Raw genomic sequence first — 131,692 nt, 5'->3', positions numbered from 1 at the left:
CATTACCTGCTGATCTGTCCGCCACTGACTGATGTCCCTCTGGTCCCAGCTCCTATATTTGTCCCACTTTTAACAGTAATACACAAAACTCTGGACTCGGACCTCTCTCCCACAGTCAACACAATACCCGTCATAATCACAAACAGAGAGCAACAGAATCATCATAAATCCAGTAACTCCAAAAACATTAATAACCTCCGGCCTCTTCAAAGATGTCAACATCCATTGAACTCTACTGTCAAAAATCCACCAGTCTCAGTCAGTATGGCACTTTTAAATGTCCGCTCTCTGTTGAACAAGTCTTTTATTATTAATGATTTAAGTTTAGATAATAAACTTGATTGTTTATTTTTAACTGAAACGGCTGGGCTCGGATGCACTAGTTGTTCTCACTGAGGCCTCCCCACCAAATTTTAATTTCTCTTTTTCTATTAGAAGTGGTGAGAGAGGTGGTGGGACTGCATCTTTAGCCAACAACACACTCACCTCCAAACACATTTTATTTGATCATTTTACCACTTTTGAATTTCATGCTATTGTTTTCAGCAGCCCTCCAGTTTTATCTGTCACAGTTTACAGACCACCTAAAGACAGTGCTGCTTTTATCAAGGAATTCTCTGAATTTTTAACAAACATACACTCAAAATATAACATGATAATTCTAACCGGTGATTTTAACCTGCACATAGATAATCCTTCTGACCCTGCATCAAAAGAATTCTAAAACATTCTTCACTGTTTGGATTTTACCCAGCACGTCACGCAGCAACAACAGAGGAGCAACACGTCATGCAGCAACACACTCTGGACCTGGTCATCACCCATGGGCTGTCCACCAGGGTGTCCTCTGTTGTTGACTTGGCTGTCTCTGACCACTACTGTGTGTTTTTTAACATCACCGGTTTTATTCAGCGGAAGACCTCGGTGCGAACTGTGAGGAGGCGCTATCTAACCTCTGAAGTGGCTGCAAGTTTAAGTTTCAAGAAATTCATACTTCACCAAAATAATCAGTGATAACAAAAATAATCCCAAGGTCCTCTTTTCCACCATAGATCAATTATTTAACCCTGATTTTAACAGCTCCCAAAGAACCCCCACAGACTCGCTCTGTGAGCAGTTTGCAGACCACTTCAGGGGAAAAGTCAGCACCATCAGATCTGATATTTTATCTTCTCACGATATGATTGTAAACACATCTGAGGGCTCGATTGTACCTGAGGAGACACTGGACAGCTTTGTCCTGGTTAATGCTGAGAACCTTCAGAAAGTTTTCTCCACAGTGAGACCCACCACATGTCTTTTAGATCCAATCCCTTCTTCACTCTTTAAAACACTTTACTTTTTTTAAAAAACTATATTTTTTGAGGTTGAGCTTTTATACATGATGAATTGCTCTCTTCAGTTGGGTGTCTTCCCTGCTGCCTTTAAAACGGCGGTGGTGAGGCCCCTTCTGAAGAAGAGCAATTTGGATTGTAATGATTTTAATACAGACCTGTATCCAACTCACCATTTTTAAGTAAAATCTTAGAATAACGTGTTTTTACTCAGATTAATGACTTTTTGAATGATAGACAGATCCTGGAGATATTCCAGTCTGGATTTAGGGTGAACCACAGCACAGAGACGGCTCTCCTAAAGGTTCTAAATGATCTTAGATGTAACTGGGACTCCCAAAAGCTCTCAGTCCTGGTGCTGCTGGATCTAAGCGCAGCCTTTGATACAGTAGACCACGCTATTCTTTTAAACAGACTGAAACACATGGTGGGCCTCTCTGGTGCTGTACACAACTGGTTCACTTCCTGTCTCTCAGACAGAACTTTTATAGTGAGTATGGATACATGCTCCTCTAAGATCCATAGAATGACATGTGGTGTGCCTCAAGAGTCGGTTCTAGGCCCTGTACTTTTTAATTTGTATATGCTCCCTCTCGGCAGTGTCATCAGGAGGCATGGAGTGAACTTCCACAGTTACGCTGATGACACGCAGCTGTACATCTCCGTGTCTCCTGATGACACCAGACCAATGGAGGCTCTTTTTAACTGTATTCTAGATATAAGATCTTGGATGGCAGAAAACGTTTTACAGCTTAACCAGGACAAAACTGAAGTTTTAATCATCGGTCCTGAGGCTCAGAGAGAGAAACTCTTGTCTAAATTAGAGGCATTTTCACTATGTCCTTCGCTACAAGTGAAAAACCTGGGTGTTATTTTTGACTCTGAGCTTGGTTTTATCCCACATATTAAACATGTAACCAAAATTGGATTTTTTCATTTTAAAAATATAGCCAGAGTCCGCCCTATTCTCTCTCGGGCCAACACGGAGATGCTGATGCATGCTTTTATTACCAGTCGCATTGATTACTGCCCTGCTCTCTGGTCTCCCCAAAAATAATATTTCACCTTTACAACTTTTACAAAACTCTGCAGCTCGTGTGCTGACGAAGACCAGAGGGCGGGCCCACATTACACCGGTTTTAGAATCGCTGCACTGGCTCCCCGTGTGTTTCAGGATCGATTTTAAAGTTCTTTTATTGGTTTTTAAATGTCTTAATGGTCTTGGGCCTTCTTATCTCTCAGATCTGCTTTTACCATACGAACCCTCGCGGACCCTGAGGTCCTCTGGTACTGGCCTTTTGATTGTTCCCAAAGTCAGGACACATACTCACGGAGAGGCAGCGTTTCAGTGGTATGGTCCTCGTCTGTGGAACAGCCTGCCGGAGGAGCTCAGGGCCGCAGAGAACGTACATGTTTTTAAGAACAGGCTCAAAACCACCTTTTTAATTTAGCTTTCACCTAACGTTTATTTATTTTATGCTTATTTATTCTATCCTGTTATTCTATTTATTAATTTAGGCTTTACCTAATATTTATTGATTTTATTCTTATTCATTTTTTATCTTCTTACTCTATTTATATTTATATTGAACCCCATTCTTATTTATTTTATCTTTTTATTCTGTATATACTCTTATTGGGTCATAGCTCCAGTGTTTCCTCGGAGGGCGCTCTCTGCACCGGGGCTGTGATCGACCGTGGCTGCTGGGGCTCTGGGGGTCCTCTCAGCCTGGTTGAGGGGCTTCTTTGTCTCCCTCCTGCTGTGTGCCCGGCCTGGAGGCTGCGGTCTGTGACCGGCTCCCGGTGCAGATGGCTCCCTGTGATACTGTTTCCTCACCTGGCTCATGTGTGCCCAGCCCAAGTTTACTCTTTAAGTGTGCGTGTGTGTGTGTGCGTGGGGGGGGGGGTATGTATCCATGATCGTTTATGTTAATGAGAGTGTGGGGAGTGAGTTGGAGGGCACGGTAGGGTGGGCTGCTTTTAACCATGTAATTCATTTTGTGCTATATTGCTGTATGAAAAGTGCTTTATAAATAAAGATTGATTGATTGATTGATTGATTGATTGATTGATTGATTGATTGATTACCTGCTCTTCTTCCTCTGCTCTTCTTTTTGGCCCTAAACACAGATGAAGTCACCTGGACACCAAAGGTCAGGAAGAACAAATGTAATCCTTCTCTTCTCCTTTTGTTTATATGTAGAAAAAGGAAAAACTTAATAAAAAGTAGATCAAAAACGGAAGAAAACTCTGATCCACATATGAACATTACCTGATGCTGCTGAAGTGATGCAGTGCACCGACAGCGTGTTCGTGTCGTCGGGTGAACGATCCACGCTCTGTACATTTATATTTTAAAAAGTTGATTCAGGATTTAATGAATCGGTATTGCGTTATTCAAACTAAATTCAATTTGAATCGGGAAATCGATTTTTTAAACCCACCCCTAGTTTGGTCACACAGGAGGAGCCTCACTCACATGTCCACTTTCCCATCAGGACATGTAGTAACACTGAGGAGGAGTCACAGTGGGAGTCACTCAGTCTGAACTTTGACCTTCAGGTCGCTCCTGTTTCTGAAATCTGGAAGAAGCGAGGAATGAAAGACACGTTTGGTGATCTCCACACCACGAGGTGGCGGTAAACCCCTCCGCTTCTGCCAACACCAAAGAAGAAGGAGGAGCAGGGGGAGAAGAGGAGGAAGGGGTCGCGGTGCGCGCTCAGTCGACGGAAGATGGCGGACACAGAAGGTGAGCACGAGGCTCGTCTCTTCCAAACTTTCAGCTTTTAGTTTTAATCAGAATCAAATTCACGTAAGAGACTGGACAGAACCAGAACCTCCGCGCCTGCGCACATCCGCTCGCTACGCGCAGCCTCTTCGACTGAGCAGAACTGCGTTTAAAAAGCAGAAAACACGTTTTCCAGAAAAAAACGCCTTTTGATCGTGAATGTTCTGAGTCTGTTTGTTGGGTTTAAGGTTAAGATGATCTGGGGACCGGTTCGAGCTCAGGTACACGTGACAGTGTGTGTCTGCGTGTGTGCAAGCCGCGTGTGTGCAGCACGTGTGCAACCGCAAACTGACTTTAACTGTTCAGGTGGATCGTGTGTTGGTAGGATCTGATCAGTGAGCTGGATCGGATCAATCCGCGGATTTTAATCGATCTGCAGGTTTGGTTGAGCTGCTGGGAGGTCTCGGTGCCGACTGAGCTGGGTTTGAATCACTTTCAGTCAGTCTCTGCTGGGATCGATCACTAATTGATTATTACGATCGGGTCCAGTTCACTGCATCGATCTGCGGCCCCGTTAAACATCTTGATTATTAATCGCCTGATTACTGATAAGTTGAGCAATTGAGCAAGGCCTGTTAGCTCTGTGTATTAGCCACTTCATGCTAACAACCACGTGTGGCAGGGAGGCCACGTGGTTGTGCAGCTGCGCACGAGGGAGAGAAGAATGAGCCGATTTAACCTGTGAAATAATTACAGTTCGTGTCGTCACCATTTTGGCACCAGATTTTTTTTTCCCACCTTTTGTGTTAGATCATCTTAAAGCAGGTCAAAGACAGAAGTCTGCCTGCAGACTGAGCATGCTCATTGTCACCCTGATGTCAGGTTTGTTGGTTTTTCAGCAACGTCAGTGAAGAAGAAGAAGAAAGTGAAGAGAGTCAGTGAAGAAGATCTTGGGGTGAGTCAGAAGGTCAGAGGTCGCCAATTTAGCGCCTGGCACTGTGAAGTGTGTGAACAAACTTCTTGTTTTTGTTGTTCAGGAAGTCCAGCAGAGCGGGGACTTCTTCATCCGCCCAGAGTCCAAAGTCGCCTCATTGGACACGTCGCAATGGCCACTGCTGCTAAAGGTAGGTCACCTGAGTCTGCCTGTTATTGTCACCATACTACTTCCTGTCAAGTGATGGTCATGTGATGTGATGAGCCTGTTTATCCATTCGCTGAGTGCTGCCTTTGAGTCGCAGTCGGTGCTTCTGCTCCTGTTCTGGGGGCGGAGCCTCTCGGTTGGGGTCCTGGCAGCGTCCCGGCGTTCTGCCGGACGACAGACAGAACCTCGCCAAGAGAACGGTGCAACTCGACCGCTGCCAAGACGACTTCCTGTTCTGATCATATGACACTGCAACCCATATCCAAGAGCCTGACAGTGTGCTGTGTTGCTCTTCAAACAGGAAGTGACGTTCTGTGTGTGTTTTTTATCTGCAGAACTTTGATAAGCTGAATATCCGGACGGCGCACTACACGCCGTTACCGAGCGGCAGCAACCCACTGAAGAGGAACATCCACGACTATGTCAGGTACCGCCCCGCCGACACACCTCACCAATACGCCATCCCAGCGCCCCTCTGATTCTACTTGCTGTTTCCTGTCAGGTCAGGCTTCATTAACCTTGACAAACCAGCAAACCCATCATCCCACGAGGTCGTGGCGTGGATCCGGCGGATCCTTCGAGTCGAGAAGACGGGTCACAGCGGCACGCTTGACCCGAAGGTCACGGGCTGCCTGATCGTCTGCATCGACCGAGCCACCCGGTTGGTCAAGTCCCAACAAAGTGCAGGTAATGATTACCACTTCCTGTTCCTGTTGGAGGTGATCATTGTGATGCCACACAGAAGATTGGTTCACGTGTGGCAGGTCACACCTTTGCAGCGATCAATTGCTGTGACCAGTTTATGATCAGCTGACAGGAAGTGGTTCACCTCTGTAGTCCGGCTCGCCGTCTTTGCCCCTCGCCAAGGCGTGGGCCCAGTAAACTGCTGCCGCCTCACTGCTCTCTGTGTTTATTGCAGGTAAAGAGTACGTGGGAATAGTTCGGCTGCACAACGCCATCGAGAGCGAGCACGTTCTGGCCCGGGTAAGACTTCCTGCCGCCAAGCGCTCGCTCATCGATCTGCTCGAATATTGATTGGCGTGCTTATCGATCATAAGAAAGCTCCTTTTTGATTAAAAACATCCTAATACAGTTTTCCTGAAGCTCTTATTGGCTGGCTGCCAGTCATGTGACCTCCACTGACTGGGATTATATCTGCAGGGGCTGGAGACGCTGACGGGCGCTCTGTTCCAGCGGCCGCCACTGATCGCCGCCGTCAAACGTCAGCTGAGAGTTCGAACGATTTACGAGAGCAAACTCATTGAGTACGACCCCGAGAGGAGGCTTGGTGAGCGAGACGATCATTTGGCGTTTAATCGCTTCACCTGTGTGGGGGCGCAGTGATGTCACAGGTCACGTCTTTCCTGCAGGTATATTCTGGGTGAGCTGTGAGGCGGGGACATACATTCGCACGCTGTGCGTCCACCTGGGGCTGATGCTCGGCGTTGGAGGCCAGATGCAGGAACTGAGGAGGGTCCGGTCAGGGGTCCTGGGAGAGAAGGTGAGCGTCACTTCCTGTGTGATGTCACTGTGGTTTCAAAGTGTTGAGTCCAGGCCCGCTGCTCAGTGCAGGTCTGTCAATTGAACTTTGACACAGAGACGGCGATGGAGAGGTGGTGGACATGGCGTGTCCAAACCCCGAACCCGAGTATCGCCGACATGACATCGCAGCACTTAATGATGACATCACTCACCGGATCTCTGTTTCAGGACAATTTGGTGACGATGCATGACGTGCTGGACGCTCAGTGGCAGTTCGACCACAACAAAGACGAGTCGTACCTGCGCCGAGTCATCTTCCCGCTTGAGAAGCTGCTTGTGTCACACAAACGCCTCGTGATGAAGGACAGCGCCGTGAGTCTTCCTTGCCATCCTCCCAGTTTAGAAAACAACTGTGAATGTTAAAGTGGAGGTCACCTGTTTGGTGAAAGTCAGGCAGATGCTCGCCGTATTTCACCTGTTTGTCAGCGAGATTAACAGTCATTGATGAGCTGCTGAATTTTACCTGCACAGGTGACACTGAAAACATCTGTCTGCAGGTGAACGCCATCTGTTACGGAGCCAAGATCATGCTGCCAGGTGTGCTCAGGTATGAAGACGGCATCGAGGTGAACCAGGATATCGTTGTCATAACAACAAAGGGCGAGGCCATCTGCACAGGTGAGTTAGTGTGTGATGCCGTCACGTCCTGGTCAGGTGAAGCCACGTGATGAGTTGAGTAGCTGCAGCAGCTTTCGGGCCGTGATGACTTGCTATCTATCACCCATAACTGATGGCTCCGCCTCTGCTCGATCGAGGTTATCAATTAGCGATGGGGTCATTGACCAGTTTGTTTTTGTGCAGCGGTGGCGCTGATGACCACAGCAGTGATATCCACATGTGACCATGGCGTGGTGGCAAAGATCAAGAGGGTGATCATGGAGAGGGACACGTATCCCCGCAAATGGGGCCTGGGACCAAAGGTGCGCCTGACAACACTGATCAGCTGTGAGCGAATAACCCGATCGAGTGTTTAACGAGTTTTTGTTAATCAGGCGAGTCATAAGAAGATGCTGATTCAGAAGGGACTGCTCGACAAACACGGCAAGCCCAATGGCAGCACGCCGGCCGACTGGAAGGACCAGTACGTCGACTACAGGTACGTGCAGGGGTGGGGTCCAAGTGGAGGACAGGTGCACGTTTCTTATTCGGACACAGTAAGAACACCTGAAGATGATTCTGTAGCGTGAGGTAAAGTCGGGCAGGTGAAGCAGACAGTTATCCCTCGCCGAGCTGGCGTGCTCTCCGAGGGAGTCAGTCTGCGACAGCAATGTTCGGGTCTGGGCTCCTTCACTCAGCTTCCTGCTGATCTGCAGCTCGCCTGAGAACAGTCATGTGACAATGTCCACCCCAGCTGTCACTCTTCTGAGTTCAGCAGGAAGTGTTTAAGGTTTTGGTTTGTTTGTTTTTAAACAGTGTCTCCCAGGCGACCGGGGAGTCGGGCGATGCTTCAACAAAGGTAAACTCGAACAGTAATCACTCAAATCAGGTGTAGTCTGAGCTGATGCTGACCTTTGAGCTCTGATCTGCAGAGGAAGCGGGAGGTGACGGAGAGTGAAGGTGAAACGCCACCCAGCACACCGTCTGCAGAGGAGGCAAAGAAAGAGAAGAAAAAGAAGAAAAAGGAGAAGAGGCTGAAGCTGGCAGAGGCGGAGGCGGAGGACACGGGCCCAGAAGCACAGGTGAGTGCGTCTGTGACCTAACTGTGCAGCAGGAAGAAACTCTTAAACGACTGCACAGAGGCTTGTCTGCATTTTTCAACAGTGTGCGTGTGACTCGTGTTTTCATCATGGCTTCTTCCTGCAGGTTGTGGAGAGCGCAAAGAAAAAGAAGAAGAAGAAGAAACAAAAGGAAGGTGACACAGAGTAAGGAGTCTCAGGTGAACGGGTGGCGAGACCCGGCCCACGTCAACCCTGAGTGCAGATGGTTGTGGGAGTTCTGCATGCAAGCAGAACATAACGTTATTTTGTAAAAATATTTTTTTAAACTGTAAATACCTGTTTGTACTTTTAAGATTAAATGTTTTTTGTTCTGAAACTGAGCTTGAGCTTTTTGTTTGTTTGGTTTGTTTTTTGAAAATTTGACCTCGGACCAGAAATAAAAGCTTTATCATATACTTGTATATGTCATTATGTGACTTCAGGACACAGTTGAGAAAATTGTAGCTGGTCTGGTTGTAATCTCATTACATTTCCTCCTGAAATGCAACAACTATGGTAGAGGAGGGGGTGTGGCAGCAACTTTCCACTTTAGCTTATTAATCAAGACATGTTTAGATTCATTTGAAAGCCTGACTGAGCTTTTTCCACCTGAGCTCAGAAACCAGTCCTGTTATCATCCAACTGGCCCTTAGTCAGAGTTTAATTCCTCAGACCTTTTTAATCTGATTTAGTGTTAGTCCCAAATAAATAATTACAGTGCCTGACGGTCAGTGCTCCGTTAAGCTGAGCAGTCCTTTAATTAATAATGACTTTCTTCAAAAGTAAAATTTTTACCCTTAGAAAAAAAATATTTGAAGAGTTTCAGTCAGGTTTCAGAGCTCATCACAGCACAGAAACAGCTTTAGTGAAGGTTACAAATGATCTTCTTATGGCCTCTGACAGTGGACTCATCTCTGTGCTTGTCCTGCTAGACCTTAGTGCAGCATTCGATACTGTCGACTAGCAGTGGGTTTTGTTTATCGATTAAAATCTATTCTAGCTTGGATAATGTGATATCGATTCATTAAAATCCTGAATCGATTTTTAAATTTATTTTTCCTGAAACGCCAGAATCTCAGGTTAAATCTCACAGAATTTCAACAACCACCAAACATTTAAAACAGTAAATGAGAGCAGTAACACGCTTCTGCACAGAGACGTAAACACAAAGCGCCGACGGATCAGAATCGGTGAGATGTAGTCTTTCTCACCGACGACACGGTTGGGGCTGAAAGCTGACAGCTCGCTGATTCTGATGTTTTGGCGCTGGAATATAACAGGGGAAAATAACAGGGCTGGACTGGGACAAAATATCGGCATTTTGACTAGTGACCGGCCCACCATGGTATTATAGGAAAAGTCCTAAATCCTTTAAAGCCTTTATAATAAGCTTAAACCTACACCACCTTCCATATTCTGGTATTCTGAACAGTAACACCTAATTTATAATTACATATACCTATAACTAAAAGGGTTGCCAACTCCCAGCAAAGAAAAAAAGTAGGGAACCACTCCCCCACCCTCTGCCTCAAGATGCTTAACTAACAAAACCGATTTAAATTTAATGCACGTATACAACAAATGCACATAAATCTATTATTTTTCTCCAGTAATTAAATAGATTCAACATCTTTCTTCAACAGAATTGCAGACTGCACAGATGGTACCTTAACAAAGTAAAGAAAACTATAACCTACTAGGGTATATACTAACTAGACTTGATATTTACTGAATACAATAATGGATTTCTATACATTTGACATCAGATGAAAACGTTGGTTGAAAGATTCAGATAATTATTTGTTAAAAGTGAGACATTTTAAATGAGAACAAGAAAGAAAAGTATTTCTTTGTGCCCCCCTCCTCTCCCTGTTAATGCCCTACCTGCCCCCCTGGCAACTAGGGCTGCCACGATTAGTCGACTAGTCACGATTACGTCGACTATCAAAATCGTCGACGACTAATTTAATAGTCGACGCGTCGTTTGAAGCTAGATCCCAAAAGACGCAGGAATAAGTAGTAGGATTTAAGAGTGTAATAACGGACTGAAACAGAAGATGGCAGCACTGCATGTACAAGGATGCCAGCTGCCATTAAACCCCGAAGAAGAAGCAGCTGTGTCCCAGAATTCATAGCGCGGCCCTGCTCAGTTTCCAACAATGGCGGCAGCTAGTTGGTTTTAATATTACTCTTATTATTCTTTCTGGGTCACAAAATAAACGTTTAACATATTTTCAGGGAAAATGTGTAAACCTCAAATATCTGCTCAGTTTATCAAGATACCACATATTTTCAAAAGCTCTCCGACATTTTCGGAGACGTCTGTTACCCACTAGCTCGATAGCTAGCCGGGGGCTAGGCTCACTAGAGCCGTGAGAACACCGGACTCCCGGCTTCAAACCCACCGCTGTCTTTCGCTACTCAGGTTAAACATGATATATAAGTCACTTAGATAACTTAAAAATGTTATTGTTTGGCTTTTTTCACTGTTTTATTTGTTCCTGAGTAAATCGGTTTGGCTGAGATTAAAGTTATAGTTTTTACACAGCTGAATAAATGTCAAGCGGACAACTGATTATCAGAAGTGTGAGACGGTCGAGAGTTTACTCCGGTGTCCTGTTATATTTTAGATACCAAGGAGCAGACGGCTGAGTTTATTAAACTCCAATGAAACAATCTGCAAATGTCATTAAAATTTAATAAACTATCATCTTGTCTTTATTTTTAGTTAGCACAGACCTTAAACACTTAAAGCTGTAAGCTAATGATAGCTATATAAGAGCAGATGCTGCTGGTGCAATAAGCTGCACGTTTTACGTTCAACGGATGATGATCTTATTAGTCAACTAATTGCAAAAATAATCGGTGACTAGTCGACTACCAAAATAATCATTTGTGGCAGCCCCCTGGCAACACTTTGCTAGACCCGCCCCTGCACAGTTACCAGCTGTCAGCTACATAGAAAAGGATCCTGGTGTTATTTGTCTCTCAGAAACAGTTGATAACTTCAACTCATTCATGTCACCTAAAAGGTAAACCTGTTTCTCCATCACCTGTTCAGCTCTGATGATTCAGTAAGGACATCTCCTGGTTTCATCTTCATGTTTCCCTCTCACCACATATCCAAACTGACATCATGACCAGCAGCTTTACAGCTGTGGCTCCAGCAAACATCAGCTGATACTAGAAATTAATATTAAATAAATGCTAACAACAGCTGATCAAGCTTAAACGTGCTGCTATTGTTTAATGCGACCTCCGCTGGTTTCCTCTTTCTGATGCAGAGAAAAAAGCCGATCAGCTGATCATTGATCAGTTTCATGATTGAATTAGCAACTTTCTAGCTGAAGTAGTATGGGACAAATCGCGTTCCTTTTCACATTGACTTTAAAGTTTGACCTCCTCGGCTGTAATTGGTCCAGCCCAGAGTTGATCATGACCAACTGGCCAATCCACCACTGTTCATTTATACCGTTAAAAAAAAAAAGAAAAGGAAGAAAACCCCATTGGCCCATAAAAACGAAAAATCACTAGCGGCCCACCGGGCAAATGCCCGGTATGCCCGATGGCCAGTCCAGCCCTGAAATACAGTCATGACAATAAACGAATATGAGTTCAAGGACTTAACAACATTACTTCAGTTACATTACACCAACATCTCTGATACATTAGCACTAAGGGAACACTGAATGACCTGGTGGTTTATGTCCATCTAAGATTGCCACAAAGTAAAAGATCTCTCAGCAACATTATGCAACATTTTAGCCACATTATTGCCCCGATCAGATCAGTGAGCTGGGATTTTCTATTCTAAGCATGAGCTACTGTTACAGCAACAGACATTAATGCTACTGGTGTCCCACACAACAACTCAATGTCCACTATGTGAAGCAGCCAAACATATGCCTTCTCCTCTCGTTAACAGAGATAAATTGCTGGCATATTGGTTTTACATCTATACTGTCCAGTCTCTCCTGGTGGACATACAGCAGCATTGTTTAATCTCATTTGAGTCATTGTTGACTTTAGCCATGTTTTCTGAGAGCACTGAAGCTTCTTTCAGCCTCAACTGAGGATACTGGGATGACTAAAAGCAGCCTGACAATTGTCATGATAATAAATACTAGTTAATCTATAGCACCAAATCATCAGCCAGTCACCTGTGACCTCGCCTCTTCACCTCTGAGCTACAACATGGCAGAGCTGCCTCTGTCACCTGATAAACAACAGTGAGACACTCCACATACATGCAGTCAGACATGTGCTTCAAATACAGTCATGAACCAACAAGTCATCATCCAATTTCACCTGTGATCTTGTGTCACCATTACTCTCTGAGCTTTGTGTTGGTTCTTCTGTCACCTGACAAATAGGACATAGATGACAATAAGAAGAAAATGTGGAGCTGCTTCAGTGTTTCTGTCACTTTGTGCAGATCTTGACTCATCAGTAATGTTTGTAGGGTGAGTGCATTTTTACAACAATTTGTGCAAACTGCACTACAAGGTGGAATATTTGCAAAATCGTGACTATTCCTATGAATATGTCAGTGCCATTAGGATGAAATTATTTAACAGCCTCTGTAAACTTATATCCTGGCTGCTCGAGGCTGCTGTTTTCTGACAGTTTCAATCAAAATTAGAAATGCTGCTCTGAGACTGAGAGAACTAATAGTGCTGCATGTTGTGCAGTTAGTTTATAAAACACGTTATTCATGGTTACATACAATTTTAGACTGATGTGCGCCAAAACCTAGCATAGCCTGTAACGTTATTATGACGGACACATTTTATGAGTGAGCTTTGCTTTAAGTGACTTACAGGTTTCTTTGAAAAACACTTTCTTATATCCAGATTCTTCCTTTTTGCCGCCGTCCTCCTCGCAGCGCAGGTTTGCCGCTGCTAAAACTAAACAGAGCTCCCTGAAAGGCTCAGCCAATCACATTGGCCATATTTGTCACATGACGTAGGACTCCAGTAGAGAAGTAATTTAACTCTTTCTGCACCGCTGGGTGAATGAGACGCTGACAGATCGTTTTTTCTTTCTATCGGGTTGTTTTTCTTTACTCGAAGAGATCAAATTATTGGTGGGGACAATTCAGTAATCGCTGGATCGCTGGTGGGGACACGTCCCTTCCGTCCATGCCAAATCTATGCCCTTGGTTCAGATGCTGATTCATGGTTTTCTTTTGTTTTTGATCTACTGCAGAATATTTTTATAAAATCCCAGGCCAGGAAAATCACCTAGATGTTTTTCTGTGATAAAGTCTCACAATTGTCAGCGTTCTTTTTATAGATATAAAAATATGGAAATGTACTGATGCATGAGCTGAATTGTAATATTTCTGTCTGAGGCAAAATTTCCCCGAATCGAATTGTGGATTGAATCGATTCTAGAAATCACTGACGATACCCGGCCCTACTGTCGCCCATAATATCCTATTAGAGCACGCTGTGGGTGCTCAGGTACTGCACTGCAGTGGTTTGAATCATATCTATCTAATAGACTCCAATTTGTTCATGTAAATGCACACTAAAGTTAATTATGGAGTTCCACAGGGTTCAGTGCTAGGACCAATTCTGTTTACATTATACATGCTTCCCTTAGGCAGCATCATTAGAAGACATAGCATACATTTACACTGCTATGCTGATGACACCCAGCTCTATCTGTCCATGAAGCCAGATAACACACACCAATTAGTTAAACTGCAGGAATGTCTTAAAGACATAAAGACCTGGATGGCCGCTAACTTTCTGCTTCTTAATTCAGATCAAACTGAGGTTATTGTACTCGGCCCTGAAAATCTTAGAAATATAGTATCTAAGCAGATTCTTACTCTGGATGGCATTACCTTGGCCTCCAGTAATGCTGTGAGGAACCTTGGAGTCATTTTTGACCAGAACATGTCCTTCAACGCACATATTAAACAAATATGTAAGACTGCTTTCTTCCATTTGCGCAACATCTCTAAAGTTAGAAATATCCTGTCTCAGAGTGACGCTGAAAAACTAGTTCATGCATTTATTATTTCCAGGCTGGACGACTGTAATTCATTATTATCAGGTCCTAAAAACTCCCTGAAAAGCCTTCAGTTAATCCAAAATGCTGCAGCAAGAGTCCTGACAGGGACTAGAAAGAGAGAGCAGATTTCTCCTGTTTTGGCTTCACTCCATTGGCTGCCTGTATATCTTAGAGTTCATTTTAAAATTCTCATGTTTGTTTTTAAATGTTTAAATGGTCTTGCCCCAACTTACCTCTCTGAGCTTCTTTGTCCTTACCCACCCCCCAGGTCTGCTCCTGGAGGTACCCAGGTCCAAGAGGAAGCTCAGAGGGGGCGGGGCCTTCTCTGCCCCAGCACATTAGAGAGACCCCTTCACTGTCCACTTTTACAACACGTCTTAAAACCCATTTTTACTCTTTGGCTCATGACACAGTCTGACCCTGATTTTATTGTTTTAAATGTAATTCTCATCATCATTTTTATACTATTTTATTATTGTTTTTGCTATTTGTGCTAATTTTATTATTTTAAATATCATTTTAATAATTAGCTTATTTTGTTATTTCTTATTTTTTAACATGTTTAATGTATCATTTCATTTCTGGCATGTCAAGTGTACAGCACTTTGTGTTCAGCTTGGGGCTGATCTGAAAGTGCTATATAAATAAATTGCTTGCTTGTAGTTGAATGGTAAATGGCCTGCATTTGTATAGCTTTACTCAAGTCTCTAAGGACCCCAAAGCACTTTACACTACATTCAGTTATTCACACACTGGTGATGGTTGTAGCCACAGGCACCCTGGGGTGCACTGACAGAGGCAAGGCTGCCGGACACTGGCGCCACCGGGCCCTCTGACCACCACCAGTAGGCAAACATGGGGTTAGTATCTTGCCCAAGGATATTTGGCATGCAGCCAGGAGGCAGCCTGGGATCGAACCACCAACCTTCTGATTAGTGGCTGACCTGCTCTGCCACCTGAGCTACAGCCAAGCCAGTTGAACAAAGAATCGACCCTAACTCTCCGGTTAGGTTAATAGACAGAAGATCAATAAGTCTGATTAGTAAATCTGTAAGTAGTTAATTATTGGTTTTTAATGTTTTTCAGTCTTGTTTTGTTTTTTTTGTTTCAAATATTTGTTTGGATTTTGAAGCAGAAAAAAAATCCAGACAAAATAAATCAAAACAGGAAGAAGTTTTATTTTGACATTTGAAGAAAACGCGTGTCATTATTCAAAAGATTCAAATATGACATGTGACCTCAGAAAAAGGTTAAAGTTCAAACCCTGCAATAAATCAAATAAAAAACAAACAAACAACTTTTTATTTATCAACCGATTCAAAGTCCCGAAACACATTCAGTGTCTGAAATCAAAGGTTCAATAAAGTGATTGATTACCAAAGCGTTACCCAGAATGCAGCAGTGATAACGGCAGCTGCGGCCGGACCCTCACCATATCATTGAGTGTAACCATGACTACACAGAAGCTTTGAACCGGCCGTGTCCCCTCCCCCTGTGATGATGATGTCGATGATCTCGTCCTTTCTTTCGTATCGTATCTGTGAAAGAATAAATGAATGGTTCTGTTGGGCCCAGGTGGCTGATCCTGAAAGCCAATTGGATAGTAAGCTGAAGGTGATGCGATGGCCCACCTTTTGTTTTACATCTTGATCGCGGTGGGCAGACTCTCACTGGCTGTGTCCCAATTCAGGGTCTGCACGCTTGAAGTACGCATTTTAAGTGTGATTACGTCACCGCCACGCGACGGCTGTCCCAATTGGAAGTGTACTTCAAATGCATACTCCAAATGCGCCGTCGATTTCCCCAAATATCAAGCGTGGCCCGGTGCATGCTTCGTGGTCCCATATATCCCACAATTCATAGTGCGGCGGTGGGTGTGGATAATTTTGCCGCGAAATATGGCAGAAGGGAGCGGCCGAAGAGTGAACTGTCAAAAGTAAGTACTGAATATGATGTCAAGAATTTATGTGCGAATGTTTAATAATGAAGAACATTAAAACATTGCTGTTGGCCACATGTCGGCAAAGTGACATTAGTGATGTCTGTACTTTCAGCGTTAACTTGGTTGTAAAGCCATATATATATATATATATATATATATATATATATATATCATAATAATCTGACAATACTATAATATTGGCCATATTATATTTACATTACCACAGTGAGTTGACTTTAGTCTCATGAACAACATTAACTAATTGTTATTTACTAACTAATCTTAAATGACTGTTCAGCACAGAAATGAAGCCCAACAATCATGTTTTACAGTCCCGTGGTCTCAGCCTCAGATACTCAACTAAAGTGATGTCATGACAAAAATGAATGACCAACAAAACATTTTTTCTCCTTCATTTCTGTCACACAAAGCTGTATGTACCGTTTCTCACGGTTAGTTTCATGGTTGCTAGGCAACCTGAACAGCGCGACGAAGGCTAGACCATCCCATTTCACAAGCCTCTCACTTCCGCACTTCTCGTACTTATAGTACGCACCGTACGTAGTACGCGTAGTGTGCGTACTTCAAGCGTGCAGACCCTGAATTGGGACACAGCCATGGACTGGTCAGACACAGTGGCAGCTGAGCAGGTCTCCATGTGAGCTGGTGATGACTCTGACTCTGTGATTGGTCAGTCTCTGCAGGTCAGAGGTCAGCCGCAGCAAACGAGGACTCGGCTCAAAGATGACCCGGCTTGGGTCGCTCGGGTCAGGTCTGTAGTACGAGTCCAGAACCTCCAGAGTGTCTAGGCGCCGCAGTCGCTGCAGCTGCAGGAAGTCATCGTCAGACACGTGCTGGTGCCTGAAACAGCGACGGCAGGTTACCATGGAAATCATCATGACACTTACAACAGAGACACTGCGTGTGACGTGTCGGGCTCACCTTATCCGCAGCGTTTTCAGATGAGGGAACAGCTGTGGGAGGAGTCTGATGAGGTCGGACGACGAGCTCCAGGGCTCCAGGTGAAGATGCTCAAGCTGCGGTGCCCGGGCGGAGACCACCCGCAGGTCGTTGGGCTGCAGGTCCACACACAGCGTCAGGCTGAGCAGCGAGGTGGGCAGGAAGTCAGCGTACGATGCCAGGGGGTGGCCTCCTATTGAATATGCAGACATAAGAGAGATGCTCAGATAGACAAATACGAAGGGGGGAAACAGACACTCACCGTGAATGCTGAGGTTGGTTAGGTGTGGCAGTGACGTCAGCCACGTCTGCAGGTGACAGGTGGGTCCAGGTACGGAGTACAGGTGGAACACTGACAGGCTACGGAGGCGGGACAAAGGCTGCAGCGTTTCCTGTGTCACCACGGCGTCATAATTCAGCAGCTGCAAGTCCAGCAGCTGCAATGCGGCGTCACCTGCAGGACGATAAAACACACCTGAGCCATGTGACGTCTGATCTCGCCTGTCTCTGTTCCATCTCAGAGGTGAGGCAGGTCAGCAGGAAGGCAGAACACACCAGTGCCTAACCATCAAGATCAATAATCTAACTATTACATATCTCAGCGAGCGACTGATCCAGGTGTGCCAACCTGTGTGGTGGGCGGGGCTGAAGAAGTCGTGTGGAAGTGTCCTGTAGGTGATCATGGTCCAGGACAGGTGTGTGAGCTCGCTCAGGTGAGCGAGGACACCGCTGAGGGACGGGACCCTTAGGCTGCCGTCGTGGTGCAGCAGTAGCGAGGTCAGACACGTCAACTGACCAACGGTGGCCAACAGGTGAGAGGCAGAACAGGTGAGCTGCACGTTACAGAGGCTGAGCTGCGTCAGCTGCTGACTCAGAGGAAACAGGAAGTCCAGGTTCCTCAGCGGAATGGAACAGGAAGTGACGGACAGTCGCTGAAGCTGGCGGAACAGTCTGAGATCATCCACGCCCCCTTCTCTCCAGTCGTCCAGTCGCAGGCCGCAGAGCGACGGTAGCCAGGCGTGCAGCTGCTTCAGGTGCTTCCTCTTACCTGAGCGCAGCAGCACGTTGCCCACGTGCCTCTGAGCCAGGCTACGCCAGAACGAGCGGTTATAGCGCGAGAGGTTCTGCAGCACCACGCTGAAGCCCCTCCACAAGGGGCGGGACTTATCCAGCAGGTGTCTGAAGTATGAGCAGGTGCAGCGCATGCTCAGTTTGTCCCTCCAGGACAGAAAGCTGAACACCTTCAGCCACAACTCGGCCGGAAGCTGCAGCGCCATCTCTCACCTCCGATAATCGATCACGGAGCTACCTGAGCAGCGGCCCTAACGTCATCACAGCCGCAACACCGCCTTTTTGATTAGCTGAGATCGTGTCTATGGTCAGCTCTAACAGTTCTTCTTACTCTGCCTGCGCCTGCGTGATATTATTGATTATCGCCAGATTTTAAAAGATCTCCACAGAAAAAGAGAGTCAGTAAAAGTACGGCAGTCCCAGTGTTAGCGCAGGCGCAGTGACACTTACTTACAACATCCGGTCCCAGTGCTGACGTCACGGCCAGTAAGTTTCAGACGTTATTGCGCATGTCAGAGAATTGAAAAGGCTGCATCGTCAGTCACGTGTAAGAGCAGAAAATCAGTTTAAAGTCAGAACATTGCTTCTCGCGCACAGGTGAGTTTACCTGAGGAGTGCCGAGACCGGAAACCAGACACCCGCGGTCAAAGAAGACGACTGGAAGAAAAACCGCCGAAGAAGAAGCTGAGCGGGTGGAGCTGGTCGGAGCTGATCGATCAGATGGAAGGTGGGTGATTGATAATCGATCCACACGTGACTAACCAGCTGATCGATGGCACGCGCAGCAAAAGGTATCAGCTGACTGGCGGAAGCCTTTCCGTTATTAATCAGCGATCACGCGCTCAGGGTCAGAGCTTAGAGACCAAAACGACAACAAAGAGTGACGTCATATGTATACACCTGAGGTCCCTGTAGGATTTCACCTTTGCCTGGAGTCACGTGGACCATAAAGGTGGGCAGCTTGATATCGATTATTGACCAGCAGGAATCATTATCGCTTCAGACCGGCAGCGTTACCATGGTGAAATACCCCCTGACCCGGCTAAAGTCAGGTAAACCCTGAGTTAGCTGGATGAAGTGACCTCTGGCTGCAGTGGATGAGGTCAGTGAAGCCAGACAAGGCAAGAAATCCTGGATATGTTGGACTGGCTTCATGGTGGGTTAGGGTTAGTTACGGTTGACCTTTGACAGCTGAATGATGCAATGAGGTGACTTCCTGAAGGCTGCACATGTTAAAGTAGCATCATGTCTTTGATTGGTCAGTGACGAGGAGCCGCTCATATTTGTTTGTTTTTAATTTGCTTTACTTCATTTTATTAAAATTTTTGACATTTGTATGTTTTTTTTTTGTTTGTTTTTTTAAATGACTTTTTTTTTTTACAAAAAGTTTAGAAATGTTGTCACGTTCTGAGCTGTGAGATCACAGGAAGTGACAGAGGCCGCTGTGAGGCGGCGAGCTGCACGTTGAGAACCGAGGTTTACGCAGGTTTTATGGATTGTCTTGTGTCGCCTGCACGCTCTGTCACTAAAACCATCAACAACAAAATCACGTGACTCTGTTTTCAGGTGACATCTCAGTGACGTCAGCAAACAGGAAGTCTGCTGCGATCACAGGAAGTGCGAGAAAGATCAAAGACAACGCTGCCGACTGGCACAACATGATGCTGCGGTGGGACAGGTTGAATGAGGATGGCTTCATGGCGGTGGAGAGCATCATCAACATGAGGCGGTCAGTTTACTGATGATTTCAGGAATGCCAGGTGTTGATCGATCATGTGATTGATCGATCTGAAATCTGTTTTCAGTGCTCAGAGCGATCAGCTGCTGCTCAACAACTCTTCATCGCCTCCACCCTCTTCCTCATCACAGCACGTGGGCGGAGCCTCCGAGCTGCAGGACAAATGTCTCAAACTGCAGGAAATCGTTGACAAAATGGTGAAGCTTCAAAAAACTTTATTTACACTTAGTTTCAGAGACAAAAACAAAACACTGGTTCAGAATCCAATCAATAATCACACACACACACACACACACACACAGAGCAGCTCCATCAGTGATCAACAATCTGAGTGCGGAGAGTAAAAGCTCACACAGACCTTTCAAAAGAAAGTCTGTGTGAGTCTTTTATTGACCACTGAACAAAAGCTGATCAGTATTGATCTTGACTGAGCATGTGACACAGATTAAGGCTCCTCCTCCTTGGGCTGATGCGCACAACTGCTTTACGAAGTTAAACTGAATCTCAGTTTGTTGATTTAAAGTGATGCCATCATCAGGTTCACCTTTTCCCATCTTTCTCTGAGTGAGCTGGATCAGTTAAACCTGAACTCCCAGATAGAGCTAATCAAGCAAGATAATAATCAATAACAGGAATCAGGAAGGAGGCTATCAGTGTTCTGCTGGAGCCTCTGAGCATGCTCATATGACAAGCATTTTACACGTATCATGTGACCGATGAAGGAGCTCTGCTCTGATAGGCTGATCAGGTTTGATTCTGTTCATGAGGACGCGGCGTTTTCAGTGGGAGAAACATTTCGTCACTCTTCCAAGTGACAGAATCAACTTTTTGGGATTCGCTTACCTGGCTCATCGAGCATGCGTCAAGACCTCTAACACTGTGTGACATCATTTCTTGTTTCCTGTCAGGCTGCTGTGGTGACGAAGATGGCTCGTCTGATGACATCACAGCGTGGAGTAGAGGATCTGGAGGCGTTTCAGTTTGGAGCCGAAGGAAGAAAAACTCCTCTGTTTCACAGCTGGAGCACCAGCGAGTTTGGTGAGCAGCGTGGCTGATGGAAACCGTGTAGCAGCTAGGACTGGTCAGATGAAGCTTAATCTTAATTTTACGTTTCACTTTAAATCCGATGATTCAGCCACAGTTTACTGATGGAGCTGTGAGATTAGTTGCCCATAGCAACAGCCTCCAGCCAGATCCGCCCTCTACTCAGATTTTATTCAATTGTTTCTGCTGCGGTTTCTGCTAACACTAACAAATTCCATTAATTCTGCCATTATAGGATAAAAATGCTTAAATTGTGTCAACAATTATAATCTGATCTCATATCAACTTCATGATCAACGATGGCTGTCTGACAGTCATTGAGTAAAACACCAAAGTTTCCAACGATAAAAGACAAATGTGGCTCAGCTTTCACTCAGCTGCCCGCACGCTGAGCAGAGAAGGTTGAAGTCAGAGATGCAGAAGCTGTAAACGATCCAAATAGAGCCACGCGGGATGAGCTGGAACCGGATTCGGTCTGAATCTGTGATCCGAATCCATTTTGGATCTGTTCCGGAGCCTGCGATTCCTTGAAGCAGATCCAAACATGTCGAGGCTCAGACTCGGAACCTTTAAAATGTGGTTAGATGACATTCAGGGACTGAAATGTAATCCGATTACCAGGGCTTTAATAGTTTTGCAATTTTCATTAGTTTTTATTTTGATTTAGTGTTGACTTCAGATTTTCAATTTTATATCAGTTTTAATTAGTTTTTACCAATTGTTTGCTAGTTTAGTTTAGTTTTTATTTTTTTGAAAATCCTTAGTTTCAGTTTAGTTTTGATTAGTTTCAGTTATAGTTTTAGTTGTTTGCAATAATTAAGTGTAACAAAATCCCAGTTTCATCATATCAGTCATTCTCTTCTGCTTATCCTTGGGTATGTTGCTATTCCAGCTACCATACCCTGCACCCTGCACAGGTCGCCTGTCTGTCGCAGGGCTAACACGCAGAGACAGACAACTCACATTCCCACCTATGGGTTCTTTAAATAAATAAATAAATAAAAAATAAATAAATAAAGGCAGATGAACAACCATTGATACCAGGCAACTATAAAATGTATATCTTGGCCCCAATGAGACTATTAACTCTTGCAGCACCGGGTGTTCGTAATTTTGGTTCAAGTGAATTGATAAACTTTTTGAAGGCAATTGACTCACACAGTTATGTAGATATCCCCGTCCTGTTGTCTCGGGATGCATCACGCTGCCTTGCCTGGGGTTAGCTTCTGTTTTCTGGGGATGAGGGTTGAGTGTGCTCCCTTACCTTCTCAAGGTAAGCTAGGTTAGTCTTCTTGTGTGAGCTTTTCAAGTGCACTTTAAGGTTTGTGGGATTTTTTCCCTTTAGAAATGTCCCTCATAATTTGTCTCTTTCCACTACAAGACACTTGCTTTATCCAAAACACAGTCATACACAAAGTAATCCCAAATTGGACTCTGGCGCTTTCTCCCGATTTTTCCTGACATGATTCTGCGCGTGGACGGAGCAGCACAGACGACTCGACTAACGTACTGCCACCTGCTGGCATAATGAGACACGGCAAGAAAAAAAACCTGGAAACTAAACTTCATTTTCACCCTTGACTATTGTATGACACGCACACATCAATGAAAACTAAACACATTTTTGCTATAAATTCAGTTAAAAACAAAAAAAGGAAAACTAACTAAGATTATTTCCGTTAACAAAAATGTTTTTTCACTTCTAGTTTTCGTTATTTCGTTAACGATAATAACTTTGCCGATTACAATCAGACTGTCTGCGGCAGCCTTGAAACGTCACGGTCTCAGTTTAAGAGTCTAAAAGTCATCTGAGCTCATCTTCACTCAGATATTCTCCAGCGGTGACTATGATAAATGATCGATCGGTGATTAGAGTGTAACACAGTAAACGTTTGCAATGTAGGAAACTGACAGCGTCACTGTCCACAGAGTCACGGAGATGATAGATCTGTGATGTCATCACTGTCTCTGTCCTGATACATTGATTACTGATTGACTGTCAGAGCTTCGTGCTAAACACAAAAATAACAAACTAACATAAATGTGAGACTTCAGCGTTTGTAAAGACTTCTGCAGACTGTCTCCCCCGAGCTCCAACTTCATGAATCTGAGGTCAGTCAGCTGATTCAGGTGCAGCAGGAGGGGAGGAGTCAGGCAAAAAATACCTGCCAGCATACAGTTAGGTTCAGTGTTACCATGGTTACTGTCTCATAGTCGACGTTAACTCTCTTTCTCCCTCATCTCGAGGTTAAAAGACTCAGTTGTAACTGAACCTGCTTCCTGTAACGTGCCCCTGAGTGAGGCAGCACACTACCTGTCCTGTCGTGGAGCTGCATGCTGTGATCCCTTTGGGTGATTGTTTAATTTGTGTTTCAGGTGAAATCTCTCAGGTGCTGCTCGACTCGTTCCGTCAGGAGCTCCTCTTAAAGCAGACAATCCTACAGGAAGTGGCTCACACGGTGACCTCTGACCTCTGTATGGTCTTTCTGTCCTGCTGGCTCCATCAGCCGTTCATTCCCACGCAGAGCAGACTCAGGCTGGAGGCGTTGCTGCTGGAGACTGGGCACCGCCCACTGTGAGACCATCAGCCCTGTTGGAGATGAAGCACATGAAAGAGTCGCAACAGAGGAACGCCAGACTGATGAGTGACTCTATTGATCATCCATTAAACCTGATGCAGGTGTGACCCTGGCTCCACCTCGATGAAGGAGACTCACTCAGCCCCTTTTTTGTTTGAGATCACAGGCAATAAACTGATCAACACGTGACCTGTCATCAGCACAGCGGAGCTCACCTGTCGCCTCACCTGTACTTGTGTGGCTTAATTCTGATGACATCATTAATATTAAACATCTCCACAAAGAACTTACCCGCTCAAGGGTTTGGTTGCCGTGGCGATGTTATGTTTGAAGCGTTTTTGTTTTTTCTTGTTACATCACGGATTGATGGCAAGTTTGTTCAAACCGGAAGCGACACACCTGGTCAGACTCTGCATGAGCCACCTATAGCGATGGCGTCTGGGTGCTGAAGCCCACAGCCCGCCCTTTATGGATGTGATGTGTTTATGTGCCTGAAATAAAGACGGAGGTCTTTGTACACATGAAAAGTGTACAATAAAGTTGTTTCAAATCTGCTGTGTGTGTTTTAAATTTTCAGTGGAAGCACAAGGTGGACATCCCTGGTTAGAGGGTTGACAGGTGTGTGCGTGAGAACACAGACGCTTTGAGGTGGGTGGAGTTCAGCTTAGTTTATTGGGAGGAACAGGAAACACTCGAACAGGACAACGTTTTTTCCCTCTGTTCTCGTGTCGGTTCTCCGAATGTTCTCATCCCGTTTGGAGAACGTGTTGTGTGAATTTTATAAAAAGTAATAAAATAGTGCAACTTTTTAAACTTTATCTACATATGAACATCCAACGGATCACTTCACGGTCAACGAGTCCAGACACAAAGTTTACACATTCACAGCCAATCAGGAGTCCAGGAAACCAGGGAGGCTGCTGATGACATCATCACAGGTGGCACTAAACGAGCCAATCAGATGCACTGTACAGAGCCCGGAGTCTGCAGAACACGCTACTGCACCTGGATGAAGGTGAAACCACCTGTCGCCATGACGCCATCCCTCTGGTTTCTGAAGTCATGGCGAACATCATCAACAGGAGCTTCAGTCTGAACCAGAAATGACCGGACCTAAGTTTCCAGGTACGGTCTGGGGTCAGGTTAACGGAGTTGTTCGTCCTGTTGTCCTCAGCAGGGTGGAGTCAGAGCAGGCGCCCCCTGCAGGTGGCAGTGTTTACTACAGCTGTAAAGTCCAGCAGAAACCTGAGGGGGGCGCCGAAGGTGCAGGATGGTGTCACGTACGTCTGTCTGCAGCACTGCCTCACTCCACCTTACAAGTCAGCGTGGTACAGACCAGGTGCTGGTTCCGGTCCAGGTGTTTACTGGGGGGCTTTGGCTCCGTCGGACGCCTCAATGCCCAGCAGGGCCTGGACCGCCTCCAGCGGCACGCCCTCCGGGGTCTGAATGTGCATGGTGGTTCCATCTGGCCCGTTAACGATCACAATCCCGTCTGAGCCCGGTTCTGCCAGCTGCACCGTCAGCCCCTCCGTCTGGATGTAGATCTCCTCGCCCTCCTGCACCTCTTTGGCCTCCGTGGGGCCCAACTCAGGGTGGGAGGGGCTTAGAGTCTGGATCAGGCTGGATTCAGGGTTGATGACAGATCCGGCTGTAGGGGTGGGCTCAGATGACTTTGTGTTCGTGGGGTCACTGGGACCTGAACCCAGAGCTTTCTCCAGCTCCGTCACCCGGGGTCCGATGTCTGTCGAGCTTGACGCCTGATCCTGGTGGACGTCATGGTCCTCACCTGGGGTCACTTCCATAGGGGTGTCAGGGGGCGGGGCCTGTGAGGAGCTGTGAGAAACACATTGCAGTGCAGTGAGACAGGAGCGCTTTCCAGAAGTGACCTCACCTGAACTCGATTTTCTAGAAATGGCCGAGTAAAAATACATTCGCCACATTACGGAAACCCTGACCTCACAGGTAACCTGTGATCACATCGTCACCTCAGGGCGTGGCTACCACGCACATGTACTCAGCAAACAGGAGGTAGAGACAGCTCACCCGGAGGAGTCAGCAGAGACTGTCAACAGTCTGGTTCCCTCTGGAATCACGAGAGGAGCGACAGAGACCGAGCAGGACTTCAGAGGGGTCACAGAGGTCACCGCGGTCCCACCTGGTCGGACGACATGCAGAGAGATTAAGAAAGCAGAGATAGATGTTTTATCTGTAATTTAGCTGTAGATTAGGACATTCCAGCCATACCTGTTTTTGGCGTCTCGAGGCCATTGTGATGCACGGGGACGCTGTTCTCCATCTTGAACCTCTTGGATGGCGGCAGCATCTTAGAGTTCTGGGAAGGAGACTGATGCGGATTAGAACCGTACCTCTAATCTTCAGGTAAACCTCAGTGAGAAGCTGTGGTCGACCTCATTGTCAGCTACGACTCTAAAGCTGTGATTGGCTGCTTAGACTGACCGCCCGACCGTGCGGGGACGTAGGCTTATCTTGTTATAACAACTTGGATGCAGGTGTGCTTACCTCCATGTATCGCACGTTCTTATTTGTTGAACTGGAGCCAGGAGACGCTCCAGGAACCACCTTCATCCTGTTCACCTCGTCCAGGATCCCTAGAGACCTGGCCACCTGAAACACAGCACGGTCTGGGTCACCTGTACGCCGCAGGGTCCACTTGTAACAGGCGTTCTGATGTCAGCATGGGCCTCACCTCTATGTTCCTGATTTCCAGGGGCGTGGCTCCACCCTGCGGGCTGCTGATGTAATCCTGGGCGGCCTGCCTCACCTGAGCCTGCAGGGACTCGAACTCACGGTAAATGTCTGGGAAATGAGTTCGACCCGGACCGCCGCGCTCCACCTGGAACAGCCAGGGCACATGATACACTGCAATAGCTGCACATCATTTACAGAGAAAATAAGAGTCAGTGCGATGAGAGAGCAGCTCAGTTTAAACTGTCAGCTGTTTGGAATAACATGCTCCACTGTCTTGTGCTCACATAATTTGCTCTGGCATTAATAAAGTATTCTGATTCTGAGCCCCTGATGATGTCACAGATCCTGGCAGGTGTGGATAAAGGTTTGTCCTTCGTGTGTGCGTACCTTTGCCAGCATTAGCTCCCACAGACTCATCACTTTGGTCAGACGAGGAAGAACGATGTCCATCAGCTCCTCATCCTCGCACTGCTCCACCACCTGTGAGCGACGTGATAGGACACTCAGGTGTTAGCGCATTAGGTGACTACACATAAATCAATATTTTTGAAGACCTTTACTCTGAAAGGAGCTGCTTCCTCCACCTTACCTCCTCTAGACGCTCTCGTCTTCTCTCTACCTGCTGCTCTGCTGTTACCATGGTAACACCCAACTTTGGAGGTCGACCACGACGACCTCTCCTACTCACGAGGCCCACAGTCACCTGCGAAAAATGAGCAATCAGATTCACCTGAGTGCTAACAGAGCAGGACGAGGTTTCTGTGCAAACTACTGTACAGGTGAGCTCACCTGGACAAGTGACAGATGTAGTCAAAGCTCTAATAAGAGTTGAACAAAGGTCTATTTACAGCAAAGCATCCCCGACAGCGCGTGAGGTCGCATATTGTGCCGTTTGTCCCATCGCAGACACCGTACAAAGAATGATTACTGTGTTTTGCCATTTTGTAGGACGATACTACTTTGTTGCTTTTATTTTGAAGGCAAGATTTATCCTTTTTCAATTCAAGTGTGTCTGTGCGTGCATGAATGCAGCTTCACTGTAAATGTGTCAGAGCCCATGTTTCTGAGAAATGTGAGTTTTCTGAGAGATGAAAGTACTTTAGTTTGAATTAGAGCTGGGCGATAGAACGATCACGATATGTGTTGCGAAATAACTTTTTCTCGATAGAAAAATTTAACTATTGTGATAGGCCTCGTCTCTTGTCCTCTTAAAAAAAAAAAAAAAAAGAACAGCCAATCCAAATTAAGTAGTGCAGAGCCAAACCAATCACAGCCGCAGCGTCACGTGACTTGTTACGTACAGCACAAGTGCCAAGCCGCACATGTGTATTTGTTTGGGAAGCAGCCAGCCGCCGTGCCGCCCGGGTAATGGAGGAAACGAGTGTGGCGACTAGAGAAAAATCAACTGAGCGTGAGCGAAGAGAAAACCGATGATGGTTCCAATGCGGAGAGATTGTCGAACGGAAGAGCCAAAGAAGTTCCGTAGTGTGAAGGTATTTCAGCTATTTCAAGTCTGACAAAAAACAGAGTAGCGCGCACTGTAAATGTGCCGAAAGCAAGTCTGGAAATACAATAAAGCGGTGCATGCTCAGGCTCTGACTGGAAGCGCTAATTCGTCATTCGTCTTTTGTCAGACTAAAGTAACTGTTAAAACTGTTTGAAAAGCTCAGCTATACAACGAGGGGAGATTGAGAATTTCCTTTTAGTTCTCAGTTTATTTGATATTGACAAAAGTTAGTCAATTTTGTCTGTTCTTCTGTAAAACAAACTAAGATTTATTTTTAGAATTAATATTTTGTTTCTAAGTGGAATTGACAATTTAGTCTGTTTCATTTGTTCTATTTTGAAACTTAAACGCTTTAGCGGCTGCCTTTTGTGTAGTTTGCAATATTTGCCTTTATCTGAAAAAGTCTCATGTTCCTTAAGTACATCTACCCTGTTGAACTTATTATGGGAAATAAATATTTAAATCAAAACAAGCTGCTGATTATTTCACATTTTACTTGTGAGCAACGGCACATTTAAATCTTACAAATATAGTTATTTGGCTTATATCGTGATAGATATTGTTATCGCCTGGAAATTAAAAAAAAAACATATCGTGATATGAAGAAAATATTATATCGCCCAGCTCTATTTTGAATTGGGATAAAGCACACCTGGAACACCAGGTGAAGTGACAAAGGAGCAGGCAGCAGTGCACTCTCTGCCAGGGACCTCTGAAGCACACGCAAGGTGAAGTGAGTGAACTGAAGCGGGTTACAAAGCAGCAGTTGTTTGTGCCAGGAGTAAAAATGAACTGAGTCACAGCTGGAGTTTTGTTCTTCACTCAAAGAGGAAGAAGCTTCTGCTTCGCAGTGTCACCTGTGTGCTCTCCACTGCAGACATTGAGCCCGACTGTAATGTTGCAGGGAGCAAATTTCTCTCCCTGAACAAGAACAAAGAGCTGAAAAGCTGAAGTCCTTCAACTACAACAGAACAGCGACGGCACTTTCACAGTCTGGGAACGATGATGACCGGCTAGCTGTAACATGAACTCTCACCGGCAGCCGTTCATCACTTTCATACTCCATGAGCAATCTCACCTTAGGAGGCGGCCCCAGTGACCGTCCCCGCCCTCGTCCCCGCCCCCTGCCTCGCCCTCGTCCTCGGGGACGGCCGGGGCCCCGATGATGGAGGCCTCTGAGTCCTACAGCTGCTGCTGGACCCCCCTCCACCTGCAGACGGACAACAGTCAGCTTACTGTCGACAGCTGTTATTATCCTGAATGTTTGATCTCCAGAAAGGGCTAACCAGCCATAATTAGCTGGTTAGTTAACAGCTTATTAACTGTACAGACAATAAGAAAATAAACTGTAGGATGACAGATCTCTGCTGTGATTGGTGGATGATTTCTCACTTTATTTGTTGCCGTGGCCGCAGGTTTGTCATCCTTATTTTTCTCCTCCTCCTCCTCCTCCTCCTCATTGACGCCGACTGTTGCCGTTTCCTCTGATTGGCTGTTGTCTGGAAGGGGGTGCGGTGTGTTCCCCGGTGGGTCGCCAGGTGGCTCTGGCTCCCCGTGGGTCGGGTTCAGTTTGTAGTGGCGGTTCAGGCCGCCAGCACCGATGTAGGCCTTGTCGCAGGTCTGGCAGCGGTGGGACCGAGACTTGTGGCTGTAGGTGAGGGAGCTGCCGGGCGTGGCACCATCCTTCCTGCTGCCCTCGCCGTCCTCCTCCTCCACGCTCATGTCAGAGTAGTCGTCTGAGTCGGACTGGTGACTTTCGGCGAGGTCCTCTGTCTTTATGAACTTGTAGTCTTTGGCTTTGTACTTCGGTGGTCTGGAGACCCGCCCGGACCGGGTTTGGACCTTCATTGCTTTTTTCTCCCTCTTCTTTGCCTTCTTCTCCTTCTCTTTTTGCTCACTTCTGTCCTTAGTGGGAGGGGCTGTAGAGGGCGTGGCCACCGTGACACATTGTGCAGCAGGCGCGGCGGTCTGTACTGGGACTGTCGTGACTGTGACAGGTGGTTTAATGGGACTTTTACGGGCAGCAGTCATCGTGCCGTTAGCAGGTGTTTTAATTAATGGAAAGCTAACAGTTTTAGCCACAGTAGTGGGTGGAGTCTTAATTATTGAAGGGATTGGGGTCTTAACAGTGGGTGCCGTGGACACTCTGATTGGTGTTGCCGTGGGTTTCTGACCTACGCTGGAGGCAACTGATGCCGTCTGGCCTGTCAGCTTGTGGACCAATGGTAGCAGTGAGCCGACCACGGGGGCGGGGCTCTGTAGCAGCAGCTGGATGGGCGGGTCTCCAGGATTCTGCTGCAGGAAGAACTGCTGACCCTCCTGACCAACCACGGGCTGGATGTGGATAATCTGAGTGCTGCTCACGCTGCCATTGGCTGACAGCTTCACTTGCGGCTGAGTGACCGACTTCTGCTGGGTGGCGGAGCCAGGCTTCACTTCCTGTTTGGGAGGCACCTGGATCTGGATCCTAACGGGCTCCGACTGGAAGGACAGACACACAGAAAGTAGATCAAAACACACGATGAGTGTGATTATTCAGAGATTTTTTACCGTGGCAACATTAAGATCACAAACTGAGTCGATGAAGAAGTTGGTTTAAGGATTCCTGAAGAGTGTATGGATAATGAAAATGGACTGATGAGTTCTTATGTCAGTGTGAAGCATTTAAAAGTTCTAAGGGCTCCAAATGTGAAAATTCACAACCAAACCCATTTTTTATGTTTCTGAACCTGAAGTTGAAAAACTAACCGTGTGGTTAAGTAAACAGCAGGTAAACATGTTCATAAACATGGAGACGGCAGCCCACTGCGAGCTGCTGCTGTCACGCCTCACCTGCATCACCTGTCCAGGCCCCAATCGAGTTGGACTTTCTCAGCATGGATCTTCCTCCATGTAGCTCTTCATTTGCAATTCCACTCCCATCACACTGCTTTCTGCTTTCCAACTTCCCTCTGTCACTGATATTTCAGATTTCATCTGTAATTCAAAACCTTCTCCTTGTCAGCGAGACCCCATTCCTACAGTTCTGGTCAAGGCCTGTCTACCCTCTTTGCTTCCCCTCATACAGTGATGTCAATACGTATTTGATCACCCTGTGATTTTGCAAGTTCTCTTACTTAGAAATCATGGAGGGGTCTACAATTTTCAGCATAGGTGCATTTCCATTGTGAGAGACAGAATCTAAAAAGAAAAAATCCAAAAATCACATTGTATGATTTTTGAACAATTTATTTGTGAATTACTGTGTCACGTATTTGACCACTTGCTTATCAGCCAGATTTCTGACCCTCAAAGACCTGTTATTTTGCTTTCAAATAGTCCAGCTACACTCTACACTCATAGCGCGGCTCAGCCAAACTCCAGTTTGCGCCAATGGCGGCCGCCACTAAGATTTAAAATTAATCATCTACAGGGTGGGCCATTTATATGGATACACCGTAATAACATGGGAATGGTTGGTGATATTAAAGTCCTGTTTGTGGCACATTAGTATATGTGAGGGGGCAAACTCCTCAAGATGGGTGGTGACCATGGGGGCCAATTAGAAGTCGGCCATCTTGGATACAACTTTTGTTTTTTCAATAGGAAGAGGGCCATGTGACACATCAAACTTATTGGTAATGTCACAAGAAAAACAATGGTGTGCTTGGTTTCAACGTAAATGTATTCTTTCATGAGTTATCTATAAGTGTCTCATTGTTCACAGCCATTGACATGTCGAAGAGGTTAACACGTGAGGAGCGGATCGAAATTGTGTTGATATCTGGTGAACGCAGTAACCGGGTCATTGCAGCAGATTTCAATGCAAGACACCCTACGAGACCACCCATCTCCCATGCTACAGTTAGCAAACTGCTTGCTAAGTTTCGTGAAACTGGTTCAGTGTTGGATTTGCCAAAATGTGGACGCAAGAAAACTGTCACTAATGAAGAAACATCAGTGGCTGTCCTAGCTTCATTCAGCAAGAGCCCACAGCGTAGCACTCGCTGCATGTCACTGGAGAGTGGCATTAGTCAAACATCCCTTCAGCGGGTATTAGCTACTCACAAATGGCACCCTTACAAACTCCAGCTACTGCAGCATCTCAACGAGGATGACCCAGATCGGCGCACACAATTTGCAGAATGGGCAAAACAAAAATTGGAACAGGACCCTCAGTTCACACAGAAGATTCTGTTCAGTGATGAGGCAAACTTTTATGTGAATGGTGAAGTTAACAAACAAAACCACCGCTATTGGTCTGACACTAACCCACATTGGATGGATCCCTCCAAGACTGTTGGAACAACAAAAGTGATGGTTTGGTGTGGTATGTGGGGTACAACGATAGTGGGTCCATTCTTCATCAATGGAAACCTCAAGGTCACTGGATATTTGAAATTGCTACATGATGATGTGTTTCCCTCTTTATGCACTGAAGCTGGCATGTTCCCTGAGTTTTTCCAGCAAGATGGTGCACCACCACATTATGGGTGCCAGGTCCGAGCATTCCTAGATGAACAGTTTCCTGGAAAGTGGATTGGTCGTCGTGGGCCAGTTGAATGGCCCCCAAGGTCTCCCGATCTGACCCCCTTAGACTTTTGTCTTTGGGGTCATCTAAAGGCAATTGTCTATGGTGTGAAGATACGAGATGTGCAGCACCTGAAACTACGGATACTGGATGGCTGTGCTGGCATTTCTCCTGCGGTGTTGCTATCAGTGTGTGAAGAGTGGGAGAAGAGTGTTGCATTGACAATCCAAAACAATGGGCAGCACATTGAACACATTTTATAAGTGGTCAGAAACTTGTAAATAACTCATGAAAGAATAAAGTTACGTTGAAACCAAGCACACCATTGTTTTTCTTGTGACATTACCAATAAGTTTGATGTGTCACATGGCCCTCTTCCTATTGAAAAAACAAAAGTTGTATCCAAGATGGCCGACTTCTAATTGGCCCCCATGGTCACCACCCATCTTGAGGAGTTTGCCCCCTCACATATACTAATGTGCCACAAACAGGACTTTAATATTACGGTGTATCCATATAAATGGCCCACCCTGTATTCTTAACTTACCACTGGAACTGTTCCTGTTTCCTTCAAAGTTGCTGCCGTCACCCCAATATTGAAAAAAAAAAACAACAAAAAAAACAAACAAAAACAAAACGAGTCTAGACCTCATAAATTTTGACAATTTTTGTCCTTTTTCCAATCTACCATTCCTCTCAAAAATTCTCAAGAAGATAGTTGCCACAACTCCACTCACACTTAACTAACAATAATCTGTATGAATAGTTCCAGTCTGGTTTTCTGGTTTAATTATGATTCTGCTCTCCCCCCATCCTCCCTCACCCTCTGTTTAGCCGAACTAAATTCATGGTTCTCTTCTAATTTTCTTAAACTCAACAGTAACAAATCCGAGCTTATCTTGGTCGGCTCTAAATCAACATTATCCAGAACCAACAGTTTCTCTATTACAATCAATACTCAATCAAAAAATAAAACTCCATTTCTTCCTCTGTGAAAAGCTTGGGTGTCATCCTCGACAGTACTCTATCTTTCAATTCCCACATCAATAATGTCACTCGGTCTGCATATTTTCAATTGTGCAACATTAATCGTCGCCGTCCTTTTCTCACCCCACATGCCGCTGCCATTCTTGTCCATAGCCTTGCTTCTTTTTGGTCTTACTCAAAAATCCATCCACAAGCTCCAATGGGTCCAGAACTCTGCTGCCCGTATTATCATCAGGACCCCTTCTATCCATCACATCACTCCTGTCTTGCAGCAGCTTCATTGGCTCCCGGTCAAATATCGCATCAATTTCAAAATGCTTCTGTATACATTTAAGGCTATTCGACATCTCTCCCTCTCTCTGATTTGGTTCAGATCACCATTCCATCTCGGTGTCTTAGATCTTCTTCTCTCTCTGTCCCCTCTCCCCGTCTTGCCACCATGGGGAGCAGGGCTTTCAGCTGCTCGACTCTGGAACTCCCTTCCTCCTGATATAAGAAATATCACTTCATTCTCTCTTTTTAAGTCTAGACTCAAAACTCACTTGTTCAAAACAGCTCATCCCACATAACACTCTGCTATTTCAAATGTGTTTTATGTCTTATGATTGTGTAAATTGCTTGCTTTTATTATTCTGCTGTGTACAGTGTCCTTGAGTGCTCTGAAAGGCGCTTTCAAATAAAATGTAGTATTATCATTATTTTTATTATTATGTGACCCACCTTTTTCTGGATCAAGGGGATCGAGCTTCCCGTCTGCATGGCCACCTGCTGGGCCACGCTCTTCAGCTGCTGGGAGGCGTTGTTCGGGCCTTTCAGGTTCTGCTGGGAGACCTGGATCTGCTGCTTTGGGACCTGCTGCTGTGACACCTGGACCTGCTGCTGTGACACCTGGACCTGCTGCTGCTGGGACTTGGTGACCTGGTTGATGACCTGCTGCAGCTGACTCGGATCCAGAGCTGCGCTGTGAGCCGGTTTGATCAGCTGGCCCTGCTGGAGCAGCTGGGCCGCCTCGGTGTCGGAAACCTGGACCACCTGCTGCTTGGTGAGCTGCTCCAGCAGCGCCTGCTGCTCCTCTGCCGTCAGCCCGGAGCTCTCCACCAGACTGCCGTCTGGCTGCACGTACAGGATGGTGGTGTTAGCCAGGTCGGTGAACTCCGTGGCCACCAGAATGCTCTGCTCCTCCGGCTGGCTCGGCAGTAGCTCCGCCAGCTGAGCCCCGGACGCCACCGGTACACTGTGGCCCAGCTGGTCGCCCTCCGTGCCGGACACGGGCTTCAGATTGCCGCTCTGGTTGCCGGCCGCCGCTACGTTCTCCCCGGGCTTGCTGCTGTGAGCAGCGGGGGTTGCTGGTGAGCCGTCCCCGGGCTGGGCGCTCAGGGCGGTGGGGGGCTGATCCGCGGCCCCCGACGACTCCGGGGCTGTTATTGTTCTGTCACCCTCGCTGTCCGCCATTTTGGCTGTGAGGTTGGCGTCAGTGCAGACACTCGGGGGATGAAACCAACCGGATCGATCGATCGATTACACCGAATAAATACTGATTTATGGACGTTGTGTGTGCACGAAGCAGAAACGCTCCGCGGGGATGAAGGACGACATTAACGGGAGCAGTGATACCGGGAGCGCTGACGGTTAGCGGGGGGAGATTTGAACTAGCCTAGCTTAGCCCGAGCAGGAGCGGGAGCGCGCATTTCCCGGAGCGGATCCAGTGTTTCACCGTGAAAAGATCCGGCGTGGGTCATCTTTAAAAAAGTTTAAAATCACTTTAAAAGTGTGTAAAATCACAGCCGAGTTTAGTTCACTGAAGATTAATAGAAAATAAAATCGCATTTACATTAAAGATACCCTAAGCGTTTTAAAATAAAGACATTTTGACGAAAAGCTGTTTGTGAGCAAACAGCACATTATGATTGATTAGAGAGTTTTGTATACCGGATATTTCACTAATTTCATCTTTATATTGATTTACTTTTATAAATGTATCTCCAGAAAACACATACACAAAATCAAGTTAAATTAATCCAGTCATTCATTTTTCACCAGTTTTACTCGTCTGTTCCAGTTAAAAATATTTGTTAATCTGATCCAGTTTCCTTGTTTTCCAGTCAGCTGTCGTCGAGTTTCCGTTTCCGGTCATTAAATTCTGAATGTTTATGTTTATTTATTAATTATAAGGCGGGAGATGGAGTTTTATCGGTGAAGTTTTAGTTTTACCCAGAATAAACAAACACCTAAAATAAAAATAAAAACCGGAAGCTGAGGGGAGCCGCAGCTTCTTGATGCTTGTGACCAGCAGGTGGCGCAGTTTGCGGATGGCCTCGGTGGAAGCAGTCACGCAGGGCGATGTCACCTGTCCGATCCCCAACATCCAGCTGCACCAAAAACACCTGGATCAACATCTGCGCGGCCTCGTTTGCGGGCAGCTTTCGGTGAGATGTCACGATCTCCTTCACGCGCCGGTGTTAGCCAGCGTGCTAACAGCGTTCGACACTGATGCTAGCCCGGACACTTATGTGTAAACAACGCGGTGACTGTTTGTTTATTTAATTATTTCTTTGTTTGTTCACTTCGTTTTGGGGATATTTATTCTCAGTTGTCACCTTCCACAGAAGCTTACCGAGCTAACATCAGCCTTTTGCAGCGTCAAACCAAACTCCGTTCAGTAAACGGCCATTTTTAAGATCCGCTGAGTTTGGAACACAAGAACAGAAGCTTAAGGGAAACCAAGACTTTCCATAACATCCAGCAAACGGTTCTGCTTTATTTGGCACAAGTCTGCTCCACCGAACAGGCTTTAAATCCGGTTAAATTTCAACGTTTGTTCAGGCTGGTCGCTTTCAAACTGCAGATTCACCTTTATTGTTATTTTAATGAAGAGTAGAATGACGTCGCTGGCTCCTTTATATTGCGTCTGCGCGGCGTGTAGCTGCCAGATGTCGAACCGCAAATATGTTTTTGGCGTAAAGGCTCATTGATAATTGATCGGGAATAGGGACTTTCATGGCGTCCACGCCGAACTCCACTTAACAAACGGAGATTTTACTGTGAATCCGCCTCAGCGAAAATTAGATCAGTGTTCAGCAGCACCGTTTGAGCTTGGCTAGCGTTTTTTTTTAATTCGGTGTCTGTTTGATCCACTGAGCTGCCGTACTATCGGTGCTTCAGGGCGCCGCCCTCGCAGACTGGTGAAGGGTTAAAGATTAAAACCCTGACGGTAGTGGCGATCCCAGAACAGCCAGAAGGTTCTAAACAGATATTCACTGAACTCTTTGGTCCAGGCTCCTGCAGGTGATGAGCAGGTTTTTCACCTGTCCTCAGGTGTATTTCTGTGTTGTTGTTTTTTGCTAGGATCAGCTGAGTTCACCTCGGTAGTAACATGGCTGCTCAGCTGGCCCCGCAGTCTGTCCTGAGGGAGTTCTGCCCACTCTACTACCTGCTGAATGCCATCCCAGCCAAGGTATGTACCTGTCGAGGTGTGGATGATGATGATGATGGTGTCAGAGATGAAGCTGAGGGGTCCCCTGTTTCCCTGCAGGTGCAGCGGGGCTTCAGGTCAGTCCTGGTTTACCTGACAGCTTTGGACAGTAGCAGTGACTTCCTGGCTGTGGGCAGCAGCATTGGTATGCTCTACCTGTACTGCCGCCGGCTCGCACACCTGAACAAATACAGCTTAGAGGTGAGAGGTCTTTTCCTACAATACTTAGATACTAAGTGTTGGGGAGGTTTATGTGGACTTCTGTCAGACAGGCAATGGCACACAGGTGATGTCAGATAGCTGGCAGGTTAAATAAAGACAGAAATTATATTTGGATTCTTTAAACGGGTACTTTTGCATCTGCATGATGCGCTCAGACTTTCATTAACTCGTTTACACTGATGCAGGTGTGCTCAGACAGGTGACAATCATATCCTGCAGTCATGTGACCAGTGATGCATTCAGGTTCAGGTGTTACAGGTTACATTTGGTTCAACCTCAGACTCTCCTGGAGCCACCTGTGAGAGCTTGAAAAGGTTTGAACAGGAGTGAGACGCACCGAGACAGATCACATGATAAAAACATGTTGCAGTGCATGGTGAGATGTTTGTTCACCACAGACAGGACAGGTAACAAGTTCACACCTGGAAGACCGAGAGACAGGTGACTGCTTTTGACCTGTGTGTGTGTGTGTAACAGGGGAAGTATGATGCAATCACAGCTGTGAAGCTGCTCAGCTGCTTTGATGACCTGGTTGCTGTAGGAACCTCTTCAGGACGGGTTGCAGTCTTTCAGCTGGTATCTCCGCTTCCTGGTCGCAACAAACAGGTAAGAAGATTGATTGACAATGAACGCTGTTGTTACCCCCTCTGCCTCTGTGCACCCGTGTCACACACACACACACACACAGCTGTCTGTCTCTGTGCAGCTGCGGCGTTTCGATGTTGTCGGCCTCCATAAAGGCACTGTCACAGCGTTGGCGTGGAGCACAAACGGGATGAAGCTTTTCTCCGGTGACGATAAAGGACGAGTTGTGTTCACCTCTCTGGACCTGGACCAGGTAAATACCCACACTGCCTCCGTCCTTTCCATTGTAACACACCCGCCCTTACGCCGTGTGTGTGCGTCCGTGCAGGGGGTGTGTAAGCCTGTGTTGCTGCTGGAGGAGTCCTCAGGTGTGGTTCAGATGGAGTATAGTCACCAGGTGCTGCTGGTATCAACGCAGCAGAGATCCCTGCTATACTGCACACAGAAACAGGAAGTGCTACAGCTGGGCACCAAGCCCCGCAAGAGGTAACCCCAGACCCCACCTATCCCCATCCCCTTACCCCATCCTCATCTCACCTCCTGTTGCAGATGTGTGTCGTATTTTGAAATAAATTTTTACCCGTTGCCATAGCGACCAGAGAGCATTAAGTGGCAGAGAGGAGGGTGTCAGTGTTGTTGCCGCATTTCAGGAGGATGCTGCTAATAAAATTACACAATTACACAGTGAATTTGCGTTTATTATTATATTTACAAAATGCCACAGTTTTTGTCTTGGTCGTGTCCTTTTATTTTCTTATATTTGTCTGCCACACCTTAAAGGCCGGTCCGTGAAAATATTGTCTGACATTAAACCGGTCTGTGGCCCAAAAAAGTTTGGGGACCGCTGTTGTAAGGTAAAGACCCTAAAATTTTACCGGTTACTGATTTAGTGGTACTCGTCTATATTATCTATACCTGTGCTCACTGGTGATACTCGTACACAGAAGCATCACTTGTACCTGTACTGATACTGTGGAATTTGTGTGCTGTTACAGCAGTGGACGGTTCGGAGCCTGTTTCCTACCTGCTCTCTGTAAACAGAGTGACCTTCAGGTGTTTGCTGCTCGACCTGGACTCAGACTGTGGAGGTCTGACATCAGAGGACAGGTGGAGGACACCCGGCTGCTCAAGCCCCTCTTTAACTCACAGGTACACTGGGAACACCAACACATACCTATACATATACACTGAAATTGATACACCTGTGTTAGTAACAGACCTGTTTTCTGTACACCTGCCTGACTCAGATACCTCAGTTTGAGTTGTTTCCTCGTCCTGACCCGATCGGAGGGTACCGTCCAGCAGACCGCCAGCTCGGGCTGCTTAGTTGTTTCCTGAAAGAGGGCTGGATCCTCAGTTGGAATGAGTACAGCATCTATGTCCTGGACTGTCTGAACCAGGTACTTCTGATTGAATGATGTGATCTTTAGGATAATGTGGGGTATGATTATTCATGACATTAAGGCTTTTAAATTAAATTCTGGACCAAACAGGGAGCAAGTAAAAGAGAAGCCAGTATGGGAAAAAATATGGGGGATAGGGTTTTTGAGGCAGTGTTAATTTTCACAATAAATTTGGACTTAGTTTCAGTCTTAATTTAGGCATCTACATTTTTTTCGTTTTAGTCTGTTTTCAGCTGACTAAATATCATAAGGTTATCGTAGACTGGAGGTTAAGTAATCTGACCAAAATATAAAATGTAAAAGTGTGTTGTGTTTTTACCGGCGACGGTTGCTCCACACGGTTTACAAACAGTCTTCTTTTACTTCACGTCAAATGTGTACTCTGGAATTGTGGGCGTCACATGACCAATATAGCAGCTTAACAGACAAGTTCTGAAAACCGCGTGCTTCTTTTTTCAAAGCAGCTCCATCTCTTAATAAGGACACAATACTGGTATGTCAACACCTTCGGCACTAACACAGAGCCAAAGTTTTACTTGTCCACAAAGTAGCCCAAATACTAACATGGCTAGCACAAACAAAGGCACTGTGCGGTCAAACTTTAGAACAAAGTTCAATAATATCAATATCACTGTTGAAATTGCAAAGGCTTTGACTGCACTGGAAAGTGACAGAGATAAGATGTAATGACCATATGCAGCACTGGGGCTGTGCGATATGACCAAATCTCATATCCCCATATGAGACATATATCGCAAAGTGGTGCACTTTCTGTAAATTCAGTGAATTTCGGCATGAAACGATATATTTTTAGATATAAGTTGTAACAGCTGATAGGTTTGTAGCTTGAACCTATCCGCTGGAACGTTGAGGACAATATAATTACACAGCGAAGCAAGACACGAGTAGGCAAAGTTCTTCATGTTACTCATGCATGAGGGAGTCCTGCCTGGAGCCGAGTGTTGTTCCACCACCTCCGTCAGACTCTCAGCCAGGCTCCCCATAGCACTCCTTTTATTGTGGTTACATGAATATGCATAGGGTCATTAACATATGACATCTTACATAGGTATACATGTGAACAAAGAATACTGTGTGTGTGTGTGTGTGTGTGTGTGTGTGTGTGTGTGTGTGTGAGGTCAAGGTGTGACCCTGTGAAGACTCCCCAAACGCTGGTGCCAGGAGCGGGTCCATCTGAACAAAAGGCTCTTATACTTAAACAGATATACGTGTGTTTGCTATACCATATATCAGCAAGAGAAGATACGACCTCTCCTAGGAGGTGTGTGATCTATGCCAGAACACTCTGTAGAGGGAGTGAACGCACTCCCCCTTCATGCTACTCAGAGCCGTTACAGACCTCCTAGGATGAGACATTCTTTCAATCTACAAATGATTATACACTTCTAAGCATATGTGGGTAAATATTTCTAAGCATAAATGACAATCAACAATACAAAACCTAACAACAGCCGCCATTTCCTTTGTAAGTATTTGTTACATGGCGTGCTGCAGGGAAAAGCCTGTTCTAACGTTTGAGTCTAAGGTTTATTTTGAGCACCTGACGACTCTTATTTGCTTCTCTTTCGTAAACTCTCTCCATACTCTGTGACGTAACTGAAGAAGCTTCTCGGATGAGAGGTGAAAAGTCTTCAAGCCACTTAAAGGAGTCCAGACGCTTTTCTTTCCAAGCTGCTTAGACTGCGATGACCTGGATGACTGAGAACCTTCAAACACATATTGCCGTACATTTTGTGAGGAACACCCTTCAACTGGTGCGGCAGTATGAAAAGGAATCATGGAAACTAGCGGATTATAGGAACCATCTCCGTTTCAACCTAAGATGCAGACAAAGTTGTTCCTAAGGGTTTACGCCTTGGATCCATGGTCAGGGGACATAGTTGATTTTTAGGGGGAGAATAAAATCAACTTCTAAGTGAAAGGATAAGACAGGTCCATTTCACTATAGATGACCTCCAGAACAAGATCAGCCAGACTCTGCAGGAACTGAAAACCCTCTCGTATTTTAGAAAAGGTTTACAAGTTTGTGGACAAGGCTCAGCAGGCCCAACTCTCTAAAAGAAAAGAGAGACAACGCAGGAAATTCCACACCTTGCTTTCTAAAACATACACTCCTCAGTCAGAACCTACACAACACAGAGAAGAACACACACCTGAGGACAGTCAGGAAAAATGGGTGAAGAACTTTTCAGACTGTAATCTCACTGAACCTGAAAAGAAAGTATTAGCCAAAGGACTCAATTTTGCCATTTCTCCACAACAGCTGCCCATAGTGGACCTCATCACAGCCACAGAAACTGCCATACGGATTAACAAATTATCACAGACAGAAGCAGAGCAAATCAGGATGAAAGTCCAGTGTCAAAGTCCCTCCGTCCAACAATACAACCTCACAATACAAGAAAAGAAGGCCGTCAGTTCCCTGAGCAAAGACCACAACATCACTATATTACCAGCTGATAAGGGAAGGTGCACCGTGGTCCTAAACCCTACGGATTACCACACAAAGATCACTACTCTCCTCAGTGACAACAACACCTACGAAGCCTTAAAGCGAGACCCCACAAGCAGCTACAAAAAGAAAGTTATAGCTTGCCTTCAGGACTTTGAAAAGGACAAAATCACTGACCGCCTTACATATCACCGCCTTTACCCAGGGGATGCCATACCCTGCATCTATGGACTTCCTAAAATCCACAAGGAAGCTGTCCCACTCAGACCCATGAGCAGCATAAACTCAGCCACTTACAACATTGCTAAACACCTTGCTACCATCCTTGCTCCTCTCGTGGGGAACACCCCACACCACATCAAGAACTCCACCGACTTCACCGACAAGGTCCAGAAACTTACCCTGGATCCAGATGAAACCATGGTGTCCTTTGATGTAGTCTCTCTCTTCACTTGCATACCCACCACGGAGGCCGTGGAGACTGTCAGAAAACAACTACAAGAAGACAGCTCCTTGGAGGACAGGACCAACTTCACACCCGATCAGATCTGCACACTGTTAGACCTCTGCCTCACCACTACATATTTCAAGTACAACGAAGGCTTCTACAGACAAAAACATGGCTGTGCCATGGGCTCCCCCGTGTCACCTATTGTAGCCAACCTTTACATGGAGGAAGTGGAAAGGAAGGCTCTTGGCTCTTTCAAAGGAAGAGTACCCAGCCACTGGTACAGATATGTGGACGACACCTGGGTCAAAATCAAGACACAAGAAGTGGAATCCTTCACTGCGCACATTAACGCTGTGGATAAAAACATCAAGTTCACCAGGGAAGACACAAAGGACAACTGTTTGCCTTTCCTGGACTGCGCTGTGCACATTGAAGAGAACGGCAACCTCAACAGCGAAGTTTACGGGAAGCCCACACACACGGACCAGTACCTCCTCTTTGACTCCCATCACCCTCTGGAACACAAACTTGGAGTAATCAGGACCCTACACCACCGGGCAGAACATGTTAAAAAGAAGGAACACACACATGTAAAGGAAGCACTCAAAACGTGCGGCTATCCTAAATGGGCGTTCTTAAAGTCAGCAAAGAGGCACAGAAAAGAAGACCAGACACCAGCGAGGGAGGATAAGAAAGACAAACATAAAAATATTGCAGCCGGTGTATCGGGAAAACTCAGGAGCATCTTCTCAAAGCACAACATCCCAGCAACACACTCGGAGACAAACTGGTTCATCACGAAGACAAAACGCTAAAACACAAACTTAACAATGTGGTGTATGCTGTACAGTGCAGCGAGGAATGCTCAGACCTCTACATTGGAGAGACCAAACAGCCACTTCACAAGCGCATGGCACAACATAGAAGAGCCACCTCCATGGGACAAGACTCAGCAGTCCATCTGCATCTAAAGGTCAAAGGTCACTCTTTCGAGGATGCCAATGTTCACATTTTGGACAGAGAGGACAGATGGTTTGAAAGAGGAGTGAAAGAAGCCATCTATGTCCACTGTGAGCGACCATCTTTGAACAGAGGTAGAGGATCATCAGGGGGTCCTTTTGTCCCTCTGTGGGGGGAAACTCCCACTAGGTTTAAATCTGGGACTCTCCACCATTTGATTCTAGAAGAAGCTTCTCAGATGAGAGGTGAAATGCCTTCAAGCAACTTAAAGAAGTCCAGACGCTTTTCTTTGCAAGCTCCTTAGACAACATCCATCTTAAAAAGTAGCATCTTAATAACATTTCCCATATTTCTGAACTGCTTTGTGTTTTGGATTAATTTTGCATAAATCTGAATCTTCTGAGCGTTCTGTGAATGTTGTTTAAATTTCTAACTGATCTGTGTTCTTAAGGTGATCATTGGAGCTTTGGAGAGCAGCGGAGACATCGTGTCTGTCTCCTGCTGTGACAACGAGATCTTCGTCCTGAAAGGAGATCGTGACATCATCCGCCTGTCCAATAGCCCCGAGGGTCTTGCCTCCAACTGTGAGCAACTCCAGCACTACCAGTATAATATCACAGGAGCATAATACTGCCACTACTACTAATAAAAGCCCATTGCCAGTATAATCTCACCAATTCTCTTTTTCACATACCCTCATTCTGTCTGTCAGTGTTGGACCTCTCTGTCTGTCTGTCCTCACCCTTGACCACACCCACCATCCTCCGATCAGTCGGATCAGTGGAAATTGCTCAGCCAATCAGAACCATGGCCATCATTACAGAGGGAGGGGGAAGAGAGGATGGCGAAGGAGGGGAGGGTGGACAGGAGAAAGCAGAGGAAGAAGAGGAGGGAGGAGTGGAGGAAGTGGAGGAGGCAGAGGAGGAGCAGCAACTGGGGGTATGGCTGCTGCTGTGGTTTACCTGGATTCCTGGGACAGCCTGCAGTAACCATACCTGTCCTTTCTGTTAGGGTAACCAGGTGTGTTTGGTTGTGATTCCAGGTGACTGAGCTTGGCCAGCTGTCCGGTTTGTTCACAAGTAGCTCTCGAAGCCGCAGCAGTTCCGTCACTTCATGGGACAGTCTCCATGGAAACGCTCCAGCGAGTGGTTCTTGCGAGCTGACATCCAGACGTTACAGCACCCCCCTGGGTCAGGAGCAGATGCAACAGGAGCTGGTGGTAAAGCCCATCAGAGTGAAGAAGAAAAAGAGGCGACGACAAGGCAAGTGTGACTCCTCCCACTCTGTAAAGCGTTTTACCACTTTATGACCAATGTGACTCTGTGACGAGTACACAGAGCAACAGTTTAAACAGGAGATCAGACAGACAGGTGAGTGTGTGATTCTGACCTATCTCTCTCTCCTCAGACAGCGGTGGTGCGACCCGCCTCTCTGAGAGCAGCTGTTCAGACTCCATGTTTGTAGTTCAGGACGGGAGTGTCAGTGACGGAGGAAGTGGAACTCCTCTGAGCGACCGGGCCTCCCTCGTTGGAGTGGATTTTCAGAACGAGAACTCTCCAGAACACCACCCAAATCAGGGCCCCTGGGAGACGAGAGTCTCAGAGAGAGGCATGAAGGAAGAAGAGGAGGTGGAGGCTTCTTCCCACCAGACTGGGTGAATATCTGAAGATGGTGTTGTTCTGTCTGATCTGCACCACCTGCTGACCGGATTTTCTCTTCCTCCTGTTTCAGCTCCCTGCTCCTCCCAGGCCTGGAGAACCACCCGAACCCTGGTGCTGAGGTCGTACCCCCAACACCTGATGTGGATCTGCTGCTGGAGTGCACCTTCTCCTACATGCAGAACACTGAGGAAGCAGAGGAGTTGCCAGATCGTCAGCCGGTGGAGGCTGACGAGTTTCTTAGCCCTCTGATTGGGCCGGAGGAGGAGGTGTGTCTAAGCTGAAGGTTCTGACAAACATTCATGAACATGTGACTTGTGTGTAAATACAGCTGCTGTTACAGCTGAGGCCCACCTACATTTCCAGGGATCACACCTGCTCAGTCATCCCCTGTGTTTTGGCAAGATGTATCAGTAAGAGTTTCTATTAGTAATGGTATCAGTATCAATAAAGTCTTAACAGGTCAGGGTTTGAGCCTGAAACTCGTCTGTGGATCTGCGTGTTTAGCACAGGTGAAGTTAATTTTCCCCCTGTGCATTTAGGACGATGTCCTGGCGGCCTCTGCTGGTATGGCAGACCAAATGTTCCACTCTACCGTGTCCAATTTGGACAGGAAGCCCAGTTTGTCCAGCGATGAAGACGATGACATTTACAGCCACATGCTCCCCCCTGCTGGTAATGCTGTGGACACCCTCACCTGCCTGACCAATCCAACGGAGAATTCGCAAGACCAGGATGGCCAGGAGAGAGACCGGCTCAAACCCGACCAGGTTAGACAGAAACCTGACTAGGTGAGACTTACACCTGTGCAGAGAATCCTTCATGTCTCCTACGAATGTGTCTTTTAGTTGGCGGAAAGCTGGATGGGGTACTCAGGACCAGGATGTGGGATACTGAGCCTGCAGGTGACGGACAGGTAGGCTCTCTTGATCCCTCAGGTGATGAGTAGGTGAGTGCAGATGTGTGACAGGTGTTCCTTTTCAGGTATGTGTGGTGTCTGGACTTTAAAGGTGGGCTGTTCTGCAGCCCTCTGCCTGAAACTGGACTCACTTGGCAGCGCTTTGAGGATAACGTCCACCAGATGGCATTATCGCCTTCAGGTAAGCGATAATGTCTTTACTTGCTGATGTCATTGTTGTTTTATAGTGAATATACTGTTTCCTGTGTAGGTGAATTATTTCCATATGACCGGTCTAACCCTGCAGGTAACCTGTTGTGGAAGGTGGAGCAGAAGAGCCTGACGGCGTTCGCGTGTGCTAAGTTTTCGGCGAAAGGAAAACGTCACTGGTACAAAGCTGTGGAGCAGGCGGCATTCATCGCTTTGAGTGATGACTCTGCCTGGATCGTCAGGACCAATGGGGATCTCTTCCTGCAGACAGGTAACTATGCACCTGTACAAATGGCTCTGCCTGAATGTCACAGTAAACTCTTTGTTTTTACAGAACTACAGCTGAAGCATTTCCTGTCTAACGTGTGAGCTTCCTGTCAGCTGATCCTTCAGAGGTCTGTGTTGGTGGATTAGTCTTCATGATGTCGCTGCAAACTTTTTTTTTTTTTTTTTTTTAAAACAAAGCAGTTGAGACACAAATATTATTCCACTTGCAACGTCATCAGTCACCTGAGTGCCTGAGCAGGTGTTCTCACCTCCTCTGATTGCAGGAAGTTCTAAACTCACTGAGAGGAAAAACGTGATTCTCTCTTTCTTCTTTTTTTTTTTTCCAACATCCATAACTTTATGTAAACACATACGGCTATAAAGTGTGTGACCAGCAGAGTGCGCCTTGCCATAGAGGTTTCACCTGCCTCCAGCTCTGCTGTCAGGAGAGACTAAGATTAAACAAAATCAAACCCAGATCAATAAAACAGGTTCTGAGGAGAGCTCTGCTCACTGTGACTGCTGAACATCAGTAAGGTCAGAGCTCCTCCTCTCCACCACACATGATCGATCTGCTCGACCCCATGACCATCGGTCATAAAACCGAACCAACGAAAAGCCACAGATCAGGCTGCTCTTAACCAAAAAGCCCGAGAGCTTAAACCAGGCTGACCCTTTACGTCAGATAAGCTCTGTAATGAAACTCTTACACTGTGTGTCTCAGGTCTGAGCGTGGAGCGGCCCTGCGCTCGCTCCATCAAGGTGGAGACCCCCTGCGTGTTCAGCCAGGTGTGTGTGCGGGCAGGTGTGGTGTGGGCCCTGAGCGAGCACCAAGCTTTATTCTACCGAGAAGGCCTGAACAGCTACTGCAGTGAGGGTGAGGGCTGGAAATACGACACCATCAGGTACTGTTGCCGTAATACTATCATAGGTCTGCAGTACTACTGTAATACTACTCTATTACTGCAGCAAGGGTAGAAAGTATAACATAATCATGCATAGAGATGGGAATTCTGGTTGCATTATCAATTTCATCGACTGTCATTGGCTCCAATTTGACACTCATCACCATCTCAAGCAGCATATCAAAAACATGACATTAATGCATATTAATGTCATGCTGTCAAATGTTTGTCGGAGGTGTTTCCGCTCTTTGTTGTGATCAGCGTTGGGGTCATTACTCAAAAAAGTCATTTTTCAAAGTAATGCAGTATGTTACTTAATTACTTCCAAGAGGAAATCATTCTTTACACTATTCGTTACATTACTTTGGCATTTCTCTGTAAAACAACCTGAAACACATTGTTAAACAGTAATTATGAGACAATATAAACTTCCAGCTACAGCCCCACACACCAACACAAATATCTGTCCTAATGAGGACACACACGTTTCTCTTAGTATTTGGGTATGAACACAAAGCTGACAGCACAAAGACACGTGAAAATGATTCATGTAGGCTCTTTACCTGACAATATAAAGTGAGTTGAGGCAACTGTTGTTTGGAGTTTTTATAAATATGCAAATTGGAAAAAAACGAGGCTGCAGCCTGACCGTTTGTTACCTGATGAAGTTCAGCAACAGCTGGCTTCACCGCAGCTCACAGTGCGTGGCTGGGGTCAGCTGTTACTCAGGCTTAGCCAAGAACCCAAAGTGACGCTAACTTAGTGTTAGCATGCTGTCTATGCAGTTGTGTTAGCAGCATTACACAGGTGCTTCAGTCTTGGATACAGATTTCCATTTTACCATTGCCATCTCATCCTTTTGTGCAATAAAAACAAGAGTTATGTCCATATCCGCGGGGGACACTCCCCGCTATTTTCCTCCTCCGAGAACTCAAACCAGCTGATTGTAGTACACGAGCTGATACCCTGATCAACAGGCAAGCTGACTAACGATTACAAGGAATTGAACTACTTAATCTTGTACTACTACTACTACTACTACTACTGTAATACTATTATACTACTACTATACTTCAGTAATACTATGACATTTGCATCAGGTGACAGCAGTCAACTTGAGGCACTTTACACAGTTCACACTAAAATATTAGAGAAGAAACAGAGCAACAATCAATGCCTACGAGCAGCACTCGGTGACAGCGGAGAGGAAGAACTCCCATTTAACAGGAAGAGACCTCTGACAGCTGTTGGATGTGAGAAGGATTTTGAATCTATTTTTGGACCCGGTGAAGAGAAGCTGGTGTGGGAGAAACACTGTCTTTCTGGAAGCGGTGTGAACTAGCAACACAGGTACACACCATCAGGTACACTCCTCACCACCTGTGTATGTGTGTGTGTCACAGTGAGGCTCAGGGTCTGGAGCTGATGTGCGTTGCCCTGGGAGACGGTGGGACGGCATGGGCTCTGGATGCCAGCGGCAGCCTGTGGTTTCGGACTGGCGTGTGTTCGTCCAGACCGCAGGGCGAGGATGATCACTGGTGGCAGGTGAGCCTTAGCGTCTGTACGACAGACTGTATGTTAACGATGACAGCCAAAGAGGTTTCCATCATTAGGGTCTCTGTTGGAGGCATTCTGGTTCAGCCCGTGTCTCTCCTTCAGATCAGCATCTCGGACTACGTGGTCTTCGATCAGGGCAGTCTGTTCCAGACCCTGCTGCAGGCCACGCAGAGTGTTGCCACGGTAACCAGAGCACCCATGGAGCGCGTTGTGGCCTTCCTGTCACAGTACTCCCAGTGCCAGCCAAGCCTGGTCAGCGCCAATGCCAGCGGAGTCTGGGTGGCCTCGGGCCAGAACCAGCTTCACCTAGCACGTGGCAGCCTCGTGGGTTAGTAAAGTCCAATAGAGTCCAGTAAGCTCTAGCTGGCTCTAGGCTGATTTGTCTTTTCGTCTCAGGAACTTTCTGGCAGAACGTAGTTCCCAGAGGAACCGTCTCTGCCACCAGGTGGACCTTCATCACATCTTCAGCGGTGCCTCACAGAGAAGGTAACACAGCTGGACACACCCATACCTGAGCCCTGTACCAAGCATAACCCTACCCCGTGTCACCTGATTTTCAGGTACCTTCCTGTGGCTGGCTCAGAGCAGGAAGGACTTGTTCTGCGTTTGGGATCAGGATGGAGAGCTCCGCCCCTCATCAGTCCTTTTACCACCTGAGGTAAACACACCTGCCACTTGTCTGTGTCTTAAGGGTTACCTGTGTCTTCATCTCATGGCATGCTGTGTGCGCTCAGGTGGAGCTGACTCACCTGTCCGCCTGCCGGGACGCTCTGTGGGGGCTGGACACGCACGGCCGGGTCAGCATTCGGACTCTGTCCCCGTCCTGCCCTGTCGGACTGCATTGGACCCCCCTGGACCTGAGCCAACTCGGTGCGTACCTGAACTCACTCTGATACTTCTGTGTGCGAGTGGGCGAGCCCATCAGATCAAAGCTCAAAACTCATTGGCTGATGAGTTGTGACTGCCAAGCTGTAATTTAAAACAAACAAAATGTGTCAGTGGGGGTGTCCAAATTCAGGGGCTGCATCCTCCTGAGGCCGCATTTGTAGACCGATTACGTCACAGCGACGCGACGAAGGCTGTCTCAACTCGTAGACTCCTCCGAATCCGGCCGACAAGTGCGTCCTCCTTTTCCCCAGATTTGAAAGATGGGTCGGGCGTGTCCTTCGTTGCCCACCATATCCCAGAATTCATAGCGTGGCCCAGCCAGTTCCAGTTTTCAACAATGGCAGGCGTTGTAATATTACTCTTATTACTCTTATTGGGTCACAAAATAAACTTTTAAGATATTTTCACAATGTAGCTGTGTAAACTTCAAATATCTGCTCGGTTTATCAAGACATCACGTATTTGCAAAAGTGCTCCGACGTTTTCGGCGACGTCTGTTACCCACCAGCTCGACAGCTAGCCAGGGCGATAACAGCAAACTCCCCGCACATCGTTTTCAAACCCCCGCGCACTTTCACTACTCAGGTTAAACATGAGTCACTTGGATAACTTAAAAATGTTATTGTTTGGCTTTTTTCAGTGTTTTATTCGTTCCTGAGTAAATCGGTTTGGCTGAGATTATAGTTCTAGTTTTCACACAGCTGAATAAACATCAAACAGAAAACTGATTAATCAGAAGTGTGAGACGGTCGAGTTTACTCCAGTGTCCTGTTATATTTTAGACAGCAAGGAGCAGACGGCCGAGTTTATTAAATTCCACCGAGACAGCGGTGACGCTAATCTGAAACCTACACCGTCCAATTTCACAGCCGTTTACTTCCGGCCTACCCGACCTTCTGAGGACCTGGCCCACGTAGAATGTGAAGGACGGGTCCGCAAGAGATGCAGCCTCTATTATATAACAAACCTAAAAACAGGAAGCAGCGACACACTTCCTGTTCCTTTTATTCACGTTTTTGTTTCATGATTTTTGCATTTCTTCTCAACAAGGAAACTTTATTTGTGACAAATGAGTGAACATTAACGTGATTCTAAAAACTGCTGTGAAAGAGATCAGCAAGAAACACGCACACATATACACACACACACACACACACACACACACACACAGCAGCTGTGTTTCTGTGTCACACTGACAGTTGGAACTTGTGTAACAGGGCGGCACTTCATAGGTCAGTGTGTGTGTCTGTGAGTGTGCGTCACACTGTGACCTGTCTCAGATGTCCGGTCTGTTTTTAGCCCACTGACCTTCTCACTATCTCAGGTCACATGACTGGCGTCCTCTCTGGAGTCAGCGGTCTCTTGTAACATTTCAGTTTCACGCAGAGAAAAACACAGCGACTTCAGACGGGTGTTGGTTGCTAAAACAACAGTTACTGTTTGTTTTGAAGCTGGGAGAAAGTCTTTTAGCTCCTCCCACCAGCTCACACAGATCCAATGAGAATCTTATTTACAAAGAACACATGATGTCACACACTTTGTGTTGTCACATGTTCTTTCTTTATTAAAAAATGATAAACTCGTGTGTGTGTGTGTGTGTGTGAGTGTGTGTGTGATCACAAATGAGTGATTTAACTGAACTATCAGTTTGTCAAGCCTTCCCGTGTCTGGTCAGGTTTCCAGTGGTTAGCACTGCTGCCTCACAGCAAGGTCCCGAGTTCAATTCCACCACCCGGGTTTCTGTGTGCAGTTTGCATGTTCTCCCTGTGTTTGTGTGGGTTCTTTCCGGGTACCCCGGCTTCCTCCCACAGTCCAAGAACACGCAGTTAGTGGGGCTAGGTTAAGTGGTAACACTAAATTGCCTATGGGTGTAAGTGTGAATGGTTATCTGTCAACAGACAACAGCCTGGCGACCTGTCCACGGTGCCCCCCCGACCCCAAGAAAGGATCAAAATGTTCTACTGTTACTTTGAAAAATAAAAAGGGTTTTCAGGTCGTGTTTAATCTGTGCTCCTTGGTCAGGCTCAGACCAAACTGCTCTGTTTTTCATATGAGTCCAGGAGAAGGTTTCAATGTTTCCCTTTGTCACGATGAGCTCAGGTAAGACGTTACCTGTGTGTTACAGGAAGTGTGCGTCTGGTGAGCGTGAGCTGTGGCAGTCAGAACGTCTGGGCCGTGGACAGCCGAGGAGTCGTTTACTTCAGAGTCGGGACGCAGCCGCTCAATCCCAGCATGATGCTACCGGCCTGGATCCAGATCGAACCACCTGTACAGGTAACATCGACCCACAGGTAAACCCGCCTAACTTCAGCAGGGTCATTTTCAGGTGCTTTGAATACTAAGTGCTTGTATCAATATGAGCCGAGTCGTATAAAGTGTGTAGAGTAGAAAAGCTCTTCATAAGAAGTCTGTGCAGGTTCTCAGTCGCCCAGGTCATCGTAGTCTATGGAGCTCAGAAAGACAAATGTCTGTATTTCATTCATTTGACCTCAGTTAGTCACATGATAGGGTGGGGCTAGGTCTCACAGTGGTTCACCAGAAGCCATGGCTGATTGTGACCCACACCTGTTTTGACAGCTTGGCTCGTGTGATTAGGTAGAGGATCAATAGTTGGTCCATGACCCTTTTGGGGGGGGACACTCCCATAGGGCTTAGCATCTGGACTGCACCAGTTGCTCTCAGTAGTCAAGAAGCTTCTCGGATGAAACGTCTTCAAGAAACTTGAAGAAATCCAGACACTTTTCTTTCAAAGCTCCTTCGACTCTATGTAAGAAGTCCATTTACCATTCGTTTAAACCTCTCTCACGCCTCGTTCTCTCCACCTGTAATTTTCCCTTTATTAACTTCCTGTTTCCTGAAGGTAAAGCCTCAGAAGCAGTGACACTTGTCCAGGTGACTGTGATGTCTTGTCTTTGCAGCCGATCGGAGTGCAGCTGATGAGCATTCAGACGAGTCCTAATGACAGGCTCCTCTGGGCGCTCGACAACAGAGGAAGCGTTTTCGTCAGGACCGGGCTCAGCGACGAGATGCCCGTTGGGACAGAGTGGGAGCTGGTTCCAGGTACTCACCTGTGTGACGTCATCACCCGCCTACACCTGTCTGTCTGTGAGTGTGTCTCACTGTGTGTGTGTGTGTGTGTGTGTGTGTGTGTGTGTGTGTGTGTGTGTGTGTGTGTGTAGGTCTGGCTGTGAGTCAGCTAGTCCTCAGCTGTCGGACTGCGTGGGTTCGTTGCGTAAACGGAGATCTGGCTCGCCGCTACGGCGTCTCTGAACGAAACCCAGCCGGAGATTACTGGAAGAAGATCCCTGGGAATGCCAGCTGGTTCACCGGTAAGACTGGTTTATTCTGTTTTATACTGGTGCACCGATACTTGACACAGCTGTGTCTCAGGTGTGTTTCTCCCTCTCTGCAGTCACTCCAGAGGATGAGTTGTGGGCAGTGACTCAACTTGGCGGATTGTCCCATCGGCTGACGAAACTCCTCCCACAGACGACCCTCAGACCCCCCCCCTCAAGCCCCGCTCTTGGAGGGGATGATGTTGATGACGAATGGGAGCTCATCTAACCTGTGACATCACAGCGTCGCCTGACAGTGCTGTGACACATCAGTGACAGCACTTCCTCTTCCTTAGGGACAGACAGGATGTGACATCACATCTGGGCTTCCTGTGATGGCTGCCACTCAGGTAGGCCAGGTCGTTGCTGGGAAATGAAGTGAATGTTTTATTTAGGTTTTAACAGGAAGCACTTTAATTGCAGAAGGGAGGGGCGGGGTGCCCCCTGAGATCAGTCCTGATTGGATCTATTCTACTTGGTTCTTTTTTTAACTTATTCTAACGGGGTCATTGTAAATAGAGATGTTAAAGGGATGTGTCACTGACTTGAAGCGGCTCCATTTTCTTCCTCCAAGGCTCATTAAAAGTCGTAGTTACCATGGTATAGACAGAAGCTCCGCCCACTAACACAGCAGCATGAAAACATGTAAAAATCCTCCGGAGACTGAATCAAAAACAGAAATCGGGACTCTAATGGACAGCAGTGTAGTTCTGGTGTTGGCCCAGGTGTCTAGTGGACCTTTAAGCACCGCCTGATTGTCTCTGACAGTGTTGCCATGGGATCTTAAGCAGCTGTGATGTCATCCTGTGTAGACTGATTGGACAGAGTCAGTGTAAACTCACCTGTTGTGTTTCATCCATTAACTTAATAAACACATTTAAACACTGATGCAGCGTCAGCTTATTCAATGGTTATTGATTGGATTGACAGAATTTCAAGGAAAAATGAATAGATGTTTTCTGCCTTCATGTTTCAGCTATGATCAACAAACCAGCAAACTCTCCAACAAACAGTCTAAGCCAGGGGTCGGCAACCCTGGGCATGTGTGCCACAGCTGGCACGCTAAGGGTTAGCTGATGGCACGACACGCAGTGAATTAATCTGAGAAGGTGCATTAAAAAATAAATAGCTGGGCCGGTGGTACACATTGCAGTTTAACTCGCGTAGACATATTAGTTTTGCCGCTTCTTACTGATGGTATCTTACTTAACCCCAACTACCAGATTCAACTTGTAATTGGCTAAAAGTAACTTAGCCTACTGGTGAGAGGGACGTTGCTAGCTGGCAGTTTTTTCAAGCGATGTTGAAATTTCCATATCCCAACACTTCAAAAGCTTCAGGAGCTGTCCTCTCAGCATCAGCGCCGCAAGAAATACACGGATACATCCGTAGACTCGAGACAGAATTCACAATGTGTTTTTGGGACTTTTCAGGTGTATGGACCAATGTTTTCTTTTCTGATCAAACCAGCTGGATTTGTCTCACATTAACTGGTTGGACACAGAGGACATCGAAATGCAGCTGATTGAACTGAAAAGCTCGACTCTGTGGGGGTAAAAGTTTGCAGAACTACAAACGCAGCAGGAATCCACAGCTGTGCGTGTTCATGGAGCTTGCATGTTCACCTGCTGGACATCACTACCTGACAAGTTTAACTGTCTTCAGAACATTGCAGAGGCCTTATTGACAGTGTTTGGCTCTACATATCTGTGTGAGCAGATTTTCCCTCACATGAGTCCTCAGGTAGCCGTCTGAATGCTGGACACTGGGAGACCTGTGTCTCTGAGTGGAAGACCAGAGATCACATTAACATGTGTGTCTCTGTATTAACAAACATGCCATATTGGCTTAGTTTATTTTTCTTATCAGTGTTGTGAGGAGACCATAAATAGCATTTGTATTTTCTGTTGTACAGTTATGGAGTTCTTGTTATGGATAAAAAGTCTTTTTTCTGTTTCAAAATAGCTGATAACTATTCGCTGATAGCTGCAAACATCTGTGAACAAATATAATTCTATAAAGTGGTTCTATATAGTGTGTAACTGTTAATATAGAGCGTTATTAAATTTATTGCTAATGCAATCATATGGCACACTGACATCTGAGGAAATTTTAGATGGCACTCATCATCAGACAGGTTGCCACCCCTGGTCTATACTATAAAAATGAATGCGTCCACATACTTCTGGATCTGCCAACATGGTACATGGAACTGCACAACACGCCTCATTTAGACATTGCATGCATACCTATCAGGTGCAACTTGGGATTCAGTGTCTTGCTCAGGTATGCAGGTCGGAGCAGCCAGGGATCAAAGCGCCAACCTTCTGATGAGAAGTCAGCCATGACAAATGAGCGATAAATGTTTTATGAGTAATAAAAGATATGGCGTGTGTGTGTCAGGTGATGTGAAATAGAAGGAAGGTTTTAATTATTTGACAGTGTCACATGATGTCTGAGAGTCTCTGTGATTCGTCACAACCCTCCTCCATATTCTGGATCCACTGCTCCTTTACTCCTGATTGGTCAGTAGACTACAATCAGAAACTTCAAGTACTGAAGTCAGATGCTGCAGATGATCAATACTCATACGGAGTTAAAAGCAAAAAGATCTTCATCACACCTGAGCACAGTCGTTGATTGACTGACACTTCAATAAAACCTGAGGACACGAGAAAGTTATTTAAAAGGGAAAGAAGAATAAAAGGAGTGAGGTGCAGGTGAGTCCACAGGACTTCTGAGTTTTCTGAGGGGAAACGGGTCAACTATCTCACCTCAGGTTGTTTAGGATAAATGTTTGATCAGATTATATCTGATATTATCAGATTTTATATCCAACCCTAACTCATGTCATCAAATGTTTTATTCACTGAGGTCAAGAACAAAACAGCCTATTTGTTTGAAATAAGTCAATAAAAAGGGGGGAAGGAGGACAAGAGGGACAGAGCAGCTGGAGCTGAAGCGAGTCAGATCTGAGGTCAGAGTTCAAACAGATGCAGGTTAAAATTAGAGTTTTGCCACATCACTGCCACAGTGAATCTAACCTGAGAAGAAGCTGACACACTGGGTCCTGCTGATCAGACGGAGGCCAATTCAAACTGGGCTTTTTCTCCAAAACAGAACTGGAAAAAATTCACACTAAATAAAAGATCCTTAACCATGATCAGATTTTACACAAGTATTTTATGAAATATTTCATTAGCAATTAATTCATTATTTCATCCACACCCAAGTGTCGTTTTAGCCTGCTGGATGGATGTAAGTAATCCTGATCTCATCAAAGTGGAAGGAGCGCTGTCGCAGGTCATTCTTCCCAACAGCAGTTAGCGTCTATAACTCCTCAGTCACGACGTCACTGGACATCCACGGTCAAACTTCATGCATATTGCACTTTTTATATGTATGGACGTGTGCAGGTATATGTGTATGTATATTTAGTGTGTGCGTGTGTGCACACTAAATATACATACACATATTAAATAAAGTAAAATACTTATCTAAAATACTTATCTATTACTTAGAATAGTTACATTTATGTCTTGCATATTTCCACAACCCTTTATCCATAATCACATACTGTGTATGCCACCATTGTATATAGTATATTATCTTAATTATTTTTTATTTGTTTGTATTTTATTTGTTTTTTGTATTTTTCTTCTGCCATCTGCACCTAAACTGAGGTAATGCACAAATTTCCCTGCCATGGCGGGAGATCTGCCTCCGCCTTACACTTATCTTATCTTATCCTAAAATAATTTGAACAACACAAATCAGTGTGATTCAGCTAAACACCCAGACTGGATTATCTGATCTTGTTCGATCATATAATCCTTTTTTGTCTGTCTCAACCAGATTTCAGGATTTCATCCTATTGGATTATGGAGGACCATTTTAAAACTTTGGGCTTTGCTGCACATAAAAAAATAACTTGATTATTTAGATTCACAAAGATACACCAGAGTCTGCACTATTGATCTAAAATTAATTAAACCATCATCAGGATCACAAACACAGCCAGGAAGGTTCGGCTTTTATCGCCATCACACTTTATTACAGTTTATTTACAATTTATTTACAGTTTATTCAGGTTTTATTAGGTGTGATGTTTCCTGTCATGTGTTCTCGAGATCCAGCAGTGTCCTGTCTAAGCAGCTAATGAAACTGATTGGCAGTTAAACCTTATCTCAGGGCAGCTCCACCATACTCTGGGACCTAAAGCCTGATGCTTTCAGTCTATTTACATCATGCCTTTACGTCAATGGCACACTGTCCAGTTACAAGAGGATTTCCATGCTAATATGATCTCACTACCAGCTGTGCAGCTGCAGGAAGTCGGGCAGCAAGCTGATTCGGTCTGCACCAAACTGCACCAAAGAACGCAATGCCTGCAGCAGCAGGGGAGGCGGCGCCACACCTTGGAGCCAGCTGAACACTTTGTTTCCCAACAGGCTTTGCCAGCGCTGCGGTTCGTCCTGCAGCCGCTGCAGCAATGGTGGTTTGGGCAGAAAGAGCAGCAGGTAGTCCAGACAGCGCTGCGCGTGGTGTCGTTTTGACACGTCACAAGAAACAAGTCTCTGCAGAGCGGCATCGAGGCCGTCGGGCCGTGCACCCTCGACCAGCAGCAGCAGCAAACAATCGGCGTGCGACAGTTCCACCGCTAGCTGCACAGCACTCTTTCCTGCATCTGCAACGTGCGAGCAGCCGCCGCAGCTGTCCAGGTAGTCCTGTCGCTTGGTTTGCTCACCACAGTTCTTCAGAGCTGCCATCATCATACCGAGGATCACCAAGCGGTCATAGCGAACCGCAATATTCAGGTGTGGTGCCCCACTGCCGCGACAGCAACAGTAACTGCACCGTGGCGCTCTGAGCGCGCTCACAGAGTACCTGTTGAGCAGGTATTGTGCATAGTCCTGGTGGTCATGTATGAGAGCGTAAAGCAGCGCCTCTGATGGCAGGAAGGCTCGAGGGTGGCCGTCGTCCCAGCAGAAGACCTCCATGCAGCGCATGTCTTCCAGCAGCCAGACAGGAAGTCGCTCCCGCACAGAGCAATAGAAGGAGAACGCCGTCCGCTCACATTGCCGCTCAGATGGAGACGAAGACACGTAGTCAAGCTGAGAGGACAGCAGCCACGGCATCACTGCACACCTGATGAGGTCTGAGAAGGTCTGAGGATGAATGAGGAGGTTTGATGACAGGTGAGGTGCTATGAAGAGTCCTGAGGAGGACTGTGTCTACCTGAGGACCTTTGAGAGTCTGAATAAGCCGACGCTAAGAGCCAATCCAGCAGTCTCATTCAAACCTTCATTCTAAGCAACTCCTCACTTTTATACTCCTCCCCCACCCCCTTGTCAGCTGCCTGTGGGTGTTGATTTTCCACTGAGGGGTTGAGGTGGAGGAGGTGGGGGGGAGTTCCTTGCATAGTGAACATTGTGGCCTTCAAACTGCTGACGGAAGTAAACAGGAACAGAAATGTTGAACTGAGCAGACATCAATGGTTATTATCTGTGATCACACAGATAATTATTGATTGATTATTGATCAGAGGAATATGCTGATTAGATTTTCAAATTTAAAATGAAAACATTAAGTTTTAAATCAAACACTTTAAAATTCCTGATTTATCATACATGTGGTCTTTGTTTTCAGAGACCCTCTCCACACGGTCCCCGTTAATGTGTAAGGGCTGAGGGTCAGATTTGCTCCTGAAGTCAGCTATTATTTCTTTGGTTTTTGTCATGTTGAGGACCAGGTTGTTCCGGCTGCACCATGATCACAGATTTTCCACTTTGTCCCTGTATGCAGACTCATCTCCCCCGTGATGAGCCCGATCACAGTTGTGTCGTCCACAACTTAAAAATAGTGTTTCACGGGTGGGTGGGGGTGCAGTCGTGAGTGTATAGAGTGTATAGCAGGGGACTCAGCACACACGCCGGTGTTGAGGCTGAGTGCTGAGGACCGATGGGGGCCTACTTTAACTCTCTGTGAGCGGTCACTGAGGTAGTCCTTGATCCAGAGACGGGTGGAGTGAGGGAGGCCGAGGTCGTGTAGTTTGGTTACCAGCCTGGCAGGGACGATGGTGTTAAAAGCTGAACTAAAATCAATAAAAAGAAGCCTGATGTAACTGTCCCTTTGTTCTAAGTGAGTTAGGGTTGTATGGAGGGCTATGGCTATGGCATCCTCTGTTGATCTGTTCTTCCTGTATGCAAACTGGTGGGGATCAAATGTGGCTGGGAACCCTTGAATGATGCGAGTTCTGACCAGTTCCTCGAGACACTTTGAGATGACTGGAGTAAGAGCCACTGGCCAGAAATCGTTTAGGCACTGGATGGTAGTTTTCTGTGGAATGGGGATGATGGTAGAGGACTTCAGGCAGGATGGAACAGTGGTCTGTGTTAAGGACAGGTTGAATATTTTAATAAAGACCCCTGTGAGCTGGTCTGCACAGTCCTTTAGCACCCTAAAGTCGGGTCCTGCTTTTTTCTTGGAGTTTACTGTCCTTAGTACACGCCTCAAACCATCCTCCCCAACAGTTAAGATGTGGCTGGTGGATGTGAAGTAGCCACTTCTGGTGTTTTCTGTTCGAAGCAGGCGTAGAAGCAGTTCAACTTCTCTATAAGTGTAGCATCGCCATCCACGCCGTTGGTTCTGTGTTTGTAGTTGGTGATGTTGAGGACTGTCCTCCACACCTGTATTGAGTTATTACTGTGGAGATGATCCTGAATTTTGTTTTTATAGTCCAGCTTAGCCCGTCTGATGCCCCTTTTCAGGTTTACCCTAGCTCCACTGTACAGTTCCATGTCTCGCAACCTGTAGGCAGGGTTTTTTTTCTTCAGCAGGGTCCTGACTTCCTCTTGTCATTCAAGGTTTTTGACTGGCATACACCCGGATACCTTTTTCAGTAGTGACAGTGCCTGTGCAATTCTTGAAGTAGGAGAATACGAATGTAGTAGTACGGAGGGTGTGTAAGCTGGCAGCACAAACAGGGATACGTGGTCCGACTGGCCCAGATGGGGTCTTAGTATGGCCTTGTATCCTTGCTTAATGTTGGAGTAGACTTTATCTAGCAGGTTATCCCCACATGTAGCACATTTCACATGCTGATGGAGCGCAGATTTAAGCCTACATGATTCAGGTCCCCCGCTATTATGTGAGTCCCATCTTGATATATGTTTAGCTGGGTCCTAATGGCACTATGTAGGAGGCTAAGAGCAGACATAGCATTAGCGTCTGGAGCTACATACACTGCAGTGATCAGAATCGCTGACGATAACTCCCAGCGGAGGAAAAAAGGTCTGCATTTAATGGTAAGGAACTCTAAGTCTGCTGAACAGTGGCTGTACGTGTCTTAGGGGTGTCCAAATTCATAGGCTGCATCCCCCTGAGGATCCTGGCCTTTGCGGTCTACGTGGGCTGGGTCCTCAGGAGGCTAGGTAGGCGGAAGTGAGCGGCTGTGAAATTGGACGGTCTAGCCTTCTCGATCTGTTCCCGCCCTTACTTCTGCGTATTTCCGGTCGCTAGCACCACAGTGCAAAAAAACGTTACAAAAATGGACCCAGAAATGTCGCCGGTAAGTTTTACACCTCAGGCTCATCAGAGACAATCATATCCAGGTAAAATAATTTTCATTACTCTACACACGTTTAGGAATTACTTGGCATGTTTCATGGATAATTCCAGTGACTGAATGACTGCCGGTCAATCAAAATATCTGAACCAAATCTCTTTGGAACTTATAGAAGAACATTTTCTATTTATTTCCTATTATTCATTTGATCGTTTAACTTATTTGTGTGCATAGAATGGCTGTAAAAATGTCACAAAGCTGAAAACAGGGTTGTTTCACAAAAAAGCTTAGTTACACAGATGAAGTGTAACTCTTTTCACAGAGTATTAGTATATTTTACCCAAACTTAATAATCAGAATAATGCTTTGATCTCAAATCATATCAAATCATACCTTTCTATTAAAACTGTTTTTGTTGTTCTCCACCTTTTCCTTAAACAGACAAGACCATTGTACTGCAGGATTAACCTGAGTGTCCCAGTCCTGGACCGTTTTTTAACCAGGAAGATGCAAGGCCTGATTTTCGGCTAAGCAGGGAGTCCCTGGCAGTGTTGCTAAATCTCCTGAACCAAGATCGGCGGCATGGTTGTGGTGCCACAATTGAGATCCTGGTGTTACTTTTCTGGTTGGCAAGTGGAGCATCATACAGGGTGGTCTCAAGAGTGTTTGGGGTGCCTTGTTCTACTGTCCACCACATCGTCCGCCGAGTCACAAAAGAGGTGGTGGCCATTCGCCACCATGTCATCCACAACCAAACGACCCCAGAGGACCTGGAGCTAGTGGGTTTGCAGGGCTGGCACGCCACAGAGCCTTTCTGAAAGCGGTGGGTGCAATCGATGGCTGCCACATCCACATCAGGTGTCCAAGCAACCCTGATGGTCAGTGCTATAGAAACAGGAAACTGTTTCCATCTGTCAATGGAAATTTGTACTTAGTAGTCAGTATAAGCTTTTAATGATACAGGGAGTGCAGAATTATTAGGAGAGTTGTATTTTTGAGGAATAATGTTATTATTGAACAACAACCATGTTCTCAATGAACCCAAAAAACTCATTAATATCAAAGCTGAATGTTTTTGGAAGTAGTTTTTCGTTTTAGCTATTTTAGGGGGATATCTGTGTGTGCAGGTGACTATTACTGTGCATAATTATTAGGCAACTTAACAAAACTTAACCCAAACCAGTACTCCACCTCCACCTTGCTGGCGTCTGAGTCGGACTGGAGCTCTCTGCCCTTTACCAATCCAGCCACGGGCCCATCCATCTGGCCCATCAAGACTCACTCTCATTTCATCAGTCCATAAAACCTTAGAAAAACCAGTCTTGAGATATTTCTTGGCCCAGTCTTGACGTTTCAGCTTGTGTGTCTTGTTCAGTGGTGGTCGTCTTTCAGCCTTTCTTACCTTGGCCATGTCTCTGAGTATTGCACACCTTGTGCTTTTGGGCACTCCAGTGATGTTGCAGCTCTGAAATATGGCCAAACTGGTGGCAAGTGGCATCTTGGCAGCTGCACGCTTGACTTTTCTCAGTTCATGGGCAGTTATTTGGCGCCTTGGTTTTTCCACACGCTTCTTGCGACCCTGTTGACTATTTTGAATGAAACGCTTGATTGTTCGATGATCACGCTTCAGAAGCTTTGCAGTTTTGAGACTGCTGCATCCCTCTGCAAGATATCTCACTATTTTTGACTTTTCTGAGCCTGTCAAGTCCTTCTTTTGACCCATTTTGCCAAAGGAAAGGACGTTGCCTAATAATTATGCACACCTGATATAGGGTGTTGATGTCATTAGACCACACCCCTTCTCATTACAGAGATGCACATCACCTAATATGCTTAATTGGTAGTAGGCTTTCGAGCCTATACAGCTTGGAGTAAGACAACATGCATGAAGAGGATGATGTGGACAAAATACTCATTTGCCTAATAATTCTGCACTCCCTGTATTTCTAAATAATAATATTTAGACTCCAGGATACTAAAGAAACATGAAGGATACATTTTTGTTTTGTGCATTTCTGCAGTTCATTCACTTTAATTCTTGTCTTCATGTTTGAGTTTTGCAAGCTGGTGCCTTCTGTTGTCTTCTGTTGTTTTATGATGTATTTTATGTGACTTTTGCATGTTGGTGGTATATATGCTGTATATGTAGGTTATATGAATGTACCTTAAGATTTAATATTTTTGAAAATATGTACGTTACTTTTTATTTATTTAATGTTTCTCCTTGTTCACGATGACAGAGAGAAGTCTAAATATATTCAGCATTTACTAATAGTTACCATGTGCAGTTTTAATTTCTACTGCTTCCTCCTGAAGTGCCAAAAGTTCAGTGTCCCAAATTTATATTTGTCTGCCTCTGTCTGTCTTTTTTGTCATGAAGTTGTGTTGATGCTGTTGCACTTTATTGTTCTGTGAATGAATGTAAAGAAAGTTGGTGTTGAATGAGACCAATGTTGCTGTCTGATGTGAAATCTGGTTAAGAGTGGGACAAATGTGTAGCTGTTTTTCTGTTTCAAAATGGAAGTAAAAACCCTGTAAAAATAATCGGATCACTGTTTTCCTGTCTTTTACCATTGTTGGGCTGTGAAGGTCCAAAAATGTACTTATGATTTAGGGTTAAAGTAAGATTTTACATGTGGGAAAAGACAATAGAAATAGAATAGAAAAGAAGAAATAGAAAGAAATAAGAAATAAAGACAAAATTCAGATCCAAATCTTCTGTAAAAACCCTTTCACATTGAGTCCATGACATTTGTCTTTTGTTTTTAGTTGTTTTTCTGACTCACCTGTTTTAATGCAGCTGTTGACCGAAACCGTAATTTTGCAGGATGAATTTACTACTTTTATTTTTTTAATTCAAATTTGGCTTTCCCAATTTTTTCTGGTGAATAAAAAGTTCGGACCAAGTAGATGGTTTGGCAACTAGTGCACTAATAAGCTCCACTAAGATTTTCTTTGTATACAGGCTGTGATGAGCTCACATGTGCTACTATAGCTGCTCCTCTAAGGTTTACTGCTCTTTGTGGATTTAGACAGCAGAATTTAGTAGGATATAAGCAGATGTTACATGATGTATCATGGATGATTTACAGCCTGTGCAATATCACTGAATTTCTTCCAATCTGATACCAAATCAAATTCAGGGTGTTATTGACAATACTAAAACATAATGTGGTTGTAAAATCAAAACAAAAAGTAGTGTACTTAGTATACTTTCATAATGAATACAAGACATCAGACTATTTGTTCTTTAATTAAGAATTCATACAATAAATAAAAAAATACTTTGAATATACTGTGACTTTGTAATGATATCTAGCCTATATAATCCACTTTAAATGTTCTGCAACTTTGCCTGACAAAATCTAGGCCAATTGAATTGATTGAGTTGATCTTAGGGACATACATATTAGTCAAAGCTAATCTCATACAGCTAATTATTGTAGCATGTATTTATTTCATTACTTATTTCATAACCATATTTATTCATGTAAATTTGAACAAATGGGATTCTGTAAATCCCTGTCCTTTTAACACAGACACAAAAACCTAAGTCTAGACATAACTCACTTTCCAAAATTCATTAACAGTGCTACATGTCACCAACAGCTCCACCTTTTCTCTCTCTGTACCTGGATCTGCCTGCAGCACCAAAGGACTGTGCAAGCAACATGTGTCTCACCCTGGCAGCAAATGTCCATCTCCTCCTCTTCAGTTCACCTCATCATGAACTCGTCATCATTGGGGTGGCTGTGGCTCAGGAGGAGCAGGTCACAGTTCAATTCAATTCAATTCAATTTTATTTATATAGCGCCAAATCACAACAAAAGTCGCCTCAAGGCGCTTCATAGATACAGAGAAAAACCCAACAATCATATGACCCCCTATGAGCAAGCACTTTGGCGACAGTGGGAAGGAAAAACTCCCTTTTAACAGGAAGAAACCTCCGGCAGAACCAGGCTCAGGGAGGGGCGGCCATCTGCTGCGACCGGTTGGGGTGAGAGAAGGAAGACAGGATAAAGACATGCTGTGGAAGAGAGACAGAGGTTAATAACAGATATGATTCAATGCAGAGAGGTCTATTAATACATAGTGAGTGAGAAAGGTGACTGGAAAGGAAAAACTCAATGCATCATGGGAATCCCCCGGCAGCCTACATCTATTGCAGCATAACAAAGGGAGGATTCAGGGTCACCTGGTCCAGCCCTAACTATATGCTTTAGAAAAAAGGAAAGTTTTAAGCCTAATCTTAAAAGTAGAGATAGTGTCTGTCTCCCGAATCCAAACTGGAAGCTGGTTCCACAGAAGAGGGGCCTGAAAACTGAAGGCTCTCCCTCCCATTCTACTTTTAAATACTCTAGGAACAACAAGTAGGCCTGCAGAGCGAGAGCGGAGCGCTCTAATAGGGTGATATGGTACTACAAGGTCATTAAGATAAGATGGGGCCTGATTATTTAAGACCTTGTATGTGAGGAGCAGGATTTTGAATTCAATTCTGGATTTAACAGGAAGCCAATGAAGGGAAGCCAAAACAGGAGAAATATGCTCTCTCTTTCTAGTCCCTGTCAGGACTCTTGCTGCAGCATTTTGGATTAGCTGAAGGCTTTTCAGTGAGTTTTTTGGACATCCTGATAATAATGAATTACAGTAGTCCAGCCTGGAAGTAATAAATGCATGAACTAGTTTTTCAGCGTCACTCTGAGACAGGATATTTCTAATTTTAGAGATGTTGCGCAAATGGAAGAAAGCAGTCTTACATATTTGTTTAATATGTGCGTTGAAGGACATGTCCTGGTCAAAAATGACTCCAAGGTTCCTCACCGCGTTACTGGAAGCCAAGGTAATGCCATCCAGAGTAAGAATCTGATTAGATACCATATTTCTAAGATTTTCAGGGCCGAGTACAATAACCTCAGTTTTATCTGAATTAAGAAGCAGAAAGTTAGCGGCCATCCAGGTCTTTATGTCTTTAAGACATTCCTGCAGTTTAACTAATTGGTGTGTGTTATCTGGCTTCATGGACAGATAGAGCTGGGTGTCATCTGCATAGCAGTGAAAATGTATGCTATGTCTTCTAATGATACTGCCTAAGGGAAGCATGTATAATGTAAACAGAATTGGTCCTAGCACTGAACCCTGTGGAACTCCATAATTAACCTCAGTGTGTGAAGAGGACTCTCCATTTACATGCACGAATTGGAGTCTATTAGATAGATATGATACAAACCACTGCAGCGCAGTACTTGTAATACCTACAGCATGTTCTAATCGCTCTAATAGGATATTATGATCAACAGTATCGAACGCTGCACTGAGGTCTAGCAGGACAAGCACAGAGATGAGTCCACTGTCAGAGGCCATAAGAAGATCATTTGTAACCTTCACTAAAGCTGTTTCTGTGCTGTGCTGAGCTCTGAAACCTGACTGAAACTCTTCAAATAAACCATTCCTCTGCAGATGATCTGTTAGCTGTTTGACAACTACTCTTTCAAGGATTTTTGATATGAAAGGAAGGTTGGAGATTGGCCTATAATTAGCTAAGACTGCTGGGTCTAGAGATGGCTTTTTGAGTAAAGGTTTAACTACAGCCAGCTTGAAGGCCTGTGGTACATAGCCGATTATTAGAGATAGGTTTATCATATTTAAGATCGAAGAATTAATTAATGGCAGGACTTCTTTGAGCAGTTTTGTAGGAATGGGGTCTAAAAGACACGTTGATGGTTTGGAGGAAGTAATTATTGAAGTTAACTCAGAAAGATCAATTGGAGAAAAAGAGTCTAACTTAATATCAATGGTACTAAGAGTAGCTGTAGATAATATTACATCTGTGGGATGATTATTGGTAATTTTTTCTCTAATGATAAAAATTTTATTTGTGAAGAAGTTCATGAAGTCATTACTAGTTAACGTTAAAGGGATGGTTGGCTCAAAAGAGCTCTGACTTTTTGTCAGCCTGGCTACAGTGCTGAAGAGAAACCTAGGGTTGTTCTTATTTTCTTCAATCAGTGATGAATAGTAAGATGTTCTGGCTTTGCGGAGGGCTTTCTTATAAAGCAGCAAACTATTTCTCCAGGCTAAATGATGATCCTCTAGATTTGTGACACGCCATTTCCTCTCCAGATTACGAGTCATCTGCTTTAGGGTACGTGTTTCAGAATTATACCACGGAGTCAGGTACTTCTGATTTGAGGCCTTAGTTTTCACAGGAGCTACAGTATCCAGAGTCGTACGTAGTGAGGAGGTGAAATTATTAACAAGATAATCGACCTCTGTTGGGGTAGCGTTCAGATAGCTGCTTTGCTCTGTGTTGGTACAGGGCATTGGAGATGATAACAGTGGGTGGATTATATTCTTAAACTTAGTTACAGTGCTTTCAGAAAGACATCTACTTTGATAAAGTCTACTCTTCACCGCTGTGTAATCAATTATTGTAAAAGTAAATGTTATCAGGAAATGATCAGACAGGAGAGGGTTTTCAGGAAACACTGTTAAATGTTCAGTTTCTATGCCATATGTTAAAACAAGATCTAGAGTGTGATTAAAGTGGTGGGTGGGTTCTTTTACATTTTGAGAGAAACCAATTGAGTCTAATAACAGATTAAATGCCATGTTGAGGCTGTCATTTTTAGCATCTACATGGATGTTAAAATCACCCACAATAATTATTTTATCTGAGCTCAGAACTAAATTAGATATAAAGTCTGAGAAATCAGACAGAAACTCTGTGTAAGGCCCAGGTGGACGATAGATGATAACAAGTAAGACTGGTTTCTGAGTTTCACAGCTGGGGTGGACAATGTTAAGCATCAGGCTTTCAAATGAATTAAAAGTCTGTCTTGGTCTTTCATTAATTAATAGGCTGGTGTGAAAAATTGCTGCCACACCGCCCCCTCGGCCTGTGCTTCGAGATTTCTGGTAGTTAGAATGGCTCGGGGGTGTTGATTCATTTAAACTAACATAATCATCCTGCTGCAACCAGGTTTCTGTAAGGCAGAGTAAATCAATTTGTTGATCAATTATTAAGTCATGTACTAACAGAGACTTGGAGGAGAGAGACCTAATATTTAATAATCCACATTTCACTGTTTTACTCTTTGGTTCAGATGTGGATACTGTATTGTTCTTTCTTTGTGATTGTTTATGTTTAAGTTGTTTGTTGCTGGTTTTTAGTTTGTTTTTTGTCTTTTTGGAAGCTGACACAGTCTCTATGGAGATGGGTTTTTGGGGGGGTAGCAGGAGGAGAGAAGCTGCAGAGAAGCGTGTAAGACTGCAATTATCACAGGTGATAATTGTTGAGCTGTTTGAAACACTGAATTTGAAATTCTCTGCCACTTAAGAACAACGTCAACAGCGCCACCCCACTTTGACATATAAGTTAGTACCAACAGTGGCAGAGTGACATCTGACCTACCATGGAGAAAATAAATTAGAGGCTGTGAAGGTTGTCTGAGTCAGAGGCAGAAAAAAAATGTTGGTTGACAGCCCATTGATTTATTCCTTTCTTCACAACTGTGGTTGAGCCAACTAATGAAAAATGAAACTAGAAAAGCTTTACAAGGAAACAAAACGCGGAAAACACATCTGCAACTTCAAGACAATTCTGAACTAAACTGAACTACTCAAAAAACAGTTTTGCACTGGGTGAAACCCCCTTTAATGGGGCCCCTGACAATAAAGCCACTATCAGAGATGGGCAGTAATGCGTTACTGTAATCGGATTACTTTTTTCAGGTAACGAGTAAAGTAAGGGATTACTATTGCAAAAACGGTAATTAGATTACCGTTACTTTCCCGTAGGAACGCTGCGTTACTGCGTTACTAAAACCGTGATTTTTTTGCGAGAATGTCTCATGACAGTGACGTAAGCGAGTGCAATGTTGGTGACAACAGCTGTGTGCAGATCAACAATGGATCATATATCGAGTGCGGAGAGAATATGAGCGTGCAGCGTTTAAAGCATGGAAGTACTGACCTTACTTCCATAAAAAGTAACAAAAACATTAGCGTCCGTTGTGCGTGGGAAGAAAACTTCTTTTTACAGCGAAAAAAACCCCCTAAACTTCCAAGCAAGCACAGAGTGCGCTATGACGTAATGGGAAATTCACAGAGAAACTCGCGGATTCTTCCACTGACCGCAGCACACCTGCACCAGGGTAAACCTCCGCCTACCCCACTCCTGCTTTACAGGTGAAAATAGAGCAACAGGACCGCTGAGTCTTTGACTTTATTTATTTTCTGCTGTGTTTTACTTGCATCTATTTGAAAGACTGAGTGTAAACACAAAAAATATTTTATTTTATGTGCTGGAATGTGCAGAAAATAGGTTTAAATATTAAACTAATTTCTTCCAGTCAGAGAATGTTGCATATAATTAAATTTTTGCTTGATGCATAAAGCTAAAACATTAAAACTAATAAAACAAGTTTTAAAAAGAGACTTTTCCATTTGATTACATTTTGTATGATGGATTATGCAGAAAAAGTAGAATTGGGCTGAAAGATCTATCGCTTTATCACCTATTCAGGTTGTAAATCGTTTTTAAAAAGTAACTAAGTAATTAATTAATTTTGAAAATAAGTAATCAGTAAAGTAACGGGATTACTTTTTGGAAGAAGTAATCGGTAATTAGTTACTGATTACTTTTTTCAAGTAACTTGACCAACACTGGCCACTATAGTCTGTTCACAATCATAACCTGGCCCAGGCTAGCTCTGGAGAGGAGATGCAGCTCCTGATTATATAGTGAGAGGCTCCTCCCACTGTCTGAAACAACAATGAAATATCAAATTAAGAGTAAACATAGGTTGTTTATAGTAGTGTTAAATCTGCCATTTAAATTTCTAATTATAATATAATAGTTAAACAATGGGAACATTAATATACATATATTTAGAAAATCCCCACACAACTGTAAATGTTTAAAATCAACAGATTCTTCAAACTCATACCACACTCCTGCTCCTTCATAACACTTGGTAACTTCCCTCCAAGGAACTTTACCATAAAAGGAGTCCGAAAACCCAACTGGTTTGGCTGTTGCTATGTTTTTACCAGATGCAGACCAGGTGCAGTCTGGAGGAGAAGTGAGAAAGAAATTAGATGCAAATCTTAAAACTAGTATTTTAAGCAACTCTCTTCTTCACTTCAGGAGTAATGTGGCAGCAGTACACACAAAACGCTGCAGTATGCTTAGAGGTCACAGGCCAAAAAGATTCTTCCTCTTGTCAGCAGGGGGAGACAAAGATGCATAAGCTAAAATTTTCAGTAGCTGCATTTTTAACCAAAGACCAGTCATTTTACTTCTACTTACTAATAATCAAGTGTAGTGTTTTATAATGATACTGCTAATAAGCACTGTACTATGTTTCCGCACAACAATTTCAGTGTGTTCTTTTTTCTTTTCTGTCACTCCATGGAACAGCTCTTGAGGTCAGAATAGAAACTTTTTATTGTCTCACAAGTCGCTTCTGAATACTCTTAAAGGGTTTTTATGAATGTTTGACATGTAGTTATGGTTTTTATTGCTCTCGTTTATTTATTAGTTTTTATTCTACTCTGTTTACATTTGTAGTATTTCTATTTTTTCAAGCACTTTGTAACTTTGTTAAGAAAAATTTCATATCAAAAAGTTTTAAACTGGTGTAACAGGAAATGTCATCTCTAATATGTTTTTTTTTTCAAGAAAATAAGTAATTATGTAAAATATAATTAAATAAGTAATTACATTTTGCAGTCATGCCTAGCAGGAGGAGCTTGTTAAATTAATACTTTTTCAACATTTTACTAAGGCAAAATAATAATAAAATCTGCTATTTACTTTATCTGTAATATTTCTCTAAATGTCATCATTTGTGTTCCAGATTTGTTTTATTTCTGTTCTAAAAAACAAACAAAGCTTTGTAAGGTTTAATGGGAACAAACTACAAAACTTCTGGAACACTATCATTTGGACAGGTGAGACCAAAGTGTTTTTTTCTGTCATGGAACAGTTCATGGAGGTCAGAACAGAAACTTCACTATTGCTTTACAAGTCACTTCATTTTTTTCATATTAAAAAACTTTAATGAATATTTGACATGTAGTTATGTTTTTTATTGCTCTTGTTTATTTATTATTTATCCTACTTGTTCTGTTTACATTGTGCTATGTATATTTTTACAAGCAAGAGAAAACAAATTATCTGCAAATAGATATTAAAACGCAATGGCCAATAAACCATCAACTGTCACCAACCCAACACAGGAGACACCACCTGAACTGGAATCTAGATTCAATAATCAAAAATGCAAAGTTGATGGCCAGTTGATGGCCAATAAACCATCAACTGTCACAGACACACCATCACCAACAACAGGACCCAGCTCCTGAACCTGAATCTAGGCCAAACAATCAAAATTGCAAAAATCTGTTTGTGTGCTTGTGTGAGTGCTGTATGGGGAGCCCAGATGACTCAGACACAGAAGATTCAAACCAAGGGCAACCTGCCATTTCACAGCAAAATGCGGTTGTGAGCATAGTAAACAATTCCTTTGGTGGCACTAATACCATTAATGTCGGGAATAAAAATACTGCCCGGAATATTCAAGTTAATATGGGCTGAATGACTCATGCTTGTGCCTTAATTTTAAAAAGACCGTATCAATGTTTTTTAGTAAACCTAAAACAACCGTGGCTGCAGTAAAAGTCTGCTTGGGTGCACAAGAATTAATTAATGTTGAGGAATTTAAGTATTTGGGAGTGCTACTAGACTCTAAATTATCCTTTAAAAAACACATTAAAAAAGTAGTGAAAACTGTAAATGTTAATATACAGAACTTTAGACATATCCGCACATCATTAACAGACACAGCAGCGATTACATTCCTGCATTCTATGATACTGGCTCATATTGAATATTGTATTACAAGTTGGTCCTATACGAGCTCTGCTGCTATTGGGCCAATTGAAGTATGCTACAAAAGAGCATTGAAAATATTAGATAAAAAACCTTTTTCATATCACCATTGTCAAATTTTAGAAAAATACAAGTTTTTAAATTTTACTAATTTCAAATTATTTAAATCTGCCTGTCTAATATACAAAATTATACATGGTCTGGCGCCTCCACCAATGAGTGATTTTATTAAACAAAAGTCTAGCAGTGTTGCCGGGTCTCGACTGACTCGAGCCACTGTTAGAGGTGATTGTGAACTGGCACTCAGGCGGACCACCTTTTCACAGAATGCTCTGTCATATCAGGGAGTGAGCTTCTGGAATAGTCTTCCACTGTCAGTGAGGGAAAGTACAAGTCTACCCATCTTTAAGAGTCACTTAAAAGGGCGGCTGAGGGACACACAGCCTGAGGGACACTTAGATATAAGTTTAAAATCCTCACCTTTACGTTTATGTCTCTACAAGGTGAGGCCCCCATCTATATCTCGGAGCTTCTCAAACCCTATTCTCCAAAGCGAACTCTTAGATCCACTGATAGTGGTCGTCTATCTATTCCACGGACTCGTCTGAAAACAAAGGGGGATCACGCTTTTCAAACCCTGGCTCCAATACTGTGGAACGGTTTACCCTCCTCACTACGGACCATCGACACGGTGGCCTCTTTTAAAAAACAGCTTAAAACTCATCTGTTTAGACAGGCATTTGGGTAATATGTTGTCTTATTTTATATTTATATTGTACTATTGCTTGTTTGATATGCTTTTATATTTCTTCTAATATTGTTCGTTTGACATGTTTTTATGTGAAGCACTTTGTAACAGCGTTTTTGTCTTAAAAAGTGCTATATAAATAAATTTTACTTACTTACTTACTTACTACACACAAACATGTAATCATGTTTAATAATCATGTTTTATATTGGACGGGAAAAAGAGTTAGTGTATTACAAAAAGGGAAACAACTGTTAGTGCAATGGGTGAACGCAATCTCACGATGGTCAGGGCATGTACAATACTGGGGTTTGTGCAATATAATTGATGTGTTTCCGTTATTGTTATCTATACTGTCCTCTGTGTCCACTCTCCTTGTCATTGTTTGTTCTAGTATAATGTGATCACTGTTTTTGTCCTTGTCACATGACCTGTAAATAGTGTCTCTGTATGTTTTTACTAACTTGTGTTTAACACCAACCTGCCAGAGGGTCTGCAGATGGAAATTAGCCCAAGGCTATAATCTGGCATATTTACATTTGTTAAAATGTTCATTAATATGTATTGCCCCTCTTTCTATAAAAAATAAATAAATAAATAAAATATCTTTAACAAACTGCAGCTAGAGCTCCCTCCGGGTTGAATGTAGTTTGCTTGAATCCTAGAAAACTAATTGGATTTTAAATTGGCTCTTTTTAAATTGATCGAGTCACTTGACACTTACACCTTTGATAAAGTCTTGCGTGTGTCAGCTTCCTTTTTACAGATACAAAAATATGTAAATGTACTGATCTGAATTATAATATTTCTGACTGTCAAAATTTCCCAGATTCAAATCGAATTAAATTGAATCGAATCGGGACCTTGTGAATTGAATCGATTCTAGAAATCAGTGACAATACCCAGCCCTACTCAACACTGCCCCTAGCATCCTGGAGCACTTCTGTCGTCTTTTGTACGTGTTTTGGAGTTTTTACGTGCTTCTGAGTTTTTACGTGTTTTGATGTTTTGGAGTTTTTACGTGTTTTGGAGTTTGTACGTGCTTAAGAGTTTTTACGTGTTTTGGAGTTTGTACGTGTTTTGGAGTTTGTACGTGCTTCAGAGTTTTTACGTGTTTTGGAGTTTGTACGCTTTTTTTGGAGTTTGTACGTGCTTTGTCTCTAGGGGTAACGTAAATATACTTTTATTTATTCACTCCACATGAAATTTAATAAATAAATCATATAATACAAAAAACAAATATTCACATTTCAACTTTTAACTATTTAAATTTTTCCTTTTAAACAAATTTAAAGTGAAACAACACAAAACACTGCAAACCACAACACAATTAAATATAAATTAAAATATGAAAACAAAAAGATGTACATTCTCTGTCATATGAGCCTGCATGAATAAACTTTCTGAATCCTTTATCATCCTCAACTAAAAATAGTTGTGGATGATTACTAGACCTTTCTAATGTGACGTTGTTGTCCCTGACTCTCTTTCTCTCTCTCTCCCTCCAGCTCTGTTCCTGTGCTACTGTGAGTGTAACTACTGCCCCTCCCCCCTCTGCCCAGCGCAAAGCACAAGGCTCGCATGCAGAGTGAAGCGGAAAAAGTGCGAGAGAAAGGGTGAGAGAAAGAAAAGAAAAAGAACACGGCTAGCGATAAGGAGCCGGCTCGTGTCGTTCACTTCAAAGACCCGGCTCTTAGAGCTGTTTCGTTCGCGACCGACACATCACTAATGTTTAATAGTTTTAGAACATTGGGCCTTGAGGATTGGAGCGGTTTTCCTCCTGCCCTCAGTTTGATTAAACCAGAATCACATCATATTTTCGGCGCTACACAGTAGTGAGATAAGTTTGTGGATGTTGTGTCCGCAGCTTCGGTTATCATTTTAACCTCTCGCTGGTTAGCTAGCGTGAGCCATAAGCTAACAGCTAACCTGGTTAATGAAGCTAGAGTTCCACGCACATGTAAACACAGCTCGTCTCTGCTGCTTTAACTGTTAAATCAGAAGGCAATACTGCGGTTGACGGGGTTTATTATGTGAAATAGTAGCTTGTTTAGTTTAAACAGCCTAGGCGGCTAGCTTCTTGCGTCTCCCTCTCCTGGGGTTGGAAGGGGCACGTTTCCTCTTTTTTCAGCCACGCAGACCGAGCTGTTTGCGTTCTCTTGCCTTGCATACGTTCTTATTCTGAACTTAATCTGGAATTCATTGCATAGTGTTTGTGCGGGATATAAATGACAAGATGTCGTTTTTCAACAGATTTAGTAAAAAAACCATGTCCAGTGTGAATAAAACTTTCACGGCAATCATCTGCTGTATAGACAGCTTGGCAGTTTATACAGGACTATAATGCCCAGACATGATTCTTTTGAAAACCGTATATCTTTCCACAGGTCTCAACTTCATATATCACCTAGACACAGAGCTGGATGAGGCCAGCACAAATAGCGGCCTATCGGACGAAGATGACTTCTTTGGGTCCATGGGGTCAGGAAAGTCAGAAGCTGGGGAGTTGGAGAGGTAAAATTTCCTCAGAAGTCAATGTGCCACATGAACCATTGCATTAATAATAAATTTATTAATGCTCTATATCAACAGTTACAGACTATATAGAACAACTTTATGGAGCTTTATGTTGGCAAAGTGCAGATCAGCTATTTTAGGGTTGCCGACCCCTGATCTATTGCATAGCTTTCCTCACATCAGGAAGCTGTCAATCAAAATCAATACAGCTCTTCCTGCATCTGGAGCTTGTGAAAGACTGTGCGAGACTCCTGTGCCTTAATTTTTTAATGTGTTTAGATATATTCTGTTTGAAAATACTAAAATTTGTATATTTACTTATTTTTGTTTTTATAATAGCTTTTATTTTTAAAAAGTAAAAAATATATCAGACCTTACAACCAGTTACTCAGTACTTGAGTAGTCTTTTCACCAACTACTTTTTTACTCTTACGTGAGTAATTTTTTGAATGACTACTTTTCACTTTTACTTGAGTAATAATATTGTAAAGTAATTCTACTCTTCCTTGAGTACAATTTTTGGATACTCAACCCACCTCTGGAAAACAGCACTAAGGAAAAGCAACAAACAGAAGAGATTTGTTTGGGTCACGAAACACAAGGAATGAACATTAGACCAGTGGAAATCTGTGCTTTGGTCTGATGAGTCCAAACTTGAGCTCTTTGGGTCCACCTGCAACGTATTTGTGTGACACAGAAAAGGTGAACGGATGGTCTCTACATGCATGGTACCCACTGTGAAGCATGGAGGAGGTGTGATGGTGTCAAGTTCTTTGCTGATGACACTGTTGGAGATTTATGCAAAATTGAATCACACTGAACTAGCATGACTACCATAACTTTTGACTGGTAGTGTATATACACTCCTACCCTTCTTTCAACATCCAGTTTCCTGTGCCAGACCTTCTATTGATCCACTGAGGCAGACATGTAAAAAAACGTGAACTAAAGCACATTTCTATATATAACAGCCCGTTCTCACTCCCGAGGCGTAACATGTCGACGTTTTGTCACGTCCCGCGGCGTTCCTGAGGAACGCGAAAGGAGACCTTCGGCGTTCTTATGGTACGCGGCGGGTTATGGCTGGAATCCAGTGCAATGACGCTCCCGCGGTAATAGACGTTCCAGCCCTGTATTCCAGCCCTAAACCTAACCTTATCCGTAGCCCTGACCATAACCTTATTCCTGACCTTAACCAGGACTTTAATAATGTTAAATAGCGTGCTACTAAGCGATTTGAAGAAAAAGAGCAAACGTGTAGATTCAGTCCAGACGGTTCTCATATTTCCTCTTTTTTCCGAGGTCGTCATTTAGGAACGTGGTGGGTAGCCGAAAACGTAATATGGTGACGATTTGTCACCTAGCGTAAAATGTTACGCTTTGGGAGTGAGAACGTGTTGTATATAAACAGGACTTTAAATCTACATCAACAGCTACTTCAGAGGAAATTCTTCAATAAACTGCAACCAAAGGCTCAACTCAGAGGACAAAACCCAACCTGTTATAAACAGTGTGACAGCAAACTTTCTCTTGTGTAAAGTTACAAATAGAATTATCCACAGGAGCTTTTATACATAATGAAGTTATAATTCGTCCTGTAGAAATTATTTAAGCTATATAGTTCCCTTTGTGATAACTCTGCTATGAATGCCTCTCATTAATTTTTTTAATTTTAAAATCAGACAGCCCACTATGAGCAAACAACAGTGGGAAGGAAAAACTCCCTTCTTGAAGGAAAAAACCTCTGTGACTGTCTTTGTGCACACTTTAACCTGATTCAGTTTTCTTACTTGTCAAAATGCACCATGGGTAAAAAAAAAAACCAAAACAAAACAATCTTTGAAATAGTAATGAAGGAGAATCCTCAGCAAAGATGAATTAAACAAGTTTTATTTTGATCAAATTTTACTTTAAGTAAAAAACATCTTTATTTGATGACATTAAAGTCATCAAATAAAGACAGTTTTGATGGAGCTCCTGACCCAGCCCAAGCTCTCTATGAAGACGAGGAAAAACTCCCCAGGGGGCCAGATCGATGGGAAGAAACCTCGGGAAAGCCCATTCAAAGAGAGATCCCCTTTCCTGGGATGGCTGGGGGGGGGGTTACAGGTACTCCAAAAAAGCTAAATTTTTATTTATTTTTTAAGATTGACCCATTCTATCTATTCCTGTCCAACAGAAAAAAGAAAGGAAGTTACTACAATGTATCATACATATATGATAAGGTGTGAATTGTGCGTTTGTGTGTGTTATCTTAGCCAAGGGTGAAGCTGGAGCTCCTCCAGTGTTGGGCGCTTCTCCGGGACTGTAGTTAAACATGCGTCCAAGAAATTGCGGCATTCTTGAAAGAAAGAAAAGATCAAAAAGATGAAGATGATAGTTCTAGTGATCCAAGGCATCAGTGAATCTGGAAGTGTGAAGTTTTCTTACCTGTGGACAGACGCTTTTTGATGCTCAGTTTCTTTGTGAGGAACCTCTCTGTATTAAAGTCCCGTGCATGAAGCGCTTCATACAACACCACTCCCATTTGCCACACCGTGGTGGGTCCACACCTGTAGCAGCTCCTCCTGTACCACTCGGGAGGGGTGTGAAGAGGTGTGCCTAACAAACAGACCCAATTACAATTTCTTCTAAAACAAAAGACACAAATTGTTACATCTGTGAAAAGCAGGAGCAGAATATGTTACCATAGAAGATGCGATACAGAGATCGCTGCTTAACAAAGCAGCTCAGTCCAAAGTCAATGATGCGAACACGAGGCACATCTGAGCCGGTCTCAATCAGAATGTTTTCTCCCTTGATGTCTCGATGAAAGATGTGTTTATCCTCAAGTTCCTTTACAGCATCAACTAGTTGCTTCAGAATGACCTGAAAAAGATGAAAAACACAATAATGAGTTAATGCTTTTCTGCCTTGATTGAATGCTGTACAGTCTAAGGTTCTCCCAGTCAACCTACCTTGGCCTTGTCTTCTGTTAAAGTTCTTCCATTTTCTGCTTTGTAGTTTTGCAGGTCCACAGCGGGGACAGGTCTCTCCAGCACCAGGATCAGCTCTTTGCCAAGGTCGAACCACTCCAGCAAGGACACAGGTGCTGATATTCCCACTGACCCTTCTGCTTCACCTGCAAGTTTAACCATAATGGCCACTTCCACTGAGAGCTTCTTCCCGCTTTCATCCTGAAATATTACAACAAAGTGGATGATGAGGAACGCCGCATTCAATCCAGTAATGTAAAACTGATTCAAGTGTTGGACACTTACCGCCACTTTGCAGTAGACTTTATTTTTGGGAATGTGTTTGATGGCAACCTAAAAGACACAGAGCATTGGTGAGCATTTCCTCAGTATGACATAATGAAAGGTGGAAACACAGCAGACGTCTCAGTTTACAATATTATCCATTATCTGCGTTACTGCCTGTCTTACTACCATCATCTGAACACTTACTGGAAAACGATCTTCTATCCGGTAGCCAGAAAACACTGCTCCGCAGCCTCCTTCTCCGAGCTGGTGCTCCTCCACATATCTGGCTTGGAATTCACCTGAACAGACAAAACAGCAAATCTTATTTTATTACAGCTGTGACACAAATTACTCTCCTCTGTAGCATAAATGTTCCTTTTGCCCTTCCGCTGAATATAAAACCCAAGCTGCTTGCTACTTACGTTTTTGGTCTGCCACTGATTTTTTGTCCTGGTCCACATTCCTTTTTTTTTTTCTTGGGTGACTCTCTGTTGTCTCCCGTGGCCTTTCTTTTGCCATTTTTTGCGCACACCTGTTTGTTGTTCAAGTCTGGAGATGTGGAAAACACCAAAAGCACATCAGCTCACTGGATGATAGACACAAACACTAAACACCAATATCTTAAACCTAGCAACCACACTTAATCTACCCCCTTATTCAACTAATTAGCCTACCTTTACCAGAGTCCAACGAGGAGGATGCTTGCTCCTTGTCACCGCTCATATGATCAAGCAGTTTAGCCCTCTTTGCTTTCTTTGTTGTGCCCTCTCCATCTTGCACAACCTTGCGCTTTACTCCTTTGACCACATCTGAGCTGGTGGAAGGACCAGCCTGCTCAGCGACCCTCCTCCTTTTTATTGGGGTCTTCTTTTCAGGACTGGCCTTTCTTTTAGCAGTCCTGCTCTTACAATCTATAAACGACAACAACACAGTGGTGAAAAAGAGTCCCCGACATCAGGACTGGAAGCATTTTGATGGCAAAGAATTTGAAATTGCTTTTGCTTAAATTATTACAAGTTTATTCTTGGGATAAAAAAACTGACCAGTGCGAATTGATACTAGGTTTACTAAGTCTTAGATCTTGATGACACTTGTTGGTCTGTTTTTACTGTTGAGTCCAAGAGTAAACTTATTACATTATTTTACCAAAAGACCGGTAACCTTTCTTTGATTAGACATCTTGTATTAAAGCTATTTTCAATCAAACATATGATTCAATTGCTCTAAAAATGATTCACACAGTGTCAACATTTCTAGGATTTGTATTTTACCAGGATTTTATTTTATTATTTTACTTACCTTGATCTCCTGAATCTTTCTTATCGGCTGGAGTGGTAATTTTTCTTGTTTCCTTTTTCATTGTAATTTCGGAGAACTTTTAAAATTGAAAATGTAAACCGTAGTGAGTTAATATTGAGTTAATATTCCTTCAAATGTGCGCCCTTCAAATGCTTGACTTTTCTAACTGAATTCTGTAAGTGAGCTTTATAAGTAAACTCTGGAAACTACAGCAACACAACATAGAATCTTGCCTTCCAGTGACTTCACTGACTGCCAGTAGTTCAAAGTAGTTTACAGAAAAACACTCTGGCAGACAAAGCCATAATATTTCATATAATTCAATCATTTCATATCAATTAAACAGTTTCTTTCATTATCTTTCATCGTTTGTATAAAGACCTCATGTATGGATGACAGTATGAAGATTTGTGGTTGACCACACACTAATAAACACAGTGTCAGCTACATTGTCATCTGATTTAAAGTATTTATTATTGTACATTTAACTGTCATGGCACGGAGTCTGTGACCCAGTGTTTTGTGTTTGTTGATTTATATTCATTGATTATTCTTATGTATGTTTTTGGTTCTCTTTATTGTTTTCTTCTTGTGTTATATTCTTAGGCTTTAGGTTTCTGTTACTTTGCCTTACCCCTGTGTCCCACGTGTCACGTCTAGTCATTCTTGTTTCCATGTTCCCCAATTTCTCCCCAGTTAGTCATGTCTCTGTGTCAACTCTGTGTCTTTGTAAAAGTCTCTTGTTTGCTGTTTTACTTTGATAGTCTTGTGTGCTATGTTAGTGTTTTCATGTCTGTGAAGGTTCTCAGTCATCCAGGTCATCGTAGTCTAAGGAGTTTGGAAAGAAAGAAGTCTCTTTCTAAGCTCCTTAGACTATGTTAGTGTTTTCAGTTTTCCTTCCCCATGGTCTTGTTGTTTGTGATTTCTTGCAGCTGTGCTCTCATCCTGTGTCTTATTCCCTCATTTATCCCTCTGTGTATTTAAGCCCATTGCCTTCCTCTGTTTGCTGTTGGGTTGTCTGTGTATCATCCATGACATTTCCCATGTTCCAGGTTATCATTTGTTGTGCTCCATGTCTCAGATCTTTAGTTTCTTTATACTTGCTTCTAGTTGCCTCCCTGTTTAGTTTTTGTTAGTTTAGTCTTTGTATTCCTGCATTTTTGTTTGTTGTTTTGTGCTGCCTCAATAAAAGGCATATTTTCAGTTTAAGTCCTCGTCAGCCTCTGCATTTGGGTCCTATCTCTCTTCACTCCACACATCTGCCAGAGCAGCCATGACATTAACTTTCTTATTATATCAAACGACAGACCAATGAAAGATAAAGGGATAAAAACAGAGTGTGTGTACTATCAAATATAACAAGTTTTTATAAAGGACAACAAATGATGTTTTGTCACAAGCTCCCAGTAAAGGTTTCTGTTAAGTATAAAAAACAGTTGTTCATCTCTTGTGTTAGGTGCTGTTTTTATGCTCGAATGATTCACAGGTCAGTGTTAAGTGGCTTAACTGATGTGAAAGATCAGGAACCCACAGAGTGTTTGCGTGACTATCTGGTTTCTTTTATTTAGAGCACAGAAATGTCCCTTTTTGGTCTAGAACCATGGTCTTTTCCTGGCAGCCAGCTTTCCAGATTATTCCACACTCTAGTGATGGGATTTCCGGCTCTTTTTAGAGAACCGGCTTTTTCGGCTCAGCTCACTAAAAAGAGCCGGCTCTTTCGGCTCGCACATGGCTCTTTAGGTTGTTTTGTTTGCTTTAATTAATTTATTATTAACAACAATATAAAATTATGCACAAAATGAATTACTAATGTAAAAAAAGTGGTTTTATTTATATATGTTTATATATAAATATATGCGGTACCCCCTAGATTCAAAGCACGTACAAACTACAAAACACATTTCTAGCGTTAACTGAACTTCCAAAACAGAGCTACTAGTGAAGAAAATATAATCTGATCAAACATTATTCAGCTTTAAATATTGTTCAGCTTTAAAGTTACTGTGCAACTGTGTAATAAAAATGTGCTCACGACTTTGGCCTTGAGAGCGATAAGAAGCGATCGCCTCATCCTGCAGGTGCAAGATATCTGCAAGCGAAGAGACTAGAACACCCAAGGCCGCTTTCCTTTTATGGAGTTGTTTTTCTGCTAATGCAGCACTTTCCTCACAACCCCCTCCTGTAAGTTTTAGAGAATATATACCCATCCTCACAGCAAATATGAGGAATCTCCTGATGTGAGCTGTGTTGAGAGGTTGTCTCTGTCTCAATAAAAGTTCACTGATTCCCCATCTGCCGCAGGTGTCCGGTTGTCTTCATTCTCCGCCAGCCTGGTTAAGTCAATTCCTCCTTAACATCTAAAAGAACCTATTTAATGAAGGAAGACGGGTTCACTTTGTGTTTAATATTATTCTATTGCTGTTGTTGTTTTTTTTATATCCTTCAATTGGCGTCACGAACAGGATCCGCTCCAGGGCAACTGGAACGGATGGGAGGACATCGGCAGTGGTCTGAGTGAACGGAGTTTGGACAAAAGCTGTGTGCACACAAAAACAAGGTAAGCAGACCTTTTATTTCTGCTATATTGAACATTATAAAAATACTTAGTGTCCAAACTCCTAGTAATTCATAACCAAAATTGTCTGGCTTACTTAAGGCTTGTTGAGAATCAGACAAGTGAATAAGAGATAAGTGAATAAGAAATAAGTGAATAAGTGAATAAAGATAAGAGTGAACTGAGGTCTGACCACGGTTGCAGCCGACGGGTTGCTCTCCGGTGTCGGATATATACCTCAGTGCAGGTCTGGGACCTTGAAAGGGTTTATTAGTAACGCCTTTCTAAATAAATTAAAAGGTTAAAGGCCTTGAGAATATTTTTTAGTAATATTCTCTAAACTACAGAAGGGTTAGGAAGGCCCAGAGGACTTTATTAGAAAAGATCCTCTAAAACTTAAAAAGGAGAAGTACTGGTTGGAGTCCAAAGGAGGGGTCCCTTTGATCAATAGGAGAAAACGGATCTCTTCTTAAAACCCCGATGATTTTAGTGTTTTAAATGTTTTGATGTTCTGTTTGATATTGGACACACATAAATACACGCTGAATGCTTGCTGTGGAACACTGGGCAGGACAGTTTGGTTCTCCGTTGTTCACAGATTACACAATTAAAGGAACTAGGTTCCTCTTTTGGTTAAAATAATACACCACACATAGAATTTTTTTTACACATTTATTACATACATAAGGAGGGTAATGAGTGACTGCAGGTAATGTATGAAGTGTGAATGAGACGTGTGAACAAGGTGACAACCAACTAGCACCCCTATCAGGAAGCTCTAGGCAAGGTTACCCGCCAGACTCCGGTTTGGTAGAAGCTTGGTAACACCTGAAGGGATATTTCAGTGCTGACTCACCTTTAAAGCAGCGCCCCAGCTGTTAGTGCCTAACAGAGGCAGAAACCCAGCTGGCCCAAATTCTCCTTTAAAATCAATAAAAGAACACTCCTCCATTGACAGTAAAATGGATGGAGAATTAGATCGAGAAACTAATGATGATGGTTGGGGTCCCGGTGTTATTCTTAGCACATTGGGAGAACAATTAACATGTGTTGAGACAGTCATCAACTCCACACACCAGCCTAAAGAAGCAAAAAAGCAGAAAGAGTCATTGAGGAAAACAGCTGAAAGGTTAATGAAAGAAAAGGGAAAGGACGAGGGGAGTAGTGGTAACTGGGGAATAATTTGGCAGAATAAGGCTATGCAGGCAAAAGAGAAAGAGGAAGAAGCCAACTCAGCAGCAGCAGGTGCAGGTGTGATGAGCGGGGTGAGACACAGAAAGGAAGCAGATAAGCACGCAGGCCGCAAAGTTAAATTTAATCACTGGGTGTGTTTATGGGAAACTGCAAAACCACACATGAAGAAAAATAGGTCTCAGCCACCTCCCTATTCTGCCTCAACTCCTCCCTCAGCAGGCATATATCCGGTACTTAATATCTCTGGTGGAATAATGACTATTGGAGAAGAACCGCCCGTAGCTCCAACTCCCATAGATACCAAGCATTTTTGCCCAGGAAGCTCCTCTCTGTCGGCGACACCCTCAGCTAGTAGTAGAGCCCCCTCTTCCATGTCCCATTGTTTTGGAACCGGATCTGAGGGCCTAACTGACCCATTTGCGAGCGCACCATTTGCGGTTCGAATGAACAGACAGGAACCCACTGAACAACAATTAACTGATCTAGAAGCAGCATTACGCAGCTGCTTAAATGAACATAGGTCAGTGGTCCAGGTGAATAATCGTGTTGCGTCAGCCCCTCTTTCCCGGTCCAACCCCTTTGCCAGCACTCCTGTCGCTGTTAAGGGAGATCTGACCGCTACTGCAAAAACTGAGCCTGGCACTTCACCAAATGTCACAGTTACCATGTCTTTGGTGGGCCGTCAGGATCCGGAAACACAGATGAGTTTAGCCCACGTTTTTGCTGACACTGCTACCCCACCAGGCGGGGGAAAAACTGAGGATACTGATGATGAACTCAGTGACCTTAACAATACACCCCCCTCTACCCCTCCCAGTTTAAGATATCAGACTAGATCTAAGGGCCCTGTGCCTCAGCCTCCAGGCATGTTTCCCCTGGTCCAGACTAAAGCGCAACATAGACCAGTGTATCAACCTTATTCATTCGGAGATGTCCAGGCCCTAGTGGACAAACTCCCTGACATAATGGAGGGAGGGAATGCCTGGTTGGCTGGTTTGGATAAATACACAGCTGGACAGGACCTCGCACTGGGAGATTTTAGAGCTATTATAACTAGGTGCACATCCCGATCTCAGGCAGCGGACCTGGAACAAAATGCGGGTACTACCATGCATGAGAACGAGGTGCCACTAATGCAGGCCTTGAGGTTTATTGGACCGGCCCTGCGCAAACAATTCCCACCCAAAAATCAAGGCACCTTACAGAAATTTAAATGGGAGGGAAAGCAAAATCCCACCCATTATCTAAATCAGGCTGTTGAAGACTGGGTGAACCATACAGGTCATCACCCCAGTAGGACTTGTTCACAGAGCATGTGGTTTAGAAGGGCGGTGCTGAGGGGCATTCCGGAGTCAGTAAGCCAGAAAATGGAGGATAATCCTGATTTGCAGGACTGTGACTTTGCAATCTGGAAGAAACATTTGATTTTTAATCTTAACAAAGTGCAGATTAAGTCTGATGATAAAGCGGAGAGCGTCGAAGATTTACAGTTGCAACTGTTGAAGGTTCAGCTGCAGAAAGCTAAAAACGACCTGGGTGGAAAAGGTGACAAGCCTAAAAAGCAGCTTGTGGCCGCTGCGGCTCCCCCTCCTGGTCCAGTTGCCCCTGATTTGTATCCGAACCCATGGCCAACTGATCCACAGCCCCCCCAGTATGGTGCTTATCACTCCCCGGCCCCTTATGGGCAGAGAGGTTCCCCATTTGGAGGAAACAGAGGTGGTTTCAGGGGAAGGGGTCAGATGGGAGGTGGTAGGGGAGGCCAGATGTATGTTTGTTTCCGGTGTGGACAACCTGGACACTGGGCTAAAGCGTGCCCTTTGAACCCGGCTGCTGGAAGAGGCAGGGGAGCCCGTGGTGGGCCCTATCAGCATCCTGGCCACAGAGGTGGACCTCGTGGTGCTTTAGTTGAAGTGCCCCCGGCCCCACAGATGCCTGTGATGGGGTGGGAGTACTACGAGGGTGGTCCCCAGCTATAGGACACCCCACAGACTGCCCAGGACGGTGAAGGGACAACGGCGGACCCTATGCTGTCCATAACTGTAGATAGAAGAAGAAGCAGCTTTTTAGTGGACACTGGAGCTACGTACTCCACCATTAAGGATGTTGCTCGTGAAAGACTTACTGACAGAGTGATTACAGTGGTGGGCATATCTGGGGAACCTAAAACTCTGCCTTACACCGTGCCCCTCCCCACAACGGTTGGAGATCAGACTTTGTTACACAGCTATGTTTGTTCAAAACAGGCGCCTGTGAATTTACTGGGAAGAGACTTGTTGATTAAATTAGGAGCCACAATACTCTGCTCTTCACAAGGCCTAACTGTGACTCTCCCTACTGGGGTTGTGCTTCCCTGTTCTAATGGGCCAGAGGGAGGTGGTCAGTTTCTGCTGCAACCCTCCTCCTGTTTGGCGGACTCTGCTGACATCTACTGGGCATTATTGGAAGTTGAAACACCTGCTGAACCAGGAGTTTGTACTGCTTTTCAGCAATGGCGGCCGTGGCTCTCACTCCTACATCCTTATGTCCCTCCCCCTGACCCACCTCATGTTACACTGTTTTATGACAGGCATGACACCACCTGGTACCAGCACATGTTCCAAGAGCAGTGTGAGGGGCGGGCTTGGTCTCTGAACATGTCGTGCATTTTTGCGGCACCGGAGGGAGTGGCAGCAGCGGTTACTTTTACAACAGATCAATTACAGTGGTACATGATGTCTGATGAGGCAGCTCCCCATGTGTCACTGGCCTTACATCCTGGACACCAGGCTAAGGAGCTGGGTGGAATGGTTAAACGTTCCCTGGCGGCCACTGACTGGACACCTACAAAACTCCCACAGGTTTTGTTTTCTCCATCTACCAAGACATACCAAATTTTAAATGATTGCTTTAATTCCTCAACACTGCAACATCGAGTGGTCAGCGGGTCACATGGAAGAGAACACACAGACCACTGTGATGCTGCGCCTTTACTCGACTCTCTTCCAGATTGTTTGTGGTCCCTTGGACCCACAGATGTAGGTTTAGTTGATGTGGAGCCAGTCTCTTTTCAACTGTCATCTGCTACCCCTTTGTGGCAGCCTCAGTACCCACACAGACCGGAGGCTGAGGCTGGGATTGCAGAAACAATTTCTGGTTTGGTCACTGCCGGTGTCTTGGAGCCCTCCTGCTCTGAGTGGAACACGCCCATCCTACCCGTTGAGAAAAAAGGCACGGGGAAGTTCAGAATGGCACATGATTTGAGAAGGATTAATGCCTTACTTGGCACTCCTACTTTGCCTGTGCCTAATCCTTATGTTGCCTTGACCAACCTCCCACCATCTCATGCCTGGTTCACCTGCATTGACTTGGCTAATGCCTTTTTCTGCCTCCCACTTCGTGAGTCACTGCGTGACATTTTCTCATTTACATTTAGAGGCCGACAATGGCGTTACACTCGCTTACCACAGGGATTTGCCCTCTCCCCAGGACTGTTTAATCAGTGTTTGAAAGAACTTTTACAAACCAGCCCACTACCATCTGACTGTATGTTAATACAATATGTGGATGACCTTTTGCTGTCTGCCCCCACGGCTGACATCTGTTTGGAGGCCACCAGAGTGGTACTTCACCACCTGGCCAACACAGGTTTTAAAGTGAGCAAAAACAAACTACAGATTGCAAGAAAACAGGTTTCTTTTCTAGGCCGCATGGTCTCACAGTCCGGTATTTCCTTGTCCCCAGAACACAGGAACTCCATTTTGCACCATCCAAAACCTCTAACTGTAAAAGACATGTTGTCATTTTTGGGCCTGACTGGTTACAGCAGGACCTATGTCCCAGACTATGTTGGCCTTACTTCCCCTTTGCGCGCTTTGGTAAATGAACAAGGCATGAGAAACCTCTCTGCTCCCCTCTCATGGACTACAGAAACAGAACAGGCGTTTATAAAGTTAAAACAACAGCTTTCTGTCGCCTCTGACCTTGCTGTGCCAGATTATGCTTTGCCTTTTCATCTTGATGTTTCTGGAACTGGAACCCATATCAATGGTATCCTGTTCCAGAAAAAAGGGGGAGAGAGAAAAGTGTTGACATATGTAAGCGTAATGCTTGACAACACTGAAAAACGCCACCCACCGTGCACACAACACGTTTCTGGACTTGCAAAAATCATTCAGAAAACAGCACACATAGTGATGAACCACCCACTAAAAATTTTGACATCACACAGTGTGGTGGCCTACGTCTCCTCACAGGCCTTCACACTCACTTCACTCAGGCAGAGACGCCTCAGTACCATTTTGGAAGCACCACACATCACCTACTCACATGAAGGCATAAACATGGCTGATCACATGGGATCCGGGGAACCACATATGTGTGAAGAGGTTGTGCAGGTACAGGAGAAAATCAGGCCAGATTTGCAGGCAGAACCTCTAATGGATGCAGAAAAAGATTGGTTCACAGATGGATGTTGTTTCAGAACTGAAAGTGGAATGTTGAAGGCTGCATGGGCAATAGTGGAACAGACAGACATGAGATGGAAAACAGTGAAGGCAGAGCAGTTGACAGGACAACAGTCTGCACAGAGAGCTGAACTGAGAGCGGTGATTGAAGCCTTAAGGATGGGAAAGGGACAGAAAGTGAATATATACAGTGATTCAGCTTATGCTGTGGGAGCAGTGCATGTGGAGCTCAAGCAGTGGCTAAGAGCTGGTTTTTTGACAGCCAGCGGAAAGCTTATTAAACATGAGATAGAAATGAGGGAATTAGCGGAAGCACTGTTGTTACCTGTTAAGGTGGCAGTGGTAAAATGCAAAGGACACAGTGCCGGATTGGATTTAGTGGCATTAGGTAACAAACAGGCCGACTTAGTAGCTAAGCAGACAGCTGGTTACTTACCCTCCCTGATTATGGTAATGGACCCAGAAGCCACACCCCCTCCAGAAAGACCACCCATACAACTAGGCCTAGCCACAATCAGAGAGTTACAGGACAAAGCCAGCCCCCAGGAAAAATCATTATGGGTAACAAGAGGGGCCACAAACACAGATGTCTGGCGTGGCCCAGATGGAAGGCCCATTCTACCGCCAGGGGTCAGACAGACAGCAATGGAAGAGGCACATGGAGTGGGGCATGTGGGACCTGCACAAATGATGAGGAACTTAGCCGTCTGGTGGCACCCTTATCTAAAAGACATGACAAAATACATGGTTAAAACCTGTAAGGAGTGCAACCAATTTGGAATCAAGCCCGCCTTCAAGCCAATAGCAGGGTACTTCCCCATCCCACTTTGCCCAGGGAAAGAAATAATCATTGATTACACAGACATGGTGGACAGAGTAGGTGGTTACAGGTACCTGCTGGTGGCTGTGGATGCATTTTCAGGTTGGCCAGAAGCCTGGCCGACAGCAAGTGAAAACAGTAGAACTGTGGTGAAGTGTCTGATTAATCATTATATACCACAGCATGGGTTTCCCGAGGTCATAAGGTCGGACAATGGTTCACATTTCAGGAACCACGATCTGCAGAGGGTTGAAGCCGCATTAGGTTTGAAACATAAGTTTGGCTCAGTTTACCACCCCCAGTCCCAGGGGAAAGTGGAAAGGATGAATCAAACTCTAAAAACTAAATTGGCTAAAATCTGTGCACAGACCAAATTAGATTGGGTTAAGGCATTGCCTCTTGCATTAATGTCCATAAGATGCTCAGTAAATCAAACCTCTGGTTACACTCCATTTGAGTTGGAGCATGGCAGGCCTTTTCCTGGCCCCTCCTCTCGCCTGTTAATGTCGGATGAAGCTGATTCAGACCTCGATCCGAGGACATATTATAACATGCTCCGCAGTTTTGTTGCCCAGTATTCCTCACAGGTCGCTGAAAGAAACCAGCAAGAGCTGAAAGAGGCGGCTACACCTGGAATGGACTACGTCCTCCTGAAAGTCACAAAGAGAAAGTGGGCTGAGCCTCGCTGGACAGGCCCTTACCGCATAACAGAGCGGACCTCCCACGCTGTCAGGCTCGAAGGGAAAGGTGACACCTGGTTTCATTACACACAGTGCGCTGCTGCCACCGAACCAGGAAGAACCTTGAGAGAGGTGCAGAAGGACCTGTCAGAAGGAGCTGCAACAGCATCACCAACCACTTGAGGGAGCCAAAACTCAACCTACAAGCCGGCTGGTTACAAAAGGGGGTGTTCTTCATACTGAACTAAACATTTTTATTTTTCTATTTTTAACATCTTTTATGACTGTGCTTTTATATTGGCTTGAGTTTTTAAGATTTACATTTTACATTGCAATAGTTTTAACCGCTGAAAGCTCATTTAAAGTTGTGTCACTGATACTTTTTGTTGCTCTTTAACTCCTAGAACACGCCCTTGGCGAGGTGGGGGGAACTGGACCACCTTTCTCTGCCCCATCATCTTCTATTAGAAGACATCCAAGCTAAGTAAACATGTCTTGGCCCTTTCCCCCTGAAATGACAGGCAGGCAAAGATGTTGCGTCTTTGTTTGCTTCCTGGCCCTGGGTCTCATTCCCATTGGCATAATCCTGATCTGTGAAGGGCCCCCGACACTTCTGACACCTTCAAGTTCAAAAGCTTCGCCCCCTTCTGACAGTCCCAATCTGACAAATGTAGCCCCTAGGGTCTTGCCCACCACTTCCTCTCCAGTTTTGCCCACGCCCGATCCATTTAGAAAGAAACGACACACGGTTACCTCCTGCACCCCAAGTACGACTAGAATGATTACTCTCTGTGTCCCCAACAATAAAAGTTGGGTAGTCGAAATAGATTTCGCTAGCTTCCCAGTCACTCCCGTCACCAAAGACCAAGGGGGGGATCTTTTTAACCTTGCAGTACATCTCTCCTCCTCAGTGTGGTATATAACCCTGGGAGGTTGGCATCAGTGGAAGTGGTCCAGTTTAGTGTCAGAAACGGACCTCGATTGGTCCAAGCACTCTAGGGGTCAGGCTTTGCACTGGAGAAACCAAAATATGCTCAGAATAGCAAAAAAACCGGATCTTTCAGGCTTAATTTTTACCCTAAAGGATCTGGCCTTGACCTCCTGTCAACAATTTATACTTGCCCCTTGGACTGATCGCACCGCCCTGTATTGGCAAATGGAAATATGCCCTAGCGTTGGTGCAGCTCCAAGCTCTGTAGTTAAAGATGATAACCCCACCTTTAATGGCCCTCCGGTGACATATACAAACGGGGGGAGAAACGGCCGAATACGCATTGTAGACACAAATAAAATGTCTAAAGATGACCTCTTCCAAATTCTAACCGGTATTTCTGGAGCAACAAACAACTGGTTACTACTAGCTGAACAAGCTGCTGACAAGACGGCTTCCGACTGCATAGTATGTATGGGAGCCCGCCCCACTTTAAGAGTTGTACCGGCGCCAGTCAATAGTGCATGCCTCCTGCATCTTATGAACAATACAAAACGAGGTCATTGCTCATATCTGGAAAACCACTTTCCTAAAACTCAACGCTCGGTCTCTAATAAACCACCTTTCTTTTCTTCAGATGTAGCTGTGAACAATTTCACTTGTATTAACCTGACTGGCAATGCAGTAAAACTAGGTAGCTTGAACTCTTCTTGGTGCACTGAGATGACGGTTATGAAACCAAACTTCCGACCTACGGCTAGGGCTGATTTGTGGTGGTGGTGTGGCAATAACAAGTTATATGATGGTTTCCCTCGGGATGCGTCAGGTCTTTGCGCTCTCATAACTCTTATTTTACCTGTTTTAGTCACTCCAGTAGATCTCTCTATAAAAGTACACGAAGTTGGCCTCCCATCCTCCTCTGAACGCCGCTCTAAACGTTCTCTAATCCCAGGTTCAGCTCATAATCCAACCTATATTGATGCTGTAGGTATACCCCGTGGGGTCCCCGATGAATATAAACTGCGAGACCAGGTTAAAGCAGGATGGGCCTCGATACTTTGGATGGTTGAAATAAATGCGAATGTAGACAGAATTAACTACATTCACTTTAATGTGCAACTGTTGGCTAATTACACTCGAGATGGTTTTGAAGCTGTGCATGCACAGTTATCTGCCACTTCCCTAATGGCTTTCCAAAACAGGGTCGCAACGGATTTTCTCCTCGCAGAAAGAGGCGGAGTCTGCAGCCTTTTTGGTCAGGAGTGCTGTACCTATATCCCCAATAACACAGCTCCTGATGGTTCCCTCACTAAAGCTATTACTGGTCTCACAGCTCTTACTGTTAAAATGAAGGAACACTCCGGCGTTGATACTGCCATGTGGGACTCTTGGCTTAACATGTTTGGCAAATATAAGGCCCTTGTAGCTTCCATCCTAGTTTCCATCTCAGTTTTTGTTGCTATCCTAGTCACCTGCGGTTGCTGTTGTATTCCATGCATTCGATCCCTCTTCCAGAGATTGATTGTTACAGCTCTCACTCCTGAGGATAAGGATCTCGCCCGGCAGATGCCTTTATTGGCTAGTCAACTTCCCACCTCCTCGCCAACGGATGATGAAAACTCTGATCGTGAGGGCGACGAACATTATCGTCTTTCTCTTGTTTAAATGCTTCTAGAATGGTTGTTTCTCTGTGGTGTTTTGTATTAGGTTTGTTATTAATTGTTTCCCTCACCCACTTCCTCTTGAAGGATATATCTGGTTGAACTGTGTCTGGTCGGGTTGTGAGGGTTAAGCGATGTTCTCAGGGTCTCCGGACTTAAGCCTGAGCGAATGTGTACTCCCACCACTGGATATAAATTGTTTTTTTTTCCACACCCCTTCCTCACGTTTTACCATATTCACTTTTGAATGTCCTTAGCAGTTACCGTTCTGGGTTTATTTTACGGTTGATTTATTCTTTCACATTTTCACGTTTATATCTCTCGTTATTATAGTATACTCTGTACTCTCCACATTTTTATCATTACTTATGCTTTTTGGTTGCTGAGTTACAGGAACTGTTAATTTTGTGTCACTACCCTGGTTGCACTAACTCGTTGTATCCTTGGTTGCAGGACAGCTGTTACTGCTTTCGTCGGGAACCGAGACTGCTTGCAGCCGACCCCTGGGCAGGGTGGTGCCTGGACTCTTTTCTCCTCATCTGCAATGACAGATAAAGACAAATGATAAGACCCGAGGAGTTTTTCGAGCCAGGCTTCGACACGTCTCTGTGTTCCTTTGAATGTTACTTATTTTTGTGTGTTGACCCATTTAAGATGGGTCAAAAGGGGGATTTGAAGAAAATATAATCTGATCAAACATTATTCAGCTTTAAATATTGTTCAGCTTTAAAGTTACTGTGCAACTGTGTAATAAAAATGTGCTCACGACTTTGGCCTTGAGAGCGATAAGAAGCGATCGCCTCATCCTGCAGGTGCAAGATATCTGCAAGCGAAGAGACTAGAACACCCAAGGCCGCTTTCCTTTTATGGAGTTGTTTTTCTGCTAATGCAGCACTTTCCTCACAACCCCCTCCTGTAAGTTTTAGAGAATATATACCCATCCTCACAGCAAATATGAGGAATCTCCTGATGTGAGCTGTGTTGAGAGGTTGTCTCTGTCTCAATAAAAGTTCACTGATTCCCCATCTGCCGCAGGTGTCCGGTTGTCTTCATTCTCCGCCAGCCTGGTTAAGTCAATTCCTCCTTAACATCTAAAAGAACCTATTTAATGAAGGAAGACGGGTTCACTTTGTGTTTAATATTATTCTATTGCTGTTGTTGTTTTTTTTATATCCTTCACTAGATCACTTAAATTACACAGTTGAAAGCATGTGTGTATTGTTTGTGTATTTATACACATGCACTCATATATATTCAAATAATTTAAAAAAATGTTCATTTACCTGTTACTACCACACACCAAATCCGGTCGCTGGTACTTGCTGGCTTGTGTAGCCAGTAGGTAACAAAAGCTCAACACTGCGCCCAGCATCCTGGAGCACTTCTGTTGTATTTTGTACGTGTTTTGGAGTTTTTTACGTGCTTCTGAGTTTTTACTTGTTTTGGTGTTTGTACGTGCTTCGGGGTTTGTATGTGCTTCAGAGTTCAGACGTGTTTTGAAGTTTGTACGTGCTTTGTCTCTAGGGGTAACGTAAATATACTTTTATTTATTCACTCCACATAAAATTTTATAAATAAATCATAAAATACAAAAAACAACTATTCACATTTCAAATTTTAACTATTTAAAATTTCAGCTTTTTTCTTTTAAACAAATTTAAAGTGAAACAACATAAAACACTGCAAACCACAACACAATATAAATTAAAATATGAAAACAAAAAGAACATGCACATTCTCTGTCATATGGGCCTGCATGAATAAACTTTCTGAATCCTTTATCATTCACAACTGAAAATAGTTGTGGATGATTACTATACTTCTCTAATGTGACGTTGTTGTCCCTGGCTCTTTCCCTCCTGCTCTGTTCCTGTGCTACTGCCAGTGTAACTACTGCCCCTCTCTTCCCAGCGCAAGCACAAGGCTCGCATGCTGAGTTAAGCGGAAAAAATTGCGAGAGAGAGGGTGAGAGAAAGAAAAAAAAAAACCCCACGGCTCGCGATAAGGAGCCGCCTCGCGTCTTTCACATCAAAGATTGGCTCTAAGAGCCATTTCGTTTTTGTATTATATGATTTATTTATTACTTTTTATGTGGAGTGAATAAATAAAAGTATATTTACGGTGGCCCCTAGAGACAAAGCACGTACAAACTCCAAAACACGTAAAAACTCCAAAACACGTAAAATCTCTGAAGCACGCACAAACTCCAAAGCACGTACAAACTCCAAAACACGTAATAACTTAGAAACACATAAAAACTCAAAACACGTACAAAATACAACAGAAGTGCTCCAGGATGCTAGGCGCAGTGTTGAGCTTTGTTATCTAGTGGCTACACAAGCCAGCAAGTACCAACGACTGGATTTGGTGTGTGGTAGTAACAGGTAAATGAACATTTTTTTAAAAATTATTTGAATATATATATGAGTGCTTGTGTATAAATACACAAACAATACACACATGCTTTCAACTGTGTAATTTAAGTGATCTAGGTAGCTATTTTGGAAGTTCAGTTAAAGCTAGAAATGTGTTTTGGAGTTTGTACATGTTTTGGAGTTTGTACGTGCTTTGTCTCTAGGGGCCACCGCATATATTTCTATATAAGCATATATAAATAAAACCACTTCTTTTTTTTACATTAGTAATTCCTTTTGTGCATAATTTTATATTATTGTTAATAATATATTAATTAACCCTTGTGCTCCCCTTTGGGGCAGTCCGGAGCTGCCCCAAAGGAGAATACAACACACAGACGCTTCTGAGTTTTATTTTATTTTATTTGAAATTACACTCACGATACAACTGAGGCAATCTGGAAGGCCATACCTTTTAGGGACATGCGCAATAGGGAAGGTGCGTTTTTAAAATGCCCCCCCTCCCTTTTTGATTACAATATCAACAAACTGTCCGTGTTTCAGGTGCTCGGTGCTGTACAGCGCCTTCGGTGGCTGTGAATACATCAGGAGACGTTGAATGGAAGGAATGAAATGTGGCGTGAGGAGTCTTTTCCTGATGCTGTAATAATGTGTTCAGCGTAAAAGTCATCCTCCAAGTATCACAGCAGGATGGAACGGACACACGCGCAGGCTCTGAGTTGGGAAACACAAGAATCTTTATTACAGCACACCAGGTGATCTATTTACAGAGGTGAGGGGGAAGTCGGGTCCACACACAAAGGGAAAAGACGCTGAAAGTCCACACGCACTCCATCCACTCCTCACGCTCCTCTCCACACTCCACAGAAAACACGATGACGTACTCCACTCCTCGTACACTCAATCACTCAGGAAACACAGGGGTTGGTCCAGGGAATGCAGGTCGGCAACGGTCCAGCGACGAGAAACACAGAGCTGCCGTCTTATAAAGGAGCTGGAACACTCGTAACGAGCCACAGGTGCGTGATGGCGACCAGGTGCGTGGAAGCCCACAGGTGAGCTCCGCCCTGGCAGAGGGAGGAGGGAAAGAGAGGAAGTGTCACGGCGAGCGAGATGAGCCGTGTGGAAAATAAAGGAGGATCCAAACGCAGGCACCTGTAAAGGTGTGATGGTGGTTTATTAAACACAAAATAAAAATGGACAAAAGGCGAACCGAACAAAGACTAAACTATACTGGGAACAAACTGAGTACAGAACACAAACCTGAACATGAACGAGAGCGAGCGGAAACAGATGGCGGTTGACAGCAGGGAAACACACAGATGAAGCAGGGTGGATACAGAGACAGACCAACAACTACAAACACAGAAGACATGACTTAAATACACTCAGAGAATCACAGGGAGATTACACACAGGTGGGAGACACAGCTGGGAGTCATTAACGAGACGAGAGGTAAAGCTGAACACACTCACATGAGACGCAGACCTTCACAATAAAACAGGAACAAGAAACCATCACAATAAGACGCAGACTCGACATTGAGAGACAGACAGGAAATGACACATGGAACTAGACATATACTAAGCAGACACAACCGAAGAACAAATCCTAAACACAAACAGAAACATGAAACTCTAATAATAAACATCATAATCATCATCATTAACACAACAAGAGAACAAGAAAACAATCCCTGATGCAAAATTAAACTAAAACATAATAAACTCAAAATACTGGGTGGAAACTGACCCAGAACCGTCACAGTACCCCCCCTCGAAGGGCTGGCTCCCGACAGCCCTAAACAGAAAACAGAACAACAAAACCGAGCACCAGACCAGGGCGGGCGGAGGGGGTCCAGGAAGGAGGGTCCGAAACAAAAAACAAGGAGCACAAGAGTCCAGATTAAACCAAAAACAGGACAACACAAAACAAGACTATTCATGAGGCCACAGTAAAGTCTGGGGGTCGACCTGGAGGTCGACAACACAAGAGCCAAAACAGATCAGGGGGCCAACCGTGCACACGGCAACGGGCAAACAGCTCCGGGGGCCGACTGTGCACACGGCAACAACGGCGATGGGCAAACAGTTCCGGGGGCCGACCGTGCACACGGCGGCGACGGGCAAACAGTTCAGGAGGCCGACCGTGCACACGGCAACGGCGGCGGCGCAGGCAAAACCAATCAGGAGGCCGACCACTTGGAAGTCAGTGGCAGCCACTGAGCAGGCCCGGAGGTCGGCCGCGATGCCAGCGTCGGCGATGAACTCTTTCCGGAGGCCGTCCCCGAAGGCCATGATGCCAACTTAGAGGCCTGGAAAACGGCCAGCAGAGGCGAAGCGGAACAGGTCGAGCTGGCTCTGACGGCGGTGTGGCAACCGCAGGACCAGACGAGGCAGGACCAGACGAGGCAGGACCAGACAAGGCAGGACCAGACGAAGACGAGGCAGGACCAGACGAAGGCGAGGCAGGACCAGATGAAGACACGGAGGCTGGACCAGGCGTGGATGAAGACACGGAGGCTGGACCGGGCGTGGATGAAGACACGGAGGCTGGACTGGGCGTGGATGAAGGCTGGACCATATATACTAAACAATCTTGAGCCCACATAAAATATATGCCCATATTAACTTAACATAAACCGTATGGGGCCCACATAGACATTTTTCAGGGTCTGACTTGCATTTGCCCATGTGCGACCCATATAGTTTGACCAGGTGGACCCCACCTGTGTCATCAGTGCTAAAAATATATATTGATTACCTCACTTTGCCCCATATGGGGCCCACATAGACATGTTTTCAGGGTCTGACTTGTATTTGCCCATGTCTCACCCATATAGTTTGACCAGGTGTTCCCCACCTGTGTCATCGATACTAAAACATATATTGATTACCTCACTTTGCCCCACCTGGGGCACACAACAACAGCCTATCCTTAAATGACTGTGTTTGCCCATGTCTATCCCAGGTGGAAAACCCAAGTGGGTCCTACACGTGTTTCCCATTTTGGACCAAGTTAAGTGTTTCCCATGTTTGACCCAGCTAGGACCTACTAAAAGTGCCCACTTGGGATTGCCCATATGGGTTTAATGTGAAAAACCCAAGTAGGCCCCATACAAAAAGCCCAGTTTGAGCCCATGCCCACATGGTACCCATCCAGCCCGAGCAAAAACCAGGTGGGGCCCATATATACATGTTGGCTGGGTTTCTTTGGGGTTACATTCTTTTCCAAAGAGGTTCCTGCTTTATCTACAGCCTGAGTGTCATCACGATCTTTCTTGTCTACTGGAGTATTGGGCATGACAATTGTTTTTTCGGTTTTTCGTATTAAACTGAATTCCAGGTTTTTAAAGATGTTAAATTGAATAACCTTGACATTATTGGTATTTTGGATATTAGTGATAAGTCTGGCACCAGGGCAATCTTCTGCTGTGCTGTGCAAGTTGACTGTTGTTTCCTGTGAAATATCAACTGGCATTTCCGTGTTGCGGTCAACTGTGTTAGAGGTCTGTGCAAGTTCAGGAGCTGTCTCTGTCTCCATTGAGGCCACTGTTGTTGTGCTAGTGACTGCAGTGTCCTGGCAAAACCTCATTTCTGCACCTGCCGACAGTGAGCATAGGGCAATGACGTTATCTACAAAATTACACAGCCTTCCTACGGTGGCATTTTCGGCGTAATCAGACTGCAACTGTTGCCACTGCTCCTCATGTGTAACATTATTTAGCAATTCCTCTAGCAGTGGCCTAACATCATCTGCAGGAGTGGAATCACTCCTGACATTGTCTGGATTGCTCCTAGCTGTGTTGTTGTCCATTTTGCTTCAATATCTATTTGTTTGCTGTTAATTTATTCTCTAAGCTAGCGTTAGAAATTCCGAGTTACAAAGGGGTATTTAAGGGTTCGGTTTTAACTTAAATCCTTTGAAATGTATGACGTCTTTGAAGCCTTTGATCCCACTTCGAGGAAAAAAAAGAATGCGCTCGAAGTGTGTGGGTTGTTTGTCTCCGCCCTAAATTTCATCACAGCCTCCCATAATAATAACTTTAGTAATAGTAGCAGTTAAAATATTGTCTGGTTTCATTTAGCATTTATTCATAGTTGTTCCGTTATCGTTGATTGTTGATCTAATACAGTCGACCAGTTGACAACAATCATGTTGAAAAATCATTTATTTGTAGTTGGCCGGAAACTAAAGCTGTTGTCTCTTGGACTATTCCGTAGCACCTACCCGAGTAGTCGTCCTCGTCCCTGCACCGCACGTCGATCTCAGGTAAGAACGTATTTATTTAGTCATTGTTTGAATGCTGACTTTGCTTTGTTAGCAAAGGTGCTGTAAAGTTGTTAGCAGTGTGTCAGCTTGGGGACCTGCCACAGAATACCTTTGTGACGTCATTCGCTATGCTCCAGACCGGATGGGGAGTAAACTAAAAACAGTGAATAATACATTTAACAAAAATATTTTTAGAAAATAAACTTTTCTTAATTGATGCAAAGATGTCTATTGTCAGTTTTTAAATTCCATAAAGCCTGATGCTTAATATTATAGGGCTATTTTTACGGACATGTTAAATTGTAACATAATGTTTAACAGATAATGGTTTCTGGGTTTTTTTAGATCATACACAATTGTCTTTTTGATTGTTTCATGGTACATGACCTGCCATATCCAATGACACATCTGCTTTCCAGTATCTTTTGCTCGTTTCTTGTCCTCTTCTTTTCTCTTTTTCCTAAACTGAGCACCTGATGGCTTTGAACTTTTCTTGTCCATCTTCCAATGGTTTTAATTTTGCACTCCAGTAGGAACACCCATCCCCCAACCCGAGGATCACCAAAACATAACCTACGGTAATAGACCTACACCTTAGTTCCCAGATTCGCTTTGTCTAGGGTTTATTTCTGGGATTTCGCACAACCCAGGATTCAAATCATGAATACATAATGAGCTTGGAGTTACAACATTATGAATGAAATGTGATCTATTTGGAAGCAGCAGGGCCCCCTACCCTTACGACAGGTTCTGTGTGAGACTTTAAATCATTAAACTGTAAATTTTAAATTGTTATTGATCCCTTTACCCCTGGTCCTAAGGTCTATATTTATTTTCTTACTCTTCTTATATTTATTGTTTGTTTACTTACACTGCAGTAACTGGAGCCTCGTCATCTCGCCTCTCTATATACTGTACTGTATATAGCAGAGATGACAATAAAGTTTACTTTGACTTCAGCACAGCAGCAAGCAGGCGCACCGAGGGCTCTCGCGCTCACCTTTCAAATAGAATTTTGAAAAAAATATTGATGCAAATTATAAGTCTGTATCATAATGTCTGGTGTTCTAGTATTTGTTTGTTTGTTTGTTTTTATTTTTGTTTGTTTTATATTGCGAGTTGGTTATTAGATGCTGCTCCAGCCAGCAGTGAATCCGCCCTCTCCTCCCTGTGCCGCAAGCAGCAGGTGCACCTCGCAAATGGAGGGCGCCCCTAGGCCCTACTCCCAGCAAATGGCCGTAAGAACACCGATCGATTTTTTTTCACCGATCTTTTCCAGTGGATACTGGTGGATGAATAAGCGGGTGGAGCCGACTGGCACGATGAGAGTCGTGGATCACCTGGTGGTGCAGCACTGGGGGCTGCCAGTTCGCCACTTTTATGGGCATTTTCACCGTGATGTACGTGGTTGCGTAGGGCTGGAGGTGCCTCTTCTATCTGCACAAAAAACATTACGAGTGAGTCTCCCTGCACCACACACACACGCACCTCCATACCTATCAAAACACGGAGAAGGGCGAGTACAAGCACTAGTGACCTACATTTGGTTATGCTCTGCAGAAAGATAATGCAGCATGGTGCCACAGTAGACCCGGTGGTACTTGGGGATCCTGCAAACGCATCAAAATAGATGAAGGCATACATATACGGATGCATGCAGAAATGAACGCATTAATATGTTGCCTGTGCTTGATGCCAGAGGCTGAAGATTTCTATAAAAAGAGACAGAGACTTGAGTTTATTCACCCAGACAAAAGTAAATAAAGCAGCGAACCAGTCACGTGGTGTGGATGATCAGTCAGTGTATCCATCAGCACAGAAGGCTGTCAGCCATGTTAAGGAGAGGAGGAAATGGTCTGAATATATCTGCATCCTTTATTCTACTTATTTTATTTGACTCCCCACAAAAAGCATGCTAAATGTTAGTGTAATGAAACAGGAAAAGAAAGAAACACTTTGAGAACTCTAAAGAATAACAAGTTTACCTAAAGAACAACAACAACAACAACAAAAACAAAACAAAACAGTATTTTAGGTCTTTATGAATCAGCTTGCCTACATGTAAAAAAAAAAAATTCTGACCGTTTCAGTGTAGAAATGCTGGTACTTCCTCTCCACACCAGGAGCATCACCTACCTTAAATCAAAGGAAAAATTAAACAAGGTCTCAGCTGTGTGTTTTAAATCGTGTGTGTAGCTGTCATCTTGTTTGAGTGTATCTGGAGGTCCTTTTCTTCTTGTTTGTTTTGTGTTCAGCTGTGCAGAGTCCCAGTCTGGATGTGGACACTTCATCTTTCTTCACAGAGCTCAGTCTGGCGCAGGTAGGAATGCTCAAATACAAGCCAACACAAAATGTTGTGCTCACCAGAACGCAAAAGGGACACTGAATTGCTCCCAGGCCTCTGAAACAAGAGCTTCACAGTTCGGCTGTATGCTTTTCTTAAAGGCTGAAGAGAATTGTCTGTGAAGGTTCTCAGTCATCCAGGTCATCGTAGTCAAAGGAGCTTGCAAAGAAAAGCGTCTGGACTTCTTTAAGTTGCTTGAAGACGTTTCACCTCTCATCCGAGAAGCTTCTTCAGTTCTAAGGTCAAATGGTGGAGAGTCCCAGATATAAACCTAGTGGGAGTGATCCCCCACAGAGGGACAAAAGGGCCCCCTGATGATCCTCTAATCGCCTGAGCCAAGGTGGGAAACTGGGCGTGGGTCCCAATCAGCCAGAGTTTCGGGTGAGTTGATTGTGAAACCTGGCCCCACCTTATCATGCAAATTCCTGAGGTCAGATGGCCCAGGATGTGAGTGGGCGTTAAGGCGTCTGGGAAGGGATCTCAAAACTGGATTATAGATGGCAGAGAGTTGGTGTCGTAAACCCCCGCCTCTGTTCAAAGATGGTCGCTCACAGTGGACATAGATGGCTTCTTTCACTCCTCTTTCAAACCATCTGTCCTCTCTGTCCAAAATGTGAACATTGGCATCCTCGAAAGAGTGTCCTTTATCCTTAAGATGCAGATGGACTGCTGAGTCTTTTCCTGTGGAGGTGGCTCTTCTGTGTTGTGCCATGCGCTTGTGAAGTGGCTGTTTGGTCTCTCCGATGTAGAGGTCTCTCCACCATTTGACCTTAGAACTGAAGAAGCTTCTCGGATGAGAGGTGAAACGTCTTCAAGCAACTTAAAGAAGTCCAGACGCTTTTCTTTGCAAGCTCCTTTGACGCTGAAGAGAATTATTTAACAGTTCATATACTAGACAGATAACTTAAGTAACATTAAAATGATCACAACGAGCTAATTTAACATGTCAAATTAGAGAACAGGAGTGTCAAATGTAAGGCCTAGTGGACTGAATCAGCCCAGCAAAGATTCTAATCTGACCCACTGGCCAAATTAACTGTATTTTTCACAAGGTTAAAAAAACGTTCCAACTGATAAAGACCTCCCCGCTGGCCATTAGTCCTATAACACAGTAATTGATTAATAGCTGAACATTTTAAAATAACAGCATGAGCTCCCATCAGTGTAGCAGCTGCAGTGGTATTTACAGATTTATCCCCATTTTGCACTTAAATACAGGATGTTTTGTATGTAAACATTATTCCTGTAGTCACTCATTTCAGTTTTTTATTTTTTCCACCCTTCTGTCTGACTCTGTGTCAGCTGCAGTGATGTTGTGTGACCGGTTTCTAATGGAAACAGATCTTTTGTCACAGATTTGATATTTTAGAAAAGCAGACACGTAAAACAGGAAAGCAGGTTTACTCTGTCAGAAGAAACCACTTTTGTTTGGCATCATGTTTGTCTTCAGTTTATCTAGTTACATCCTGTCATGCCTAGGTTACAGTTTTAGTTCATGATTTATCAAGCTCCCCATTTGTCTCATCCCTGTGTGAAGTTTTCTGTGTCAGATTGTCATGTTAAGTCTTCGTGTGTTTATCTGTCATGATTTATGTCCAAGTTTTCTTTGTCAAGTTCGAGTCATGTCTGGGTTTCGTTATGTTTCCCATTTTATTTTGAAAGAGCCTTGTGTTTTTTGTTCACTGTATTTAGTTTCACGTCCCCTGTCCTGTCATTATGTTAATTGTTGTCAGCTGTTTTCCCTCTGTGATTCCGCTTCCCTTGATCATTCCTTATGTGTACTTAATCTGTGTGTTTCCGCTCAGTCAGTGTCAGATCGTCTGTTAACCTCACCACAGTTTTCATAGGTTTGCCTCATTGTTTCACTGTGTCTCCTAGTTTACTCAGTGTTCATAGTTTTTTCACTGCCTTCTGTTAACACAGTGTTCATAGTCTCCTTAGTTTCTCTAGTTTCATGTTTTTCTTTTGCAATCAGCCACAATAAAGGCTCGCTTTATTTTTTGAAACTACGTTTGGTCTCCACCGTGTCTGCATCTGGGTCTACCTCTTTCCTCACACCGGCGCACCCCGCCATGACAGTACGATCTGACTATGTCAGACCCAGCGGAAAGTCTGGACGAGATTGGGGAGGAGCTGCAGCGGATCAGCCGGCTCATGACGCGCATCTGTGGCAGCCATAGGCGCCATCCTCCAGAAGGCGCTGCAGCTCCGGCAGTTTCTCCAGCTTTTTGAGGTGTTCGACTCTTTGGCCCCCACTTAAGGAGGAGCTTTGCACCCGTGCGCTGTTGAACGCCGCCTCAGCACCTACGACTCCGACCCATAAACGGTTGTCGTTGTCGCTGCCTCGCGAGCCGGAGGCAGTCATAGTAGGGACACTGAGGCTCACCGCTGCTCCGCCATCGTCTCACAGTTCGTCTCCGCCACAGTCAAGCTGCACAGCCCAGCGCACCGAGATGGTGGAGGCCACAAATTTCAGCGACGATGAGCAACAGCAGGTATTGCTGGCTTTACGGGAGGATGAGCTCCGTTGGAAGCCCTGGCTCATTCCCGAGGAGGAGCTCTCACCTGTTGCACCGCCTCAGACCAGCCGCTTGCCCTCTCCACCCCGCTCGGACTTTACTTCACCTGCCTCGTTTCTGGCGAGGATGTGGGCAGAAGACGAGGAGATTGCCGCCACGTCACCCTCTTCTTCGGTGGCATCAGCATCCATCGTACCCACTTCCAGAAAGAACTGGCGTCAGCGCCGCTGCCGTCGCACCGCGCTACCCCCGGGGGTGAGTGACTGTGTGTCTCTGTCTCACGATCCATCTATAGAGAAGAGCGAGATTTGCATTGATTCGCCGGGGCTGGAAACTATGACTGAATCGTGTTCTGAGGCTGAAAGTACAGTGTTTAGTAGTTTTGAAAGACCTACTTCGGAAATAATGGATTTCGACCTCTGCTGTGAGCGGCAGCAAGCAGCTTGCACCCAGCTAGAGGAGGAGCTCCTGGGAAAGCCGTGGCTCATCCCCGATTATCAGCACTTGACTGTGTCTTCGTAAGTGAGGGCTCACTTGACTGCGGTCACATTTTTCGGGGAACACGCCTGGAGGTGGTGGAGGAGAAACCCAATTTTATATATATTTATATATATATAAAAAACACCCAGCTCGCCCCTGCGGGCGGTTTATCCTTCAAGCTCGGGTCCTCTACCAGAGGCCTGGGAGCTTGAGGGTCCTGCGCAGTATCTTAGCTGTTCCCAGGACTGCGCTCTTCTGGACAGAGATCTCCGATGTTGTTCCCGGGATCTGCTGGAGCCACTCGCCTAGCTTGGGAGTCACCGCACCTAGTGCTCCGATTACCACGGGGACCACCATTACCTTCACCCTCCACATCCTCTCGAGCTCTTCTCTGAGCCCTTGGTATTTCTCCAGCTTCTCGTGTTCCTTCTTCCTGATATTGCTGTCATTCGGAACCGCTACATCGATCACTACGGCCGTCTTCTTCTGTTTGTCTACCACCACTATGTCCGGTTGGTTAGCCACCACCATTTTGTCCGTCTGTATCTGGAAGTCCCACAGGATCCTAGCTCGGTCATTCTCCACCACCCTTGGGGGCATCTCCCATTTTGACCTTGGGACTTCCAGGTTATACTCGGCACAGATGTTCCTGTACACTATGCCGGCCACTTGGTTATGGCGTTCCATGTATGCCTTGCCTGCTAGCATCTTGCACCCTGCTGTTATGTGCTGGATTGTCTCTGGGGCATCTTTACACAGCCTGCACCTGGGGTCTTGTCTGGTGTGATAGACCCAAGCCTCTATGGATCCTGTACTCAGAGCTTGTTCTTGTGCTGCCATGATTAGTGCCTCTGTGCTGTCTTTCACTCCAGCTTTGTCCAGCCACTGGTAGGATTTCTGGATATCAGCCACCTCCTCTATCTGCCGGTGGTACATACCGTGCAGGGGCCTGTCCTTCCATGATGGTTCCTCGTCTCCCTCCTCTTTCTTGGGTTTCTGCTGCCTGAGGTATTCACTGAGCACTCAGTCAGTTGGGGCCATCTTCCCAATGTATTCTTGGATGTTCGTTGTCTCATCCTGGACTGTGGTGCTGACACTCACCAGTCCCCGGCCCCCTTCCTTCCGCTTAGCGTACAGCCTCAGGGTGCTGGACTTGGGGTGAAACCCTCCATGCATGGTAAGGAGCTTTCTTGTCTTTATGTCAGTGGCTTCTATCTCCTCCTTTGGCCAGCCTATTACCCCAGCAGGGTACCTGATCACGGGCAGGGCGTACGTGTTGATGGCCCGGATCTTGTTCTTACCATTCAGCTGACTCCTCAGGACTTGCCTGACCCTCTGCAGGTACTTGGTGGTTGCAGCTTTTCTAGCGGCCTCTTCATGGTTCCCATTCGCCTGCGGGATCCCCAGGTACTTGTAACTGTCCTCTATGTCTGCAATGTTGCCTTCTGGTAGTTCAATCCCCTCAGTTCTGACTACCTTACCTCTCTTTGTTACCATCCGACTACACTTCTCCAGTCCGAACGACATTCCAATGTCATTGCTGTATAGCCTGGTAGTGTGGATCAGTGAATCGATGTCTCGTTCACTCTTGGCATACAGCTTGATGTCATCCATGTACAGAAGGTGGCTGACAACTGCTCCGTTCCGTAGTCGGTATCCGTAGCCAGTCTTGTTAATGATCTCACTGAGGGGGTTCAGGCCTATGCAGAACAGCAGTGGGGACAGAGCATCTCCTTGGTAGATCCCGCACTTGATGGTGACTTGTGCTATGGGCTTGGAGTTGGCCTCTAGTGTTGTACGCCACATCCCCATTGAGTTCCTGATGAAGGCTCTTAGGGTCCCATTGATCTTGTACAATTCTAGGCATTCCAGTATCCAGCTGTGGGGCATTGAGTCATAGGCCTTCTTGTAATCAATCCAGGCAGCGCACAGGTTGGTCAGTCTGGACTTGCAGTCTCGGCTGATTGTTCTGTCTGCCAGTAGCTGGTGTTTTGGGCTCATGTATTGACCCATGTGCCTGTTCATCTTAGCCGATATGATGCCTGACAGGAGCTTCCATGTAGTACTGAGGCAGGTTATTGGTCGGTAGTTGGAGGGGACCGGTCCCTTCTTGGGGTCCTTGGGGATCAGGACCGTCCGGCCTTCAGTTAGCCATTCCGGGTGTCTCTCGTTAACTAGCAGCTGGTTCATTTGTGCTGCCAGACGCTCGTGGAGTACAGTCAGCTTCTTCAGCCAGTAGGCATGAACCATGTCGGGCCCTGGTGCTGTCCAACTCTTCATACTGGAGACCCTTTCTTGGATATCTGCCACTGTGATGGTTACTGGACCCTGTTCAGGGAGGTCGCTGTGGTCTGCCCTCATTGCCGTTATGGGTTGCATCCTTCTCCCATATGCTCTTCCAGTATTGCTCCGTCTCCAGCCTTGGTTCTCTGTTCTCTTGCCACTGAGAACCACCTTTGCTGGTTCTGTGGAGAACAGCTGGTTTATTCTCCTGCCTTCTATCTCTCTGGTGTACCTCCTCAAGCGGCTGGCCAAGGCTGTGAGTCTTTGTTTGGCAGTTTCCAAGGCCTCAGGTATGGACAGCTTGCTGTATTTCTTAGGCACCTTATTTGTCGCACCTTTCTGCAACTCCGTTAGTTGGCTAACCTCCCTCCGTGCTACTTTGATCTTGCCCTCTAGCCTCCTTCTCCATGGAGGGTACTGCCCCTTGTCGCTGTTCAACTTGTAGCCATTGAGCGGGAACAGGATCAGCTTCAGGTAAATTCAGAATAGTAATATTTTAGTCCACTTTGCTTTTGATGTTTATCTAAGTACATGTCAAACATATAAAATGCTCTTGTTGAACACGTCTCTATAAATAAATGTTCACGACTAAAATAATTTATGTATCAGGTGGTGAAGATGGAAAAATAAAAGCTTTGCTCATGTTGAACAAGTATAACAAACAGCTAATGGTGTCTAATGTGATTTTACTGTAGGCGCAGCATGTCTGTCTTGGATTGCCCCTTTATTGTTTGGCAGTGTTGGAGGAGCAGCAAGTTGGATGTTCACAATTGCGTGTAACGTGACTGTGAGATTTGAAGGTTAACACACTGAATAAACACAAATTTTCAAACACTTAGATAAAGCATGTGTTGAGAACTGAATTACAAAAATCATTGATAAAAATTGTTGCTGATTTTTACCTGTCATTTTGAAGTAAAATATTATTGTAAAGGGTAAAGATGTTTTATCAGATCCAAAGACTGTTTGACGCTTCTGTTCTCTTCATGAATCTAATGTCAAAATAAAAACACATGCAAAATAAAAGTATAGTTGGTTTTATTGTAAACACCATAATGTAATGTACAGTAACAATATCAAATCCATAGTCCATAAATGCATCACTCTTACAGAGCCAGTAATCTGACTGTGTTCAATGGGCTCAAACACCTGTTTCAGTCAGTGACGGGCAAGTTACACCTTTTTTGTCATGTGTTTTTTTCCTGGGTTTTCTGTCCCTCTCCATTAAAATTAAACTACCATAAAAACGAGTGACTGTTCATTTCTCTGTAACTGGGGAAGCATACAAATTGTTTAGGGTTCAAAATTTTTTTTCTACCACTGTAACTGAAACGTGGAAGAAATATAGAGACTGGATTTAAAGGCCTGAAGACAACACTGACAATTTGAGGACTGAGATCACTTACAATAATATCATTGATGGAGATACAAATTAAGGCAGATATGTAAGAAAGAAAGTCTTTTCGTTTTTTTACCCCGGCTCTTCACTGATATACTGCTTGGTGCTTGTTTTCTGCACAGTCCCACAATGTTATTGGAAGCTCAGACCATGCAAGGATTAGAGAAACTGCAAATAAAACAAAATGAAAACAAAGAGCTTCATCACTGACTTTATTACTTTCTATAGATTTCTCTGTTATTATCCTAAAGCTCATACAATTAGAAAATGGCTGGAAGGGCTGCCATGAGAAGCCTGTTATCTTTCAAAAGAACAAGGCAGCAGCTTTGCAAAGATTCATCTAAACAAACCACAAAGCTTGTCATTCGGACAGGTGACCCCACAGTGGTCTTTTTGTCACAGAACAGTTCATGGAGGACAGGAACTTTATTGCCTTAGGTGTTGCTTCTTAATGCTCTTTTTTAACATTAAAAAGCTTTTATGAATATTTGACATGTATTTATGTTTTTTAATGCTCATATTTATTTATTTATTTTTTTTATCATATTTGTTCTATTTAAACAAGTTCTGTGCATTGAATTTGTCAGGGCAGGTTAGTTTGAATGACCCGTTTTACCTTTTGTTATATGTTCTGTTTGCTTAGGAGGAAATCCCTTCTTGGGATGGGCTGGGAGGTCAGTTCCTTCATCATGATTATGCAAATTCTCATGACCATTGATCAGCAACCATTGATCAAAGCCCACTGATCATTGGCCATGAATACCATTGACAGAGAGTTGGGGAATGGCTGTAATCACAGTATTGTAAGATGGTGAAAGATGTACTCTTAGGCCCTCGTAGGAATTTGCCTTTAGGGCCTTTTCTTTCTTACTTCAAAACAAGTTCTGTACTTTTAATTATTAAGGCAGGTTAGTTTGAGTGACCTGTTTTTTCTTTTGTTGTATGTTCTGTTTGCTTAAGAGGAAATTCCTTCTTGCATTCTGTCAGTCTGCCCCAGCACAGCTGTGGCTACAACTGTGGCTTGCCTCCACCAGTGTGTGAATGTGAGAGTGAATGAATAGTGGAATTGTAAAGCGCTTTGAGGGCCCCAAAAAGCGCTATATAAATGCAATCCATTATTATTATTATTATTAAGAGCAGTGGGTTGGGTGATCTCAACTATGTGTAACGTGACTGTGAAATATGAAGATTAAACCATTGAATAACGTATACTGGCCTACAAATGTTTCCTCCTGTGACAAATCTCAATATCCTGAATGAAAATGTATTCTTATATGTAAATGTCAAAGACTGAGATTAAATCATGATTTGAGAATTACAAAAATGTTTGATAACCTTTGTTGCTGATTTTTACTCATGATTTTGAAATAAAATATAATTGTAGAGGATAAAGATGTTTTATCTGGTCCAATGACTGCATGCTCCTGTTGTCTTTACAAATTTAATGTGAAAATAAAAACACATGCAAATTAAAGTCCAGAGCTTAACCTGACTGAAATGCTGTGGTGTGTGGGTCATCGGGACTGCGTGAGACAAAAACAGTATCCTGTAACTCAGCCAGGGTTGCTCTCATGGTCAGTAAGACAACACGTTATTTGGTAAAGGTTAGAAAATAGGGAAAAATCGTTAGTGCTGAGAGGCTGGGACTAGTTTGGGGCACCAATGAAGGGATAGTTTAGTGCAAACTATAATTTCTCCCCATCAGTTTTAACCAGTTACACCAGTATACACATTCACATATAAAACTTTGTATACTGCTGAGCCAGGTTACTCTCTCTTGGGAAAACTGGCTGCAGGTAACTGCCTGTGGTTTTCTGGACAAAAGAGATCTGTCAGTGTTCCTGGGTCATTGTCCCAGTGTTTTTCAGTTTTGGACTTTGTCACTGTTTCCTGTTTTATTATGTTAGCTCCGACCTGTGTGCGTTATCTTTTGTTCCACTTCCTGTGTTATTACTTAGATTTAGTTCAGCTGTGTGTATCACCTTGTTCTTATCACCATTACCCAGTTTAATTTAAACCCTCTGTTTCTCTCAGTTTATTGTCATTGTTGATTCTGCATGTGTGTTTCTGGTTCAGTTCAGCACATGAGCCTGACAGGACTCATGCACATGCTCATCTTTAATCATTAAATGCCTTATAAATCATTCAATGCCTTACAGATACTGAAGGACCCGTCCCATCCTGGCAACAAACTGTTCCAACTTCTGCAATCTGGTAGAAGGTTCCTCATCTTCCGGGCAAGGACAGAGAGACTCAAGAGGAGCTTCTATCCCCAAGCCATCCGTGCCCTAAACACACACACCCGCCCTCTCACATCATCTATAATTGACTGAGACAGGACTCTTCCAGACACTAAACCAAGGCACAATGTACATTTCAATTCCTTTAATTTTAAATATGTTTATATTGTCTATCCTGTAAAATAGTCAGATGTCTATTCATATTAATGTACAGAATTCACCTGCTTGCTGCTGCTAATGCATATTCACCCAATGTAAATACCACACACACACACACACACACACATATATATGTATATACATATACACATATACACACATATACTTGTATAACTATGCATGTGACAAATAAAGAACCTTGAACCTTGAACCCTTGAACAAATACATTTATCAAAAGAAGAAATGTTTTGGCTTTGAGTTCTCAAGGTGAATAAATAAACACGCTAACAGTTGCTGTAATCATGATGATGATAATCTGTGAGGTGACGTTAAAAGCTGACCAGCAGCTGTTGGTTGTCCCAAAATCTAGGCTAAAACGTAGAGGAGAACGAGCCTTTTCGATTATGGCCCCCAAACTTTGGAATATGCTGCCTTTAAATATTAGACAGGCATCTTCGTTTCCTGTTTTTAAGTCGCTTTTGAAAACACCTTTTTTCGATAGCATCTAGACTGGTGTGAGTTGATATGTTCATTATGTATATTATTATGCTTCAATGTGAGTGTCAGTGGTTTTATCTTGTGTTTTACCCTTTTGTTTCTGTACAGCACTTTGGGGAAACCTGTTTTTAAATTGGATTTGGATTTTTTGGATAAAATGGCTTCCTTTTAACTGTAAACTAAAAGAGAGATAAACTAAACACATAACACATGGCAGTTATGTTCATTTCTGACTGCACTCTTAAACCTGCCTCATCAGTCATCCATCTGTAAGAACTTGTGTTGTCCTTGTTATATATAAGTTTAACAGTACAGTTAGTATTACAAACGGCTAAAAAAACAATATTATTGCTGAGATCACCTGGAATTTAAATCTTTTTATTAATGTAATACTTAAGCCTTTCATGCATGAATTATGACAACTTCAATCAGGATTTTTTTCTTAAGTATTTTTATTCGTCTTTAGGCATAAAAAGATGGGTAAAGCAAATATATGAGTTCATGATTTTCAGCTGATGAAACTCGCCAGCCATCCCACTGCTGCTCCAGCACCAGCTACAGCAGCACCAGCAGTAGCTGACAGACCAGCTGCACCTGCAGCACCATGACACAAAGAAGCTGAGAAATACTTATACTTTGTGCCTATATAACTTCAGTCCTGCTGATATCACAGTGTACTGAATCATTATCATCGTCATTATTCACAGTTATCGTTATCATTAATGATACAATTGATGATGTCATTGTTATATTTATTATCATAATGATACAATATAGTGTCATTATCTAATCTAAAATTGTGATATTTTCATGAAAATTGTCTTTTTGCATGTTGTTGCAAGTTAAAATCCGAATAAAACGTCTAATTATTTATTTACCGGCTGACTGCAAAGCAGCCACCACACTTCCAGCTGCCACTCCTCCTCCGTTAGCAACTGCAGCAGACGACATCATGCCTGCAGCGTAGGAGCCTGCAGCTATTCCTGCTGAGGTGAAACCAGCAGCTCCCAGAAGAGCAGGAGCAGCGACTACGGCACCTACTGCAGGAAGAAGACATGGATCAGACATGGATCGGGCTTTGATTCAAATGAGTTAAAATTGAATAAAGTGCTTACCTGCTCCTGCAGCACTGCACACAGCTGTCACTACAACACAACATAAGAACACACATTAACATTCCATAATTTTTTTAAAATCAAAGACGATCCATGCACAGCAACTCAAATGACTCACCGGGGTCCATGTCTTTATCTGCTCTGCGTCTGCTCTGAAATGGGCTGATTTTTATAGCAAGAAAGGTTTCCTTTCCTCGGAAACAAAACTTTATGTTCAGAGCTGAAAAAAAGAGGGCGACAGAGAGCCACACAAACTGGAGAGTCATTTCTCTTTACTTTTTGTGTTTCTTATCTTTGCTTATATTGGTAAATGCCGTGGTGTTAGTAGGATTTATGAAGTGGTCACATGTATAAAATAAAGAAACCAGTGTCTTTGTGGCTGTAGCTTCTGAAAGAAATGTTCTTTATAGCATAAAATAAAATAAATAATTTTTGATTTCGTTCATGAGAAATTTGCATCAGATTAAACGCCAGTGTGTCATTCACAACAGTTTAAATGTCGGAAATTAGTTTTTGGCAGACCATCAATTTATAACCAGATGGTAATATGTCACTTTGTTAGCAGTGCATAATAATGCACTGATAAAACAAAATCCAAACAATTTGTGCTTACAAGTAGAATTTGTATCATGTGCGACACTCGAGTGTGTCCGACTTTGTGTTTTCACTTCAAGCTTTGGTGATCGCTTTATTTCTATAGCAAGTATAACAAGTATGTCAGCCCTGGGACTCAGTTACTCAGCAACTGTTGTTGTGATTTAGTGCTGTATAAATAAAATTAAAATGAATTGAATCATTATTCACAGTTATTGTTATCATTAATTAGATCATTGATTATGTCATTGTTATATGTACTATTATAATGATAGAGCATAGTGTCATTATCTAATCTAAGATTATGATGTTTTCATGAACTTTTTCTTTGTTACAAGTTAAAATCCTAATGAAACATCTAAGTATTAACTTACCTGCTGACTGCAAAACAGCCACCACACGTCCAGCTGCCACTGCTCCTGTCACGGTTTGCTGGGGCAAGCCGTGTGGAATATGAAATAGGACCCAAAATGCGGCAGCTCTGGTGCAGATGAGTGTTTATTTACAGGGGTGTGAGTACAAACAGCGGTGGCGACAAAACATGAAACCGGAAACCTAAACTGGGTAAACTAATAAGACAAACCAGAATGAGGATGCAGGGAGGTCCGGAGAAATACATACAGGGAGAGCGAGGGGAAACAACACAGACGAACCAGCGATTACCAAGACAGAAAATACAACTTAAATACAATCAGAGAACACAGGGAGATTACACACAGGTGGGAGACACAGCTGGGAGTGATTAACATGACGAGACCAGGGAGGCAAACTGAAAACACTCACATAAGACGCAGACCTTCACAATAAAACAGGAACACACGGGGGGGAACAGGGTAAACACCAATTAGAGAACAGAACCAAAATCGCGAAGAGAAAACACAAAACGCTGGGTCAAAAGGACCCAGGATCATGACAGCTCCTCTGTCCTGCGTCTGCTCTGAAATGGGCTGATTTTTATAGCAAGCAAGGTTTCCTTTCCTCAGTAACAAAACCTTATGTTCAGAGCTGAACAACCGAGGGCGACAGAGAGCAACACAAACTGTATCTGTATTTTTGTGTTTCGTTTATGAAGGGGTTACGTGTATAAATAAAGAAACCAGTATCATTGTGGCTGTAGCTTCTGACAGGAAAGTTCTATATAGCATAAAATAAAATAAAATAAAACAAAAAATGCGTTGATTTCAATCATGAGAGATTTGCATGATTAAATGCAACGACGTCATTACCCATAGTTTACTAGGAGGACCAGGCTTCTACCTTTCTACCTTTAAAACCCGCCACCAGCCAAATGGCTGGTAGGCTTTTAGCTAAGCTTTAGCTTCAGCCAAGTGGAAGCTAAATTGGCTAGTCATTCATATGTATATTAGGTTGTTACCTGGGAATTCTGGAGGGAGGGGAGTGGGGGTGTGTGATTGAGGGCGTGGGGGAGCTGCTAAAAGCTGTGCACAGTCACCAACTTGGAGTGTTTCAGTTTGCCGTCTTAGGGAGGACATTTTTACAAATAATAATAAAAAGTGAGTGAGTACATTCCAACATTTTCAGCAATCACTCACAATCCTGGCACTGCCATGGTATCTGTAGTCTGCATTTACCTTGGCTTGGCTTCCTGATCAATTGTCCACTACCAAAAGGAAGCAAAGCCCTGTGATCACACCCTGTTTTGTTGTAAAGGATGACAGGGCTTGATCAGTCGTCCATTGTGGCATCAATGTGATCACACCTTGTTTTGTTGTAAAGGGTGACAGGGCTTGATCAGTCGTCCATTGTGGCATCAATGTGATCACACCTTGTTTTGTTGTAAAGGGTGACAGGGCTTGATCAGTCGTCCATTGTGGCATCAATGTGATCACACCCTGTTTTGTTGTAAAGGATGACAGGGCTTGATCAGTCGTCCATTGTGGCATCAATGTGATCACACCTTGTTTTGTTGTAAAGGGTGACAGGGCTTGATCAGTCGTCCATTGTGGCATCAATGTGATCACACCTTGTTTTGTTGTAAAGGGTGACAGGGCTTGATCAGTCGTCCATTGTGGCATCAATGTGATCACACCTTGTTTTGTTGTAAAGGGTGACAGGGCTTGATCAGTCGTCCATTGTGGCATCAATGTGATCACACCCTTTTCCCATCAAAGACTCGGTGCAGTTTCCTGCAGTATATTGCAAGTAAACCGGACAAGTTTGGGATCAAGTTTTGGGTGGCCTGCGACCTAAAATCCAAGTACATTTGCAATGTCTTCCCATATCTTGGCAAGGACCCCAATCGTCCCACTGGGGAGAGACTTTCTGAAAATGTAGTAATGAGGCTGATGGAACCATTCCTAGACAAGGGCAGAAATGTTACCACGGACAATTTCTTCACATCGCTTTCACTTGTGCAAAAACTTCTTGGACGGAAAACCACCATCCTCAGCACAGTCAACAAGATTCGCAGGGAAATTCCTCAATCCACTAGACAGACAGATCGCAGTGAATTCACCACTCAGGTATGTTGCAGGTCTTTTGTGGTTCTATGTTTATGTGTTTCATTGTGTGTAAAAGGGCTATGAAAATAACAATTTATCTTATTTCTTAGGTGTTTTCAACCTCTGCTGCCACGTTGACGGCGTATGCGGCCAAACGGAAGAAGACAGTCTATAGCAGCATGCACAGCGTGGTTCAGACTGATAACACTACCAAAAGGAAGCCAAACACTGTCACCCTTTACAACAAAACAAAGTGTGGCGTGGATGTGATGGACCAGATGGTTCGGGAGTACACTGTCCGCAAAGGAACACGGCGCTGGCCAGTTGCCGTGTTTTATAACATGATTGACATGGCAGCACTGAATGCACATGTGCTGTATCAAGCATGCACCGGGACGAAGGAAAGACGGGTGGACTTCCTGGTGGAGCTTGCAAGAGAGTTGGCTCACTCTCATGTAGCTGCGAAGAAGGCAAGAAAACAACAGTTGCTTCGGACACAACCCTCCACACCGAGCCCTGGAAAAAGAGCCATGTGTCAGGTCAAACACAATTGCAAGAACAATCATGCCACTGTGCGATGTGTTCACTGCAACAGATACACATGTGGTAAATGCAGACTACAGATACCATGGCAGTGCCAGGATTGTGAGTGATTGCTGAAAATGTTGGAATGTACTCACTCACTTTTTATTATTATTTGTAAAAATGTGTACAAATGGTTGGTTTTTTGTACTGTTTTTATCAATAAATCTCAGCAACAAAGGACATACACCCATGTGTGTTGATTTCTCCCTAAGATGGCAAACTGAAACACTCCAAGTTGGTGACTTTTGGAGATTTATTTCCCTGGATGATTGAGAATGCATCAAACTGAAACACTCCAAGTTGGTGACTGTGCACAGCTTTTAGCAGCTCCCCCACCCCCTCAATCACACCCCCCCACTCCCCTCCCTCCAGAATTCCCAGGTAACAACCCAATTTACATATGAATGACTAGCCAATTTAGCTTCCACTTGGCTGAAGCTAAAGCCTAGCTAAAAGCCATTTGGCAACTCTCCGGGTTTTATAGGTAGAAAAGCCAAATGGCTGGGCTCTGGGCCTTCCTAGTGTAAATGAGTTGTAATCAGTTTTTTAGCAGACCATCTATTTATAACCAGATGGCAAAATATCACTTTCTTATCAGTATAATAATGCAGTGAGAAAATAAATCCAAATAATTTATGCTTACAAGTAGAATTTGTATCATGTGCGACACTCAGTGTGTCTGACTTCACTTCAAGCTTTGGTGATCGCTTTATTTCTGCCAGTTATAGAAACCAAATATGTCAGCTTTGGTACTCAATTATATAAAAATAATGATACATGTCTTAGTATTTTCAGATAACATAAATAGAATAATAAAATATAAACAAAATAATAAAAATAACCAGAACACAACTTTAAAATGCTTTTCATTATTAGGGCTTTATTTAAAGTTGCACAATTTGACCGTGTTCATGTGTTTTGTAATAAAACACCACAGCATTACCAGCACTCACATTTCAGCCAAGCTTTACTGAAGCATGGCGCTGATACTATTGCAACTGTTTCCAATTGGCAGCAGTAAATATGTCATTTATTACTATTTTTTTTCTTTCTGATTATCATAATTTCCTGGTCTCAGATGAGAGCAGCCACCAATCCTCCAACAGCCCCTCCAACAGAGCCCACGGCTGCGGTGGTGGCCCCAGACAGACCTGCCATACCTGCAGAGAGAAAACAGGCTTCAGAACACCAGACAGCTGATCGAGCAGTTAGATGAAGTAACTGAGCTGCAGAGGAGAGGGGGAGGGTTTATCCTACGACGGAGTATTAGAGCCACAAGAAAAAAGTTGTTGATATGGACATTACTGTTTGAACACAAACTGCCACATGCGCTATATCCGCTAAAGAAAATTCCTTATTTAGATGAGTTAGTGAAACAAACTGATCAGCCGTCTTGTGATACAACATTCATCCTCTTTATTGCACGAGGATGTAACCATCGATAACCTCGCATCTGTCCATTACCAGCTTTTTGTACAACCTAACACTTATCACCACACTGTGTTTATGAGCTTAAAGAAAAATCATTTCTTTCTTTCTTACTAAAACCGATTCTGAAGCACAATTTCACAAACTCTGATGACATACAGTAGCAACCGTGGGAGCTTTTCTTCAGACACTTGTAATCTCCACATTTCGACTTTATTCTCAAAATGATTGATAATATTTTTTCTTTACGTGGACCTAATAGTCCGTCGTATTATCCTCACTGCAGCACAGTCACATGTTATTGTTTCTGGGATCTTTCAGGTTTATAATAAAGGTTTTTGAGTAATCACTGGTAAAATATTTATTTATTTATTTTTACCTGCTGACTGCAAAACAGCCACCAAACTTCCTGCTGCCACTCCTCCTCCATTGGCCACAGCAGCTGCAGACATCATGCTTGCAGCGTAGGAGCCTGCAGCTATACCAACTGAGGTGAAACCTACAGCCCCCAGGACAATAGGAGCAGAGACCACTGCTCCACCTGACAACAGGAAGAAACACCTGGTTACTGATCATCAGGATGTTTTAAAATGAATACATGTATGATATGTGTGACTTCACCTATGAGTGTTAGATGTAAAAATACATCAATAAACAAAGAGGTTTGTTACCTGCTCCGATTGCGATCGCTAAGCCTGTTACTGAAACATAAGAAAGAAAGGGAAAAAAAAACATCTTACCAAAGCTCAGCCTGAACTATTTAGACATTTTCAGTGATGCTACAATCATGAACTTATATGATGTAGAGATGATTTGAAAAAGGCAGCTGTACTCACGCAGACCCATTGTTGCACTCAGGATCAGGAGCCTAAGCCTGGACTGTGTTGGACGACTGGACTTATATAGGAGTGTGAGGATCAGCTGTTTTCCCGGAAAATGAAACTCTTAGAATGGGCGTCACTGGGTCTGTGATGTAAATAAACTTTCTTTAGTCATCATGGAACAAGTGATTGTGAGGTTGGATCTCAGGGGTTTGACATATTTACTCATTTATTTAATGCCATCTTTATTACGGATTTTACACATGGATTATTTCAAGGGTTTTTCTTTCTGTTTTAATCCTTATGTTAAATCACTTGCTTAATATGAAAACAAACAAGAACAACCTTATCACAGGGAGCATATATAAACGTTACTTGGGTCACTGAAAATGTTTCTGTATTATGTGTGGGAGCAAAAAAGATCACTGGCAGATCTGTAAGGACGGCAGATATACTGCACTTCTTTAAACCTCTGACCTTCCTCAGAGAAAATAAATTACACATTTAAAATAATTAGAGGCCAAAAAGTTCTTCCTCAGGTGGAGACAGACACCAACATGCATCCAAGCACATTTTTGAAAGTGCTGGATTTTTAATGTCACAACTGGAACATTTCATGGAGACCAGAACAGAAACGTCTTTATTGCCTTACAAGAAATGTCTTAGGTGACCTGATTTAAACAAGCACTTTGGTTGTTGTGTATTTATTTTGTTGCACAAAAGTTTCAGTTCATAAGAAATGGTTCTTGTAGTTGTTCAAAGATTGTCACACCACTGCAATGACGACAGCATTAAACCTCGCCCATACTGCAAACATACCCATGACATACCGGCATAGTTTACATTCAGGTAAGTGATGATTGAAGGAACAGGACTTTGTCTTTCTCTTTCTCCTTTCAAAACAAGTTGTGTGCATTTATTTTCTCATGATAGCAAAGCTCGGCATTCCTCATGACATTAATGTGAATCAACACAGTTTAAGCTTAAAAAATGTCAACCTTAATATAAATGATGGTTTATAGGCTTTAAGTCTGTCTCATGGAGCTCTAACATCCTCATCTACAGACTTATAAACAAAAGGGTGTAAAAGTTGTGTGTTGGAACACATTTTGATTCAATATCCTTGTGAGCATTATTTAAAAGGTACTGCAGTGTAGAAAGTAGTGCTGTTATAAAAATGTGGAGAAGAAGCCAATCAACAATCATGACTATAACACTTAAAGGTTTAAGTCTTTGCTACAGAGAAACTGCAAGTGTTTTTATGTAACAACCCCCCCTGTTTTAGGGCAAGAGGCAGGGTACTGAGTCTGTCTCAGGGATCACTAACTCATAGACACAATCGTTCATAGTCAGATTCACACATATGGGCAATTCAGACTTTCCAACTGACCTAGGCCCACTAACTGCATATGTTTGGACTGTGCAGTTGAGCTCTTGGACTGTGGGAGGAAGGGAGAATACCTGGAGAGAACCTGCAGACTCCACACAGAAAGAAAGGTGGAACTGAACTCAGGACCTTGCTGTGAGGCATCACTGCTAACCAGCGTGCCACCGTGCTGCCCCAGGTTTGTTGTTATAATAATGAAGTTATTACTACACATAATTTGTTATTGTGCAGAGCCCATTGTTACTGCAATGAGATTATTTGGATCATTGCAAAGAAATGTTTCTTTCATTCTTTATGTGGTTTCCACAATCATAAGATGAATATGTTACTGTTTAGAAAAAAAAAACATCATGCTGCTCCTCCCCTGTCTAGTGTGTATTGTTCTTTCAGAAATGGGAGTGTCAACTCTTGGAAAAAAAAAAGTAAAAGACATGGATCAGCTTTCCATGACTGCAGTTGAGCTCTCGGTGTCTTAGTGTTATCATTGGAAGCATGGACACAAGCTTTGAAGAGATATGTGAGTATATATATATATATATATATATATATATATATATATATATATTATAACAGTGTTATCACATTATGCAGTGGATATGAATTATTTTTATAATTGTAAAGATTTTATTTGAAATCTTTTTGTATTTCATTAACAGGCAAGGCGGTCGTTGTGTTTGCAGGTATGCCATCACATTAACCACAGCATAATTTTGATATGAATATATGAATATAAACTTTTTTATCCAGGAGCTGGTGGAACTGTGATTCTGACTCCTGCCATTCTGCCTACACTGGGGTTCACTGCAGCTGGAATAGCAGCAGGCTCCATCGCTGCCAAACTAATGTCAATTGTTGCCGTCAGCAGTGGTGGAGGTGGACTTCTAGCAGCTGTCATAGCAATCTTGCAGTCCTGGGGTAAACTGGATAATTTGTTACATATTCTCTCTCTCTCTCTAAATGTGTGTAAAAAAATCCGCAACCAAACAAATAGACATGTTTTCTTATAGAGCAGGATTACTGCCAGAAAAATTAGAAATTGTAATATTTTAGTCCACTTTGACTGTTGCTGTTTATCTAAATGTCAAAGATATGAAATGCTCTTCTTGGACACGTCTCTATAAATAAAGGTTCATGAGTAAGATAATTTATGTACATCATAAATTATTTTATGAAGAATTAAAACTTTGCACATGTTGAACAAGTATAACAAACAGCTAATGGTGTGTAATGTGATTTCACTTTAGGTGCATCAGGTCTGTCATGGGCTGCCACTTTAGTGTTTGGCAGTGCTGGAGCAGCAGTGGCTTGGGTGCTCTCAACCGTGTGTAACGTGACTGTGATATATGAAGATTCACACAGAGAATAAACACAAACTGACCTATAAATGTTTCCTGCTGTGACAAATCTCAATCGCCTGAATGAAACTTTATTCTTATGTGTGAATGTCGAACACTCAGATTAAAGGATGATTTGAGAATTAAATTACAAAAACATTTAAAAAAACATTTTGATTTGATTTGATTCTGGTGGTTGTTTGACATAACTGTGACGTCACACAACTGCAGTGACAACAGCAAAGGAATATAATGAAGCTTCGCCCATGAATAGTCCTCCTTTACATTCAGGAACCAGATGAATAAAGCATTAGGGCCTTTTCTAGCACCAGCTGAACACACTGAGAAGATTAGAGGCTGCAGAGGGACGTAACAAAGGTGATACACACAGCTGAACTAAATCTAAGTAATAACACAGGAAGTGGAACAAAAGATAACGCACACAGGTCGGAGCTAACATAATAAAACAGGAAACAGTGACAAAGTCCAAAACTGAAAAACACTGGGACAATGACCCAGGAGCACTGACAGATCTCTTTTGTTCAGAAAACCACAGGCAGTTAACTGCAGCCAATCTTCCCAAGAGAGAGTAACCTGGCTTAGCAGTATACAAAGTTTTATATGAGAATGTGCGTCTGTGTAACTGGTTAAAACTGATGGGGAGAAATTATAGTTTCCACTAAACTATCCCTTCATTAGTGCCCCAAACTAGTCCCAGCCTCTCAGCACTAACGATTTTTCCCTATTTTCTAACCTTTACCAAATAATGTGTTGTCCTACTGACCATGAGAGCAACCCTGGCTGAGTTACAGGATACTGTTTTTGTCTCACGCAGTCCCGATGACCCACACACCACAGCATTTCAGTCAGGTTAAGCTCTGGACTTTAATTTGCATGTGTTTTTATTTTCACATTAAATTTGTAAAGACAACAGAAGCATGCAGTCATTGGACCAGATAAAACATCTTCATCGTGTACTGTAGCGAGTAAAAGCCACAGAGTAACCGCTAAGGGCCTCTATACTACTCGTGCAAACTTTCAGGCCCAAAGCTCTTACAGGAACGAGCCCAGAATAAACGGGACAAGAGGGTCAATATCAGTCAGATGCGTTAAAATTTATTATTTTAAAAGAAAACACAAAGGGTTTGCAAAAGGCCTAAAACATCAAAATGGAAAAGGTCACTAACGACCACAATATAGTCTTATTGGTGCAACCTGCCAGCAATGCAACTATCACTATATGCTAAAGCATGTAGTTAGGGCTGGACCAGATGACCCTGAATCCTCCCTTAGTTATGCTGCAATAGACATAGGCTGCCGGGGGATTCCCATGATGCATTGAGTTTTTCCTTTCCAGTCACCTTTCTCACTCACTATGTAGTAATAAACCTCTCTGCATTGAATCATATCTGTTATTAACCTCTGTCTCTCTTCTACAGCATGTCTTTATCCTGTCTTCCTTCTCTCACCCCAACCAGTCGCAGCAGATGGCCCCGCCCCTCCCTGAGCCTGGTTCTTTTTTTTTTTTTTTCTTTTTTTTTGCCTGTCCCGTTTGGCTCTTTTGCCATCAGAATTATTGTCTAAAGGCAAAGAACGATGCCCAACGGATTTACTTTACCAAATTGACCATCCCAGCCTTGCCATAATGGTCCATTTGATTCGCCTTTTATTGTTTATTTTATTTTCACTTGTTGAATACGGGACAGACTTGACTGGAGGAAAGAAGGGGAGAAAGAAAGAGGGAAAGAGAAACAGCTGAGAAGAGGGACGGGGGAGAAGGGCAAAAACCAAAAACCAACAGAATGGGCAGGGAAAAAAAAAAGAAAAAAAAAGAAAAAAGAAAAAAAATGCATATTTCAATCACCTGGATCACCTGCTGAGAAAGAAAAAAGAAAACAAGCAGAAGAGAACAAGAGTAATAGAATAAACAACATCACAATGATATATGGGAATATGACAGTAAATACTAAATATTAAACATTATTGTGCAGCACATAAGATCAACAGAACACAGTGTGCTTTGAGGTAGGAGCCAAAAAGGGTGTAGTTTGTGGGTGTGATCACCCGTGTGTACACCTGTGAGCATGGACGCGCTTGTTTTTTTTGTTTTTTCAATTTTTTCAATTTTTTTTTATTTCGCTGAGCCTGGTTCTGCCGGAGGTTTCTTCCTGTTAAAAGGGAGTTTTTCCTTCCCACTGTTGCCAAAGTGCTTGCTCATACACAGCAAAATCTCCAGTGTTAAATTAACACTAGAGAGTGTCTATATGGGTCCACACCTCTGAGTGTTAAATACAACACTGTTGAGTGTTAAATTAACACTTTTGACAGTGTTATATGTTTAAAAGTAACCTAGTCAGTTTTGAAGATTAACAATGGCTAACACTGAGCAGTGCTGATTTTCTAACACTGGAAAATAACTCAAAATGTTAGAAATATTCCAGTGTTAGAAAATCAGCACTGCTCAGTGTTAGCCATTGTTAATCTTCAAAACTGACTAGGTTACTTTTAAACATATAACACTGTCAAAAGTGTTAATTTAAAACTGGAGATTTTGCTGTGTAGGGGGTCATATGATTGTTGGGTTTTTCTCTGTATCTATGAAGCGCCTTGAGGCGACTTATGTTGTGATTTGGCGCTATATAAATAAAATTGAATTGAATTGAATCACCTGAGGGCTTGCTCTCCCTCGGCGGTCCCAGATGCTCGTTGCTTTAAAAGAAACAAATCCACCCCAAATAAATACGAGCCCAACAGAACACTTATCGCATGCACTAAGTGTTTTAGTTCAGGCAATAATTGGTGGCACTAAAATCACTTAATATAACTTATTCACTGCAAATCCACACGGAGCACCTCTAAAAGACCTAATTCCCCTAAGGTAAGAGGGGATAAGCTCAGGAATTGCACATTGCCCGACTAATATTGCACCAGCCCATTGGAAATCAAAACAAACCCAGCATAAAAAACAAATAGTTTTAAAAGGTGACCCTACTCTAAAACCAACTTGGGAGAAAAACACAACGAAAAAGAGAAGGAGGAAAAAACAGTGACAAATTCACATGTGCAGCCTGTCCTGCAGGAGGCAATACAATATACAGGGAGTGCAGAATTATTAGGTGTCAATGGAAAATTGTATTTAGTAGTCAGTATAATCTTTTAGTGATATAAGTTTGCATATGGTAAAATACTGCATGTAGTTATTTGTATTAGGAAATATTCAACCATGTATACTTAGAGGCATATAATCAATTGTGTGTGATCTCTAGCAGGCTGCAGGCTTGGTGTGCACCCCAGGAATGCACCCCCACATCCTGGGAGCATGGGAGAGGTCGTACCTTGTTTTATTGTTTTACGGTAGGATTAACGTAGCTATGTCTGTTTTAGTTTAAGTGCTTCTTTACATATAGATGAACTGCTGGACTTCCTCACCATGTTATTTAGGGTGAGGGTGAGACTGCCCTCTTTGTGACCAAGGATGTACCTTTTGTGCCTTCATGTTATATGACCCTTTGATCAGCAGGACACACACACACACACACACACACACACACACACACACACACACACACACACACACACACACACACACACACAAGTATAAATAAAGACCGGGGCAGTTTCTTAGTGCGAGTCTCAGTCTGGAGGCTGCCCTTGCTAGCAAGAAGTTCTGTGTGTTTCTCTTCTCTGAGTCTTTACTGAAGAAGTGTTTTAGAATATTTTCCCTAACATTAGGCAAATGAGTATTTTGTCCACATCATCCTCTTCATGCATGAGATATCTTGCAGAGGGATGCAGCAGTCTCAAAATTGCAAAGCTTCTGAAGCGTGATCATCGAACAATCAAGCGTTTCATTCAAAATAGTCAACAGGGTCGCAAGAAGCGTGTGGAAAAACCAAGGTGCAAAATAACTGCCCATGAACTGAGAAAAGTCAAGCGTGCAGCTGCCAAGATGCCACTTGCCACCAGTTTGGCCATATTTCAGAGCTGCAACATCACTGGAGTGCCCAAAAACACAAGGTGTGCAATACTCAGAGACATGGCCAAGGTAAGAAAGGCTGAAAGACGACCACCACTGAACAAGACACACAAGCTGAAACGTCAAGACTGGGCCAAGAAATATCTCAAGACTGGTTTTTCTGAGGTTTTATGGACTGATGAAATGAGAGTGAGTCTTGATGGGCCAGATGGATGGGCCCGTGGCTGGATTGGTAAAGGGCAGAGAGCTCCAGTCCGACTCAGACGCCAGCAAGGTGGAGGTGGAGTACTGGTTTGGGCTGGTATCATCAAAGATGAGCTTGTGGGGCCTTTTCGGGTTGAGGATGGAGTCAAGCTCAACTCCCAGTCCTACTGCCAGTTTCTGGAAGACACCTTCTTCAAGCAGTGGTACAGGAAGAAGTCTGCATCATGCAGGACAATGCTCCATCACACGCGTCCAAGTACTCCACAGCGTGGCTGGCAAGAAAGAGTATAAAAGAAGAAAAACTAATGACATGGCCTCATTGTTCACCTGATCTGAACCCCATTGAGAACCTGTGGTCCATCATCAAATGTGAGATTTACAAGGAGGGAAAACAGTACACCTCTCTGAACAGTGTCTGGGAGGCTGTGGTTGCTGCTGCACGCAATGTTGATGGTGAACAGATCAAAACACTGACAGAATCCATGGATGGCAGGCTTTTGAGTGTCCTTGCAAAGAAAGGTGGCTATATTGGTTGCTGATTTGTTTTTGTTTTGTTTTTGAATGTCAGAAATGTATATTTGTGAATGTGGAGATGTTATATTGGTTTCACTGGTAAAAATAAATAATTGAAATGGGTATATATTTGTTTTTTGTTAAGTTGCCTAATAATTATGCACAGAGTCACCTGCACACACAGATATCCCCCTAAAATAGCTAAAACTAAAAACAAACTAAAAACTACTTCCAAAAACATTCAGCTTTGATATTAATGAGTTTTTTGGGTTCATTGAGAACATGGTTGTTGTTCAATAATAAAATTATTGCTCAAAAATACGACTTGCCTAATAATTCTGCACTCCCTGTATTGTCTTATGTAGTCTGGAAGATGAGTGGATGACGGGGTGGGTGCAGTTTTCTCTGTGGTGGGGTTAGGTGGACTGTCCCGGGCTCTGTGGGGCCGGGCGGCGCTGGTGCACTGGGCCCCGGCCCGGATGGACCTGGGCCCCCTTTCCCTGGCGGGTCGCGGAGTATGGGGGTGCCTACTGGGGTCAGCGGGGGAGCTGGCCCCAGGGAGGGGTCACTTGCCCCTCCCTTCCTTCCCTCCCCATCTCCAGCTACCTCCCTCTTCCCGCTCCACCACAACCACCCACACATGCAGGGCTTTGGAGTAGGGGTATGTCACCAGGGTGCAGGGGAGGCACCACCCCTCTGTGCCCTTCTGGCTGCCTCTGCCTCAATTTTATCCCACAACTTAGACATTCACATTACTCACACTCTCATTACACATACATGTGTATGTGTAATGACCCTTGGGGGTGGGCACGCTACACGGAATCCAAATTACCATCAGGGTGTACACCTCACCCCTGGCGTCGTTGCCCACCTCTCAATTTTAAATACACGTAGACATTGAGGGCTAGCAGGAGGGACTATGCGCTTACCTGCTGCTCTCTGGCAGGTAGCTCCATGCCCTCCTGGGTTTTAAATGCACCTTAGAACACACATGCATCAACACTACAATGAGCGGGTGGAGGGAGGTTTGGAGTCTTCACACACACCCGTTCTCTGTGACCTGCTGGAGCAGGGGGGGCTAGGAGGAGGAGTTGGGGTCTGGAGTGTGGGGCCTCCCTGCTGCTGCGGAGTCGGGGTGGTCTGCCTCTCCCCACCGCAGGGAAAAGGGTAACACCACCTGGGTCTGGGTGCAGTTCCCCCCTCCAGGGGCAAGGGTACCTAGACCCGGTTCGTAGAGTACGCTTGGGGAGTGTGATCGTGTGTACAGCGTCTCTTTATGTCTGTCTCCACGTTGGTTGAGTGTGGAGTAAGTGCATATGAGAGCATGAGGGTGGGAATGGATGTTTGTAAATGTGTGTGCCTGTATGTCTGTGTCTATATGTTAGGTTGGGTATCAGACGCCACCTCTCTGGGGACATCTCAGGCCCTCCAAGGTTTGGAGGCCTATCTCCCCCTACCACCACTTCCCCTGCCAGTGGCGGACTCCCTCAGACATCGGTGCGTTGGTGGTTCTTTGTGTCCGGGGATGGACGTCCAGGTACACACCGGCTCACTCCTTGGCGGCCGCTTATCGGGGCCTGGAGCCTGGGGCTTGCTCGGGCCACTCCGGAGGTGGGGTGCCCCCGGCCCCTCGGCCTGGGGCTCGGTCACTCAGGCGCAGCTGGCTGCCGGCGGAGCTCACGGGCGCGTCACTGCAACTCCCCCTGGCTTCTGCTCCACGGCTGCTGAGTGAGCCCTCATCTGGGACTCTCCTCAGCTCTTTCTGGGACAGTGGCGCGGCTGCCCCTCCGTTAGTCTTCCTTGGTCTCTTGTGTTCTGGGGGCCTCTGGATGTCTGGAGTCTTGATCTCCTCCATACCTGCTTCATGCCCTGGAGGACGGGGCTGTGGCCCCCCCACACTCCCTAGCAGATCGTTACATGGAGAAACCTTTGGAATGCAAGCATGCTGATCCACACAGGTATGCACACAGGTGTACACACGGGTATTCACAGACGCGGACTACAGCTTTCTTGGCTGCTGCCTCAAAGCACATTGTGCGCTGTCTATCTTGCGTGCTGCACAATATCGTTTATTACTTAGTATCTACTGATATCTACTGCTAGCTAGCAGATCATTACATGAAGGAACCTTTTAAATACAAGCGCGTCTTTTAAAAAAAACAAGCGCGTCCATGCTCACAGGTGTACAAACGGGTGATCACACCCACAAACTACACCCTTTTTGGCTCCTACCTCAAAGCACACTGTGTTCTGTTGATCTTATGTGCTGCACAATAATGTTTAATATTTAGTATTTATTGTCATATTCCCATATATCATTGTTATGTTGTTTATTCTATTACTCTTGTTTTCTTCTGCTTGTTTTCTTTTTTCTTTCTCAACAGGTGATCCAGGTGATCGATATATGCATTTTTTTTCTCTGCTTATTCTGTTGGTTTTTGTTTTTTGCCCTTCTCCCCCGTCCCTCTTCTCAGCTGTTTCTCTTTCCCTCTTTCTTTCTCCCCTTCTTTCCCCCAGTCAAGTCTGTCCCGTATTCAGTAAATGAAAATAAAATAAACAATAAAAGGTGAATCAAATGGACCATTACGGCAAGGCTGGGATGGTCCATTTGGTAAAGTAATTTCATTTCATCATTTCATCATTTCATCATTTCTTCACTACCAGACACACTGGACCCACTACAGTTCGCTTACCGTCCAAATCGTTCCACAGACGATGCCATCTCTCATCTCCTCCACACATCACTCACTCACTTGGACACTAGAAGGGGGAATTATGTTAAAATGCTCTTCATAGACTACAGCTCTGCATTTAACACCATAATTCCCTCCACACTCACCACCAAGCTGGAGCATCTGGGACTCAGCTCATCTATGTGTCAGTGGATCTCCAACTTCCTAACTGGCAGACCACAGGCAGTAAGGATGGGCGGACATGTCTCAGCCTCCACCACTCTCAGCACTGGAGCCCCCCAGGGGTGTGTTCTGAGCCCCCTGCTGTACTCTTTGTACACATATGACTGTGTGGCCACTACCAGCTCCACCACCATCATCAAGTTTGCTGACGACACCGTCGTGGTGGGCCTGATCTCTGATAACAACGAGACGGCCTACCTGAAGGAGATTAGGAATCTGGAGAACTGGTGCCAGAGGAACAACCTCCTTCTAAACGTCAGTAAGACAAAGGAGCTGATAGTGGACTTCAGCACTAAGCAGGAGAGGAACTACCAGACCCCCGTCATCAACGAGTGCCCAGTGGAGAGAGTGGACAGCTTCAAATACCTCGGAGTTCACATCACGCAGGACCTGTCATGGTCCTGTCACATCAACACCGTGGTGAAAAAGGCCCGACAGCGTCTCTACCACCTCAGACGCTTGAGAGACTTCCAACTGCCCTCCAAGGTGCTCAGAAACTTTTACTCGTGCACCATAGAGAGCATCCTGGCGGGAAACATCTTAACCTGGTTCGGGAACAGCACCATGCAGGACAGACGAGCTCTACAGAGGGTTGTGCGGTCAGCTGAGCGCACCATCCGCTCCGAGCTCCCTGACCTGCACTCAATCTACAGCAGGCGGTGCCGGACCAAGGCCAGGAAGATGGTGAAGGACCTCAGCCATCCCAACAACAGACTGTTCTCTCTGCTGAGGTCAGGAAAGCGATTCCGCTCCCTGAAGACCAACACAGAGAGACTGAGGAGGAGCTTCTTCCCGCAGGCGATACGGTCTCTCAATCACACCACCACACAGTACTGACCCACACATACAGTTCTTACACACACACTGGACTTTCTGGACTTTGTTTTTGCACAACACTGGTCACTATATTCTTCATTTCCAGTTAATACTTGTACAGCTGCTGTTATTGTGTATATATTTATTTATATTTAGATTTCTTCATACATTCTTATATAGTTCTATATTGTGTATTGTGTATTTTGTTGTACAGTTATTTTATTTTCAACTTTAATTTATATATTTTATCTTATTCTTCCCAGTTAAATTTACCCTTCATTCTAATTTGTGTTGTACAGTTATTTCATTTTTAACCTTAATTTATATTTTATTCCTTCCTAGTTAAATTTACCCTTTTTAATTTTTCATATTTATTTCCTATCTTATTCATAGCCTTTCCTTTTTTTGTTTTCTTTAGGTCACGAGCAGTTGTCCAAGCATTTCACTACATATCGTACTGTGTATGACTGTGTACGTGACAAATAAAATTTGAATTTGAATTTGAATTTAAATCCGTTGGGCATCTTTCTTTGCCTTTAGACAATAATTCTGATGGCAAAAGGCCAAACGGGACAGGCAAAAAAAAAAGAAAAAAAAAAGAGAAACACAAATGAACTCAGAGACACAGACTGATGCGACAAAACAAGTTAGTAGGTGTACAGCGTAAACTGTAGTCTATAGCACACAGGAGTATTAGCGGGGCGATCGTGGCTCAAACAGTTGGCAGTTCGTCAGTCTTGGTCGTTGTGTCCTTGGGCAAGACACTTCACCTATTGCCTATTGTTGATGGCCAGAGGGGCCAATGGCACAATATGGCAGCCTCGCCTCTGTCAGTCTGCCCCAGGGCAGCTTTGCCTACAACTGTAGCTGCCTCCACCAGTGTGTGAATGTGAGAGTGAATGAATAGTGGAATTGTACAGCGCTTTGAGGGCCCGAAAAGCGCTATATAAATGCAATCCATTATTATGTACACGTTGATAAATTGTCTTATGGCAACTGACAAATTGAAACAAATGAGTGTGCTGTGTGTGTAACAGACATTACCTGTCCTTTTATTAACTGCGCAAGTAGTGCTGGTCATAACTGCTAGCTAACTGTGTAAGGCTGTAATGGGTCTGTAGCTCTGTCACCGTTTTAGTGAACATATTTAGTTTTAAAGTAAATTACGGGACTTTTCCTGCCTTTCTGGAGGGCTTATATTTCACTATGTCCACATAATTATGGATTATTATAATTATGATATTTAAACACACACTGTATTTTAATTAACATACCTTAAGAAACAGATTATATTAGATTTATATTTTAAATAAGACAAAATGCTTATTATACAGCAGCAATATTATTGTATTTCTACAGTTTAAACACTTAATAACCTTTCTGCCTGCACGGAGTGGATAGTCAAACATACAATATATATTTTTTTATTATTTTCTTTTTACTTAATTATTATAGCACTAGGAATAAATAATAAGGGAGGGATTCTGGATCAGCACCACGAGGGAAACTTGTGCCCATAGTATATACAGTATTGTGAAGAAGGTCAAAAATGTCACTGTGTGTGCGCTTGTGTGTTTTATGTATATAGATTTTTTTTAAATTATTACTCATGATATAACACAGTCCAGACATGCCTGGTAAGGATGTTTCTATAACATTTTCTATCATTACTTTATTATGGATTAGGTGCGAGAGTTATTAAGTGTGGACAATTAAATAATAGATTAATGCAATAGCAAATTGTGTCTTGTTCTCAGATAAGATAAGATAAGATAAGATAAGATAAGATAAGATAAGATAAGATAACCTTTATTAGTCCCACACGTGGGAAATTTGTTTTGTCACAGCAGGAAGTGGACAGTGCAAAAGTTATGAGGCAAAAATTAGAATACAATAAGAATAAATACAGTACACAACTGTACAGAATAGAATAAAATAAAATACTATATACAGTAGAATAAAATAAAATAAATATACAATAAGATAAAAATAGAATACAAATACAAATACTATATACAACTGAGTAAAAATACAACGATGACAGAAAGGATTATTGCACAGATGGACAGCATGTGGAGAGTTATACCGCAAATGAGGAGATGGAAGGAGGAAGAGAGGCAGAGTAAGTTTCTGGAGGATTTATATTTCACTAAAAACTTTCTAATATTCATGTCAAATTTCCCCTTGTGGGACAATTAAAGGGTTCTATTCTATTCTATTCTATTCTATTCTATTCTATTCTATGTCCACATAATTATGGATTATTAAAATTATGATATTTACACACACTGTATTTTAAACAACATACAGTAATAAACAGATTATATTAGATTAATATTTCAAATATGACAAAATGATGATTTTACAGCAGTACAATTATTGCATCTCTACAGTTTAAAAATTTAATAAGCTTTCTCCCTGCACAGTACTTTCTTTTTACTTAATTATTATAGCACTAGGAATAAATAATAAGGGAGGGATTCTGGATCAGCACCACGAGGGAAACTTGTGGCCATAGTATATACAGTATTGTGAAGAAGGTCTAAAATGTCACTGTATGTATGTGCGTGTGTGTGTTTATAGATTTTTCAAATTATTACTCATGATATAACATTGTCCAGACATGGCTGGTAAGGACATGAGGAGGAAACAGTAGGAGCTGTGTGAGGCTAAAGGCAGTGGGTCCCTCAGCAGCTGGATTACAAAGAGCACAGGTAACAATATCACATGTACCAGTTGTTGGAGATGTATTCCAGTATATAAATAATACTAAGCACAACTGGAATGTTTTGCTTCTATAACATTTTTCTGTCATCATTTTATTATAGATTAAGTGCAAAAGTTGTTGTGGATAACTAAATAATAGTTTATTGCAATAACAAACTGTGCCTTGTTCTCAGATGGACAGCAAGAGGAGAGTGATGGATGAGATGAGGAGATGAAGGAGGAAGAGAGGCAAAGAGTGATTCACAGGCAGAGCCGAGTTTATTTCTCACAGTTTTTTGTTGCCTTATGGTTTCAAGCACCGTCAACAATCTTTGCATTTTGTTATTATCTCATAACACTTGTTTAATCAGCTACCATCTCGCCTATGGAGTTTTTAATGTCTACAGTCTCAGATCAACACAGCCCTGGCCTTCAGCAATATCAGCAGCAGGAGCAGCAGAAACCCCTCAACAGCAACATTGTACCCTATCAGGTAAAACATAGGCTACGTTTGCTTTGCCTTGTCGCCACCTCACAACAGTGATATAGTATGAGGCGATCCCTTATTAGATTCTTGATGAATGTGTGTTGTTGTTATTCAGCCTGGTTCAATGTGCCCCTCTTGAAATTCGAACCTTTAAACATCTTTGCACGGCCCTGCTGTGTGATACAGACTGTGGTGCTCTAACCTCCTTATCTGCAGACTTAAACATGGTATTATTTTAATAAAAAACACGATTAAAAAGCCGACTAAAGGGCACTTTACTGTGCTTTTCATAATGATTTCAAGTGTACTCAGAGCAGAGGTCTTTTACCCGAACTTGACTGCTGTGCCACAGTTCAGCTAAGATAAAAAAAAAAAACCACTTTACTGATGTTTACTGAGGATTATTGAGCATTTCATTTATTCCTTGCGAAGGC

At 44.0% G+C, this 131,692-nt stretch overlaps 11 protein-coding genes, 2 long non-coding RNA genes, 1 other non-coding gene and 3 pseudogenes across 21 annotated transcripts; 11 read left to right on the top strand and 6 right to left on the bottom strand.

Moving 5' to 3' along the window:
- Positions 1-3,999: 3,999 nt before the first annotated feature.
- On the top strand, positions 4,000-8,783 carry dkc1 (dyskeratosis congenita 1, dyskerin). The gene is made up of 15 exons (XM_085257627.1): positions 4,000-4,083; positions 4,962-5,017; positions 5,100-5,186; positions 5,539-5,630; positions 5,706-5,890; positions 6,123-6,187; positions 6,365-6,491; positions 6,574-6,704; positions 6,914-7,057; positions 7,243-7,363; positions 7,547-7,665; positions 7,738-7,841; positions 8,159-8,201; positions 8,275-8,424; positions 8,549-8,783. Exons 1-15 carry the CDS (start codon positions 4,068-4,070, stop codon positions 8,609-8,611), a joined length of 1,503 nt encoding a protein of 500 aa, XP_085113753.1. The 5' UTR covers positions 4,000-4,067; the 3' UTR covers positions 8,612-8,783.
- Positions 7,405-7,481, top strand: LOC146551671 (small nucleolar RNA SNORD83). Its single transcript, XR_014890093.1, has one exon. It is a non-coding gene; the product is annotated as a small nucleolar RNA SNORD83 (small nucleolar RNA).
- A 6,837-nt stretch (positions 8,784-15,620) lies between the features above and the next one.
- On the bottom strand, positions 15,621-18,913 carry LOC146551669 (uncharacterized). Of its 3 annotated transcripts, none has more exons than XR_014890026.1 (4): positions 17,997-18,913; positions 17,351-17,822; positions 16,098-17,269; positions 15,621-16,004 (listed from the first exon to the last, which is right to left on the bottom strand). XR_014890026.1 is itself a non-coding variant. In XM_085257962.1 (4 exons), the coding sequence occupies exons 1-4, from the start codon at positions 18,643-18,645 to the stop codon at positions 17,035-17,037; spliced, it is 1,287 nt and encodes a 428-aa protein (XP_085114088.1). In that variant the 5' UTR covers positions 18,646-18,908; the 3' UTR covers positions 15,621-17,034. The 3 variants fall into 3 exon arrangements, 2 of the variants coding, with proteins under 2 accessions (XP_085114088.1, XP_085114087.1); XM_085257962.1 differs by having other exon boundaries at positions 15,621-17,269; positions 17,351-17,561; positions 17,631-17,822; positions 17,997-18,908; XM_085257961.1 differs by having other exon boundaries at positions 15,621-17,269.
- cinp (cyclin dependent kinase 2 interacting protein) lies at positions 18,381-24,353 on the top strand. Of its 4 annotated transcripts, XM_085257966.1 has the most exons (6): positions 18,381-18,925; positions 19,037-19,166; positions 20,006-20,168; positions 20,245-20,374; positions 21,086-21,215; positions 23,598-24,353. In XM_085257966.1, exons 2-6 carry the CDS (start codon positions 19,160-19,162, stop codon positions 23,798-23,800), a joined length of 633 nt encoding a protein of 210 aa, XP_085114092.1. In that variant the 5' UTR covers positions 18,381-18,925; positions 19,037-19,159; the 3' UTR covers positions 23,801-24,353. The 4 variants fall into 4 exon arrangements, with proteins under 4 accessions (XP_085114092.1, XP_085114091.1, XP_085114093.1 ...); XM_085257965.1 differs by lacking the exon at positions 18,381-18,925 and having other exon boundaries at positions 18,933-19,166; XM_085257967.1 differs by lacking the exons at positions 18,381-18,925; positions 19,037-19,166 and adding an exon at positions 19,178-19,391.
- A 100-nt stretch (positions 24,354-24,453) lies between these two features.
- znf839 (zinc finger protein 839) lies at positions 24,454-36,079 on the bottom strand. Its single transcript, XM_085257960.1, has 10 exons — positions 34,234-36,079; positions 29,409-30,497; positions 29,095-29,226; positions 27,099-27,212; positions 26,897-26,989; positions 26,508-26,654; positions 26,321-26,425; positions 26,045-26,132; positions 25,844-25,955; positions 24,454-25,633 (listed from the first exon to the last, which is right to left on the bottom strand). The coding sequence occupies exons 1-10, from the start codon at positions 34,963-34,965 to the stop codon at positions 25,162-25,164; spliced, it is 3,084 nt and encodes a 1,027-aa protein (XP_085114086.1). The 5' UTR covers positions 34,966-36,079; the 3' UTR covers positions 24,454-25,161.
- On the top strand, positions 35,737-53,684 carry tecpr2 (tectonin beta-propeller repeat containing 2). 2 transcript variants are annotated; one of them, XM_085257959.1, is made up of 27 exons: positions 35,787-35,939; positions 36,859-36,967; positions 37,046-37,186; positions 37,685-37,813; positions 37,914-38,045; positions 38,121-38,278; positions 38,788-38,941; positions 39,040-39,192; positions 43,531-43,663; positions 43,792-44,018; positions 44,122-44,341; positions 44,487-44,733; positions 44,811-45,006; positions 45,280-45,507; positions 45,586-45,653; positions 45,722-45,837; positions 45,943-46,116; positions 46,837-47,017; positions 48,421-48,562; positions 48,677-48,902; positions 48,971-49,060; positions 49,135-49,232; positions 49,309-49,444; positions 51,588-51,736; positions 52,381-52,522; positions 52,642-52,791; positions 52,875-53,684. In XM_085257959.1, exons 2-27 carry the CDS (start codon positions 36,887-36,889, stop codon positions 53,024-53,026), a joined length of 4,023 nt encoding a protein of 1,340 aa, XP_085114085.1. In that variant the 5' UTR covers positions 35,787-35,939; positions 36,859-36,886; the 3' UTR covers positions 53,027-53,684. The 2 variants fall into 2 exon arrangements, 1 of the variants encoding a protein (XP_085114085.1); XR_014890024.1 differs by lacking the exon at positions 52,875-53,684 and having other exon boundaries at positions 35,737-35,939; positions 51,588-51,753; positions 52,642-52,780.
- LOC146551666 (uncharacterized) lies at positions 39,201-43,512 on the top strand (annotated as a pseudogene).
- A 2,271-nt stretch (positions 53,685-55,955) lies between the features above and the next one.
- On the bottom strand, positions 55,956-58,105 carry ankrd9 (ankyrin repeat domain 9). Its single transcript, XM_085257764.1, has one exon. It carries the CDS (start codon positions 57,933-57,935, stop codon positions 57,108-57,110), a length of 828 nt encoding a protein of 275 aa, XP_085113890.1. The 5' UTR covers positions 57,936-58,105; the 3' UTR covers positions 55,956-57,107.
- Positions 58,106-60,346: 2,241 nt separating this feature from the next.
- LOC146551663 (uncharacterized) lies at positions 60,347-61,786 on the top strand (annotated as a pseudogene).
- Positions 61,787-73,461: 11,675 nt separating this feature from the next.
- On the top strand, positions 73,462-78,574 carry LOC146551662 (uncharacterized). Its single transcript, XR_014889925.1, has 3 exons — positions 73,462-73,622; positions 74,394-74,520; positions 77,527-78,574. It is a non-coding gene; the product is annotated as an uncharacterized LOC146551662 (long non-coding RNA).
- On the bottom strand, positions 76,459-78,574 carry LOC146551661 (serine/threonine-protein kinase pim-1-like). Its single transcript, XM_085257107.1, has 8 exons — positions 78,440-78,574; positions 78,188-78,314; positions 77,970-78,064; positions 77,784-77,831; positions 77,481-77,699; positions 77,211-77,391; positions 76,954-77,124; positions 76,459-76,864 (listed from the first exon to the last, which is right to left on the bottom strand). Exons 2-8 carry the CDS (start codon positions 78,282-78,284, stop codon positions 76,773-76,775), a joined length of 903 nt encoding a protein of 300 aa, XP_085113233.1. The 5' UTR covers positions 78,285-78,314; positions 78,440-78,574; the 3' UTR covers positions 76,459-76,772.
- Positions 78,575-81,895: 3,321 nt separating this feature from the next.
- On the top strand, positions 81,896-84,788 carry LOC146551660 (uncharacterized). Its single transcript, XM_085256460.1, has one exon. The coding sequence runs from the start codon at positions 82,581-82,583 to the stop codon at positions 84,786-84,788; it is 2,208 nt and encodes a 735-aa protein (XP_085112586.1). The 5' UTR covers positions 81,896-82,580.
- Positions 84,789-89,194: 4,406 nt separating this feature from the next.
- Positions 89,195-91,546, top strand: LOC146551659 (uncharacterized). Its single transcript, XM_085256461.1, has one exon. The coding sequence runs from the start codon at positions 89,245-89,247 to the stop codon at positions 91,348-91,350; it is 2,106 nt and encodes a 701-aa protein (XP_085112587.1). The 5' UTR covers positions 89,195-89,244; the 3' UTR covers positions 91,351-91,546.
- A 10,882-nt stretch (positions 91,547-102,428) lies between these two features.
- Positions 102,429-103,119, top strand: LOC146551658 (uncharacterized; annotated as a pseudogene).
- A 7,232-nt stretch (positions 103,120-110,351) lies between these two features.
- Positions 110,352-112,531, bottom strand: LOC146551657 (uncharacterized). The gene is made up of 5 exons (XR_014889920.1): positions 111,999-112,531; positions 111,149-111,250; positions 111,031-111,060; positions 110,794-110,955; positions 110,352-110,509 (listed from the first exon to the last, which is right to left on the bottom strand). It is a non-coding gene; the product is annotated as an uncharacterized LOC146551657 (long non-coding RNA).
- A 3,000-nt stretch (positions 112,532-115,531) lies between these two features.
- Positions 115,532-117,008, bottom strand: LOC146551656 (interferon alpha-inducible protein 27-like protein 2A). Its single transcript, XM_085258006.1, has 4 exons — positions 116,936-117,008; positions 116,771-116,800; positions 116,479-116,640; positions 115,532-115,831 (listed from the first exon to the last, which is right to left on the bottom strand). Exons 1-4 carry the CDS (start codon positions 116,943-116,945, stop codon positions 115,746-115,748), a joined length of 288 nt encoding a protein of 95 aa, XP_085114132.1. The 5' UTR covers positions 116,946-117,008; the 3' UTR covers positions 115,532-115,745.
- A 1,776-nt stretch (positions 117,009-118,784) lies between these two features.
- LOC146551655 (interferon alpha-inducible protein 27-like protein 1) lies at positions 118,785-119,870 on the top strand. Of its 2 annotated transcripts, none has more exons than XM_085258179.1 (4): positions 118,785-118,824; positions 118,964-118,987; positions 119,055-119,222; positions 119,561-119,870. In XM_085258179.1, the coding sequence occupies exons 1-4, from the start codon at positions 118,800-118,802 to the stop codon at positions 119,671-119,673; spliced, it is 330 nt and encodes a 109-aa protein (XP_085114305.1). In that variant the 5' UTR covers positions 118,785-118,799; the 3' UTR covers positions 119,674-119,870. The 2 variants fall into 2 exon arrangements, with proteins under 2 accessions (XP_085114305.1, XP_085114304.1); XM_085258178.1 differs by having other exon boundaries at positions 119,552-119,870.
- The last annotated feature ends 11,822 nt before the right edge of the window (positions 119,871-131,692 follow it).

The sequence above is a fragment of the Mchenga conophoros genome, linkage group LG19 (assembly GCF_057382185.1).
Source record: "Mchenga conophoros isolate Kocher_MC1m ecotype Shallow Benthic linkage group LG19, M_conophoros_male_GT1.1, whole genome shotgun sequence".
Lineage (NCBI taxonomy): Eukaryota > Metazoa > Chordata > Actinopteri > Cichliformes > Cichlidae > Mchenga > Mchenga conophoros.
This window is presented reverse-complemented; position numbering and strand designations above follow the sequence as displayed.

Coding starts and splice junctions, on each gene's coding strand:
- dkc1 (XM_085257627.1), top strand. Junction 5,187..5,538: donor AATGGCCACTGCTGCTAAAG/GTAGGTCACCTG, acceptor TTTTATCTGCAG/AACTTTGATAAGCTGAATAT. Junction 5,631..5,705: donor AACATCCACGACTATGTCAG/GTACCGCCCCGC, acceptor GTTTCCTGTCAG/GTCAGGCTTCATTAACCTTG.
- LOC146551669 (XM_085257961.1), bottom strand. CDS start 18,645: ATGGCGCTGCAGCTTCCGGCCGAGTTGTGGCTGAAGGTGTTCAGCTTT. Junction 17,823..17,996: donor CAGCCCCGCCCACCACACAG/GTTGGCACACCT, acceptor ATCGTCCTGCAG/GTGACGCCGCATTGCAGCTG. Junction 17,270..17,350: donor CTGAAAACGCTGCGGATAAG/GTGAGCCCGACA, acceptor TCGCTGTTTCAG/GCACCAGCACGTGTCTGACG.
- cinp (XM_085257964.1), top strand. Junction 20,375..21,085: donor AGGAAATCGTTGACAAAATG/GTGAAGCTTCAA, acceptor GTTTCCTGTCAG/GCTGCTGTGGTGACGAAGAT. Junction 21,216..23,597: donor CTGGAGCACCAGCGAGTTTG/GTGAGCAGCGTG, acceptor TTTGTGTTTCAG/GTGAAATCTCTCAGGTGCTG.
- znf839 (XM_085257960.1), bottom strand. CDS start 34,965: ATGGCGGACAGCGAGGGTGACAGAACAATAACAGCCCCGGAGTCGTCG. Junction 26,426..26,507: donor TGGAAATCAGGAACATAGAG/GTGAGGCCCATG, acceptor GCTGTGTTTCAG/GTGGCCAGGTCTCTAGGGAT. Junction 25,956..26,044: donor CCTCGAGACGCCAAAAACAG/GTATGGCTGGAA, acceptor TCGTCCGACCAG/GTGGGACCGCGGTGACCTCT.
- tecpr2 (XM_085257959.1), top strand. CDS start 36,887: ATGGCTGCTCAGCTGGCCCCGCAGTCTGTCCTGAGGGAGTTCTGCCCA. Junction 51,737..52,380: donor AGATCGAACCACCTGTACAG/GTAACATCGACC, acceptor TTGTCTTTGCAG/CCGATCGGAGTGCAGCTGAT. Junction 52,523..52,641: donor AGAGTGGGAGCTGGTTCCAG/GTACTCACCTGT, acceptor GTGTGTGTGTAG/GTCTGGCTGTGAGTCAGCTA.
- ankrd9 (XM_085257764.1), bottom strand. CDS start 57,935: ATGCCGTGGCTGCTGTCCTCTCAGCTTGACTACGTGTCTTCGTCTCCA.
- LOC146551661 (XM_085257107.1), bottom strand. CDS start 78,284: ATGGCAAAAGAAAGGCCACGGGAGACAACAGAGAGTCACCCAAGAAAA. Junction 78,065..78,187: donor ATCAGTGGCAGACCAAAAAC/GTAAGTAGCAAG, acceptor TTGTCTGTTCAG/GTGAATTCCAAGCCAGATAT. Junction 77,832..77,969: donor GGATAGAAGATCGTTTTCCA/GTAAGTGTTCAG, acceptor TGTGTCTTTTAG/GTTGCCATCAAACACATTCC.
- LOC146551660 (XM_085256460.1), top strand. CDS start 82,581: ATGGATGGAGAATTAGATCGAGAAACTAATGATGATGGTTGGGGTCCC.
- LOC146551659 (XM_085256461.1), top strand. CDS start 89,245: ATGTCTTGGCCCTTTCCCCCTGAAATGACAGGCAGGCAAAGATGTTGC.
- LOC146551656 (XM_085258006.1), bottom strand. Junction 116,641..116,770: donor AGCGATCGCAATCGGAGCAG/GTAACAAACCTC, acceptor TCCTGTTGTCAG/GTGGAGCAGTGGTCTCTGCT. Junction 115,832..116,478: donor GGCTGTTTTGCAGTCAGCAG/GTAAAAATAAAT, acceptor TTCTCTCTGCAG/GTATGGCAGGTCTGTCTGGG.
- LOC146551655 (XM_085258178.1), top strand. CDS start 118,800: ATGGACACAAGCTTTGAAGAGATAT. Junction 118,825..118,963: donor CACAAGCTTTGAAGAGATAT/GTGAGTATATAT, acceptor TTTCATTAACAG/GCAAGGCGGTCGTTGTGTTT. Junction 118,988..119,054: donor GGCGGTCGTTGTGTTTGCAG/GTATGCCATCAC, acceptor TTTTTTATCCAG/GAGCTGGTGGAACTGTGATT.